Raw genomic sequence first — 124,963 nt, 5'->3', positions numbered from 1 at the left:
AATTTTTTTTTTTCCATTACATGCTTTGGAAATATCTTCTCCAAATCTGTGGCTTACTTCAATTCTAGGGATTTTTGTTGAAAGAAGTTGTAAATTTTTTGGGGGCGGGGCGGGAGCTGTGCTGGGTCTTCAGTGCGGCAAGTGGGCTTCTCCAGTTGCAGTGCTTGGGCTTAGCTGCCCCACCGCCTGTGGCATCTTAGTTCCCCAACCAGGGATTGTACTCTTGTCCCCTGAGTTGGAAAAGTCAGATTCCTCACCACTGGACCACCAGGGAAGTTCCAAAAGTTGTACATGATTATGTGGTCAAATTTATCAAGTTTGGTAAGGGTGTGTGAGTTTTGCATCTTATAAGAAATATCTTCCTACCCCGAGATCACCAAAATATCTTTCTATATTTTCTTCTAAAAGTTTTAAAACTTTACATTTCACTTTAGATTTTCTTTTTTTTTCTCTTTAGGCCTTTAGTCCATCTGTACTTGGTTTTTGTGTGTGGCAAGGAATTTTTTTTTCTCCATATAGACTCCTTTTCCTCTTTCAAATCACATCCCATGTCGAGTTTCTGTTTCTGGGCCTCTCTAGTCTGTTCGTCTGGGCCTGCGCCTATACTTAGCATCTCCGTTATTACAGCTTGAGAGCAAGTCCCGATATTTGGAATGTTACCAGGCTCTATAAGGGCACAGATCAATGACCACTGTGCTAACTTCTATATTCCCAGCATCTAAAGCTCTAGCACGTAGTAGGTGTTCAATAAGAATTTATTGGATGAATGAATGGTGGTAGGGCAAGTCTCTTTTCTCCTTTTTCTTCAGGAGAGTCTTCGCTATCTTTGGTTCTTAATAGTTCTGGATAAATGTTGAGATCAACTTGTCAAGTCCCACAGAAAACTTTAATGGAAATTTTATCAGAATTGCTTTGAATTGATAGACTTGTAGAATAGTTCATGGAGAACTGAATCTTTCCATCTAGGAACATGGCATATATCTAGATTTACTTAGGTTGTCTTTTATTTCCTTTAGTAATAATTTGCAATTTTCTCTACAAAGGTGTGGGTGCATACACTATTGAAATTATTCCTGAACACCTTGTAGTCTTTATCGTTATTATAAATGGATTCTTTTTTCTTTCCATTTTCCCATAGTCTATTCTTTTTTCCCCCCCATAGTCTATTCTTGGTGTATTTATTTTTGTATAAATAAATCTTGAATTCCCTGAATGCTTTGTTGACATCTATTGCGAAGATTCAATTTTCCCCTTTAATTGGTTCATGTGTATTTCTTTCTTTATTTGGCCACACCACATGGCTGGTGGGAAGTTAATTCCCTGACCAGGGATTGAACCAGTGTCCCCTGGTTCACCAAGTTAAAAAGTCACCAAGTCCTAACCACTGGCCAGCCAGGGACTTCCCATGTGAGTTTCTTTTATAATATTAATGTTGAGTCATCTCTGCATGTGGGAGAGCCGGTTAATTTTCTCTGTTAACTGTGGAGCAGTGTGGAAGTTTCTGTAGTGACGGAAATGTTCTGTTTTGTTTAAGAGAGTAGTTACTACCCGTGTGTGGCTACTGAGTGTTTGCAATGTGGCTAGTGCGGCCGAGGAAGTGAACTTTAAATTTTGTTTTGTTTGCTAATTTAATTCTAAATTTAAGTGGCCACACGTGGCTCACAGCTGCTGTCCTGCATAAAGTCCAGTTGTGAGCCTGATGCTGGCCAGCTTGTGATGCTCCTCGGGGCTTATCGCTTGTGTTCTCCTCCCTTGAATGGGCTGTTTGGGAAATGTGATAAAGACTATGCGAGACCGTTGCTTCCCCGTCCTTGTTCAGTCACTCAGTTGTGTCTGACTCTTTGCGACCCCACAGACTGCAACACACCAGGCTTCCCTGTCCTTCACTAACTCCTGGAGCTTGCTCAAATTCATGTCCATTGAGTCAGTGATGCCATCTAACCATCTCATCCTCTTCTCCTCCTGCTCTCAATCTTTCCCAGCATCAGGGATCTTTTCCAAGGAGTTGGGCTTTCTGTGGGGAAATATAAAGAAGCAGCTGAACCCAAATCATGATGCAGTGAAAAGTCACATGACGGCCAGAGCAGCCTCCACCCCAGACTTTTCTGCTTCAGGAAGCAGAAGCAAGCTTCTTCTCACAAGCAGGGGAATGGTGCCCCACCGCACATTACCAGATGGACAATGCAGATATCCATATCCTGAGTGCAATGCCTTAATGCTAAGTGTTCTTGGGAAAATACTGCACAGGTGTATTCCACTGTTAAGGCGATGCATATTCACTATAGACAACAAGGACATCCATATTCGCTATAGACAACAAGGAGATACATATTCACTAGACAACAAAGAGATACAGAAAAACGACCAGGAAAAAAATCAAATCAACTACATAACATTTTGGTGTATTTCCTTCTGATATGCTCTCAATACTTTTTGTTGCTACTGTTGGTTTGCAGATATATAGTTGAGATCATCCTCCAGATACAACTAAAAATTGTATTCTTTCCTATAATATTATAACGAGCAATTGCTCATCTTATTACATGTTTTGTAAACATCATTTGTTAGACAGACTATAATTTTCTTTATTGCACATTATTTATTTGTCTTTTGCTATCAATATACATATCTTTGGCATAAAACTTTTATATACAGTTGAATTACTAGGTGCAAGCTAAGAAATAGATATGCTGAGGCCTATTGTCCAGTTCCTGGAGAAGGAAATGGCAACCCACTCCAACATATCATGGAAATCCCATGGACAAAGGAGCCTGACGGGCTATAGTCCATGGGGTTGCAAAGAGTCGGACACGACTGAGTGACTAAGCAAAGCTGCCTTGAGGCCCTGCAGAGGGATAATAAATATTACTATTACTATTGTTGTTATTAGGCTTTAATGAGCAGTTAAAGGCTGGGTGGGAGGCCTCTTGCTAAAAGCCTTTATCTTCTGCAGTGGAAAAACTGACACAGCTGAAGAGTTGATTGAGGACCTGATAGACACGAACTCCTCAGCCAAGGCAGGTCGGTCAGGCTGCTAAGGGCGTCGCCCTGGCTGGGAACACATGACCCGTGAGCATGTGATGGGGACATCTGGACAGACGCCTCTAAGGATGTTGGCTCCACAGATTCCCTGAGCCTCGGAGCTGGCGGAAGTGGCCCGTTGCCAGGAAGAGGTGGCCCTGCCCTGTGCAGGAAGACGCTGCAGGGCGGCAGGAGGGCCCCCTCGGAGCCGCCCTCATCTCCTCTCCTGGCTGCCAGTTCAATTCCAGCACACAGACTGAATCTGATCAAGTAGGAAAATGATTATATTCCCGAGGAGCTGGGAGAGTCAGAAAGCACTACAGACAGGAGCCAGGGGCATCTCTCTGGAATTGGATTTTGAGGGCCTTGATCAAAGCAGGATGGAATATAAGATTGGATAAAAAGGAATTCATCGATTTGGGGTGCATTACTGGACATGGGGTTTAACACCCTGGTAAGGCCTCCAGAGGTGGGGAAAACTGCTGAGGTGGCTGTTTGAAGCTGAAGCAGCTAGCACTGAGTGAGGTGAACAGGCCTGAGTTGCCCTAACAGATGGTGAAGGAAGGAATGGAGATGGGGGGGAATCGCCATGCTGGACAGGGTGTCCTAGGTGAGGCTAAAGACTTATGGAGGAGATACTCCAGCAGGGGCCATCAGGAATGTGTGGGGAGAGGGAGTCAGCACCTCCAGGAGATTCGTGTGTGCTTTCTGCAGCTGCCCAGGGTTGGTGGTAAAAGGGTGGCACAGAGCAGGGCTCATTAATAGCCATTTCCATCCCTGGATTGGGAAGAGCCCCTGGAAGAGGGCACAGCAACCCACTCCAGTATCCTTGCCTGGAGAATCCCATGGACAGTGGAGCCTGGTGGGCTACAGCCCATAGGGTCACAGAGAGTTGGACATGACTGAAAAGACTTAGCACACATGCATATTACTGGGCTTTGATGACAGGAAGACAAGTGACCATGCAGAACTTCCATAATGGGCTCCACCAGACCCCTCAAGTCATGGGATTGAATGAACCACCCTCAGTTCATTTTAGGTTGGAGATGGTCCGCCCAGAATCAAGCCCAAGCAGGATCAGATGCCCACAGGGCTGGGAAATGAGGGGTGAAGAAGTGGCTGCACTTCCCAAGACCACTAATGACACCAGGGGTTATGTGCTTCTCTTTCCCCTAACTTTGGGCTCTGCAGGGCCAGAAATGGGGAGCCTTCTTGCCAGAGTGCACGGCCAGGCCCACTGAACTATAGATACTGTGGTGGCACCCACAACCCTTGTGTCCAGCAACCAGTGCATGAGGGTCATGGTCATGGTCATTGGAAGGAGGCTGGGCCGCTTCTTAAAAAATGGGGACAGGGAGGCATATGTGAGGAGCCCAGGTGATTGGCTTGGCCTCTGGCTACCTGCCTCCCTGTGGCTCGTAGTAGACAATGCTGTCCTGGGCTGCGTGGATAGTGGTTGGCCGGACTCAGAACCCTCAGGGAACAAGGTTTGGGTTATATCCAGGATGCCCCAAAGACCAGCGGAGGGTGAGGGGAAACTGGAATGGGCAGAGGACAAGGGAGGCAGTGAGTATGGGTTGTGGCCCCGAGACCAGCTGCAGTGACGGGAGCTGGAGTTGGACCACCTCCCTCCCTCCACAGGAAGAGGCCCACAGACCCCTGGAGGTGTTGGCCCCTAGACCCACGTGGAGAGATGAGGTAGATCCATGAGGCATGTGGCTGGACTGTGACGGCCACGAATACTGACTGTCCAGATGTCCCGCTGCCACCAGGCCCTAGCTGCTGCCCTCTGCAGATCCATCATGGCATCTCTGCTGAGGCTTCCAGCCACTGATGGAGCCCAGGGGTGCCGGGTGAGGCCCCTCCTGTGCAGACATGGGCTCCTCTGCTTTCCTCGGATAGGTTGCTAGAGCTGATGACTCCCCACCACCCCGGCTGGAAGGAACTGCCTTAGATGTGTGCTGGGGTCCCAGTCTGTCTGCCCAGTCCTTCGCCTCTCCCCCTGCAACCCTGGGGCTCAGGCCCACCTCCAGCTCTACAGGCTCCCCCCAACCCCATCTCGCCTCTCTAATCTCGCCTCACCGTGTCTGCTTCCTGGAGGCTGGGAACTAACAGAGAGGCCCTTCGGATTTAAAGCCTTCACTGCTGGGTCATGTCTCAAGGGGTTTAGGGTCTACAGAGAAGTTTAAAAATGTTTAGAACAAAAGGCAGCCTTAAAAAAAAATCAGCTATGGAAATGCAGCATATTGTTCTCATTTTGTCTTATTTGCCACAGATCGCTGAAGGAATCGGTGTGGGCTGGGAGTGGCTTGAAGTCTGGGGTAAGGGAGCCACCGGAATAAACATCCCTCTTCAGGGCTCTTCTGTTTCCCTGGCTTGTTGCTGTTCCTCCCGATGAGCCTGTAAACTCAGTGTGTGTGCTCACACTGTGTGGAGTTGTGAGTTTTTTCTTTTTTCTTTGTTTTTCCATTAGTGCTTTGTGAAGAGGGGTAGGGATGGGACTCACACAAGGTTAAATGCCTTAGCCCAGCCAATGTAGGTGGTCGGCAAAGGCTGGGGGGACTTCGTTCTCAGGCCCTGGAGGTGATGGCTTCACGTGGACTTGCAAGCAGCGCCTTCCAAGGTGTGGAGGAGCCCAGACCCCTCCGTGGAGCCGTCGCTTCCTCCACTCCACGTCCGTTTCCTGTGATCGGCATCCTAGGTGCTTTTGAAGCCTGCTGGACCACATCTATGCTGTCTTGTGGAATCAATCACAACTTTAATCCTCTGCTCGAAGAGTTGCTTTTGAACTCTGGAAATATCAGCCCTGTCAGAAACTATTTCTGAAGGGAAAACCGAAAACAGCTTAAACTCCTCTCTCTGAAGTTTTTTCCGGGTGAGCGATGTTTTCAAGTCAAAAACGTTCCCTTATAATTATGCCTCTGTGTGCATTCGTGCTTTTCTGCTGCTTGACTTCCATTCTGTTTATTCAGCAGTCAGGAGCCGTGCCGCCTGGGGCTGGGCGGATGGAAGATGTTCTCATGATGTGCTTAGAAAGCAAGAAGGGGGGGTCCAAGGGGAGAAGCCACGCGTGTGCTGAGTCCCTCACGCCCCAGCTCAGCGGTCAAGGAGGGAGGCATCCTTCTGAGATAGCCTCGCTCTCCCCTCCTTATTAAAGAGAACATTGAAAGACAGCGAGAAAGAAGCAACACCGTGTCAGATTTAGGAATCCATCCAACTTAGTATCAGTGGGCGCTGAGCAAATCAAGAAGCAAGGAGTACGGGATTGGAGAGCCCCCCTCCAGCCTTTCGGGTGCAGTGACCCCAGAGTGTTTCCCTTGCCAGTTTCCCTTTCCACCCTCCTCAATCTCACAACCGAAACCCGCTCTAAAGAGACTGACAGCTGATTTTTGGAGCACTCTGGAGCACGTCTTGACTGGTGAGGTTCTCCACTGTTTCACAGAAGTAGAAGCCAGAAAAGCCAGTTCACAGTTCTTCAGTGAAGGAAATGGTTGCTGACATTTAGAAGTGTATTTTCGGGACTTCCCTGGCAGTCCAGTGGTTAAGATTCCATGCTTCCAATGGAGGGGGCACCGGTACAATCCCTGGTTGGGGAACTAAAATTCCACATGACCCATGGCGCAGCCAAAAAAAAAAAAAAACAACCCAAAAAACTACTAGAACCATATTCTCTTGAGTTTGAGCACAGGCTACCAAGGGGAGAACATGAAGCTAAGATATGACAAGACCACTCTCAAAGCAGGCACGTGACAGGCAGTGCAGGAACGTGAGAGATCCCCAGGGCCAGGTGGGCTCAGGGGAGACCATAACGCCAGGCCTGTGTCTCTAGAACCAGAATAAGCCTTGGCACATAGGACTGCGTGTTTTGAATGAATACAAAATTTTCTAAAATAAGGTTTAACTCAGTAGAAGCATCTGATGGTTGTTGAGGAAGTGTCATCATAAAATGTTACATAGTGAGTATAACCAGAGGTATTAATTTTATATACAAGAAAATTACTAGAATTAAATAGTTTAATGAAAAGGCAGTCACCCTGGGAGGACGTCTGTTTGTTCTGCAGAATTTGAGCTGCCAGAGGCTGTACCCTGGGGATGCCCGCCCCAATGCTGCATCCCTTTGTGGGACACCGGCTGCTGGCTGCATGGGATTGAGCACCACCAGGACAGGTCAGCTCTTCCCTCCCTCACAAAGAATGGCCCTTAGCAGGGACCACAGGAGCCGAGGTCCTAAGACAGCGCTGATCTTGGGGGTACAGTTCACCAGCCGCTTCCACAGTGTGTTCACAGGTGCTGATCTCATGCTGAGCTCTCTAGAATGAATGAGGACATGACGCTACTCAGCACAGGTTGTTCTCATCTTTCTTAGCATTAATTCAATGGTGTCAGTGGATTGAGAAGAACACCAACTAGGTATCTTAGTCACCTGATAGATGGTGACAGCTTTCAGAGAAACTGATATATATACTACTATGAACTTGTAAATAAAACACAAGTTAGCGACAGTATCAATAATGGAAATTCTCACATAAGATGATGTTTGTGAGTCCTTAGCTTCAGATGTGACAAGGTACCACCTTATACCTGATCATTGCAAGAGGGCACCTAGTTGGTACTTGTGTTTCTGCTTTTCCCCTTATTTGTCTTTCTCATGAGTGTTTGTTCATTACTTTTCATCTCAAAGTATTAGAGGTTTCCTCCCCTAAAGTTTCTTTTAAGACACATTCATTATTTTAATTTAATATGTATTGTTTTAATACAATGAAATGCACTCACATTGTGTGATTTTTATATAGCAAGTTCCCAATTTTTAAATGAGTTTTGACAAATGGATACATTTGAACTGACTCATTGGGAAAGACCCTGATGCTGGGAAAGATTGAAGGCTGGAGGAGAAGGGGATGGATGATATAGTATGAGATGGTTGGATGGTATCACCGACTTGATGGATGTGAGTTTGAGCAAGGTCCAGGAGTTGGTGATGGACAGGGGAGCCTGGCATGCTGCAGTCCATGGGGTTGCAAAGAGTTGGACACAACTGAGCGGCTGAATTGACTGTCTGGCTTCTTTCACTCAGTGTAACACATGTATGATTCATCTACATTGTGGTGTCAGTATTTGTTCCTTTTTAATAATTCCAATGTGTAGACAGATGACATCTGTTTGTCCCTTCACCTACTGATGGGTGTGTGCGTTGTTCCCAGTTTGGGGCTATAATGAATAATTCTGCTGTCAACATTTACGTTCAAGTCTGTACATGGACTTCCGTTTTTATTTCCTTGGGCAAGTTACCCCCAAAGCTTCCATGGCTCATTATTGTCTGTCAAATTAAGTACACTCTCAATCATCATCAACAGAATGGTTCAAATTATCTTTCTTGTCTTATCTTCCCAACCTGTACTTACCTTTCAGGCAAGCGAGGTTCCCTGTGGATCATTGCAGTCTCTGTAGCTTCTAGATTCCTACAGAAATGTGTATTTGGAATGTCTTCTCACCTCTGTCAGATTCTCACCTGCAGTGAATCCCATTTCAAATGCCTCCCTTTCATAAGTCGTCTTTGAATTGACCAGTTGAAGTCATCTCTCCCATCACTGAACCTTGTGCCTCTCTGTACAGCACTTGCCTTATAATTATAGTCAATTCTCGTTATTTATGGTAGTTGTATTCTTTGAAGTCTCCACAAACACTGAAATTGTCAATACGTAATCGCTGCTCCTAGGGGAATACAGGGTTAGGTTCCCATGAGGCTCTGGTCACGGTGTTTTCATCAACCAATCAATGTGTGACCTTACTTTTACTGCGTGTTTTTCATATATATGGTTAACTTGTTGACGTTGACGCCCCCGGTAGCAGCACTGTTTGACTCGCTCATGCCCGGATGAAACTTGCCTGACACACCGTCTTCTTCACAGGCACACGCTGGGCTTGAACTCAGGAACACTAGACAGCATTGTGTTTGAGGGGTCACTGTAAACAATGAGAAGCACAAAAATGCAAAACCTGTGGCACTAAATAGTCCGCAAAAAAAGGACAGGTGTTTGTAGTAGGAGAGCTGAAACAAGAAGGCGGGGTCCTCATGTTGTCTGTCTGACCTGAGCCTGAGCATCACGAGACCCAGCACCGTCACCGTTCTGTTCATGCCCGTGAATGACTATAGTGAGGAGGCAAACCCACAAGTGAAGAACAGTGAATTCATTTTGGCTGTGGCTGCACTGGGTCTTTGCTGCTGCACATGGTCTCTAGGGTGCGTGGGTGTCAGTAGTCGTGGCTCGCAGGCTCAGCTGCTCTGCTGCAGGTGGAATCTTCTTCGGACCAGGGATCGAAGCTGTTGTCCCCTGTGTTGGCAGGAAGATCCCATCCACTGTACAACCAGGGAGTTCCCCAATTCACAAATTTTATGGAATTCTGAGAATAACAAGGATTGACTGTACTTATTTCCTTCCTATAAGCTCTAAGATGGTGACTTTATCTGCCATGCTGTCTAACACAATGCCTCGCCTACGGGAGGAATGTGATATTGAGATGCACTTGGTGGGGACATGATAGAAAAATAAAGTTACATGAGGTTACCAAATTTATCAGGTCACTTAAAATTCATTGCACACTTCTGTGTGCCAGGCTCACGTGGGGAGCAGGTACATAGTGATGAACAAAACAAGAGATCCTGTCTTCACTCGTAGGAGTCAAATTAGGAAGATGAGCAAAAGACGGAGTAGCAGAAGTTCAAATGTGAAATTCCTCCTCAGATGGAAAGAAGATTTCCAAAGATTGAGAGCCAGAATAAATAGCTGACTTGGAATAAACAGGAATACAAATTGCTCTGCAGCTCCCTGGAGACCCTAAGGCAGCACATTGCAGTGGTTAAAAGCATGGAGACTGCTTGGTTTTTAATATTGGCCAGGACTTCCCTGGTGGCTCAGATGGTAAAGTGTCTGCCTACAGTGCGGAAGACCCAGCTTCAATCCCTGGGTCAGGAAGATCTCCTGGAGAAGGAAATGGCAACCCACTCCAGTATTCTTGCCTGGAAAATCCCATGGACAGAGGAGTCTGGCAGGCTACAGTCCATGGGGTCACAAAGAGTCAGACAGGACTGGGCGACTTAACTTTCACTTTCATGAGTCCTATCAGCTGTGGGAGAGTTACTTAACCTTTCTTTGCCTCAATTCTTCTTTTGTAAGTGGAAATATCATGTCATCTGCCTCTTTGTGTTGTTATGAAGATCACATGAGTTAATATTTGAGAAGCATCTAGAAAGTGAAAGAAAGTGAAAGTTGCTTAGTCGTGTCCGACTCTTTGTGACCCCTGGGACTATACAGTCCATGGAATTCTCCAGGCCAGAACACTGGAGTGGGTAGCCATTCCCTTCTCCAGGGGATCTTCCCAACCCAGGGATCAAACCTAGGTCTCCTACATTGCAGGTGGATTCTTTACCAGCTGAGCCACCAGGGAAGCCCAAGAATACTGGAGTGGGTAGCCCATCCCTTCTCCAGCAGATCTTCCCAACCCAGGAATTGAACTGGGGTCTCCTGAATTGCAGGCAGATTCTTTACCAACTGAACTATCAGGGAAGCCCTGAAATGCATTTAGAACAGTGCCTAATAATGTAGTAAAAAGCAGATGTTAATTGTTCTTTTAAAAACTACACAGTGGTGACCCCCTCGGATTCTGCAACTCACCCATGCGCTGTCCACTGCGTCGCGTGTAGTCCTCTGCTGGCCACAGGAGGCGGTCCTAAGATGGCAGAGGAATAGGACAGGGAGACCACTTTCTCCCCCACAAATTCATCAAAAGAACATTTAAACGCTGAGTAAATTCCCAAAACAACTTCTGAATGCCGGCAGAGGACATCAGGCACCCAGAAAAGTAGCCCATTGTCTTCGAAAGGAGGTAGGAAAAATATAAAAGACAAAAAAAGAGACAAAAGAGGTAGGGACGGAGCTCTGTCCCGGGAAGGGAGTCTTAAAAAGAGAGAAGTTTCCAAACACCATTAAACACTCTCACTGCCAAGTCTGTGGTGAGCCTTGGAAGCACAGAGGGCAACATAATAGGGAGGGAAAATAAGTAAATAATTAAAACCCACAGATTATGAGCCCAATGGTTACTCCCCCAGCGGAGAAGCAGCGCAGATGCCGGCACCCGCCACTAGCGAGTGGGGGCTGGGCAGGGAGGCGCGGGCTGCATTGCTTAGAGTAAGGATTGGGCCTGAATGCCCTGAGGGTAATCAGAGCGAACTAATTTGGCTAGCAAACCAGACTGTGGGATAGCTACCACGCGAAAAGCCCTAAGACACCGCCAGGCCCACGCAAAGAACAAAGGGCTGAACAGAACTAGCTGGCTGCAGACCATCCCCCTCCGGTGACAGGCAGCCAGAGCCAGAAGGGGGCAATAGCAGCCCCAGAGAGACATTATCTACCTAACTGCAAGCAGGCTTCTTTGCTAAGACTTCTTGGGGTTCTGGACAGTCATCATCCACCTGAGAAGGTGCGCCGGTTGTACACCCAGAAAACCAAGTGGCAGGGACGGGAGAGGCAATAAATCGCAGTGACCGCACTCGCCAAACACCCCATCACCCTAGCTGCTCAGAGCTGGGAAGGGCACAAAACGCAGGCCCAACGGAGTCTGCGCCTCTGAGGACTACCCAAGTGCCTGAACCTGAGCGGCTTAGACCTGGGAGGTGCATGCAGCCCAGGGTCGGCCTCGGACGGTTCCCGGTGGAGCAACCTAGAGCCTAAGCTGTGTGGGCAGGGAGGGTGCATGCGCTGTGAGCAGAGGCAGGCCCAGTGTGGCTGAGACACTATGAGCACATGGCAGTGTTGTCTGCAGCGTCCCTCCCCACCCCCACAGTGCGACTGAACAAGTGAGCCCCCTCCCCGCCCCCAAAAAAGTGTCCACCACCACCCACCTTGTGTCAGGGCAGAAATCAGACACTGAAGAGAACAGCAAACAGAAGAAACTAAAACGGAAGGAACTGCCTTGGAAGTGACAGGTGCAGTAGATTAAAACCCTGTAGTTAGTACTGACTACATAGGAAGGGGCCTATATATCTTGAGAAATATAAGCCCGACCAAGGAACTATCCAAAAATGAACTGACCCCATACTGCGCACAACACCACCAGAGAGAGTCCTAGATATATTTTCACTATTTTTACGATCATCCTTTTCTTTTTTTTTTAACTTTAAAAAAAAATTTAAGTCCTCTAGTACTCCTTTTGGAGAAGGCAATGGCACCTCACTCCAGTACTCTTGCCTGGAAAATCACATGGATGGAAGAGCCTGGTAGGCTGCAGTCCATGGGGTCGCTAAAAGTCGGACATGACTGAGCAACTTCACTTTCACTTTTCACTTTCCTGCATTGGAGAAGGAAATGGCAACCCACTCCAGTGTTCTTGCCTGGAGAATCCCAGGGACGGGGGAGCCTGGTGGGCTGCCATCTATGGGGTTGCACAGAGTCAGACATGACTGAAGCAACTTAGCTGTATTACTCCTTTAATTTTCATTTTTATAACCTACTATTGCTTTTTTTAAAAAAGACTATTTTTTAAAGCAAACTTCATATATATATATTTTAACAACTTTTGTGACTTTTTTTTCCTTCTTCTTTTCTTTAATATTGTATTTTTGAAAATCCAACCTCTACTCTAGAATTTTAATCTTTGCTTTTTGGTATTTGTTATCAATTTTGTACCTTTAAGAACCCAATCTTCAGTACCCATTTTTACTTGGGAGTGAGATTACTGGCTTGACTGCTCTCTCTGCCTTTGGACTCTCCTTTTTCTCCACCAGGTTGCCTCTGTCTCCTTCCTCCCCGCTCTCTTCTCTACCCAACTCTGTGAATCTCTGTGTGTTCCGGATGGTAGAGAACACTTAGGGAACTGATTACTGGCTGGATCTGTCTCTCTCCTTTTCATTCCCCCCTTTTATCCTCCTGGCCACCTCTGTCTCCTTCCTCCCTCTTCTCTTCTCTGTATAACTCCATGAACATCTCTGAGCAGTCCAGATTGCGGAGCACACACAAGGAAGTGACTACTGGCTACCTTGCTCACTCCTCTTTTGATTCCACCTCATCTCATTCGGGTCACCTATAACTCCCTCCTCCCTCTTCTCTTCTCCATGTAACTCTGTGAACCTCTCTGGGTGTCCCTCACTGTGGAGAAACTTTTCATCTTTAACCTAGATGTTTGATCAACAGTGCTGTATAGAAGGAGAAGTCTTGAGACTACTGTAAAAAGACTGAAAACCAGAAGCAGGAGGCTTAAGTCCAAATCCTGAGAACATCAGAGAACACCTGACTCCAGGGAACATTAATTGATAGGAGCTCATCAAACGCCTCCATACCTACACTGAAACCAAGCACCACCCAAGGGCCAACAAGTTCAGAGCAAGACATACCACGCAAATTCTCCAGCAACACAGGAACACAGCCCTGAGCTTCAATATATAGGCTGCCCAAAGTTACTCCAAAACCATTGATATCTCATAACTTGTTACTAGACACTTCATTGCACTCCAGAAAGAAGAAATCCAGCTCTACTCACCAGAACACCAACACAAGCTTCCCTAACCAAGAAACCTTGAAAAGCCACCAATACAACCCCACCCACAGCGAGGAACTCCATAATAAAGAGAATTCCACAAACTGTCAGAATACAGAAAGGCCACCCCAAACTCAGCAATATAAACAAGATGCAGAGACAGAGGAATACCCTGCAGGTAAAGGAACAGGATAAATGCCCACCAAACCAAATAAAAGAGGAAGAGATAGGGAATCTACCTGATAAAGAATTCCAAATAATGATAGTGAAAATGATCCAAAATCTTGAAATAAAAATGGAATCACAGATAAATAGCCTGGAGACAAGGATTGAGAAAAATGCAAGAAAGGTTTAACAAGGACTTAGAAGAAATAAAAAAGAGTCAATATATAATGAATAATGCAATAAATGAGATCAAAAACACTCTGGAGGCAACAAAGAGTAGAATAATGGAGGCAGAAGATAGGATTAGTGAAATAGAAAATAGAATGGTAGAAATAAATCAGAGAGGGAAAAAGAAAAACGAATTAAAAGAAACGAGGACAATCTCAGAGACCTCCAGGACAATATTAAATGCTCCAACATTCGAATCATAGGAGTCCCAGAAGAAGAAGACAAATAGAAAGACCATGAGAAAATACTTGAGGAGATAATAGTTGAAAACTTCCCTAAAATGGGGAAGGAAATAATCACCCAAGTTCAAGAAACCCAGAGAGTCCCAAACAGGATAAACCCAAGGCGAAACACCCCAAGACACATATTAATCAAATTAACAAAGATCAAACACAAAGAAGAAATATTAAAAGCAGCAAGGGAAAAACAACAAATAACACACAAGAGGATTTCCATAAGGATAACAGCTGATCTTTCAATAGAAACTCTTCAGGCCAGGAGGGAATGGCAAGACATACTTGAAGTGATGAAAGAAAATAACCTACAGCCCAGATTACTGTACCCAGCAAGGATCTCATTCAAATATGAAGGAGAAATCAAAAGCTTTACAGACAAGCAAAAGCTGAGAGAATTCAGCACTACCAAACCAGCTCTCAAACAAATGCTAAAGGATATTCTCTAGACAGGAGACACAAAAATGGTGTATAAACTCGAACCCAAAACAGTAAAGTAAATGGCAACGGGATCATACTTATCAATAATTACCTTAAACGTAAATGGGTTGAATGCCCCAACCAAAAGACAAAGACTGGCTGAATGGATACAAAAACAAGACCCCTATATATGTTGTCTACAAGAGACCCACCTCAAAACAGGGGACACATACAGACTGAAAGTGAAGGGCTGGAAAAAGATATTCCATGCAAATAGAGATCAAAAGAAAGCAGGAGTAGCAATACTCATATAAGATAAAATAGACTTTAAAACAAAGGCTGTGAAGAGACAAAGGGCACTACATAATGATCAAAGGATCAATCCAAGAAGAAGATATAATAATTATAAATATATATGCACCCAACATAGGAGCACCACAATATGTAAGACAAATGCTAACAAGTATGAAAGGGGAGGAGAAGGCAATGGCAACCCACTCCAGCAGCATGAAAGGGGAAATTAACAATAACACAATCATAGTGGGAGACTTTAATACCCCACTCACACCTATGGATAGATCAACTAAACAGAAAATTAACAAAGAAACACAAACTTTAAATGATACAATAGACCAGTTAGACCTAATTGATATCTATAGGACATTTCACCCCAAAACAATGAATTTCACATTTTTCTCAAGCACACACAGAACCTTCTCCAGGATAGATCACATCCTGGGCCATAAATCTAGCCTTGGTAAATTCAAAAAAACTGAAATAATTCCAAGCATCTTTTCTGACCACAATGCAGTAAGATTAGATCTCAATTACAGGAGAAAAACTATTAAAAATTCCAACATATGGAGGCTGAACAACACGCTTCTGAATAACCAACAAATCACAGAAGAAGTAAAAAAAAAAATCAAAATATGCATAGAAACGAATGAAAATGAAAACACACAACCCCAAACCTGTGGAACACTGTAAAAGCAGTGCTAAGGGGAAAGTTCATAGCAATACAGGCATACCTCAAGAAACAAGAAAAACGTCAAATAAATAACCTAACTCTACACTTAAAGCAACTAGAAAAGGAAGAAATGAAGAACCCCAGGGTTAGTAGAAGGAAAGAAATCTTAAAAACTAGGGCAGAAATAAATGCAAAAGAAACAAAGGAGACCATAGCAAAAATCAACAAAGCCAAAAGCTTTATCTTTGAAAGGATAAATAAAATTGACAAACCATTAGCCAGACTCATCAAGAAACAAAGGGAGAAAAACCAAATCAATAAAATTAGAAATGAAAATGGAGAGATCACAACAGACAACACACAAATACAAAGGATCATAAGAGACTACTATGAGCAATTATATGCCAATAAAATGGACAATGTGGAAGAAATGGACAAATTCTTAGAAAAGTGCAACTTTCCAAAACTGAACTAGGAAGAAATAGAAAATCTTAACAGACCCATCACAAGCACAGAAATTGAAACTGTAATCAGAAATCTTCCAGCAAACAAAAGCCCAGGTTCAGACGGCTTCGCAGCTGAATTCTACCAAAAATTTAGAGAAGAGCTAACACCTATCCTACTCAAACTCTTCCAGAAAATTGCAGAGGAAGGTAAACTTTCAAACTCATTCTATGAGGCCACCATCACCCTAATACCAAAACCTGACAAAGATAGCACAAAAAAAGAAAACTACAGGCCAATATCACTGATGAACATAGATGCAAAAATCCTTAACAAAATTCTAGCAATCAGAATCCAACAACACATTAAAAAGATCATACACCATGACCAAGTGGGCTTTATCCCAAGGATGCAAGGATTCTTCAATATCTGCAAATCAATCAATGTATTACACCACATCAACAAATTGAAAAATAAAAGCCAATTATCTCAATAGATGCAGAAAAAGCCTTTGACAAAATTCAACATCCATTTATGATCAAAACTCTCCAGAAAGCAGGAATAGAAGGAACATACCTCAACATAATAAAAGCTATATATGACAAACCCACAGCAAACATTATCCTCAATGGTGAAAAATTCAAAGCATTTCCCCTAAAGTCAGGAACAAGACAAGGGTGCCCACTTTCACCACTACTATTCAACATAGTTTTGGAAGTTTTGGCCACAGCAATTAGAGCAGAAAAAGAAATAAAAGGAATCCAAATTGGAAAAGAAGAAGTAAAACTCTCACTGTTTGCAGATGACATGATCCTCTACATAGAAAACCCTAAAGACTCCACCAGAAAATTACTAGAGCTAATCAATGAATATAGTAAAGTTGCAGGATATAAAATCAACACACAGAAATCCCTATACACTAATAATGAGAAAATAGAAAGAGAAATTAAGGAAACAATTTCATTCACCATTGCAACGAAAAGAATAAAACACTTAGGAATGTATCTACCTAAAGAAACTAAAGACCTATATATAGAAAACTATAAAACACTGGTGAAAGAAATCAAAGAGGACACTAATAGATGGAGAAATATACCATGTTCATGAATCGGAAGAATCAATATAGTGAAAATGAGTATACTACCCAAAGCAATCTATAGATTCAATGCAATCCTTATCAGGCTACCAACGGTATTTTTCACAGAGCTAGAACAAATAATTTCACCATTTGTATGGAAATACAAAAAACCTCGAATAGCCAAAGCAATCTTGAGAAAGAAGAATGGAACTGGAGGAATCAACCTGCCTGACTTCAAGCTCTACTACAAAGCCACAGTCATCAAGACAGTATGGTACTGGCACAAAGACAGAAATATAGATCAATGGAACAAAATAGAAAGCCCAGAGATAAATCCACGCCCATATGCACACCTTATCTTTGACAAAGGAGGCAAGAATATACAATGGATAAAAGACAATCTCTTTAACAAGTGGTGCTGGGAAAACTGGTCAACCACTTGTAAAAGAATGAAACTAGAACACTTTCTAACACCATACACAAAAATAAACTTAAAATGGATTAAATATCTAAACATAAGACCAGAAACTATAAAACTCTTAGAGGAGAACATAGGCAAAACACTTTCCAACATAAATCATAGCAGGATCCTCTATGACCCACCTCCCAGAATATTGGAAATAAAAGCAAAAATAAACAAATGGGATCTAATTAAAATTAAAAGCTTCTGCACAACAAAAGAAACTATAAGCAAGGTCAAAAGACAGCCTTCAGAATGGGAGAAAATAATAGCAAATGAAGCAACTGACAAACATCTAATCTCAAAAATATACAAGCAACTCCTGCAGCCCAATTCCAGAAAAATAAACGACCCAATCAAAAAATGGGCCAAAGAACTAAATATACATTTCTCCAAAGAAGACATACAGATGGCCAAGAAACACATGAAAAGATGCTCAACATCACTCATTATCAGAGAAATGCAAATTAGAACCACAATGAGGTACCATTTCACGCCAGTCAGAATGGCTGTGATCTAAAATCTACAAGCAATAAATGCTGGAGAGGACGTGGAGAAAAGGGAACCCTCTTACACTGTTGGTGGGAATGCAAACTAGTACAGCCACTATGGAGAACAGTGTGGAGATTCCTTAAAAAACTGGAAATAGAACTACCATACGACCCAGCAATCCCACTGCTGGGCATACACACTGAGGAAACCAGAAGGGAAAGAGACACGTGTACCCCAGTGTTCATCGCAGCACTGTTTATAATAGCCAGGACATGGAAGCAACCTAGATGTCCATCAGCAGATGAATGGATAAGAAAGCTGTGGTACATATACACAATGGAGTATTACTCAGCCATTAAAAAGAATACATTTGAATCAGTTCTAATGAGGTGGATGAAACTGGAGCCTATTATACAGAGGGAAGTAAGCCAGAAAGAAAAACACCAATACAGTATACTAACACATATATATGGAATTTAGAAAGATGGTAACGATAACCCTGTATGCAAGACAGCAAAAGAGACACAGATGTATAGAACAGTCTTTTGGACTCTGTGGGAGAGGGAGGTGGGGGATGATTTTCGATAGTGGCATTGAAACATGTATAATATAAGAAACGAATCGCCAGTCCAGGTTCAATGCAGGATACAGGAAGCTTGGGGCTGGTGCACTGGGATGACCCAGAGGGATGGTATGGGGAGGGAGGTGGAAGGGGGTTTCAGGATTGGGAACACGTGTACACCCATGGTGGATTCATGTTGATGTACGGCAAAACCAATACAATATTGTAAAGTAAATAATAATAATAATAATAAATTTCATTGACTAAGTTCCTGTTAACTTCTCTAACTTTCAGAATAATTTTTGCATGATACATTAAAAATTTGGTTTAGAAAAAAATAAAAACTACACAGTGCCCAGACTATTTGCCGAAGAAGCGAACCTTATCAGATCAATGTGATTCTCTTTTTTAAGAGAAACAGGGAAGTGCAATGTGAGGTACGTACGTCTGCTTGGCATTTCGTTATCAAGCCAGTAAATGTGAGCAGTGTAGTTCAAGGATGTGCCGAGTTATAGGTGTTCAGAGATGATTCCAAGGAGAGTCATGGTTGATCTTGAGGCTACGAATCACCACCCCATGCTGCTCGTCTCCTCGTGGGTCACGTACAGACCTACAGAGAAAATGCTTAGGACGTAGAGGAGGATGAATTCAGGATGGATGGTTAACAGTTAAATAATCTAAAATGTTAGAAAACAAAGAGTCTATAAAAACAGCAGAGGGAATTCCCTGGTGGTCCAGTGGTTAGGACTCTGCACTTTCACTGCTCTGGGTGCGGGTTCGACCCCTGGTTGGGGAAGTTCTGAACGTCCCTTAGTGTGACCAAAGCAAGGACGCATTAAAAAGAAAGATGTAACAAAAACCAGAGTGTGTAACTGGATAGCACAATTCTGAGGTTAACTAGGTCCATGAAACGGTCCTGAAGAGCACAGGCAGAGAGAGAGAGAGAGAGCTGTGTAACAAACACGGTGGAAGGAGATCTCCAACATGCCCCCAGCATGTAGGCAACGTATCGGACATGCAAGCACCAGGAAACACATATTAAGCCCATTTTCTGAATGAATGAAGATGCCAAAGATTCTATGTCCAATTATAATTTTTAAAGCATAGTAGAGCAACCTGGGACCTAAGGAAATGAAAACAGATTGTACGAGGAATAACTGAAGGTCACTCTTGTGTTTACAGGAGAGAGCTGGTGTTACTAAATTGCATTTTTTGAGAATGGAAGGGTATTTTTTCCTCTATTTGCTTGTAGAAATCTGAGAAAACAGAACCAATGACTCAGTATAGTAATAAAATATTTTTACTTGTGGACTCATGATTACGTAAAAATGCCATGAAAAATGAAAGGTTTATACAATGCTAAGGGTCTTAAGATTTCTGCCCTGTAGCAAACATAGATGCCAGAGCACACATGCTCAGAGGGAAAAAATGATATTGGCTAAAGATTTTCAGTGAGTCCTGCTGATTTTTTAAAAAATTTTTTCTCTTATTTTATTTTTTACATTATGAAAGTATGATAACACATTTATAGGAGACCTGGAAAATACAGAAAAAGTTACATATAGTTCCACTATATATTACAACTGTGGCTTGAGTCCTGCTTATTATTTCACTTGTCTTAGAACGTGGGGGCCAATTGTTTCAGTAATATGAAATCAGTGCTTTTAACTATGGTATGTTAATGGTTGTGAACAGTAGAAGAGAATAAATTGTGGTTAATGAAGAAATACAAGTGACAAGTTTAAAAAACTTTGCTGTATGTTTCTGCTATTCAACAGTAATATAACTATGCTTTGGGATATTGAATCTGGAGCTTCAGTGGAACAGTCTGTGGAATAATTCTATTAAAACTCAAAAAGTCAATGTGATCCCTATCAAATTACCAATGGCATTTTTCACGGAACTAGAATAAAACATTTCACAATGCATGTGGAAACATAAAAGATCCTGGAATAGCCAAAGCCATCTTAAGAAAGAAGAATAGAGCTGGAGGAATCAACCTTCCTGACTTCAGATTGTACTACAAAAAGTCATCAAGACAGTACGGTTCTGACACAAAAACAGAAACACAGACAAATGGAACAAGATACAAAGCCCAGAAATAAACCCACGCACATATAGTTACTTCATTTTTGACACAGGGGGCAAGAATATACAATGGGGTAAAGACAGCCTCTTCAATAAATGGTGCTGGCAAAACTGGACAGCTACATGTAAAAGAATGAAATTAGAGCACTTCCTAACTATACACAAAGATAAACTCAAAATGGATTAAAGACCTAAATGCAAGACCAGAAACTATAAATCTCTTAGAGGAAAACATAGGCAGAACAGTCGATGACATAAATCAAAGCAAGATGCTCTATGACCCACCTCCTAGAGTAATGGAAATAAAAACAAAAGTAAACAAGTGGGACCTGATTAAACTTAAAAGCTTTTGCACAGCAAAGGAAACTAGAAACAAGGTGAAAAGACAATGCTTAGAATGGGAGAAAATAATAGCAAATGAAACAACTGACAAAGAATTAATTTCAAAAAAAAAACAAGTAGCTCATACAACTCAATACCAGAAAAACAAACAACCCAATCAAAAAGTGGAATAAGACCTAAATAGAGATTTCTCCAAAGAAGACATACAGATGGCTAACAAACACATGAAAAGATGCTCAACATTGCTCATTATTAGAGAAATGCCCATCAAAACTGCAATGAGATATCACCTTACATCGGTCAGAATGGGCATCATCAAAAAGTCTACAAACAATAAAAGCTGGAGAGGGTGTGGAGAAAAGGAAATGCTCTTGCACTCTTGGTGGGAATGTAAATCGATATAGCCACTATGGAAGACAGTTTGGAGATTCCTTAAAATCTAGGAATAAAACCACTATATGACCCAGCAATCCTACTCCTAGGCATATACCCTGAGGAAACCCATACTGAAAAAGACACATGTATCCCATCATTCATTGCAGCACTATTTACGATAGTTAGAACATGGAAGCAACCTAGATGTCCACTGACAGATGAATGGATAAAGAAGTTGTGGTATGTATACACAATGGAATATTCAGTTCAGTTCAGTCACTCAGTCATGTCCTACTCTTTGCGACCCCATGAATCGCAGCATGCCAGGCCTCCCTGTCCATCACCAACTCCTGGAGTTCACCCAAACTCATATGCATCAAGTCGGTGATGCCATCCAGCCATCTCATCCTCTGTCGTCCCCTTCTCCTCCTGCCCCCAATCCCTCCCAGCATCAGCGTCTTTTCTAATGAGTCAACTCTTCGCATGAGGTGGCCAAAGTACTGGAGTTTCAGACTCAGCCTCAATCCTTCCAATGAACACCCAGGACTGATCTCCTTTAGGATGGACTGGTTGGATTTCCTTGCAGTCCAAGGGACTCTCAGAGTCTTTTCCAAATTTCCACAGTTCAAAAGCATCAATTCTTTGGCGCTCAGCTTTCTTCACAGTCCAACTCTCACATCCATACATGACCACTGGAAAAACCATAGCCTTGACTAGATGGACCTTTGTTGGCAAAGTAATATCTCTGCTTTTTAATATGCTATCTAGGTTGGTCATAACTTTCCTTCCAAGGAGTAAGCGTCTTTTAATTTCATACTCAGCCATAAAAAGGAACACATTTGAATCTGTTCTAATGAGGTGGATGAATCTAGAACCTATCATACAGAGTGAAGTAAGTCAGAAAGAGAAAGATAAATATCATATTTTAATGCATATATACAGAATCTAGAAAAATGTTGCTGAAGAATTTATTTACAGGGCAGCAATGGAGAAACAGACATAGAGAATAGACTTATGGACATGGGGAGAGGAGAGGAGAGGGTGAGATGTATGGAGAGTAACATGGAAACTTACATTACCATATGTAAAATAGATAGCCAATGGGAATATGCTATATGGCTCAGGAAACTCAAACAGGGGCTCTGTATCAATCTAGAGGGGTGGGATGGGGTGGGAGATGGGAGAAAGGTTCAAAAGGGGGTGGATATATGTATACCTATGGCTGATTCATGTTTGAGGTTTGACAGAAACAACAAAATTCTGTAAAGCAATTATCCTTCAATAAAAAAATAAATTAAAAAAATCAGAAAACAAAAACTCAAAATGGTAGTAATTTTGAATTCAAGTTGATTCACGTCATAAAATGCACACATTTCACGGCATCCATCACACAGGTAGTGTCTTGGTTATACACGCACTAGTCACAAATCCACACCTAGTCCCTGCTCTCTGGTATTGTTCCTTTAGTTAAAAGTCTGCCTTTCCATCCCTCTCTTGGGAAAGGGGAAGACAGTTATCACACATTTTACATTCAACTTTTGTCTTTTCTAGACCAATTTTCCCAGAAAAATATTCTCCCTTGTTCCTCTCTGCTTCAATAGTTAGTTCAAAAAAAATTGATCCTTGTTATGTTTAAGTCACGCAAACATCTTTATCTAAGAAAAGACAAAATTAAAGCTCCAAAGTGAAATCAGAGGTAACAGAACCAGGAGACTCAATTTCAAATGCCAAATTTCTGAAGGTTCCAGAATATCCAGAGGTCTCGACTTCTCCATTGTCTTCCAGAAATGCATGTTGAGAGTTGAAACGTTCTCACTTCACTTGGTCCTCAAGGATCATTATCACCATCAATTACTGACTTCTCATGCAGAGCAGCATTGACTGTGTGGACCCAAAGGGGGTATGTCACAATACCTACTGTCAGTATGTAAATGGAGAGGTCAAAGCAGCAAAGAACGCCATGTGGGCAGAAAATTGTACAAGTGTTACGAGAAGGTGTAGTTTGGAAAGTTCTCTTAGCCTTGACTCTTGACCTGATGCTTTAATGGTTGAACTTAGGTAAGACTGGGGAAATGGGATGGACAAAACTACATAGTGGGGCGGGGGGAAATGCAAGATCTATTACGGTAAGTGGTTAGGCCGGCTGAGTTGTAAAGCGTATTCAATTGGAAAGTAAAATCATCCTGATAAGACTACACAATCTTTCAAGTCAGCCCAGTTAGCAATGGGAAATAGTTGATATTTCTGAAGAGAACATGGATAGGACGTTTTCTCTTTATTCTAGCTGCAGTGTGCAAGGTAAGAGGAAGCTGGACGCGGAACCACTTAGATCAGTGTGAAAGGCGTGAGCCTACCAGGAACTAGTTGGTGGTTTCTCAGGTGGGAGTGTTGTTTTTTCCTTTTTAAAATCTCTGGAAAACACCTCCCCAGTGAAGATACTGCAGTATTTATTTAGTGTGCTATGAGGATCAATAAACATTTTTGGAATGTGGATCGGTAAGTTGTAATGGTTCTATTATTTAAGTCGTCTCTTGCTATCCTCCTGACCCAATACCAAAATCTGTGGATGTTCAAGACCCTTATTTAAAAAGGCATAGTATTTGGTATGTCTGAAGTCATCTCTGATTCTTACAATACCTCATACAATATAAATAGTTGCTGACACACAATAAATTCAAGTTCTGATTTCTGGAACTTTTTTCCTGAGTATTTTTGATCTATGGTTGCTTAAATCTGAAGATGTAGAACCTGTAGGTATGGAGTGCTGAGTGCAGTTGCGATCAAAGGAAGGGTGTATTCCTACCCTCAGAAAATGGGTGGGAAAGGGGGTAAAGAAGGGGATCTGTTTAGTGTAGCTAGAATGAAGTGGACTTTGGGTCAATTCTAGGGTTAAAACAAATATGCAGATGTGCAAACACTGGACTAAGTCCTTTGAAGAAAGTATTTATTTTCCCGGAGAAATAATTTGTTATTCTCCATCATAAAAAGTACATTCTTTAGAGAGCTGGACATGTATAAACAGACTTGATCTTCAGGTCAGCCTTGAAACGTCTGCAAACCAATAAATCTTTTGACATTAAAAGAGGGACAGAATTCAATCACAGTGACTGAAATACCAAACTCTGAAAGATTGAGATGTTCTGAGGCCAACTCAAAGAAATAAATAAGTCAAATTACCATTCTGTTCGTTAATACTGTTGAGAAAAATGTTTCAAAACCCATTCATACAGAAACGTAACCCACTGCTTTAGGATAATCCGGTTCCTAGTGAGAGAAGAGGTTGGCTCTGGTGGACTCACATTAAGCCCCTCAACACCCCTGTGAGGAGCGTTTAACATTAATATAATCTTCCTTTAACAAGATAAGGAGTGAAAAGCAAGTAACTATCCCAGGATCACAGAGTAAATCCAGGGAGATGCCCAGTTGGATCGCAGCTGTCCCAAATCTTTAAGACTTGAGGAGGTCTAGCTGTGGAACAAGGTGGCAGGATTAAGAAAGCAATTGCTTTCCCTTCTTAAATAACTAAGTAAATAAACGAACTATTATACTGTTAACACAGCAATGCTATTTTTGAATCTATAACATAGAAAAAACTTAATAGTTGCGAAGACAATGCATAACCAAGCATTTTTAATGATTAACTACACTCCCTGGGAAAAAAAAAGACAAGAAAAACAAAAAACACCAAACAGCCTAGTACATATTGAGGGGGGAAATCCAATTTAACAAATACAAAGCTACAAAATTATGCTTTCTTTAGAGGAAGTCTTTTCTCTCATTTGCCTAGTTATATTTTCAGATGGAAACAACAAAAATGAAATCGCAACCCTGAATCACTTTATCTTCAAGTAAAATGGATATAATTATAGCTTCTAAAAACTAGAGCCACAATAAAACATGCTCACTTGTCATGGAGAAATGGAAGTATTTTGTAATATTATGTGTAAAACTATACTAATACCTAGCAAGCATATATTAAATCTGGAATGGCCTTTGGTGCCACTGCAGACTTATTTTCTAAGGCAGCATGGCCATCTTCAATTACTCACAGGTTATTGTATCTTTTACCATTTATTTCTTAAACAATCATTGTTCACTATAATTGCCTATCAACATTAAACTGGGATACAGGAAACTGATGAAATGTCAGTTAACTTTGCTATTTATACATGCTTTGATTACATTACAAATTTAAAGCTAAGAGCTAATACAGTTTTGGGCTATCATAGATATGATTTTATGCACAATTTCAGTTCTCCAGTATAAAGTCAATTAACATTATGCTGTAACTTGATCCTTCTTGATCATTTAAAAAAATGGAAAATTTAAAAGAAAAATGAATTTTCGTTTTTCTACAAAAATTCTCAATATGCATCTTCTTTGTATAATGTACTAGCTATGATAGTAGATACTGGCCAATATTTTGTTAAAAATAAAAGCTTTCCTGAGAGGGCCAGTTTACATGAGCTGCTAACTGCCCACCTACCTTTTAAAAATAAAGAATGTCAGCACCCACATATGATCAGCAATGAGAAGTGAAGTCCATTTTTCCATCTGAGGCTCATAGGACCTGTAATTCTATTTCACTGCAATAATTCTTGAAGGTGGTCTCTAGACCTCATGTTCCCTGGCAAAGAATATATATGTCCTACTAGGTTTAAAAGACCAACAACGGCAGACAAAGTTAGCTGCTCAGTCCTGTGCAACTCTTTTGAGACACCCATGGACTGTAGCCTGCCAGGTTCCTCTGTCCATGGGATTCTCCAGGCAAGAATACCGGAGTGGGTAGCCATTCCCTTCTCCAGGGGATCTTCCTGACCCAAGGATCGAACCCGGGCCTCCTGCATTGCAGGTAAATTCTTTACCGTCTGAGCCACCAGGGAAGCCATGGCAGGGCTTAGTTATGTCATAATGAGATCAGCAAGCGCTACTTGGCTCTTTTTCAAGCTCAGAAAAACTGAGTCATAAGTTTTTGAAAATTCTTAAAGGTTCTCTTTCAGAGAAGTACTGCCATCTTCAGAACATACACACAGTGTGAAAGAGCAAATATGAACTAAGCGGCTTACTCAGGCTAAACGGCCCAAGAAATCACACTTCAACAATGGGGCAAACTTAAAAACCAGAACTCCATGAGAAATCAAAGAATAAAGCTATAATAAACTTTGAAAAGAGGGATATTCATTTCTCTGGCTTAGCTGAAACATGGTTGCTTTCATTAGTTAAAAAGAAGCCTGGGGAAATTGATACGAATAATCTGAGAACTGCCGTGGAATGCCATGATGTCAGGAGGAGACTCTGGAGGTTGAGTTTCCTCTGATTTCTATTAACTATCAAACGTTCTGCTGGGGTATAATTTACCTCCTGTCCCACAAAACTTTAAGAACAAGTCACAAAATCCATGTTAGAATATAAGTTTTTTAATTTTTATAAATAACTTATCTGTTACAAAGATAGTTTACCCAGCTAAATCACAAAACCATCAACTCAAGATATCCAAATTACGTTTTATTAATAAAACAAGTAAAAACTGATTTATCAATCTTCACATAGAACTGCAGATGAAGCTGAAAAACAAGGCCTATTTTAAAACAAAATGCATCAAATGTAAGGGCTTTGGGTTTCTCATCTAATTAACTAGGATTGTCATAGTTCTTCTCATATACAAGATGCAAAGCCTGGAAGTTAAGGCTCTGACATTCATATAGAATCACGTGTAATTATCTTGCTTATTTAAAAAATATTCATTTGCAAACATTTACAGTGGGTGCCAGTCTACATTATCTCCCATCTTTTGCTACATTTCAGCACTTCCCTTAATCCCATTCTAAGCACTGATATATAATTTCATAATTGTTTTTTTTAAATGCATAGTTATTTTTTCCTTGATTTCATTTCGTTATATACATTCCTGATCATCTGAATATTTATTTTCCTTATAAAAATATATCATCAAAATAAAGAGATGCTTGAGGTTGCTTCAGTGTTCAAGTTTGCTTGTTTTTCTTTTTTCCAGCTTTTCTTCAGTTGTCCTAAATGCAACTAGCCTTGTTTTATAAATATACACGATACTGCCACCAAGTCAGGTTTAGAAATGGACTGCCCCAACAGTAAAGCGTTTAAATTTCTCTCCAAAAAAAGGCTCTTGGTTTTGAAACTGTACTTTCCCAATAGTAATCTCCTGTGGAAGTTCTGTGGGACACAAGGCAGATAAAGCAAGCTTAACCTTGTTGCTGTCAGTGGGTTAAAAATACCTTTTGTTTTAAGCTTCCCTGTGGAAGATAAAACACCATGTTGTGTTACCCACCACTAAAGGCAGTATATAGTGTGACCTATAGACATAAGTCTTGTAATATTTTCTGCAATTCACTGTGCAGCATCTGTATGTCTTCACAGAACATTGGTACTCATGAGGGCAAGTACAGAATAAGTAGAGGAAAGTTATTTTGTGCATAGTTTCATTTCATTAATGCTTTTTTATTTTGAAGGCAATGCTTCTCTCATGTAAGGCTTAAAAAGGGACATGATAGTACTTAATCACTAAAAGGAAAAAAGAAAATTAGTTAACAAAAGACTATTACACTATACATATAGAAATATAAGAAAATAATAAGGAAGAAAAGAAATCACTTAAAGCAAACTTGAGAGCTCTGTACAGTAGGAAAAGCTTTGGGGTATTTCACTCCATGTTTGTACAGACAATGCTGCTGCTCTCCTTTCATCTTTAGACCCTAGATGCTGGCTTCACAGAGTGGAGACGTTTTCAGGGAAGACAAAGACAAGGCCAAGAGTACCACAGATACGTGAAGTTCTTCCCCTTTCCACTGGCACTACACAGCAGCAAACAGTTTTTAAATAGTTAAACCTTGTTGCTTTTCTTCATGTTTGTAGTGTTTCACCGAAAGCTTAAAAAAAAAAAAAAAAGCCATCATTCTATTCCTTCCTCCTGTCAAAATTCAGTAGTGACATGAGGGAAAAAAGTACTGGGAACACCTAGGTATTAATATGTTGAGAATTATCCATGATGGGCTACTGGTAACACTGTACATGGTTAGGCAGTGGGCAACCAAGTCTTTCAGCAGATTACCTTTCATGTGATGAATTTCAACTGCCCATGACATTAGACTGAGGTATTATTAGCTCTGTGGGTTGACATTTAACATTAGCACAACACCATCTTGTCACACCTTCAATTTTACAAAATCCTATGTAGCAGTGAAACTTTTCCCCTGATGACAGACTGGTTTCTTGAATTTCAGATGTGGATTTAGAGAAGATACAGGGCCTCCTGGCTCACAAATGCCTTGGCATCTCACACTGTTCGCAACGGATTAAGGCTGGATGGTTCAAAAAAGTACAGGCAGCACAACTCCACTGAGCCCCTTCATCATCTTCTGTGTCTTGAGTCTTTGGTGTTTTGATGGTGGACCTTTGATCTGCAAGGAAGCAAAAGAATTACTTTAGAAGCAAATTCAGTCACAAATTACTAGCAACTATAAACACCATGGGGCTTTCCTCATAGCTCCGTCAGTTAAGCACTAGCACCACACAGCATGAAACAGCCTGTTAATCAAATGAAGCATCTGGCTGAAACTGACCCACATGCTTGATCCTCACAACCTGCATCTATCAGGCCAGCACATCTCTGCTGGGGAATAGCAACATGGACATGACTCAATCACCTCAATGTCTCCTCAGATGGGAAAAGAGCATCATTTCCCCCAGTTTATAGCAGGAGAAAAGGGAAATCAACTCATATGGTCACTAATAGCCAAGATTACCATAATGTCACCTAAGAATGTGAAAAGGTATCCAACTACAATGCAGTACGCTAGTGCATTTCCGTCTCATTCAAGTTTGAGTTTCATTTCTCACTGATGTAGTAGTTATGTTTCTGATTTCTATCATGAATGGAAGTGTTTATTAAATGTTCTCCATCTGCTAAAAATCTAAAATTGAACAATACGTACTAATTTCTAAAATCTTACTTAACTAAATGTCAACAACAGACTTGGAGAAGCAAATTAGTATAAAATTTTATCAGACTTCATTTCTCATGTTATTTGAAAACGTATTTGTTATGGAACACTAGAAAGACTACCAGCTCCAGAGTCATGAGAATGGAGTTCTATTCATGGTTCTGCTATTAACTCCTAATTTCTTTGCTCTGTGATCTTAGATAATCATGTTTCCTCTACATCTAGTCTTTCTTTCTTATAAAACAATCACTGCAGTTTTATGAGGTCAATGTTCTAAATGTTTGATTGTACAGAGGTATCTTAAATATAAGAAATATATTCCTCCATGGTTGTGTCAAAGATGAAATTACATTTATAAAACTACTTTTTTGGGGGAGCGAGGTATCTTTGTAATTTAAAATAGGATTTAAATAGGATCAAGCATAAAGTAGAATTCCTATAAATTATTTTGGGGAGGTTTGAGCATGCACTATTGGGTCTTTCCAGTCACAGTTTATGATTTGTAGTTTACAAATTATATTAAAAATGTATATTAATTTGCAAATTCTACCTATTCCACCAAGCTGGTAAGTAAATGATATCTTTTCTGCTATTTTAAAAGACAAACTGATACACAGTGGATAAAAATATAGGAAGTCAAGTTTCTGTAACAAATTCAAAATAATTAAGTGATGGTACTTTGTTTAGTGGCACTTTATTTAGTGTTTGGTCTTAAGGTTAATATTTTATTGCAAAATTCCCACTTTAGGCATGGGAATTTTTAGGCATCACCATGATTTTGGCACATGCATGAGCACCATGAAAGTATTATTTATATAGTAATTTTCTTTAAGTTGAATAGCTTTAAAACAAATATCTAGGGAACTTTGCTGGTGATCCAGTGGCTAAGACTCTGCACTCTCAATGCAGGGGGCCCAGGTTCACTCCCTGGTCAGGGAACTAGATCCCACATGCCACAGCTAAGACCTAGCACAGCCAAACAAATAAATACATATTAAAAAATTATCTATTTAAGGTTTATCTAGGTAAAAATATTTTAAAAATCAAGGGTCTGACAATACGAATTAGCATCCACCTAAAACTCAAAAATGAACAGTTTAAAAAAGTTCGACTTTTTACCATCTACAATTATTCCACAATTTTCTAGAACAACTGTTTTAATCTGGGGATAATCCAGTCTACTTATTAGAATTTTGGTCTTACTAAGGTTAGAAAACATTCCAATCTGGCACATTTTTAGTAAAACCTTGTCTATCCTTTTTGTTAACTACAAAGGTTTTTTAGGAGGGCTAATCAATCTGTATTAACACGTCATTCTATTACTAAGTGCCAGGATTATCTTCAATATTTAAATATCTAAGGTAATCAAATAGAGGACCTAATTTTTTTCAAAATGAAAAAAATCTCCAATGGTTTTCTTGCAACTGCACAAAATCTTCTGGTCCTTCAAATTATGACTCTTTATTATTAGTGGTATTTGGAAACTAAGTAACCACCAGAATCGAGAAAAGAGGAAGTTATTTAGGGTGCACAGTATGAGATGACTTGTGATGGCCACACTTTATTTTAGCTGTTAAAAAATCCACATTGCAAAGCAGAACTGATTTTAAGAACTAAGTAAAACCTCTCTAAGTGAAACAAGTAACTCCCTATTTTAGCCTTAAGGCAAAAATGACTAATTCTTTATTTCTCTAAAAATATCCAGTACACGAGCACTTATCTTTTGTGAAAAGCTTTTTAAGTTTTTTTTTCCCTTACTTTTTATCATGAAAAATTTCAAATACACACAAAAGTAGTGAAAACAGTGAAATAAACTCTCAGCCCTTATGCTGCCTCAACAACTGTCAAGACAAACGTTATTTCATTTATACCCCATCTCCCTCTTACCCATAACACATAAGTACTGAATTACATGGAAACAAAACAGGATCTTTTTATATGAGAATTTTTAGTTTTTGAAAGAGAATAAAAAGATTAAGGCAACTCATTCAGAGTCTAAAATATCCATTTTGCTTATTTTAAGGAGCTAGGCTATACCACTGCTTTCCTTATTCCTTTATTCAATTAACATCCAATGTCTGAACATTTGCTTACTTACGTACTGTGTCAAATGCCCAATCTCACTTTTGCTCCTCTGTACTAAGACTTCATTACATTCCAGCAAAAAATACAGCTAGGCCTAATTGAATTATAACTGAATAAAAACTAAGGAGTGGAGAGAACAGGATACTGAGTGAGAATATGAAAATTCTTGTAACAAACCAAAGATTGTTCCCATTTCTACATATTTTTTAATGCCTGGAGTAAAAAACCCACACAAATGTTTCAACATTTCTTAGTTTGGTATGTACATAATTTGTATCAATGACATAAAAATGACAGGTAATAATTAAAAAAAACATTTATCTGAAATTCAGAGAATTCTGATTATAGAGAACTATGCATAAACTATATAGGACAGAATACTTAATGAAAAATAAACTTTCCTAAGGTGTCTTCCTTAATGTTTGTCTAAAATTTCAAAGAATACAAGTTTTTATACCTGGTGATTTTTTTTTTTTGCCAAGATTTGCTATTCTGGGAGTATACAATGAATCCTAAGGACATGCATATTACTTTTAAAGGGCTAAGTACATTACATTTTTGAACTCTCTCAATTCCCAGCATGTTAAGTGAAAATAAGTATCTTCCTAGTGAATCCATCCAAGAATGCCAAAGTTGGAAGTACTTCTAGAGTGGAAGGCTGCTAAGAATAAAATTTTCTAAAATCTTGTTTTTCAAAACGCAACAGTTTTCACACCTACTGGATACACTAACCTTTGGGTTTTGGTGGCACAGGGCCTACAAATCCAATATTGTCATAAAAGTTATGAATAGCACTGGGATTGAAATGTGGTCCTGAAATATATAAAAAGAAGTATATCAATGTTTATAGCTCAAAAAAATTAAAAAGATTTTTAAAAAGCAAATATTTTCTTTCTTAAAAAAAATCAGTTAAATAGAAAAAACACTTTTCTTTTATTTCACACCTCTAATCTCCAATTACATGAAAGGATTTCAAAGACAGCTGAAATAGGTGTAATATATTGATAGTACCCATAACAGAAGTCCAACCTGTAAACTGAGGAAGAAGTTACATTAATGCAAGACAGTAAAAGAATTAGAACAGATCCCTGTTGCATGTGACAAGATAACTTAAAATTTGACAATGTAAAATATAATTTTAACATGGTCTTAAGCAACTAAATAGCTTGGCCTCAAGTAAGTATAAAAACCTGAACTAATATAATGTGATGCTTCAGATTTTAAACAAAAGGAACAAGTTCAAAGATTACATTTTCTGGACTAGCACCAATTTTTTCTCTCCAAGTTAAATTATGGCATTTTCTATGACTGTTTCAAGAGAAACAGCTTACTTACTAAAAGAAAATAAAATGAATCATCTTCCAGTTTAATGGATTTTGGCACACACTAAGAAGTGTGACTATGGGCTTATTTTTTGGCTTCTTCCCTTTCCTGTCTTTTTCATTTTATATATTTCTATTATTTCCAAACTTTAGAATTAGGTTTAAGTTATAAACATTCTTTTTAGTTGTCTATGGAACACTTTTTATTCACTCATGTACTGTGCCAAATGCCCCAATCTTATTTTACTCCACAATAAGCAATCATTGCTGGTCAATAACAGTTTAAATACCATAAACTATCATTTTCCTAAAAATATTGTATGTCGTATTTTAATTTTCTTCTCTATGTCATCAATTAAGTAAGTGCCATTAGAGTGGGGATGCCTTTTCACCATGTTCTTAAAAGCGTAATTCTTCAAAGGTAGAAGGAAAAAAGGGAAACAGGAAAAAGGAATATGAGTATATATATTACAATCTTAATAAACACTGTAACAGATTATATTAATACATAACAGCAATACTTTTGACAATATAGCCAGACATACTAATCACTGTCTTCCCTTAACGTATGACTAAAGGGGATTTGAAGGCTATTAAACGTATCAAATTACTCCTCAACCAAATGTACAGCTTTGGAGGGAAGAGTGGCAAGTAAGAGAAAGTAAGAATCTCAGCAGCACTATATGGCTCCAAATCAAATCTGAAACAAGATTACAATTGAAAGTCTGTTTTCAGCCACAGGAAGAGCTGATAAATTAACACAAAGAATTTCAGCTGAATATGCATTGAACTTTACCTCGGGCTTGAAAAAGATCAATTTCTTTGGTTAAGCAGTCAATGTCAATCTGGAGCTGTCTATTACAACTTCTCAACTGCTGCATTTCTTCGAGCTGAAAAATAATTCCAGGTGAGGATCTACATCGAACTCTTGTGTTATTAGTTAAGAAGGAGTCAAGTTTTGCAGGGGGAGGTAAGGATAGAAAAACAAGTGTGAATTAAGAGCATTTCTAGAAAAGTAGGTCAAGCTTTTATACTGATGACAGGTTGCCTATTCTCATGTTCAAGCATAGCAGTTACAACAGTTACAGAAAGAAAGACTTACTGAAGGTATTTGGGATATGGAATTTGATCTTTTCAGACGCCTTCGAGTTAGATTATTTTCCATTTCATTGACCTCAGATTTTAGTTTATCCAGCTTTTTCTTTTGAATCTCAAGTTCTCTTTGAAGCCGTTCCATTCTGGCCTTCTGGTGTACCAAAAGAGCTGCAATACATATTAGTATATATGAAGATCCACCCAGTTTAGTCAATTAACCTTTAAACAACCTTGGGAAAACAAAACAGATAACTATTTCTGTGACAAACAAGAGGCTCCGAAGAATCTCAAAGATAACACTAAAACAAAGTATTGTGTGCTAAATATTTAAAATTTCAGAATTTTTAACTTTAGAGAATCATTTTATTTTTGACTTGAGAATCATTTAAGCATATAAACAACTTAATGGGAATGTGGGTTAGGTTAAATCCATTTGGATGTATGCAATAAATAAAAGTGATTGATTTCGATCCACATGAATGTTAACATTAAACTGCTCAAACTGCAAATCAAAAACAAAATCATTTAGATAAACCAAATACATTTTCTTATATTCCAATTATATTTTGTGAAAACATTTTCCTAAGATTTTTTTAAAAAAGAAAATAAGCAATCAATCTTGTCACATGAATGATGAACTGCTTGGGAAACCTTAGTAAACCATAAAAATTGGTATATATGATTTTGCCACTTCTGGACAAAACGAGTTTGACTTTTTAGGATATTGTACTGGTGATGAAGATAACTGAATTTACTATTAAATGGAGGCTTGGGATGACTCTACCACAAGAAAACAAGCTGATTTGAGAAAGTGTATTTTTCATTTCTAAAAATGAAAAATAGCAATTAAAAAAGTCAAGTCGATTAAACAGATTAGATTAATGCTAAATAGTCACCATCAATCAAACTAAAATTTCCAAGAAGCTAAAAAAGAAGGAAAAGGCTATATATATTCAGGCCATTCAGTCCAGCCATGTATTATAGAATCTGAATTAGGGTGTGGGGTGTGGGGAAGCTAGTTAGGCTCAAGTGCTTTAAAATTAACTTTAAATGGTAGATAATTTTTCCCAACAATACAATTGTTGTATTATATATTGTTGTATAATACAATTCACAGGTATCTCCCTCTGTAATTCTCCTTTAGGGGAATATGTCTCATATTTAAAAGTTTTAAAAATCATGACTAATTCTTGGTATCTTATCTCTCATCTTAATATATATTCTAAAAACGCAGGGAGGTGTTTTGGAGGTACACGTGTTCCTGATAGAAAACTCACTGTCTCTTTGTATATCCATAACCACCCCAGGCTTGCTTTGTCAGACCTTTTATTAATTTGGTTTATTTTACTTGAATTGAAAAGTTTTATGCCTCTATTTCCAAAACATAAGAATTGTGCATTAAGGTTTATTTTATTCTCTTAAAAGAAGATGAGGAGTGGATCATTAATTTCTGAGTGGGACAGTAAGAGGAGAAAGACAGAGGCATGAAATGAGAATGAAGAGCAAGGCAAAGGAAAACTATAAGAATATAACATACTTTCCTTCATTTCTAAACTCTGATGATCTACCAATGAGTCTCAAATGCCATCAGTAAGACATTTGTTCAAATTAATGATTATTTAAAAGCAGTATTTCTTAAAAATTAATGGAGATCATCTCCCTAAAAGCTTTTCCCTAAATATGCAAAACAAAAAAAACTTTAAAAAACGCATTTATTTAGTGGTTCTAACGATTAAGTGATAATTTATATTTGTACTGAGTTAGAAAATAAGACATGCATTTGTGATATTATTCAATATTACATGAGAAGAAGGGATAAGAATAGATTTTCTGAGAAACTGATTTATACGGTAAGGGCAAAGAGAGAACCTCTGAGTGAGGAATTACTGTTAACAATTAGCTCTAGGCTGGTGATTTCCTTGAAGTAACCAGCAGAAGCAAATGCAAACTGCTCTGGCAACCTACTTCCAGTATGGAGGGACACCTACTATGGAATCCAAAACGGAAAAATCCTCAATGAAGAGAAGCTCTCAGCAGAAAAGTATGACCGAACAAGAAAACCATCTACCATGAGAATCAACAGCCCGAGAGGAGCCCCCTAAAACCTGGTTATATAACAACTTCAAAGAAGCTATGGAAATACCTGTTTAAGATGATTATAATGATTATAGAAGAATATAACAAATAAGACACCATGAATAAGTTTTGGAGAAGTACCATAAACAACCTCTAGAAATGGAAAATAGCCATTGAAACAGTCAACCAAATACATTAAACTGTAGATTACACATAGTCAAAGACATATTTAGTGACCCAAGAGATAAATCTAAGAGTATTCTCAAAATGCACACAGATAAAGTGATGGGACACATAAAAAGAGGGGTTAAAAGATCTTAAATAAATATAAAAAGGAGTTCTAGAAGGAGACAATAGAGGATATGGCAAAATTTGAAGAGAAACCTGAAGAAATGAAATAATATTTCAGAAGCTAATGGAATAACTAATTCACTTAATCAAATTACTGGAGTAGGGATGAATAGATAAAGTTGGAGGATTTTACAAACCATGGACTGCTCCTAAAGAAAGAACTACTAAAGATGTTTTTTTTGATACGGAGGACATTAATATAAGAGGAAGGAACAAGATAATGAACGTGAAAAAAAAAGTTCTAACTCTTAAAGGAAAAAGACCATGGTAGTGGGTGGGGAGGCAAAGACTGTTCAAAAGAGAGTAAAACTAAAATATTAGAGAAGAATAACAAGAAATTGGAAATACGAAAATTAGATGAAAAGCATTCTAAGGCTTTAAAAGTGTTTATAAAGAATATTCTTAGTTCAGTTTAGTTCAGTTGCTCAGTCGTGTCTGACTCTTTGCAACTCCATGGACTGCAGCATGCCAGGCTTCCTTGTCCATCACCAACTCCCGCAGCTTGCTCAAACTCATGTCCATTGAGTCAGTGATGCCATCCAACCATCTCATCCTCTGTCATCCCCTTCTCTTCCTGCCCTCAATTTTTCCCAGTATAAGGGTCTTTTCCAATGAGTCAGTTCTTCACGTCAGGTGGCCAAAGTATTGGAGTTTCAGCTTCAGCATCAGTCCTTCCAATGAACACCCAGGACTGGTCTCCTTTAGGATGGACTGGTTGGATCTCCTTGCAGTCCAAGGGACTCTCAAGAGTCTCCAACACCACAGTTAAAAAGCATCAATTCTTTGGCACTCAGCTTTCTTTATACTCTCATATCCATATATGACTACTGGAAAAACCCCATGGAGAACCCCATGAACAGTAATGAAAAGAATATTCTCAAGTGTTGCTAAACCAAATATACATGTTAATATCTAGGGATAAAGATGAAGAGTATACAAGCTAAATATAGTTTCTAAAAGAACAAAAGGATAGAATTGATTAAACTTAGCAGGAAAGGAGGAAAGTGGAAAGAACTAGAACACAAATAATTCCAAATATATCAGTAATCATAACTGTAATCTAATTAAATGAACCTGTTTAGATATAAAAGATCTACAGCTGCATTGCTGTTTTCTAAAAACACTTAAAATGTAATTTGCTAATCCATTCTTTTAATATATTGACAGCCTATGTCAGGATTGTTGTAGCCACTCAGGAAATCAACGAACAAGAAAGGTAAAAATCCCTACCCTGCTGGAGCTTGGAGATACGGGTGTGTGTGTCCCAAGAACAAAGCTCTAAAAAAGGGGTCAGCAAATTATGGCTAAAGGGCCCAATCTGGCCATTGCCTGTTTTGTGAACAAAGTTTTACTAGAATATAGCCACGCTCACTTGTTTACCTATTGTCTATGTCTGTTTTTGTTACAACTGAAACCTCGTGGCTTGTAAAATTCCACATAATTTAGTACTTGGCTGTTTATCAGATCATGTGAAGAATGAATAATTGGGGACCCATCACAGCTCAGAAAGGTTGAAAATCAAAGGACTAAAGTAAAGTAATACTTAGTACTCTAGGCAGCACTCTAAAAGATACAAAGTAAGAGCAGCCAACTGCTAGAGATATTTGAAGACTGTAAGGAACTAAAAAGGCCAACAACAAAACCCAGACCTAGCTCCACTCCTGCCTAAACTGACTTAACCCTTCACACAGGAAAACCCTTCCTGACAGGAAAAAAGGTATTCTGGTTTCTGGATGTAAAGGTCTCAGTCTCTTCTGTTTTTTTACATATAATTTTTGGCATTCAATAATAATAAAAGAAAAAAGTAACAACACACAGGAAAGTGAGAGAAAAATTCAACGAATCACCAAGAGGGAAAGCAGTCAATGGAACCATATTCAAAGATGACCCAGATGCTGGAAGTAGCAGGCAGGAAATTGCAAAATAACTATGATTGAAGCTTCCTAGGTGGTACAGTGGTAAAGAATCCATCTGCTAACAGGAGACGCCAGAGACTTGGGTTTGATTCCTGGGTCAGGAAGATCTCCTGGAGAAGGAAATGGCAACCCACTCCAGTATTCTTGCCCGAGGAAAATCCCCTGGACAGAGGAGCCTGGCAGGTCCCAAAGAAATGGACACGACCGAGTGACAGAACATACACACAACGTGTTGAAAGAGTCAGGTAAAAAGATGAACATGTAGGAATTGATGGACAATCTGAGAGGAGAGATGGAAATTATTAAAGAAGAGTCAAATATTGGAAATAAAATATGGTATCAGAGATAAAGAATTCTTTCAACATGCTTACCAGCACGCTGGATACAGAAGAATCAGTGAACCTGAAGACAGAGATTACTTCAATTGAACACAAAGAAAAAGAGGGAAGAAGAACAAAGCATCCAAGAGGTGACAGGCAATATGTGTCTATAATATACATGTAACTGGTGAAACAAATGGAAAAACAGTAAGGCGTATTTGAGGATAATGGCTAAATGGTTTCCAAAATTAATGAAAGACAATAAACCACAGATCCAAGAAGCCCAGGGATCTCCAAGTAATATCAAAACAAAACCAAACCTAGACATATAATAAGACTGCTTAAAAAACAAAGACACAGAGGAAATCTTGAAGGCGGATAGAGACACTTTAAAACTGATATACTAGGCAAATACAACACTGAAATAAAGCCAGTGTAATAATACTCTTCAGGAAAAAAGCTGAGCTAGAGAAGGTCAATATTCAGTTCAGTTCAGTTGCTCAGTTGTGTCCGATTCTGCGACTCCATGGACTGCAGCATGCCAGGCCTCCCTGTCCATCACCGACTCCCGGAGTTTACTCAACTCTTGTCCATTGAGTTGGTGATGCCATCCAACCATCTCATCCTCTGTTGTCCCCTTCTACTGCCTTCAATCTTTCCCAGCATCAGGGTCTTTTCAAATGAGTCAGTTCTTCGCATCAGGGGGCCAAAGAACTGGAGTTTTCTCTTCAGCATCAGTCCTTCCAATGAATATTCAGGACTGATCTCCTTTAGGATGGACTGGTTGGATCTCCTTGCAGTACAAGGCACTCTCAAGAGTCTTCTCCAGCACTACAATTCACAAGCATCAGTTTTTCGGCGCTCAGCTTTCTTTACAGTCCAGCTCTCACATCCATACATGACTACCATCTAGCTTTGACTAGACGGACATTTGTTGGCAAAGTAATGTCTCTGCTTTTTAATATGCTGTCTAGGTTGGTCATAACTGTTCTTCCAAAGAGCAAGCGTCGTTTAATTTCATGGCTGCAGTCACCTTCTGCAGTGATTTTGGAGCCCCCAAAATAAAGTCTGTCACTGTTTCCACTGTTTCTCCATCTACTTACCATGAAGTGATGGGACCAGATGCCATGATCTTAGTTTTCTGAATGTTGAGCTTTAAGCTTTTAAGCTTTTTCACTCTCCTCTTTTACTTTCACTAAGAGGCTCTTTAGTTCTTTGCTTTCTGCCGTAAGTGTGGTGTTATCTGTGTATCTGAGGTTACTGATATTTCTTCCAGCAGTCTTGATTCCAGCTATGTTTCATCCAGTCCAGCATTTCTCATGATGTACTCTGCATATAAGTTAAATAAGCAGGGTGACAATATACAGCCTTGACATACTCCTTTTCCTATTTGGAATCAGTCTGTTGCTCCATGTCCAGTTTTAACTACTTATTCTTGACCTGCAGTCTCAGAAGGGAGGTCAGGTGGTCTGGTATTCCCATCTCTTTCAGAATTTTCCACAGTTTACTGTGATCCATACAAAGGCTTTGGCATAGTCAATATAGCAAAAGTAGATGTTCTTCTGGAACTCTCTTGTTTTGTCTATGATCCAGTGGATGTTGGCAATTTGATCTCTGGTTCCTCTGCCTTTTCTAAATCCAGCTTGAACATCTGAAAGTTAACGGTTCATGTACTGCTGAAGCCTGGCTTAGAGAATTTTGAGCATTACTTTGCTAGTGTGTGAGATGAATGCAATTGTACAGTAGGTTGAACATTCTTTGGCACTGGCTTTTTTTGGTATTGGAAGGTCAATATTAGTAGGAGATAAAAAACTGATTAAGAAAAAGATATAGTAAGAGAGATGAAGGAGTCATAGTTACTGAAGGTATTATTATGGGGATGTTTTAAAGTTACAGAGTAAATACTTCAGAATGTTTCTTAAACAGAAAAAATACTACATCTTTGGGAATTCACAAAGGAGTTTTTGCAATGGCTGAAGATATGGCTTACCTTTGAGAATAAAGGTGAGATATCACCTATGACAGGCTGAAACTGTAAAGTAAACCCACTGTCTTAGAACTTATCTAAGAGATATTTCTTTTCAATGAAAACAAACTTGTGGAGCAGAGTTATGACTATATTAGAAATAACAATCTGCAGACTATTCAGGATCTTTTAAGTATGTCTGTTAATTACAAACAAACTAAAAAATGCTCTGGAAATAGTCTAAGAGAGACATGATCTCAATTTCTCTAGTAGGTGCCTGGATTTTTATGTGTCTAGTTCACTTTCCAATTGTGGCTTGGGAGTTTTAGATAGGAGTCTGAGAAAGATGAATTACAAAGTAGTGTCAAGCTGAATTTATAAAAATCACTGAAAATTCATCTAAAGCTAAACTTTTTCTCCAGTTGTGGTTTTGTCTACAATTTTAATCTTCACTGTACAAAATATTACACAATACAGATTCATTAAGAAACATTATTAATAATATTCATAATAAAGAAGAATGATTATAATGCTTCCTTATAAAGACACTTTTGCTTTGATCAGTCTCTCCTAAATGAAGGAGTTGGGTATTGACTGTTTGGGGAGAAAAAATATGACAATTATACTTCCAGCATCCAAAAGAAACAGACAGCTTGGAAACAGAAAGGGTGACAAAGTGACGGCTGCAGTTATAGGCTAAGACTAGAACATTTCACCTCTGTTACAGAAAAGACTGTGAACAGGAATCTGAGGAAATCCCTTAGATTGGCTTTTTGGTTTTTTTCTCCCCTTTGTTTTGGCATACAACGAAACTGCTATAAACAAAATAATATCAACCACACCTACAGATGAATGGGGTTCATGCACAATGTCGTGATATGTACTTGTAAAGAAAGAGGGGTGATCTGTTAAACAGACTCCAGTGGGTAAGCTAAGGAAAAAATCCTTTCCTGTCAATTATTTACATTTAGACTAATATGGACTTTAAAAGTCAAATACAAAGAATCAATTATATTAGAGAGGATTTCCAGTTAAAGGTGACTGAAAGGAAAGTGAAAATGAAACTTGTTGTGTCTGACTCTTTGTGACCCCATGGACTATACAGTCCATGGAATTCTCCAGGCCAGAATACTGGAGTAGGTAGCCCTTCCCTTCTCCAGGGGATCTCCCCAACCCAGGGATCAAACCCAGGTCTTCCACATTGCAGGTGTGGATTCTTCACCAGCTGAGCCACAATATTCTGCCTTTTGAAACCTCATGAAAATAACAGAGGAATAAAATGGATAGAATCCAACAAAGGTAAACAATAGGAAGAAGGTAATTAGTGGCAAGAGATTTCAACAAGTTCCTGGAAGACTGAATGTAGATGAAATGGAATAGACTAATGGAGGACGGAGAAAGCTACAGTCTCATAGACAAGGAGGGTACTGCAAAGAGGCAGATAATTTGCCATGCAGAAACCTAAAAGAGGCTCCTGGAGAATGCAAGTAAATAACAGAAGGCAGAAGTGAGGGACGGACCAGAAAAGGGGGCTTAATTACAAGTCTCTGAATAGAATAGGCAACCTCTCCCCATCCCATGGAATCTTAAGCACAGCATGCTTAAGCATAAGCAACCTAAAGACCTAAAGACTTTTTAGGTTGCTGACACTACAGAAAGGTGGCTCTTTGATATGTTAATTCTACCAAGGAAATAAGGGATATACTTAATGCTCCATATAGTGATTTCTTTTTTTCCAAACTATCTAACCTGCCTTTTTAAATAGACAAAAAAGGAGGAGGAATAACAGAAAAATATACTCAGTACTTTTAAAATCTTCTTTCAGTCAAAGTTAAGTTTTAGTAAAGTTTTAAGCTTACAACTCCCTCTGGTGGTTGATAAATAAACATGTAGAATCTCTATAAACTAGTAGAATCTCTTTAGAGAGAGAGACTCAAAATTAAAATTGGTAGCACGTACTGGAGAAGGCAATGGCACCCCACTCCAGTACTTTTGCCTGGAAAATCCCATGGATGGAGGAGCCTGGTAGGCTGCAGTCCATGGGGTCGCTAAGAGTTGGACACGACTGAGCGACTTCACTTTCACTTTTCCCTTTCATGCATTGGAGAAGGAAATGGCAACCCACTCCAGCGTTCTTGCCTGGAGAATCCCAGGGACGGGGGAGCCTGGTGGGCTGCCATCTATGGGGTCGCACAGAGTCAGACACGACTGAAGCGACTTAGCAGCAGCAGCAGCAGCAGCAGCAGCAGCATGTACTGAGGCAGTCATCCGTGTTCTTCATCAAATACTTCTGGCTCTCTGCTTTCCAGGTATATAGCAGATATGCGCCTCCTCATCCTCTCTGAATTAGGGGTGGTATGTGGACTTGTTCTTTCTAAACAGTAACACGTGTCGGGGCAGAAAATCAAGGAGTCAGAGTTAATTTGCTGTATACCCTCTGTCTTGCCTGAACAATCATGGAAGCACAGAGATGGAGCTTCCCTTAACCTGGGTACCTGAGTGAGGGTGATGTAGAACAGAGCCCACCAGCTAATCTATTTGTCAAGTGAGCTAGAAATAAACCTTTGTTGTTTAAAGACACAGTTTGTTAATAGCAGCATAACCAAGCCTAAATGATACATGTATCAAAATTTAAAAAATACAATATCCTTTGACACAGCAGTTTCCTACTCCTGGTAATCTCTTCTGCCAACATACCTGGGTGTGGTTAAAATTTTCATGCATAACATTTTTATTGAAGCAGTTTGTAAAAACAAGACCCTAAGATTTATCAAAAAAGGAGTGATTAGAGATTATGGTACAAAATATGATGTAGTCATTTTTAAAAGAAGCAGATCTGCAATTCCTGACTTGGAATACTCTCAAAGAGACAAAAACAAAAGCTCTTATAAAAAGAGAAAGTAAACTATGTTTCACTTGTATTGAAAATGTATAAATATATGTATGCTTCATATACAATTTCAATTTCTAGAAGAATACAAAATGAACTGTGAATAGTTACTGGTTGTCTCTGGTGTGGAGAACTTTTCATTATAAATCCTTTTGGTTTGCTTATTTTTAAAAAAAAAAAACAAAAAAACAAGTATATTTAGAAAAATATTTTGGTGTAATCCCTATAGAATCCCAGCTTGTAGAAACTGACAAGTTGATTCTAAAATATATATGGAGGGTGGAGGGTTCAGGATGGGGAACACATGTATACCTGTGGCGGATTCATTTTGATATTTGGCAAAACTAATACAATTTTGTAAAGTTTAAAAATAAAGTAAAATTTAAAAAAATAAAAATAAATAAATAAATAATAAAATATATATGGAATAGCAGGAGACCTCAAATAACCAACCTCAAAAAAGAACAAAGTAGAATGTACACACCGCAACTTCAAAACTTACTATAAAGTAACAACAATCAAGGCAGTGTAGTAATGGCCTAAGGACAAACATACAGACAAGCACACAAACAAGAAACAAAAAGCACAGAAATAAACCCATCTGCTTATGGTCAACTGATTTTCTACAAAGGTCCCAAGGCCATTCAGTGAGAAAGGTCTTTTCAACAAATGGTGCCGGGAACAGATAACCGACAAGCACCTACTGTATAGCACAGGGAACCCTGCTTCAGTGTTCTGTAATAACCTAAACGGGAAAAGGGTTTGAAAAAGAATAGATACAAGTATATGAATAGCTGAATCACTGTGCTGTACACCTGAAATTGACAACATTGTTCACTCCACTCCAACATAAAAAAGAAAAAAAAAAAGGAAACTGATGGCATAAGAGAAAATTTTTCAACAATAACAACAAACCTAAATGGTGCTGGGACATTTGGATTGCCACATGAAAAAGAATGAAATTTGGACACTTATCTCATAGCCTTATATAGAAGTTAACTCAAAATAGATGAGACAAAAATTTAAACGCTAAAACTCTCAGGAGTAAATCCTGATCACCATGGATTTATCCATTGATTCTTATTCTTAGATATGACACCAAAGATAGGAATAATGAAAGGAAAGCGATGTCAGACTTCAGCAAAATTAAAAACTTGTGCTTCAAGGACACTTACCAAGAAAGTGAAAGGATAACTCACAGAATGGGAGAAAACAGTTGCAAATCACACAAGGGACTTATAACCAGAATATACAAAGAACTCATACAACTCAGTAATAAAAACAAATGACCTAATTAAAAAATCGGCAAAGGATATAAACTGGCATTTCTCCAAAGAAAATACACAAATGGCTCGACATCATTGGTCATCAGAAAAATGTAAATCAAAATAAGATACCACTTTACAGCTACTGGGATGGTAAGAATCAAAGAACATAGCAACTGTGGTGGAAGATGTGGAGAAATCAAAACCCTCAAAGATTGCTGGGGGGAATACAAAATGATGCAGCCACGTTGGAAAACAGTGTGGCAGCTCCTTACTCGAATGGCTAAACGCAGATCCACCATAGCACCCAGCAATTCTACTTATGTGTGTATACTTACACTTATGTGTATACATATGTCCACATAAACTTGTACACAAATGTTCATCACAGCATTATTTACAATAGGCAAAAGTTAGAAACAATCTAAATGTCCATTAACTGATGAATGAATAAATAAAATGCAGTGTATCTATACAATGGCAGAATGCACCATAAAAAGGAATGAAGTACTAACACATGTTGCAACTTGGATGAGCTTTTAAAACATTATCCTAAGTGAAAAAACCTAGTCACAAAAGACTACATATTATGGAATTCCACTCATATGAAGTGTCCAGAATATGTAAATCTACAGACAGGAAGCAGATTAGTGACTACTTATGGCTGAGGGTGGGGGTGATGGGATAAGAGGTGACAGATAAAGGGTACTGAGTTTCTTTCTGAAGTGATGAAAATGTTCTAATATTGGTTGTGGTGATGGTTGCACACATGTGACTATACTAAAAATCACTGATTTGTACCCTGTAAATGACAAACTTTATCTCAATAAATGTTAAAATAATGACTAAAATTTTTTAAAGCAAAAGAATAAAATATTTGTACATGCGGAAATAAAATGGTCTTAAGAAATGTTAACCAAAATTGTGTATCATATAGCCCCACACAGTATGTTTATGTTATACATACTGTAGAGGATATATCGGAGAAGGCAATGGCAACCGACTCCAGTACTCTTGCCTGGAAAATCCCATGGACACAGGAGCCTGGGAGACTACAGTCCATGGGGTCCCGAAGAGTTGAACACGACTGAGCAACTTCACTTTCACTTTTCACTTTCATGCACTGGAGAAGGAAATGGCAACCCACTCCAGTGTTCTTGCCTGGAGAATCCCAGGGACAGAGGAGCCTGGTGGGCTGCTGTCTATGGGGTCGCACAGAATTGGACACGACTGATGCAACTTAGCAGCAGCAGCAGAGGATATATACAATTCCTCATGTTATGTATTCATATATACTCATATATGTGTGTGTGTATATATATATATATAAATACATATATTTTCTTTCATAAAAGAACTTATGAAAGTTTCATAAAAAACTTTCATAAAAAAAGTGAGTGTGAGACAAAGACTATAATTATAAACAGAAGGAGGATAAAGAACTGATAATGGAGATTTCCTCAGATAATTAAATGGTGAGATGGCTGGGCAAAGTGAGAAGTCAGGGGTCAAAAAGAGACATTTTTATTGTACCTTCCCTTTTTGGTGTTAAATTTCTTTTACCATATGGATATGTTATTTTCATTAATACTTGTAAAAAAGTTCAGCTTAATGTAGGAAATAACTTGCTAGTAGGCAAAACTCTTCACAAATGGAATGTACTACCTCAGGAGGTAGCTTGTTTCTCAGAAGGTACCCAATAGGATGGATTCACATTTGATAGGGTCCAATCGATGGATGGCTAAGTGGACAGGATAACGTCTGCTGCAGAGTTCTAGACGATGTTCAGAGTCTCTTCCGGAGAAGGCAATGGCAACCCACTCCAGCACTCTTGCCTGGAAAATCCCATGGACGGAGGAGCCTGGTGGGCTGCAGTCCATGGGGTCGAGAAGAGTCGGACACGACTGAGCAACTCCATTTTCACTTCTCACTTTCATGCATTGGAGGAGGAAATGGTAACCCACTCCAGTGTTCTTGTCTGGGGAATCCAAGGGAAGGGGGAGCCTGGTGGGCTGCCGTCTATGAGGTTGCACAGAGTCGGATACGACTGAAGCGACTTAGCAGCAGCAGCAGCAGAGTCTCTTCCAATCTTGAGATTTATTCCAACTTAAAAAGGTGGTTAGTCTTAAGAATGGGAAGAATCTATGAGGAGTAGGCCATTCTTTTCTCCAAAAGAAAAAAAAATTCTTTAAATGGTCTGATGTCAAGTAATTACTGAGTTAATTTAACATGATCTCAATGTCAACAAAGCAAGTCAACATTAAAAAAAAAAAAAAAAGGCATTTCCAATTAGCAGATGAATAAAAGTTAAAGCGCAAATTTTAAAATTTAAATTAATTTTTAGTTCTTTTTGAAAAGAGTATCTAACACCCTCAATTTTTGTTATGATTAGCAGTTTTATTAAATCTTGTTAAGTAGAAAGGTGCTGTGGTTTGGAGGGAAGTACTGCTGAAAAAATGACGAAGGAATGAGAAGTTCCAAGAAGCTAATTTTCATCTCATAAGTTTTTTTATTTGTATTTCTATTTTAGGTTCAAAGTCAAAGCTACTTCTTTTCAATATAATAGGACCATAAATATAACTGGGAAGTATTAAAGTATCATAAAAATGATTATAAGAAAAGGTCAATACCATAGGCGTTTTTTGTTATCGATAATGGAGAAGGAGAAGTCATTTTTGGCAGCAATGTTAGTTTGGTAAGAGCTTCTGGTAACTATAACAAAATACAGAACACAGGCCAACCCTTTCCTCCCCTAATCCCCAGTGAAAACTGGTTTGAATGAGTGGAGCATTTGTTCTCCACACTTACACAAGTTGCCAGTGTTACAAAAAGCATACATTTATGAATGGGAGAGGACACCAGAAAGTCTCAGAATACAGTGAATGATAAAAGTGCTTATTGGCTCTTTACAGAAGTTAGGTAAAGTCAGGTGGTATGACTCAAGGAAGGAAATGTGGCTATCTGGCCAGTAACCTTACTACTGGTAAGCAATTTTTACTTTAATATTTGTTCTTAGCAAGTAAAGTAAGAATCTACTTCACGCTGACAGACTCTGAACTGAAATTTCTAACCTGAATTTGTTTTTTCTATTTGGGACTCATTTTTGTCTCTGATTCTTATAGTGGTTTAAGGACTCAGGTATAATTTATTTCCTTTACAGGGGGTAGCGATAGACTTGGTGCTGAGATGAGCAGGGTCCCGATTAAAGTCTCTGTGTCCTTGTCTTTTGAAGTAAAATGCTGACTCAAGAGTTAATGACTGGAAAATGTGAAGATGTAGAAACAGACTAACTGTTGGGCTAGGGAACTGCTAACAAGTTAGACTATAATCTGGCCATATAACACAGTCACCAACTCTCAGTTTTCTGAAAGACAGAGATAAAGGCCTGAGAAACATTGCTAAGTTGTAGTTGTTTATACAGGAAGGACCACACTTCAGATGAAAACTGCTGACCACAAGAACACAGATCCTAGACTAGCTGAAATCAGAAGGCTAATGATACTTGAAACCTCACCCTGATGCCAACCAATCGAAGAACTGTCCATGAGCTCATCAGCCCTGCTCCTTGAACACTATAAAACTCACTAACCTTCCAGGGCGGGTCACATGGTTGTCATGGAACTGGTCCACTGTGGCCTCCTTTGCCTGGCAAAGCGATAAAAGCTGCACCCAAAACTCTGTCTCAAGGTTTCTATTAGGCACTGGTGAACAGAGGCCGAGTTTCACTAACTTCCTCCTTCCCTCTCATTCTACAACAGAGGGCATACAAGAAATTATAAAGAAATTCTCATTTTTAAATTTTATTGTAGTACATATTTCAAATGTTAAATGGTAAGTTAAAAATAATGCATTTTGGTTACCAGCTTATTGATGCATGTTCTCTCAATTTGAGAAAAATATTTTCCTATGATTCTAGTACTTGGCTCAACTTCTTTTTTCTACTCTGAAACAGTGTTTCAGGAGCTTTAGAAAGATCAATTTCACTGCAGGAAGCAGCCACATTTCTTTTCTCTTTATTACCCACACCACACAAATTAAGACTTCAGAAAAGATCCTAACTTAAACACCAGTGTTATTTGGGTCACCTCATTTAGTGCTGTGCAAATGGCAAAGCATTACACATGCATAAATTAACAATGCAAGAGATGCATTGTGTAGGAAGGAACAGTCCTTTGATTTGATTGGATGATATATAAGTCTAGGTCAACACTCGTTCCATGGTAACTAGAAAAACGAGATAAGAGGTGGGAGAACAACAGCCACCCCACTACAGTGCACGCACGCAGATAACACAAGGGTACACAGCCATACAAGTGTTCGGAAATTCCATATGTATGTAGGTATGCTTAAGGAAAGTGATCATGGTTGTTCCAGCTGTCTGAAGGTGATTAGTAAAGAGAAATAATCAGTGGCCTATTCTGGGAAACCCTGCTTTTTTGGGTAGGATTTGAGTTCTCAAACCAGATCCCTTATTCATTAGCAATTTTTTTTTTTCTACCTTCAAGTGTCTTTATAAGGTGCTTCCTATCCCTACTCAGGGTATTCCTTTATTGTTCCAAGTTATTTCTAATTATATCTACATATCATCTATTTGTGACTTCTTTCCTAATAGCTGCCTTTATTTATTTTTATTAAGTGATCTTTTAGCTCCATGCTTCTCAAACTGAGCCATACATGGCCCCTCATACATGGTATAGCAGGGGTTATATAAAGGTACAAGAGAAACTTGAACCATTTTTTCAGAGGGTTCATTTTGAAAATCTGAAAAGACATTATAGTGTTGTGGGCTCTGTTAACTGCCTAGGTGAGAATCTGGATGCTGCTACCTGTCCTTTGTACAGGTATCAACCTGTTCTTAAGCATTTTAAGCTGAAAATAGGAATATTACTAGTGTCTACTTTATATTTGGTTACGAGAAATAAATGGGCTTTCAGAACAATGCCTAACACACAGTAAGCTTTCAGCAGGTTATTAGTTGTTATGTATCTTAACATGTTGCACTCATCTTACACACTAGTAAAGTAATGCTCAAAATTCTCTAAGCCAGGCTTCAGCAACACATGAACCATGAACCTCCAGATGTTCAAGCTGGATTTAGAAAAGGCAGAGGAACCAGAGATCAAATTGACAACATCTGCTGGATCATGGAAAAAGCAAGAGTGTTCCAGAAAAACATCTCTTTCTGCTTTATTGACTATGACAAAGCCTTTGACTGTGTGGATCACAATAAACTGTGGAAAATTCTGAAAGAGATGGGAATACCAGACCACCTGACCTGCCTCTTGAGAAACCTATATGCAGGTCAGGAAGCAACAGTTAGAACTGGACATGGAACAACAGACTGGTTCCAAATAGGAAAAGGAGTACGTCAAGGCTGTATATTGTCACCCTGCTTACTTAACTTATATGCAGAGTACATCATGAGAAACACTGGGCTGGAAGAAGCACAAGCTGGAATCAAGATTGCTGGGAGAAATCTCAATAACCTCAGATATGCAGATGACACCACCCTTATGGCAGAAAGTGAAGAAGAACTCAAGAGCCTCTTGATAAAAGTGAAAGAGGAGAGTGAAAAAGCTTAAAAGCTTAAAGCTCAACATTCAGAAAACTAAGATCATGGCATCTGGTCCCATCACTTCATGGGAAATACATGGGGAAACAGTGGAAACAGGGGCTGACTCTATTTTTCTGGGCTCCAAAATCACTGCAGATGGTGACTGCAGCCATGAAATTAAAAGATGCTTACTCCTTGGAAGGAAAGCAACCTAGACAGCATATTAAAAAGCAGAGACATTACTTTGTCAACAAAGGTCCGTCGAGTCAAGGCTATAGTTTTTCCAGTGGTCATGTATGGATGTGAGAGTTGGACTATAAAGAAAGCTGAGTGCAGAAGAATTGATGCTTTTGAACTGTGGTGTTGGAGAAGACTCTTGAGAGTCCCTTGGACTGCAAGGAGATCCAACCAGTCCATCCTAAAGGAAATCAGTCCTGGGTGTTCTTTGGAAGGACTGATGTTGATGCTGAAACTCCCTTACTTGGGTCACCTGATGAGAAGAGCTGACTCATTTGAAAAGATCCTGATGCTGGGAAAGATTGAGGGCAGGAGGAGAGGGGGACGACAGAGGATGAGATGGTTGGATGGCATCGCAGACTCAATGGACATGGTAAACTCCAGGAGTTGGTGATGGACAGCGAGGCCTGGCATGCTGTGGTTCATGGGGTTGCAAAGAGTTGGACACAACTGAGCAACTGAACTGAACTGATCTGATCTTAACATTATTCATTTCCCCCTTGAGCAAATGTAAGCAAAGATGGAGAGAGGAAATGCTGAGGGGTGGATTCAGATAGGGATCTCAGAAATAGTCTCACTGAAAAGGTGACTGAGTAAAGACCTGAAGGGACTGAGAACCGTGTATTCAGGGAGAAGAGAATTTTAGACAGAGAGACCACCAAGCACAAGGGCTTAATGTATGCCTTCTAAGGTTTAAGGGGCAGAAGCATGAAGGCCAGCAGGGCTGGGACAGAGTGAGTGAGGTGGTGAGTAAAAGTAAGAGATGAGGGAGAGCCAGTGGATCTCTGAAATGAAAAGGTGGTGATCATGTGCAGATGAGTCATACAATCTGACTTATGTTTTTCAAACCGTATTCCTTTGGATGCTGAGTTAAAAGACCCTAAGTAGACAAGGGTGAAAGCAGGTAGGCTACTGTAATAATCCACTTGAGAGAAGACGGTGACTCAGACCAGAGTGGTGACAATGGATGGGGGTAGTAAGAAAAGAGAATTCTTGATATACTTTGAAAGTTAAAGTTGACAGGATTTAGTCAAATTAGATGTGAAATGTGAAAGAAGGAAGGAGTCAGTGGTGTTTCTGAAGTTTCTGGCCTGATTAAGATGTCATTAATGGAGACAGGAAGAGTAAGCTGGGGGCAATGTAAGATGTTTTTTCAGACACAGTAAACTTGGGATGCATTAAATGGAGATGTTAAGGAGATAGTTAAATAAACTGCTTGAAATTCAGGAAATAAATCCAGGTTAGAGTTACAAATTTGGGAGCATTTGGCATAAAATTTAAACTTATGAGGCTGATGGAGATCATCCAGGGAATAGTAAAGACAGAAAAGAGAGAAAGCCCAAAGACTGAACTTTGAGGCTTTGCTCTCACTTCTTTGTACAAAGAAGTGAAAGGTCAGAGAGACGAGGGAGAACCACCAAAGAACACAAGGAGAGGTGCGATCCCAGGGTGGCATACTGTAGCAAGTCAGGTGGACAAAGTGTTTCACAGCGAAGAGGGTGCTCAACTGCAGCAAGCGCTACCCACTCAGATCAAGAAAGACAAGGACTGAAAGACCACCGGGTTTACAACGATGCTGTCAATGACGGCCTTGCCAGGAGCAGGAGTGCTGCAGTGGGAAAAACCCCGGCTAGAGAGTAGGCTTAAGGAAGAAGGGGAGAGAAATGGGAGACAGCAAGTTTAAGCAACGCTTTATTTTCATATGCCAGTCAGTATATGAGTATGTCTACTTTAGTAAAATATTCCCCTTTTCAAGTTATCTTCATAAAACAATTATACCCTGGGAGAGTGGGAGGGGAGAAATACAGGTGAGGAAGATTAAGAGGTACAAACTTTCAGTTATGAAATTCTCAGTCACACGTATGAAATGTACTCTGGGGGAACAGTCAACAGTTATGTAATATTTTTGTAAGGTGACAAGTGACAACTAGACTAATCATGATCATTTTGAAATGTACAGTAATAATGAATCACTATGATGTGAGTGCCAGGAATTAAAACAGTGCTGTAAGTCAATTATACTTCAAAAGCAAACAAATAACTTGAGAGACATCAGATATGCGGCTATCAGAGGGGAGGAGAGAGAGAGGAGTTAGATGTAAACAGTCAAAAGGTACAAATTTCTAGTTATAAGATAAATACTAGGGATGTAATATACAATACAGTAAAAATAAAAAAACACTGTTACACATTGTAAATGAAGAATTCTCATCAGAAGGAAAAAATATTTTAAAAATCTATGTCTTTAATGTATCTATATGAGATGATGGATGTTCACTAAACCTACTGTGGTATCATTTCATGATGTGTGTAAGTCAGATTATGTTGTACACTTTAAGCTTATACAGTGCTGTATGTCAATTATATATTAATAAAATTGTTAGAAAAAAATACTCTCCATTTAAAGATTAGCAACTATCCAAACATAGGAAATCTACTTTGATGGAGAGAGTAGAAGAAAGGACTTTGGGGTAAGAATAGGAATTAAATATCAGTGGAAAAACATGATGTTATATTAAAAATTACTTATTGCCAAAACTAAACAGAAATGGCTCCAGTTTAGTCACAGATACATGGAACATAAAGTTTCAGCACAATTTCTAGAAAATTAGAAAAACCCACAGAGCTTTAAAACACATGTGCACGCATGAACATGTATGCTCACATGCACCTAGGCTTTACCATTCAGAAGCTCTAATTGAGCAAGTCTGGGGCTGAACCTGGGCAATTTTATGTTTTGAAAGCTTCAAAGGTGATTAAGAATTTGAAAGCACCACAGCCTAGCATGGGTTGAGAATCACTAGAATATAATTGTTTAAAACAAACCAAACCAATCAGGCTCCTCTATGAAATTCAGCAGTAAAATCACTATTTTTAGAAATTTTAAAAAGGACAAGTGGTACTACCAGTAGTAGGAGGCTATTTACTGCCTGGGGGTGACTATGTAGTATTTCCCAACCTATAATACTGAGAACAGTTTACCAGGGGATGGATGATTATGATAAATCCTTACTTTAAAGGACTCTGGCTAATTTATGAAACCTTTGTCAATACTGAAGAAACAAACACTTATCTTCTTTTTTATATGACTGAATTTAATAGCTTCCTATTGAAGATTAAATAACTTAAGAGGTCAGATATAATATAAATGATCTCTAATTGAATTAATATAGATATAATTTAGTATTATGCCAATATTAACTAGTCTATTTCTGAAAAGCATAATCAAGTGAGATAGATTTGAAATTCTTATTCACAATTCCAAACAAAAAGATTGCATTAACTGATGTTTAAGGGAGACTGAAAAGAAGAAAAAGAGAAATTTGAATCCTGTTACTGATACTTTTGAGTTATTCAAGAATGCACAGCAATTTAGACTTTGATACAAAATAAGGCAAAACCGTATTAGAACAATGAAGAACAGAGGATTCTTCTGGTCAAAGACAGCAGTTTGCTATACTAGTTCACTAATCTCTTATTAAAATGCATGTTTTTATGAATTTTTATTTGCAGAAAATTTAAAGGGAAAGTCAGCATCACTACAGGTGAAAACAAACTTTTATGAATATTAAGAAAACAAACAAATCAAGAGGTGATTATTTGGAACATCTGATAAGGCTATCATTCAAGCTTCAAGTTATAACATAATAAAACTGATATATTTAAAATTTATATGAATACTCTCAAAAGTTCTTAAGATAGTATTATTTTGGACAACATTTACAACATAAAATAATAATACCGATACCCATTTCTGCAGTGAAGTCAAATGTACACCAATTAAACCCAGAATGGAAAATGATCCCATTGCAATATTTTCATTACCTTGTGTGTAGGCAGCATCATCAGATCCCATACTCAACTTCCGTGCGTCACTTATTCTATCCACATGTGCTAAAGCAGGGTCCGTGAGGTGCTGAATATTCTCTGTTTCTACATAATGATCAGGATGGTTTAAAAGGTTTGTAAGTTCAAAGGTGGGGGACACCACCCCTGGTGAAACTGCAGGGGGTTTATTGGGAGAAACTGTAATTTTAAAAGTATATTTTGTATTGGGTTGAGTGACCACTACTCGAGGAGAAGTTGCAGAGTTATTGCCTATTGCTCGACTTTTGGGAGGGTGGTGATGAATAAAGGCAGGACCCATGCTCACTTGCCCGGACATATTCCTGGAGGCAGCGGATGCTCCAGAGTTGGTGGATATGAAGAGAGTGGGCTGATTTCGTATGACCTGCTCATCTCCTGCGGCAGCATTTGCTGATATATAGACCTTAGGTTGACTACGGGACATCACCTCATCAGTATTTGGGGGACTGGCAGCTATGTAAACAGTGGGCTGGTTTCTGTTTAAGGTCTGGCTGTTGACCGAAGAGGAACTGCTGGAGGTTCGAGGTCCAGAAGAACGCAATTTCGAAGAATTGTTTCTTTGTGGGGGTTCAAGTTTGATTTCAATCTGGTTTTTTCGAGGTCCTGTTGAAATATTCTGAATGTTATATTGGCTATGGGCAGAAGACTGTGAGCTACCAGACGAATGAATTGTGGGTGGTTGTGGAGTCGTAGGTGAACTGATGGGCATATAGACATGAGAGGTCTGGTGGCCTTGCTGATTCGGCTGCTGGGCTGAGGTATGTGGCAGGGGACTGGATGCAGGATATGTAGTCCAGGGACCAGGTTGTGAAGGTTGATAAACTTGTTGAGGGTTCATGGGATTAAACTGAGATACCCAGCCAGAATGCTGTTGTGTCTGTCGAGTTGTACCACTAGGAGTTGTAATGTAGGGCCTAATATAGATAGAATTTCCCTGTGGACTGTTAAGTACAGGTGGAGGTACACCATGTATGTGCAAAGAAGTAGGAGTATTACGACCAGTCTGGATATTTGGGGCTAACGTTACCATAATGGGATTAAATCTTGGAGTTTGTGGAGAAAGGTTAGATGTTCCTTTGCTGCCTAAGTGAAATCCAAGGTGTGGTGCTGAATTAGAAGCACCGGATGCACTGGACATTCCAAAAACATTAAAGCCTTGAGGAACTTGAGCTGGTGCTGTCTGTGGCTCCTGTTGAAACAGTTCATTATTGGACTGACCACCTTGAAGTTGTCCATCACTAATGCTGTGCGTTAGAGTCCTGCTTCCATTCATTCTATTTCCCTCTCTTCCATGGTGGTAAACATTCTGTGACTGCAAGTCCAAGTTGAGAGAAGTCATGTGATTGCGTAGACCAGAAATTCCAGAATCATCCGAAAAATTCAAGTCTCCTTCACCATAAAGATACCTTGTACTCTCCTGAGAGAGAACTGCACAGCAGGCATCCAGGTTATTATTATTCTGTAAGACAAAATAAAAACAGCTTGTGTTAACCAGAAGCCAATGCATATACTCTCATTGCTATTAAAATATTACAAGATTAATCAGAGATTAGTTAGTACAATTATAAGAGATACATTTGAGCCTTTTTTCTTGAGAAACTAATAGTAATGCAAACAGTTGAATTAAAAATCCCCATTACTGGGATGTCCCTGGTGGTCCAGGGGGTTAAGACTTCATCTTTCAATGCATTGGCTGTGCATTCAGTCCCTGGTCAGGGAGCTAAGACCCCACATGTGACTCGGCCAAAAAACCAAAACACAAAACAGAAACAATATTTTAACAATTCAATAAAGATAAAAAAAAATCCTCATTACTAAAGTAATGGTAAGTTCTCTAACAAACAACAGCTATAATAGGAGTTATTATTATAGTAGAAATAAAGAAAGGAGACAACAGAGGACAAGATGGTTGGATGGCATTGTTGATGCAATGGACACGAGTCTGAGAAAGCTCCAGGAGATAGTGAATGACAGGGAAGCCTAGCGTGCTGCAGTCCATGGGGTTGCAAAGAGTTGACATGATTGAGCAACTGAACTGAATGAACTGATCGATTTATAGAACAGATTCACACAAATATAGTAACACTGCAACTTAATTAAAAATGCAGTTTGAATGTTGAACAAAATATAAATACTCAACTTAAGCATATTAGTTAGTTCAGTAGCTCAGTCATGTCCGACACTTTGTGATCCCATGGGCTACAGCACGCCAGGCTTCCCTGTCCATCACCAACTCCTGGAGCTTGCTCAAACACATGTCCATCAAGTCGGTGATGCCATCCAACCATTTCATCCTCTGTCGTCCCCTTCTCCTCCTGCCTCCAATCTTTCCCAGCAACAGGGTCTTTCCTAATGAATCAGCTGGCCAAAGCATTGGAGCTTGCTGTATAATGAATACTTTGCATGTTCATGTGTTATGTATAATTCTTTCAAACCAATGACCTTTTAATAACTATTTTTTGTGGTATTTAAGTTAAAAGCTTCTAAAATTCATAACAAAGGTGTCACAATTCCTTAGGTGCTTCCTCTTTAGTGTTAAAAACAAACAAACCACATACATATATGTATGTAATATAAGCTCAAGGTAGCCCCGCAGAAGGCAATGGCACCCCACTCCAGTACTCCTGCCTGGAAAATCCCATGGACAGAGGAGCCTGGTAGTCTGCAGTCCATGGGGTCGCTACAAGTCGGATACGACTGAGCAACTTCACTTTCACTTTTCACTTGCATGCATTGGAGAAGGAAATGGCAACCCACTCCAGTGTTCTTGCCTGGAGAATCCCAGGGATGGGGGAGCCTGGTGGGCTGCCGTCTATGGGGTCACAAAGAGTCGGACATGACTGAAGTGACTTAGCAGCAGCAGCAGCAGCTCCCAGAGTAACTGAGTTCACATCTTTGCCTTTAGAGAGCATCAATAATTCTACTCCAGAGAAATGAAAAAATAAAAACAAACCAAAAAATGACTGGATTGTTTCTTAAGAAGAGACTGACTAACCACTACTCACAAATTATCCATAAAAATATTTGCTGAACACCCACAATGTGTACAATATTCTGTTTGGGACTGTGGAGGACTCAAATGATGTATAAACCCAGACTTTTCCTTAGAAGAGCTTGGAACTCAATTAGGGAAACAAAATATGGATTTGTGAAAAAGTAACATTTTAAAAATATGAACATGTGCCAAATAATAAGTGGTACTGAAGTTCAACAGAGAGTTAATATTGTAGGCTACTGTAAAAAGGACTGTGTTAATGAAGGAGGTACAATCTCATTGATTTCCTTAGTATATGGAGGACCTAAATAGGAAAAAAAGCATTCCTGGTGAAGGGAATGGCCATGAGTAAATACAGACATAAATGTGACAGTAAGTAAAAGTATGTTCTAAACAAAGTGATTGGAATAGATCTGGCTGGAGTTAAAGGTTTCTACTGGAAATTCTGTGGAACAAACTGTTAGAAAATCAAATTGGGATTAAATAATTTACAGTTTTGAAAAATGAGTCACACTACGGAGTTTGGGCTTTAATATAGGAAACGGGAAGAGCCAGTAGAAGTGAAGACACAAAGGGTCTCTGGTGAAGATAAAGAACTCCACTGATACTTAAGATAAAGAAGAGAGGGGAAACTTTTTGACAAGAAGATCAGTTAGAAGACATGAAATAATGACTGATTGTGAAAACAAATTATGAAAGACTACGAACAGTCTTTCCCTGATAAGCTTCCCTGATAGCTCACTTGGAAAAGAATCTGCCTGCAACGCAGGAGACCCTGGTTTGATTCCTGGGTCGGGAAGATCTGCTGGAGAAGGGATAGGCTACCTACTCCAGTATTCTTGGGCTTCCCTTGTGGCTCAGCTGGTAAAGAATCCGCCTGCAATCAGACCCTGGGTAGGGAAGATTTCCCTGGAGAAGGGAAAGGCTACCCACTCCAGTATTCTGGCCTGGAGAATTCCATGAACCGTAGAGTCCATGGAGTCACAAAGAGTTGGACACGACTGAGTGACTTTCACTTTCACTTCACAGTCAACACAATTTGGCTATAAGGGAGAAAGAGAATTCAAGGAGAACTGGAAGACTAAGAGCCTGACAGAAAGGGCAGTTTTAGAGATAAAAAGGATGAACAGTCAGGTTAAAATGTCTATAGGTGATTTGATATGAGATAAAATCTTAGTAGAGAAAATGGTACTAAAAGGCATCTCCAAGTCTTGTTAAGAAATGGTAGTTCACAATTTGAACAGGTAACACAAAAGAAAAGATTAGTGAGTAAGGCTGGACTTTTTTCCCTCTTAAACCAACAGTTCAAATCTTTATGCCATAAAAATCCTTTTATCCTACACAGAGCTCTGAATTAATATACACTAGTTTTTCAAAGAAAACTTAAAAATTCATCACAATCTTTATCAACTGATTACTCCTTATTATAGTAAGACCTTATCTTTTGCCAGATCTAACTGGTGCTTTTGCTTCAAGCCAAGTTTATTGCTATTCCTAGTAAATTCTTCTCCCTATTCTAAGTCATAAAAGACCTCATCTTCTTATCTCCTTTTTGCTAACATTCCCAAATTAAAATGCATATTCCCTACTAAATCCAATCCCACACTTTTCAAAAGCTGACATCCATATTTACAAAATGTTTTAATTCTCTCAAGCTCCCCAAAATCCCTAATTCTTTATAATCTCTCATTAGTATTAATACTAGTCCCAGCTACACCATAACTCACATGTCCTTAGGTTTTTTTTACTCTCTACAGACATTACTTTCTTATTAGCAAAACCATAAAAGAATTCACAGGGACTTTTATAAGGCTACAATAGGATAAAAGGAAATATACTTTTTAAACATTTTATTTCAGAAAAGTTTAAACACATATAAAAGCACAGTAAATATCACAAGTGAAGTAAAGTGAAGTGAAAGTTGCTCAGTCGTGTCTGACTCTGTGTGACCCCATGGACTATACAGTCCATGGAATTCTCCAGGCCAGAATAATGGAATGGCTAGTCTTTCCCTTCTCCAGGGGATCTTCCCAACTCAGGGGTCAGACCCAGGTTTCCTGCATTGCAGGCAGATTCTTTACCAGCTGAACCACAAGAGAAGCCCAAGAATACTGGAGTGGGTAGCCTATGCCTTCTCCAGTGGATCTTCCTGACCCAGGAATCAAACTGGGGTCTCCTGCATTGCAGGTGTATTCTTTACCAACTGAGTTATCAGGGAAGTCCAAACATCACAAACTCTCCTATATTCATTATCAATCTTTATATGGCAAATCTTTCTTCACCAATTTATCTGTCCCAGCTGCTCCCATTAAGCTAGATCAAGCCTGACATTATTTTGTTTCCATCTGTAAATACATCAATATGTATCTTAAAACATAACCGCAAATGGCATTATCATATCCTAAAATAATCAGTACTTAATATCACATAATACGCAAGTAGTATTAAAGTCCCGTCTCGTAATATCACATAATATCCAAATAAGTGTTAAAGTCCCTTGTCTTGCAGGTGTTTTTTTAGTTAGTTTAAATCAGGATCTGAGCAAGGTTCACATATTTAATTTGGTTGATATGCCTCTTAGATGTCTTATAATAATAATTAACCCTCTCCTCTTTCTATAATTTTCTAAGCCATTTGTTTTTGAAAAATGGGTCATTTGTCCAGTAGAATTTCCCATCTGGATTGGCTGATTGCACCCTTGCGGTAGGACTATTTTCTGTATTTCACTGCAAACTACTTCACTACAGGTGTGCGCAGGTTCATGCACACAAGTTTTTGGCAAGTCCCTTTGTAGGCTTCATTTCTTATTGTATCACACAGGAGGCACAATAATATATCTGCCTGTCTTTTTGTGACCTTAAGGCTGATTGGTAGGTTCTGATGTTGTCACAGCTTGATCCAGCTAGTGACTTTTAGCAGTCAGGGATGGTCACTGTTGAGAAACTTTATTAGGGGATGCAAAAGGGTAGTATTCCAATTAAAAGATGCCCTCTTCATGTATTGAGCTGCAATTCTTCCTCAAAGAATTTGACCTTTTCAACTCTTACTTTTTGCATAGAACAGGCAGGATAAAAAAATTCTCTTTACTGGTTTTTAGAATAATGAATTGGTGCCCTAGCAACTTCCAAAGGTGACACATTTTCAGTATCATGATAAAATCCTGTATCTTTAACATTTTGATACGTGTCAAATGCTTGTCATTTATGGTCATTATATCCTATCTTTAGGCTAGTGGGAATGATTCCACATTGGCTCCAGTGTACATAGGACATGAGCCCAGTAGTCTTTCATAGCTTCCTTGCTTTCTAATATGACAAGATGTTCAAGATCACCTTGTACAGCTCTTATCCCAGAACTATGATCAGCTGTTTCTCAAAGAAGCCCTGGTTACATTAGTGGGAAATGGTACAGGACTCCCATTAAGTGTATCAAAAGAGGTGGGGTGAGTTTTTAAAACGTTGAAAGTCACTGCTTTTTTGTATATATACAAATCTGCATTCTCTTCAAAATTACAGGAGAATCTGAATTGTTATTTCCAGTTCATCTTTCGTTTTCCCCCAAGCTTCTTGCATAGACAAAATCAAAGTATACACTATAATCATCCTTCTCATACTTTGATTCATTCACTCTTTCAACCAATATTTACTGAGCATCCCATTAGCCAAGTAGAAAGGAATTTAATTGCTGTGTTAAGGACCTCATGGTCCAGTGGAGGAATTTAATGTGTACATAAATAAATATAATGCACAATGGTAGGTGTTTTAATAGGAATATGGATAAGGTTTATGGGTGGAGGTCATCTGAAAAGACTTCAATTAAGGCTATAGTAGTTAACTACTAAGGCTTACAAGTAATACTTAATGCATTATTTTGAAAAGAAAAGCAATTTTAAACTTAACAGATTTAACTGTCATATTAAGAGAATTAAAAAATAATGAAAATTTCAGTTGAAAAACTGAAAGTGCCAGCTACACAACATCTGTATACTATTCTAAGTTATGATTTAGTTACCAAATATAAATGTTAAAGATATGAATTACACCTGCTGAAAACACAGCTATCTTAGAGAATCCACAGCACAAGGAAATGATGTGAGCAGTTCCAAAAAGAGGGAGCTGACCAGTAAACAAAGTCAGAAAAGAACAGAAATAATACTGATACTTCTGTTCTCCTAAGAAGTAAGATGTTTAAGAACATGTATACAAAGTGGCAGTGTGATATGATCCTTTAACTACTGATTTTTAATATTCTGTACACTATTTTTTTTATCTAGAAAAGTTCTGAACCAGTATATTATAGGGAGGATAATATACTTGTCTTCAGAGAAAAGACAAAGAAGCCTACCCAACTGAGACAGGGAGTTGCTGTTCAATCAGTCGTGTCTGACTTTTTGTGACCCCATGGACTGCAGCACACCAGGTTTCCCTGTCCTTCCCCATCTCCCGGAGCTTGTTCAAACTCATGTGCATAGAGTCCAGTCATGCCATCCAACCATCTCGTCCTTGTCTCCTCCTGACTTCAATCATTCCCAGTACCAGGGTCTTTTCCAATGAGTCAGTTCTTTGCATCAGGTGGCCAAAGTATTGGAGCTTCAGCTTTAGCATCAGTCCTTCCAATGAATATTCAGGGCTGATTTCCTTTAGGATGGACTGGTTGGATCTCCTTACAGTCCAAGGGACTCTCAAGAGTCTTCTCCAACACCACAGTTCAAAAGCATCAATTCTTTAGTGCTCAGCCTTCACTATGGTTCAACTCTCACATCCATACATGACTACTGGAAAAATCATAGCTGTGATTATAAGGATCTTTGTTGGTAAAGTAGTATCTCTGCTTTTTAATACACTGTCTAGGTTTGTCATAGCTTTTCTTCCAAGGAGCAAGCGTCTTCAGTGATGTCCAACTCTTTGTTACACCATAGACTGCAGACCGCCAAGCTTCTCTGTCCATGAGATTCTCCAGGCAAAAATACTGGAGTGGATTGCCATTTCCTCCTCCAGGGGATCTTCCCAACACAGGGATCGAACCCAGGTCTCTTAGGTCTCCTTCACTGGCAGGCAGGTTCTTTATACCACTAGCGCCACCTGGGAAGCCCAAGTAAGGGAGAGCAGCTCCCCAAAGAAAGTAAGTAAGTAAGTGTTAGTCGCTCAGTCCTGTCTGATTCTTTGCGACCCCGTGGACTGCAGCCCACCAGGCTCCTCTGTCCATGAGATTTTCCAGGCAAGGATACTGGAGTGGGTTGCCATCCTTCTCCAGGGGATCTTCCCAACCCAAAGGAAGGCTGTCACTAAATAAGAGCTATTTACACTACGTTTAGAGGTAGTTTATTTGCTGTGACAGTTTAAAAGTAACTTTCTAAATTTGGGAAGATTCACACCCTAGTTGTTTCCCTAGAGGAGTCCTCCCCATCCCTCACTTGTCACATTTTTGTTATATCAGCTAGAAGACATATTGCTTGAATGCCCAGAAAGATTATCAACTCAATTTAAAAGAGCTGGGTATTGGGAAGCATGTCATACAGAGTTTTGTTTTCATAAAACCAGATTAATGTATTAAAGTTGACACTACTGAATGCCCAAAAGAAATTCTAAATTATTTTGTTTTTTTTTGTAGTTAAAAACCTGTTAACTTATTTCATCTTTTTAAAAAATAGGTAATTTATTTACAAAGATCAAAACAACACTAAAAGATACACATTGAGAAGTCTCCTCTCATCTGGCCTGTTCCTTCTCGCCCACCATGGATAACCCATCTTTTATTTCATTTTTAATCCTTCCAGTATATCCTCATACAAACAGGGGCAAATATATATACATATGTATATTTATTTATAGATGTATTTATATACATCTATATATACTCTACATTTTATTTAACTTAATACACCCTGAAGATTATACTTAAAGAGCTTCTCTCTCCTCCCTCCCTCCACATTCTGGACAGTTCTCTCAGTAGCAAATCTTACACAATCTTATTGAAGAATATAGTATTTTTCTATTTTTCAATGATTCAGTGAACATTCTCAGTATATTCTTATCAGAGAATGTGATTTAAAAAATTAGGAAGAGGTACCTGAGTTGTATAGCTCTGTGTATTCTTGCCACCTGTTCTTAATATCTTCTGTTAGGTCCATACCATTTCTGTCCTTTATTGTGCCCAGCTTTGCATGAAATGTTCCCTTGGTATCTTGACTTTTTTGAAGAGATCTCTAGTCTTTCCCATTCCATTGTTTTCCTCTATTTCTTTGCATTGATCACTGAGGAAGGCTATCTTATTTCTCCTTGCTATACTTTGGAACTCTGCATTCAGATGCTTATATCTTTCGTTTTCTCTGTTGCCTTTCACTTCTCTTCTTTTCACAGCTATTTATAAGGCCTCCTCAGACAACCATTTGCCTTTTTGCACTTCTTTTTCTTGGGGACAGTCTTGATCACTGCCTCCTGTACAATGTCATGAACTTCCATCCATAGTTCTTCAGGTACTCTGTCCATCGGATCTAATCCCTTGAATCTATTTCTCACTTCTAGCTCCCAGTCTTGTTTTCACTGACTGTATAGAGCTTCTCCATCTTTGGCTGCAAAGAATATAATCAATCTCATTTCGGTGCTAACCATCTGGTGATGTCCATATGTATAGAGTCTTCTTTTGTGTTGTTGGAAGAGGGCGTTTGCTATGACCAGCACATTCTCTTGGCAAAACTCTATTAGCCTTTGCCCTGCTTCAATCTGTACTCCGAGGCCAAATTTGCCTGTTATTCCAGGTATTTCTTGACTTACTACTTTTGCATTCCAGTCCCCTTAATGAAAAGGACATCTTTTTGGGGTGTTAGTTCTAGAAGGTCTTGTAGGTCTTCATAGAACCGTTTAACTTCAGCTTCGTCAGCGTTATTGGTTGGGGCACAGACTTGGATTACTGTGATATTGAATGGTTTGCTTTGGAAACGAACAGAGATCATTCTGTCCTTTTTGAGACTGCATCCAAGTACTGCATTTCAGACTCTTTTGTTGACTATGATGGCTACTACATTTCTTCTAAGATCCCGGATTCTTGCCCACAGGAGTAGATGGAATGGTCATCTGAGTTAAATCCATCCATTCCCGTCCATTTTAGTTTGCTGATTCCTAAAATGTTGATGTTCACTCTTGCCATCTCCTGTCTGACCACTTCCAATTTGCCTTGATTCATGGACCTAACATTCCAGGTTCCTACTACTCTTTAAAGCATTGGACTTCACTTCCATTGCCAGTCACATCTACAACTGGGTGTTGTTTTTGCTTTGGCTCTGTCTCTTCATTCTTTCTGGAGTTATTTCTCCAATGATCTCCAGTAGCATGTTGGGCACTACTGATCTGGGGAGTTCATCTTTGAGTGTCCTATATTTTTGCTTTTTCATACTGTTCATGGGGTTCTCAAGGCACGAATATTGACAAACTTGTATGTAGGTCAGGAAGCAACAGTTAGAACTGGACATGGAACAGCAGACTGGTTCCAAATAGGAAAAGGAGTACGTCAGGGCTATAAATTGTCACCCTGGTTATTTAACTTATATATGCAGAGTACATCATAAGAAACGCTGGGCTGGATGAAGCACAAGCTGGAATCAAGATTGCTGGGAGAAATATCAATAACCTCAGATATGCAGATGACACCACCCTTATGGCAGAAAGCAAAGAAGAACTAAAGAGCCTCTTGATGAAAATGAAAAAGGAAAGTGAAAAAGTTGGCTTAAAGCTCAACATTCAGAAAATTAAGCTCATGGCATCAGGTTCCATCACTTCATGGCAAATATGTGGGGAAACAGTAGAAACAGTGGCAGACTTTATTTTGAGGGGTTCCAAAATCACTGCAGGTAGTGGCTGCAGCCATGAAATTAAAAGATGCTTGCTCCTTGGAAGAAAAGCTATGACCAACCTAGACAGCATATTAAAAAGCAGAGACACTACTTTGCCAACAAAGATCCGCCTAGTCAAGGCTGTGGTTTTTCCAGTAGTCATGTATGGATGTGAGAGTTGGACCATAAAGAAAGCTGAGCGCTGAAGAATTGATGCTTTTGAACCATGGTTTTGGAGAAGACTCGAGAGTCCCGTGGACTAAAAGGAGATCCAACCAGTCCATCCTAAAGGAGATCAGTCCTGAATATTCATTGGAAGGACTGATGCTGAAGCTGAAATTCCAATACTTTGGCCATCTGATGCAAAGAGCTGACTCCTTGGAAAAGACCCTGATGCTGGGAAAGATTGAAGGCAGGAGGAGAAGGGGATGATAGAGGATGAGATGGCTGGATGGCATCACCGAGTCAATGGACAAGAGTTTGAGTAAACTCTGGGAGTTGGTGATGGACAGGGAGGCCTGGTGTGCTGCAGTCCATGGGGCTGCAAAGAGTTGAACATGACTGAGTGACTGAATTGAACTGAACTGAACCTGAGTTGTAGGAGAAGATACTGTCCCCTCACTGTTGCTGCTCCTTTTCAGATTTTCTTTAGTTTTTGACTCCATTTTTATTACCCTTCCTTCCTCTTTCATTTTCATTACACATCTGATATCAACAAATATGGACTACTGATTCACTCACCAAATATTCATTATGGGCCTTCCACTATTACTACTGTTATTCATATTGGTTGCTAACATTACTTGAGCACTCATTATGAATCAGTTATCCTATTAGCTGCTTTCCTGCATTATCACATTTAATTCTCTGTGAAGTTTTTTTTAAAGTTTCCATTGTACACTTGAGGAAAATGAAGGTCAGAGAAGTTAATTCAATTGCTGCGATTAACTGTCAAATATTGAATTCAAGTCTCTTTTACTCACAAAACATATGCTACTTGTTATTATTAAAAATTTTAAATTAATTTATTTCCCTTTAGCTTTACCTGAGGTATGATGGATAAATAAAAACTGTATATATTTAGGTTGGACAACATGATTCTTTTTAAAGGTTATAGTGGGAGGATTTAATATACTTATATGTTGTGAAATGATTACCACAAGTAACACATTCACTACTCCACACAGCCAATTTTTTCTTTCTTCCTTTTTTTTGCAGTAAGAATACTCAAGATCTACTCTTTTATCAAATTTCAAATATACAATACAGTACTATTAACTCAAAACATATGCTTTTAAATAATGTACCACAGAAAGAGCCAGACATATTTGGAGAATTCCAACTAGCTGAGGATGATTATGGCAAAGGGTATGAGGAAGGAAGGACTAGGCAAGAGGTCATGCTGCAGAAGGCGGCAAGATTTTAGATCACAGATCTAGTATGCGCTCATCAAGATTTATCAGCTTTACTCTGAAGGGTATGGGTAACAACCATGGGGCTTTTAAGCAGGTAAATAAATATATGATCAAATCTGAATTTAAAAGGACATTTCTATCAGAAGTGAGACAGACAGACTGGAAAGACCAAAACGGGTTAGACTAAAGGTGGGAGACTAATTGAGTGTACAGGAGTAGGTGACAGAGTGTGAACAAAATGGAGATGCTTGATATCAATACAGATATGGAGCCTTTTCAAGTTTCATAGAATTTAAAACTTTAAAAATTATTCAACAAGAGTAAATATGTCTGAGCCCCAATCACCTTTATCTCCATTTGAACAAGCTGAAACTTTTCTTGACAGAAAGATTTCCAGTTTAATCAAATGAGAAAGTACACTATCACGAAATATTTAGAATTATGTATTTCTAAAATTGTATGTACTAAGAAAAATCTAAAAATGTATTAGAGAGTGATATTAAATGGAAAACTTACAGAGTAAATTAAAAAAATATAAAAATAAAGTTTTTTCTTTAGAATTGGGACTTCAGGCACTGTCTAGTCAAATCCCTCCATTTTACAGGTAAGAAAACTAAAGGACAAAAGAAGGCATATTACTTGTCAAATATGCTTAGGGTGCCATTTAGGATTAGATCCCAAGTTTCCTGATTCCTTATTTAATGATTTTCTCATTTTCATATGAAGTGGAAGACCTGGAATTTTTAAAAGTTCTCCTGGCAAAACTGGGTAAAGGAGGAGTCAAGCAAGCTCATCATATATGTGGACCATATATTAATGCTTTATATAAGATCTCACTTAATCCTCACATCTACTTTACAAGGCAGGTATTATCCATATGACAGATGGGAAACAGAGAGCCTAGAACTTGCTAAAGGCTAAATGACTATCAGACATCAAAGCTCATCTCTCCATCATATTGCACTAATGCCAAAGAAGATAAAAGTGTTTTCTTCCAATGTTTAAAAAAATTCCAAGTTGTATTAATAAATTCAGAAATCATTAAACACTGACCTGTAACATGCACCTGGATACAACAACTTCAGGTACTTCAGGGAATTTTTGTCGCAGGTCATGCAAAACCTGAAAATCAATTTGGTGGCTTCCTTGGGCCATTCGTATATTGCCTGATCAGGACTATTTGTACAATAGGCAATTCTAGGCCTTAGTGGAAATAGTACTCATCTCTTCTGTCCAAGCATTTTCTGTGAAAGAAAGAAAAAAAAAATTTTAATGAGAACTGTTATAGAATTAATATTATCATGGATTTAAAATTTCAATACAAAAGGGTATGTGCTTTAGTATCTAACATTTAGTATAAATTATAAAAATATTTAGTCTTATAATGCTTCCAGGATAGTTACACTGTCTTTTCAGTTTATAACTACTGATGGCAAACTTTAAAATTTTCTAATTCCTATGTATTTGTGTATGTTTTATAATGGATGTGCCTAAAGGCATTCAAATAAGAAATTACTGTCAAGGTTGTTTTAAAAGGGAAAATATGAGTAATGTCACTGATTTTTTTCTTAATTATCAGAGGACAGCCTAAGGGAGTAATCTTACTTATTCTACTAAAATTTTTTAAACTTTGGATCCTAAAAAACTTTGGTTCTACAAATAGCTTTGCATGCTCTATCTAAAAATGATCTGTAAATCAAAATCATTGATTTACATTGATATCATTGATATTTTATCTTAATTTTCAGATGTACTTAATCCTTAAATGTGTAATCAATTCATCTTCAGGGGCTTGGTAGCATTTTATTCCCTCTGTCTTTATTAAATCAGTATTTTAAAATACTAATGCTTGAGCCCCAACCCCAGAGCTTCTGGTTTGATTGGTTGGGAGCAACATGAGCATATGGATTTTTAAAAGCCCCCCAAGAGAGTCTAATGTATGGTCCAAGTTGAGAAATACCAAATTTATTTATATCCCTAACACTTAACATAAACCATGTTTAATTTTAAAGCCTCTTTGGGATATAAATAGCATATAAATATATTAAACCTATATAACATATTAAAATATTTAAAATCATACTATTTGTACAATAATTAAAATACAATTAATTTTAGAATAAATTTAACAATAAGACGATCTCTTTAAAACAAATTTCTTATCTGTAATATTTCTCTTTTCCATAAGCTTAAATACAAGTCTATAAACTCCATGAATACAGAAATTGGTCTTTCATGTCCCTTATTGCACACCTAGCACTCTGTAGACAGTTTTCAGCGTAACAGTAGATATTAAAACACTTTTGAGTAAATTTAGTTATGACAGAACTCCTGAATCCTCAATAGAATAAAAGCTCATTTAGATATCATGTTTGGTAAAGACTTTCAAACTTTTTACCATCATTTGGTTAATTTTTCCCTACTTCTTTTGTCTGTGTGACTTCAGCTTAGTTACATCTCCTAGGTAAAAGCACTGCCAAACCAAATTATTTGCATTACAGATTTCCCAAATCTATTTCCAAAACACACACACATAATATTTTAGCACCCAATGTAATATTTCTACAAATGGGTTGCAAGAGAAAAGAAGATTACTGGAAATTAGTAAATGATATTTAAACATAATATAAGGGACAGTAAACATGCTATAGCATTGCTGATCTTGAGAAAGTCTCTCTGGACTTCACTCCAGCTATCAACTCATTTATCTGCCCATTCCCTTTTTCAGGCTAAACTCCTTGAAAGGATGGTTTATACTTTGTCTTCATTTCCTCCCTCTTATCACTTTAAAATCTACCAAGTCAGGTCTTCATAGTTTTTCTCCACTGAAACTACTTATCAAAGTTGCCCAGGATCTTCAGATTGTTAAACTTAATGTCACTCCTCAGGCCTCATCTCACTAGATCTCTCTTCAGTTCATAAACCAGTCAACCACTCCCCATTCTTTAAACAATTTCTTCACTTGGCTTCTGAGATTTATACTCTTCTGGATTTCTACCCACCCACTGGCAGTTCCTTGTCAGTTTTCTTTGTCAGATCCTCCTCTGGACACCGGTGAGTTATGCAGTTCAGACCTAGGGTTTCTTTTCGATTACACCTATGTTCCTTGTCAAGGTAATCTCAACCAAACACACTACTTTAAACAAAGGCTTTGCAAATCTATACGTCCAACTCCAAGGCAGCTCTTTCTCCCTTGAGTTCCAGGCTACATGACCAGCTGCTTTCTTCACATCTATGTCTGGATATCTAAAATTCACTTCAAACTTAGTATGTCCAAAATTGAACTCTTAATTTCCCCTACCCAGACCAAATCTTTCCCAGTCTCTTTCACCTCCATATATGGTACCATCAATCACTCAGCTGGTCCTTCTCACATGCCATATCTAATCTATCATCAAGTTTTGCTGGCTGTTATCTGCAAAAGAATTATTCTGAATCTGATCACATTTTCCCACCTCTATTACTGCTCTTATTCAAGCCATGATCACAGCTCACCTAGACTGCCACTGCCAAGGTCTCCTCCCTGCTTAACTCTGCTCCAGCCCTACCTCTTACTCTACAGAACAGAGTGATCCTTGTGAAAAGTAAATCAGAACAATCAATCATTTCCCCAGCGCAAAATCCTGTAACACAAGACCCCTGGCTAACTACCACCTGGGACTTCATCTCCTACCACTGTCTTTGTTCCCTCAGTTGCACACTGAGTTCCCTCACACTGGTTCTCTCTCAAAGAGAAGCTAACTTCATTCCTCCCTTGGGGCTTTTAGACTTGTGGCCCCTTTTGCTTGGAACCCTTTCCACTCAGATATTTGCATGGCTCTCTCACACTTCACTAAGATCTCTGATCAGACTGCTTCCTTGACCAATCTCTCTACCTAAAATATTGCCACACTTTTCTCCTCTCTCTCCCTATCACATCTTCATACCTTGCTTTTACTTCATAGCATTTTATCAACACTGACATATCTACCTATCTACCTACCTGCCTATCCTTAAAGCATTAGCTCCACAGGATCAAGAACTTCAGAGTTTACAGCTGTATTCCCAGGGCCTAGGTCCAAGATGTAACATTTGTTAGATGAAATAAAGGTTTTACTGTATGGTTTCTTCACGTATTTTGCTTCTAAAATGCATTTCAAGTAATCTAAATTTGGAAATTATCATTTGAAGGAAAGGCAAATAAATAAATCCTCAGTCTAAATTCAGGACAACCTTTCGTATTTAAAAGAGGATGAAAATAAATTTCAACTCATTCTATTATTAACACATACACAGAAATCTCTGAAATTCTTTGAAAAAACTCTTATATGACTATCAAGTATACTAACAAGAAAATTGTTCAAACGCACAATTGTATTTTAGGGATTCCACTTCCTGAAATGGCAAAGTAGCTCCTACTCGACTGATGCTCTCACGAGTAACTTCTGTAACTAGACAAACATAAAGAGCTTGAAAACAGAAAAAGCAACGTGGGAGTGGTGGTGCTGGGGGTTGGGAGGAGGAGAAGAGAGTCAGTAGTTGGAAGAAGTAGACAACATGGGGTGACTTTCCATTTTTTAAATGGTTTTTAGCCAGAGAGCACATCCCAGTTGTTTTTGCACAGCAAAAGCCCAAACAAGTAAATCTTCAGTCTAATTCACTTAATGAACCAAAGGACAGATTTTGGCATGACCACAACAGCTGAAAACTTAGCGAGTAAATCACCAAAAGGAGAGAAACACCGAATTTTGTGTATAATATCTACATATATCTCTGGTTCCCAAACTATACAGACTTGAGATTCCAAGCAATCAGGCTAAAGTTAAAGTAACAAAAGTGAGGTTTCAGTTTGTAGTTTAAGTTCAGTCAAGTTAACTGCCTACTAAAACTAACAAGCAAGCATGCAAACCACTAACCAAACATCAACATATTCTAAAGGAACACAATAGACTTCAGTCTCTAAAATGTTATGGATGTTATGAATGACATCCAAGTTATAATCTAAAATTATTACACATAAGAAACAGGAAAAACTGACCCATTGTCAAGAGAAAGGCAACTGAGGGAGACCAAGCCCAAGATGACCCAGATGCTAGAATTAGCACATAAGGATTTTAAAGCAGCTATTTTAACTATGTTCAAGAATGCAAGGGCCAATATGCTTGGATTTCTCAGTCAAGGAAAAAAAAACAAAACAAAAGTATAAAAGAAATGCAAATTCAAGAAGTGAAAAATAAAACGTCTGAAATAAAATTCACTGGCTAGGTTTAATCACAAATTGGAAATGACAAGAGTCAATGAACTTGAAGACACAGCAATAGAAATCATTAGAACCTGAAGGATAGAGAAAAAAAAATGACTGAGACAGGGAAATGAACCTACCTCAGGGACCTGTGAGAAAGAATCAGTAACTCTTAACATACCTGTAACTGGAATTCCAGAAGGAAAGGGGACAGAGAATGGGATAGAAAAAAGTATTTAATGAAACAGTGTCTAAAAATTTTCCCAAGTTAATAAAAGATCTAAATTTACACATCAAGAACTTGACTGGCTCCCTGCCCATCTTGGAGGTTGTTCTTGGTTGGGAGCCATCTCACACCTAAAGCAGGAAGATGGTGGTCACAAGGAAGACAATAAAGTTGCCTAAATCACTCAACTCTAGACTCTGTATCAACCCAAGATTCCAACTCCTTATGAAAAGTGGCAAGCACATGTTGGGGTACATGCAGGCCCTGAAAATGGTAAGATGAGGCAATGTGAAACTGGTCATCCTCATCAACAACTGCCCAGGTTGAAGAAACCTGAAACAGAGAATTACGCCATGTCAGCCAAAACTGGTATCCATTTGCAGTGGCAATAATGTTGACTTGGGCACAGGGTATGGGAAATACCAGAATAAGAACCATGGCTATCACTGATCCAGCTGATTTGGTATCTTTAGAAGCATGCCAAAACAGATTAGTGAAAAGTCAATCATGGAAAAATTTTCTATAATAAAACTGGTCAGAGTCTGCTTTAAACACAACAAACAAAAAAAGATCTTGATCAAGAAGATCAGCAAGTCTTAAACAGACAAAGCCAGAGAAATCACACATAGGCATAAGAGTCAGTGATATGAGACCAAAGAAAAAGAAAATCCTGAAAGCAGTCCAAGAAATAAAATAAAGGGCAACAACAATTTAAATGAAGGCTGACTTCTCATCAAAACAGTGAAGGCCAGAAGATACTGAAAAGACAAAATTCAAGTGCTGAAAGGCAAAAGAAACAATTAACCTATATTCTGCATCCACCAAAAGTAAACTTTAAGAACAAAGCAAGATAACTGTTTTTAAATGTAGCCTTGTGGGTGAGTGAATAAGCTTTACAACTAAACACACTATTGAAACAAACAGGTATTTATTTAATTTTGAAAGGAAAACCAAGAAATACCTTACAATTTAATCTGGAAAATTATTTCTAGTAATAAACAGAAATGCATTTTCTATGGTTAAGATGCAAAATGACTGCTCTTCTGAGAAAAGAATAAAGAAATCATGCTTTATAGGAATGCTTCTAACAATGGGGCAAACTTTTAGCACCTAACCTGCTGCCAGCTCAAATAATCTGGGAGGAATAAGTTCTTAATGATTTTAAATAGTAGCAGAGTATATGTGCTGCTGTGTGCTGTGCTCAGTCGCTAAATTGTGTCTGACTCTGCAACCGCATGGACTGTAGCCTACCAGGCTCCCTGGTCCATGGAATTTTCCAGGCAAGAATGCTGGAGAGGATTACCATTTCCTCCTATCTTCCTGACCCAGGGATTGAACCCAGGCAAGAATACTGGAGAGGATTACCATTTCCTCCTATCTTCCTGACCCAGGGATTGAACCCAGGCAAGAATACTGGAGAGGATTACCATTTCCTCCTATCTTCCTGACCCAGGGATTGAACCCGTGTCTCCTGCATTGGCAGGAGGATTCTTTACCACTGAGGCACCTGGGAAGCCCAGCAGAGTATATACAGCACTACAAACCCAACCGTAAGTATACTGGAAAGATTTAAAAAATGCGCCATGTTATCTCCTTTCTTAAGAGTATGTAAGCAACTTATTTCTAACCTCTCAATATTATGACAGTGCAGAGTACTAAGTATCAGTTAATGGCTCAGACTGCATGTTATGATAATTATCAAGTCTTCACTTTCACTACCATTTACTATGGTGAATTTTTCCAGGACTGTAAGAGTAGTATAACACATGTAACTGTTAACTGTACTCCCAAGAAGGGACCATAGCCTCCAGATCAAAAAACAACAAGAAAAGCAACAGGACTTACAGGTCTAAACAAAATTTGAGCATTTATAAGGTACCTAGATATTTAAAATTGGACTATCATCATCCATTCACAATCCACGAATGTAAGGAGTGTTTAGTACGCAGCAGAACCATGCTGGAGATACAAGTATTAGAGTCCATACCCTTGCTCTCCAAGTCACAGAAATTCCTGGATTAAAGACACATCAAAAGAAGCTAATAATTTAGATAACTATTTTAACTTGCCCACTATTTCATCTTTTGTCTGCCTTCTGCTACCAGATCTGCTGACTGCTATCTCAGTCCATCTCATTGCTGACACAGTAACGTTTTTCATCCCTTTCACATCATTCAAAAACAGACTACAACGGAGTATATTAGGAAAAACTATAGACAGCAGCAGCAAGAAAAAGGCAGGAGCCAAATCATGCAGTGCCTTTATAGGCCATTAAAATCTGGAGGTTTTATTCTCAGGGTAATGAGAAGAAACTGAAAGATTTAAGCTCAGAGGCAGGAAAGGTGACATGATCAAGAAATCATGTATGTGTGAAGAATGGCTACAGTATGGAGAAGATGGCAAAAGATGAGAAGACCAGTTAGAAAAATGCTTTAGTCTAGCTAAGAAGGCAGGAGAAGGGGACGACAGAGGATGAAATGGTTGGATGGCATCACTAACTCAATGGACATGAGTTTGAGCAAGCTCCGGGAGTTGGTGATGGACAGGGAGGGAGTCCTGGCATGCTGCAGTCCATGGGTCACAAAGTTGGACATGACTGAGTCACTGAACTGAACTGAACTAGCTAAGAAATAGTTAATACTTTGTAATTGTAGAGACAACAATGGACACTGAGTAGAAGGAAAAACTGAAGAGATAATTAGAAAGTAAAATTTAATAGAACTTGGGTTAGATATTGGGGTAAAGAAGGAGGTTGTAAAGGTTGCTTTCGTATTTGTTCAGATGGTTGGTCCCATCTATAAACTAAGGAACAAGCTAGAAAAGGTCCAAGAAAACAAAACAAAGTTTAGTTTTGAACATACTGAGTCTAGGGTACCTTTACAACCTCAAAACAGTGATATCACAGAGGGAGCTGGGATATATGGACCTGGAGCTCAGAGTTCTGGGCTGCAGATAAACATCTGAGAGGCATCCTTGGTGCTGGCATTAATTAACCAGTGTAGAGGAGACAATCCTACCATATAATTTAAGAATACACAAAGAAAAATATTCTTGGTTATACTTTATATGAAAATTACATAGTCATTATTAATTTTTCCCTAAAAGGCCAACGTTCCTTCCAGCCCAAATACTAAACACAAAAATTGATTTTAAGATATCTTAATTTTTTGACCTACCCTATAATGAAAAATTTAAATAAAAATTTAAAGAAGAACATACATACATGGTTTTTAAAAGCCAAACAGTATTACAAAGTTTATTGGGGAAACCAGCAGTTTCCTTGCCTCATGCCTCTCCACTTTTATCCTATTCCATATTCCAGTGTCAACACTAAGCTTTTTCTTCACATTCCTATACAAGATGATTTATAGGACTATTTCTTGATTTTTTTCAATTTTACACATTTTCTATGGATTTCCTACCATGGAAAATTAAGAGTTAGCTTTGTAACTTAGTTCTCATACCATAATATAACCATCCTTCTCTACTCCTATGTCCATCTGCCCAATTACTTATTTCACAGTTTTTGCTTAAATCCGTATTCAATATTTATATTACTTTTCCCTATAAATACTATCAGCCTAGCCAGTTAATAGATTATGAGGGGTGGACTATATACCAAGGTCCTTTCCAAACTGGTCTTTTGGGAAGAAAAGTGTGTGTGTTGCTAATGAAAGAGCTATAGAATATTAATCACGTATGACTAAAAGCTGGCTTTACATCAAGTCCAATAAAGCTGTAAAGCTCTTGCAATTCTAACCCTAGGGGAAATGGGGAGATGTGAGAGTGGAGGGGCTGGGGTAAACATTACTATTCTACCATTTAAGTTACAGATTTAGATGAGATATGTTACTTTTTAGCAAACCTTGATAAAAGATTAAAAAATAAACAAAACTCCTAAATGATGACTATAAAAGATTAAAAAATAAACAAAACTCCCAAATGATGACTATACAGATATGTAAAAGATTCTAGTCACCTGCTCCTGACCAGGAGGTACCATACAAAGTAAATGACAGAGCAAAGCTAAAATCCCAGAGATCCAACTTTTAAAAAAGGACTAACTGGTAATATACCTTATATAAACTACTTAGATTTACATAATTTAAAACTGACAAAGTGTTGCCCTTTAGTGTCAAAGTCTTATTAATGAATAAATTAAATGTTACTCTCAGTTCAGTTCAGTCGCTCAGTCGTGTCCGACTCTTTGTGACACCATGAACCGCAGCAGGCCAGGCCTCCCTGTCCATCACCAACTCCTGGAGTCTACTCAAACCCATGTCCATTGAGTCAGTGATGCCATCCAACCATCTCATCCTCTGTCATCTCCTTCTCCTGCCCTCAATCTTTCCCAGCATCAGGGTCTTCTAATGAGTCAGCTCTTCACATCAGGTGGCCCAAGTAAGGGAGTTTCAGCTTCAACATCAGTCCTTCCAATGAATACCCAGGACTGATTTCCTTTAGGAGGGACTGGTTGGATCTCCTGAGAGTCCAAGGGACTCTCAAGAGTCTTCTCCAACACCATAGTTCAAAAGCATCAATTCTTCTGCACTCAGCTTCCTTCATAGTCCAACTCTCATATCCATACATGACTACTGGAAAAACCATAGCCTTGACCAGACGGACCTTTGTTGGCAAAGTAATGTCTCTGCTTTTTAATATGCTGTCTAGGTTGGTCATACCTTTCCTTCCAAGGAGTAAGCGTCTTTTAATTTCATGGCCGCAATCACCATCTGCAATTGTTTTGGAGCTCCCCAAAATAAAGTCTGACACTGTTTCCCCATCTATTTGCCATGAAGTGATGGGACCGGATGCCATCTTAGTTTTCTGAATGTTGAGCTCTAAGCCAACTTTTTCACTCTCCTCTTTCATCAAGAGGCTCTTTAGTTCTTCTTCACTCCTTGCCATAAGGGTGGTGTCATCTGCGTATCTGAGGTTATTGATACATCTCCCGGCAATCTAGATTCCAGCTTGTGCTTCCTCCAGCCCAGTGTTTCTCATGATGTACTCTGTATATAAGTTAAATAAGCAGGATGACAATATACAGCCTTGACGTACTCCTTTCCCGGTATGGAACCAGTCTGTTGTTCCATGTTTAGTTCTAACTGTTGCTTCCTGACCTGCATATAGGTTTCTCAAAAAGCAGGTTAGGTGGTCTGGTATTCCCATCTCTTTCAGAATTTTGCACAGTTTACTGTGATCCACACAGTCAAAGGCTTTAGCATAGTCAATAAAGCAGAAATAGATATTTTTCTGGAACTCTCTTGCTTTTTTGATGATCCAGTGGATGTCGGCAATTTGATCTCTGGTTCCTCTGCCTTTTCTAAAACCAGCTTGAACATCTGGAAGTTCACGGTTCACATATTGCTGAAGCCTGGCTTGGAGAATTTACTAGCGTGTGAGATGAGTGCAATTGTGTGGTAGTTTGAGCATTCTTTGGCATTGCCTTTCTTTGGGACTGGAATGAAAACTGACCTTTTCCAGTCCTGTGGCCACTGCTGAGTTTCCCAAATTTGTTGGCATATTGAGTGTAGCACTTTCACAGCATCATCTTTCAGGGTTTGAAATAGTTCAACTGGAATTCCATCTCCTCCACTAGCTTTGTTCATAGTGATGCTTCCTAAGGCCCACTTGACTTCACATTCCAGGATGTCTGGCTCTAAGTTGGAGATCACACCATAGTGATTATCTGGGTCGTGAAGATATTTTTTGTGTAGTTCTTCTGTGTATTCTTGCCACCTCTTAATATCTTCTGCTTCTGTTAGGTCTATATAATTTCTGTCATTTATTGAGCCCATCTTTGCATGAAGTGTTCCCTTGGTATCTCTAATTTTCTTGAAGTGATCTCTAGTCTTTCCCATTCTATTATTTTCCTCTATTTCTTTGCACTGATCGCTGAGGAAGGCTTTCTTATCTCTCCTTGCTATTTTTTGGAACTCAGCATTCAAATGGGTATATCTTTCCTTTTCTCCTTTGCTTTTCACTTCCCTTCTTTTCACAGCTATTTGTAAGGCCTCCCCAGACAGCCATTTTGCTTTTTTGCATTTCTTTTTCTTGGGAATGGTCTTGATTCCTGTCTCCTGTACAATGTCAAGAACCTGATGAACATAGTTCATCAGGCACTCTATCAGATCTAGTCCCTTAAATCTATTTCTCACTTCCACTGTATAGTCGTAAGGGATTTGATTTAGGTCATACCTGAATGGTCTAGTGGTTTTCTCCACTTTCTTCAATTTCAGTCTGTATTTGGCAATAAGGAGTTCATGATCTGAGCCACAGTCAGCTCCCGGTCTAGTTTTTGCTGACTGTATAGAGCTTCTCCATTTTTGGCTGCAAAGAATATAATCAATCTGATTTCGGTGTCAACCATCTGGTGATGTCCCTGTGTAGAGTCTTCTCTTGTATTGTTGGAAGAGGGTTACTCTCAGGTAAGCTTAAAACTTTCCTAAGCAGTAGAATTTCAAGAAATAATATTGTTTTAACTATTTGTTTCTAAAATTTTCTGGTGAAAGAACACATTAATAGCTAAAAACATAAATAACACTGCTAAATATTTCGCCCACAATTCTATATCAGTAGGGGTTGTCTCATTTAGTAAGATGAGACAATTAAATGGTTGGTTAAGTATAAACTCTGGTTCCATAACTTCATGGCAAATATATGGGGAAACATGGAAACAGTGACAGACTTTATTTTTTTTTGGTTCCAAAATAACTGTAGATGGTGACTGTAGCCATGAAATTAAAAGACGCTTGCTCCTTGGAAGAAAATTTATGACCAACCTAGACAGCATATTAAAAAGTAAAGGCATTACTTTGCTAACAAAGCCTTTGAGGCCTTCCTTTCCCACGTATATGGGACAATCATTTGTCTTAATTGGATAACTCAGACAAAGCTACTTGAAAACCAAATATTAGGTTCAAAATAAGTGCCAGGTAAGTGGTATAAACTGTGCTATAGGTGTTCACAGTGCTCTCAGGCCTGAGGGAGGAGGTGGAAGGGCCTTAAATCATCACAAGGTTGAAGTATGAAGCAAGGCAATCCAATAAATACTAGGCAGGTTCCGGAGACAATGAGTCAGTCACCTGTTTGGCTAGAAGGAGGAGGGACAGGAGGAAAGAGGATTAAGAAGAAAGAGTTTCGGGTGGGGAGTATCTACAAGAGAAGATGAGAAAGGTTGATGAAGGCTGTAAGTGTACAGTGGCTTTTATTATAGACAGTCTTGAGACACACGAATGGTTTAGCCTATCATTATGTAAATCAATATATGTATTTCAATCTTTGCCCTGTTTGTACATGGTTGAGTTTTACCGGGACAAATTTACTACTATAACAAAGAAAAATATAGCTTATGTTGAATATCATGGAAGAACAGGACAAAATACATAAAACTAAAATTCACTTCTCAACTGCACTGGGATTCTCCTTTAGCTTAATAGACAATAAGGTAAGAGGTTGTTCCGTTTTAACATATATACTATCCTAAAATTTAACTCCGATTTCCATAGTGACCTTCAGAGATACTAATTTTTTTCTATAAACAATGGAATCTCAGCTTGGACAGACCCCTAGAAAATTATGTTATAAACGTATATAATTTAGGGAGTTAGAGAAAAGTCTTGATGCCCAGTAGACTCTTTTTTTTTTTTAAACCAGAGGTCCATTCATCTATCCAATTTTACCTCTTAAAACCAAACTGTGACAACAAACAGAAACTTTTACACAAGTAATATTAGTTTCAAAGTGGAGAGACTATCTTGTTCACTGCTGTATCTTAAATATTTAGAAAGTGGAAGGCAAGTAGTGGATGCTCAGTAAGTATCTGTTGTAATAAATCTCTAAATAAAGATCAGAATACATCTAGATTAAAGACTACTATAAAAAGTGGTAGCTATCCCTCCAAACTACAGTGTTTGACTTACCCTTGGCTATATGTGAGTGCTGCTATAATAGGTGTTTTGAAAGTGCATCAATGCAATTGATATATTAGGCAACAATTTGAGCACTAAATGAATTCTGCTGTGAATTCATCTGTCAGAAACACTAGGTGAATGCAAAAAACCACACTCAGCTGAAACAAGCTGCCTATGAACACTCAAAATGTAAACATGAACACACCTCAAACATCTGCCAGCAACCTCAGCTTACTGCAGCTTCGAGGAATCAGTCACACCCATCCACAACTTGTGTTCAACTTTCTTTCCGATTTCAAAAAATCATTCTTCACTTCGCAATAACAAGCTTCCACAACTATGTGAAAGTTCCTTCTATAAGGCAAACTTTAGGACTGTTTAAAAGCAAAGTACAGTATTTATTTGTATAAATATTATATAAGTACTTACACATATTTCTTAGCCATGTGACATGTGTAAAATTACAGTATCATGCTTTTTAAGGTTTCTACTTTTTAAAATGTTCACTGATGACATTCTGAGTGTTGTACCCCAATTCCATTTTTCTTGTTAAGTCCTGTGGGGTTCTATTTTTTAGTTTTTGACTATAGTGGTTCTTTTTAGGGACACATAACCTCAACAACCATTACTAAATTTCCCAGGATGTCTAATGGGAAGGGGGAGTGTTTCAACTTATGTACTTGGTTGTCAGTATGATGTTAACAGTTTTTTATTACTAAGTTTAACTTGTGTCTCTTCTGTGGACTGGCTGATGACTGTGCAGTGAGTTAGCTGCTAATTTTTTTTGAAGTTAAAGCAAGTTTTGAAACTTTTTGGCCTTAATAAGGATTTCAGAAGTAAACTGAAAAAAAAAAGTATTATCTTTCTAATTATATACACTATTTTAAGTACCTCTTTCATTACTGATGACGTAAGTATTTCATCAAATGTCAGTGAAAGAGAAGTCGCTCAGTCATGTCCGACTCTTCGCGACCCCATGGACTGTAGCCCACCAGGCTCTCCCGTCCTTGGGATTCTCCAGGCAAGAGTACTGGAGCGGGTTGCCATTTCCTTCTCCAGGGGATCTTCCTGACCCAGGGATCGAACCCGGGTCTCCTGCATTCCAGGAAGACGCTTTAACCTCTGAGCCACCAGGGATATAATAGTTGATACTTCACATTTAATTAATTTTAAAATAATCTACAAATGTAATTGAATGAAAATTTCAAAATTACTTTTAACAGCAAATTATTAGAATTGTATTTCTTGGAACATGATGTTACATCTTTATTAAAGCAAACCTGCTGCTCTCCAAAGTCTGTAATATCAAATTATTTTCCTAAGAGTTAAAATTTAAGAATTACAGCTATGGCATTTAAAAATCTAAAATTCAAATACTATCATCATTTATGATAAAAAAGAATAAATATAATCCATCTTTAGCATAAACTTTAGCATAGAACAGCTGTAGTCTTGAATCACTTTACATATTTGCAAAAATAATAGAAACACATCAAATTAAGTCACCTAAATGCTACTGACTTGAATTACTTATCATGTTCAGATTTTGTGTTACTTAAAAGCTTAAAGGGAACAAAGGATTATGTTACCAGAAAATGTATTTCTCAACTTTATAAGCCTATAGTAATTTATTTTCTATAGAAAAACAATATTAATAGTGTAATTTTATACATGTCAAATGGCTAAGACGTAACATAATGGCCCATTCTATCTCCTCTTAAAAAAAAAAATTCCCAATTTACTCATTAATACACTGCCTCAAGTCCATGAATACTGACCATTTCTTATGGTTAAAAGGTTTAGCAGTTATAAGTTCCTCTAAAAGGAATGTGCAAGTCAGCCACACTTGGCAATTTATGTACTGTGGTTTTGTGGTGAGTGCTACCATTTTCTAAGGATCAAGAAAAGTGCAATAAATCTAAGGCAGAATGGTTATAATTCATCAAAACATATTATATAACTACCTTGTGTGTATTTTCCAATTCATACTTCATTATTATTTTCCAATACATTAGGGCTTTAAGATGGAAACAAAGTTACTTCTGAATGTGCCCCTTTTAATGTAATTTTTGGATAATCCATCTCCTGTATAAATATCTTTAAAAGAAAGCACAATATAAATAAATGATATGATAATGAACTCCTATTTATAGGTAAAGAGGAAAAAAGAGCAGAAAAGAAAATGAAAGCACTTGAAAGAACCAGTTTTCATCTTACATCCACCATAAACATTTGGAATGGACTAAGTAAGACTCAATGACATGTGAAAATTACAATAACTTGGCTATAATATTAATCTAAATTGACATTTTAAGATGAAGATTTAGAGAAAGTTAGAAGAAATTTCACCAACTGATTCCCATGCAGTTTCAGCCCCTTACTTGACCTGTTTCTTCTGTTTATCTCATCGAATTTAACATAATCTTGTTAAGTATGTGCCAGTGTTTCAAATCTAACACTATGGAACTGTTAAAAAGTCAGTTGTTAATCTTGTTATAGTTATGGGGGATGAATTTTATATTAGATGGTCAAGAATAATTTCAAAACTGTATAGAAACTTCTATCTCAACATATTTATTATATATAAAGCCATTTCACAATTCTCCAATTATAGATACACTTAGAGAAAATTTAATATCATATAATTGAATAAAGAACCAAAAATCTCATTATGTAATACTTATCCATAAATCTAGAATGACTTTCATAACAATATAAACTATGAACATATATGAAAGTGATCATCTACTCAACATTTTGATTTATGACACATTTTCTAATGCATTATTGTTATATATTTTCATATATACTATACACATTGCTTATGCAAACATTTGTTGCAAGTCTACTACTCACTCTCTACTATAGTGGGTGCTGAAAATATTAAAATTAATAAAAGCACACTTTTCAACACTCAAGAAATTTACCTTTTAGTAGAGGAAGACAAATACATCAATAAGTAAACATAATAACTGAACTGTAACTGAGCTGTGTTGCAGTGCACAGCGGAAACATAGGAGGGGCCAATCAATTCTGAGGGAAGTGGAGAGTTTAAGGGTAGGATTAATTAAAAAGGGCAACACCTAAGCTCGGTCTTAAAAGATAAAAATATGTTTACCAGGTGGGCAGGCAAGAGGGGAAGAAAATTTCAAACATAAGTAGCTGCCTGGGAAAAGACTTGAATCAGACAGCATGGCAAGTTTGGGTAACCACAAGTAGCTGGTTCATGTTGAAGGGCAGGGAATGAGAGGAACAGGGAGAAAGTGTGATACAGGATGAAGCTGAAGAAGTAGGGTAGGCATGGGCATATCATAGATGATCTTGATTGCTTTCCTCTGCCCCATATGTGCTGAATCCCACAAGTCAGCAAGAACAACACGCCTCTCACTTTCCAGATCCACCTAATTTATCTCTGAAGTTCCAAGCCCTGCCTGGTTCTGTGACATTCCACACAGTCCCAGAGGCGGGCACGCAGTCATTCAGTAACACTCACTGTGCGGCACTGAGAGGTATATAAGCAGCAGTGGAGATCAGGACGCAGTAGTGCCTAGAACTCAGGAACTGAGGAGAGGCAGGAGAAATTTCACAAAAAACGCAGTACTTGGACTTCACCATTACAGATAAATCATAAAGAGTCTTGCAGGATATCACTGACAACTGTTTGTGTTAGGAAAAAGACCATGGAAGAACAGGATAAATTTGAAGAATTATAGCTGTACTGCAGAAGGGAAGTGAGTTTAAGGCTAAAAAGGTGGAAAGTTTTCAATGAAAAATGCACAGATTCCAGATTATGTACAAGATCAAGAAAATTCTACTGGCCTGGAATTTTCATAAATACAATCTACTTTTTGGTTCACCTTAATGTCTGTGATTCATTCCACAAACACTGCCCACTGTAAGCCAGGTAACGTGCTCTAAATATGCAAAGATGAATAAAATATAGTTCCTGCTTTTGAGAAAATCATAAACTAGTAGAATTCAGATTTATATGAGACTTCTTATAGCATTTATCTCACTTCATCATCCCCACACGTGAAGCAGAGAAGACAAATGTTACTCCACTTTTTTTTCTTTTTAACTGAAGAGAATAATGGAAAGATGTATTAAGAAGCGTATTTACAATTCCAACTAAGTCAGTAGCAGAGCTGTTTTCCAGGCCAGTTCCCAACTGTAGTGTCACTATCCAGTGCTAGCACCATCAGCTGCGAATGAAAATTTGTTGCTGATCATGAAGTACCAGAGCTCCATCTATAACAATATAAAGTATCCATCCTACGGACAAGCATATGTATTTAAAGAGGAGCGTATAAGAATGTCAGTTTAGTTCAGTCAGTCCATCGTGTCCGACTCTTTGCGACTCCATGGACGTAAGAATGTCACTTCAGTGTATATCACTAAAAGAACAATCTGAATAACCGTTTAGGAATGAATGAGTAAATCAATGTACAGCGATTTTGTTTTTAAGTCGAGTAAGATATAGCCAAATAATTATATGCAAAGGCCTATTAAGACATTACTGGATTAAAAAAGATGCAAAACTCATGTATAATGATGCCCTTGTGTTAAAAAAAAAAAAAAGACACCAAAAAAAGTTTGAAACAGGTATTTTTATATGAATGCACAGGTAATGCTCTGAAAGGGTACACACTAATTATTTTGGAGACCTGGCTGGGAAAGGAACACATAGACAGAAAGTGGTCCAAGGAGATATAGTCATCTCTGTTATGTTTTAATTTTTTATAAGAATATATATTCATGTATTTTTGTATAATTATGCATAAACAATGGAGATTAGAGCAGAATATTTTCCCTATAAAAGTATTTCCTGTATATTTTCTATGTATTTCCCCATAACACTACTTGTATTCTGATATGGGGGGTCAGAGAGTAGGTGCAGCATAGAATTATTTCAAAGTACCAGAACTGAGCCAATTCAATGTATTTTCAAATAACCCTATGCCTATGCTATCAATGCTGAAATTGTTACTAATATACTTAATAACTGCAACAATGCTCAATCATTAGGAGTCTTGACAGATGGGATTTAAAAGTTCACACATAAAGGTGGACAAGGGCACTTTCCTCTGAGCTTACAGCATGATCACTTTGGTGAGTCAAAGTGATTGTGTAAGTGATCATGTAAGGATCGGGTTCTGTGCTGAACAATGTTAACCTATATTATTTCAGTTCTCACAATATTCCTGTAAGGAAAAGTGAGAAATTACAGGTAAAATTCTTCACACATGATGCTTAATCAAATAAGAGTAAGTGCTGGCCTTCATAGGTATTGCTACTGCCTAATCTCTAACTTTTTTAAGTTTCAACCCTCACTCTTGCAGTCAGCTTTTCAAAAGACTCACTGACTTAAGTGCGAGAATGCTAAGAAATGAATCTGCAATGGATTCTCATGACCTACTGAACTAAATCCAAACTCCTTCATCACACATTTGAAAGCACGTGTGGCATAGCTCCATCATCCACCATATCCTTCTATACCCTACTATTCTGCAGGCATACTGGGCTGTTTACAATTTTTAGAACACATTATATACTTTGACTTCTACAACTTAGGAATACTCTTGTCTTTCTTGCTAAGGATTTCTATCTACTCTTCAAGGCTCAGTAGAAATATTACTTTCTCTACAGTTTTTTCCACCTCTATTATAATACTTTTTTATGGTATTACTTGTCCATAAGCCCACTGAAAATAAGGTTAATTTATTTTTACATCCCTAGTGCACCTAATAAAGTGTTTTATATACAATTTACATTCAATGATGTAGAAAACTTTCACCATTACTCATAGCCCCAGTGATAACTAGTAAGACTTCAAATTCAGAAGCAATTCTCTCTTATCTCCCCTTCAATTCATCTACCAGTGGTAACGACCCTAGTAACTCTGGTAGTAGCTCTCTTTCATGCCCTAATTCAGCACTCAGTGAGATATAATTATTTCAAAGCTAAACAAATAAAGTGGCACAGAATCAGTGACCTAACGTTGACAAGACTGGCTGACATTAAATTCATTATATGCATGAACACTGGAGGAAGGCATACAAAGCATAAGCTAGGATATCAGAATCATCTTTTAAAATCACAAGTGGGATATAAAATTCCTTTGTTCAACTTTGGGTAATCTCTAACCTATCTGAACTGAACTTTAAAATCAAAAGATATGTATGGTCATCTATCCTTTAGCAAATAAAGTCATCTTTTATGGATTAACTGTTTCTAAATCTATATGAATTAGTAAAAGTGATAAATATCCTTAAAAGCTAACTTAGCCCTCTAAACATTCACAAGTAGTTCTTTCTCAGTTAAAATCTACCTTAATTTTTAGTTTTTCGGCTACCTTCCACAACTCCAGCTACTGATGACTTTCTCGCCTGGTTTCTTTTGGGCAATCAAGTAAAAATATAGCAAATACTAGTTATATACTTACATTTAAAACAGAATTAAATTCTTCAGGTAAAACTATTACATAATACATTACCTGATTCTATCCAGGAATTTTCTTTCAATTTCCCCACTCCCACCCCACCCACATTTTTGAAGACCATATTAACTCTTTATATGAAGGTACTCACAGTGTAGATTAGTTGAGGACCTCAAGACAGAGAACTGTTTCATTTATTCAATTCTCTAAATTACTTGTACCGTATGTGAACCTCTTAAAGGAAGACAGTTTGGTTGTTTCTGTACTTCTCAATGAAGACCAGAGTACTTTTTGTACATTTTTACAGGGCTTAACTCAATAGCATTTCCAATTAATTTTTCTTTAATTGTTTTTCCATTAGTTTGCTGTTACAAACAAGTTAAATTAGAAATAGTCAGGCAAATGGTATGTTAAAGTCAATACTAGTTGCATGTCACCCAGTGGTTAGGGATGTTACTACACTGTAAGCAAGATGACCAAAGTTTTGAAAGTAAAGTTTTGCTTATTATAGATTTCATAGTAAGGCAGTTACATGGCTAAGCTTGACTGGTGCCATGGACTTTAGCATACCTGGAAATAGAAAAATTCAAATGGTAGCTGTTCTTGATTGGCCCATTGCCATTTTTGCAGCTTACAAATTTTTAATTAAGTAACTGCAGTGAGCTCATCTCTACTGGATACTTCTTTTCCAGGGCAGGTCCAGGAACTGGGTCTGGAGCCTTGAAAGCAGAAGAGAAACTAGAGTAAACTAGAGGTAGGCAGAACAAGAAACGTGACCAGATAACATTGTGAGCTAATAGCAGTGAGGTAGTCCCCAGTGTCTCACATAGGAAATATTCTTAAATGGAAAAGACTCTCTTAAATACAAGTTACCAAAAGATGATATTTGCATTACTTAATTCATTGTCTTCATCTACCCAACTCTGCTCTAAACTCCCAATTCTAGAAACTATACCAGTAGCCTTTGTGAAATCTCTACTGGCTTTCAGCAACAGACTGTCCAGTATGGGACCAGAGTATATAGAACGAGAAAACCAACAGTAAGTTCATTTTCATTAGTAAGACTGGAATTGTAAAGTTCTCATTTTTAGGTCACTTTACTCTTCTCTTTTGCTATCTTATTTCCAATTACCTTCTGTTTCCCTAAATTCCTACAATCAGTTCTCAGACTTTTCTTAAGAAATGCTTTAGATACATCTAAGCAGTGAAATAAAGTTCCAATTTTTAAAAACACTTGGTAATTCTTAAAGAGGGACGCAAAGAACAGCTCATAAGATGTGGTTCTTAACCACACTAGAAATTCTTTTTTCCATTACCAAAATAGAGTCAATGATTTTTTTTTTTTTTGGTTAGGTCCACATTATTAAAACACACACAAGAAAACTTGCAAGTACAAAGGTTACAGAAATGGTAGGCTATTAAAAATGTTAGACTGTTGTACTAATTCGATTACTAGGGCCTAGAAATGATGTTCTTATGCTTGGCAAGCTGATAATTTTAGGAGTGTCTAAGAAAGAAGAGACTCAATCCCACAGTAGTCAAAATAAACTGAATCTTCTGCTGTTGTCCAATGATGGCAGATGGTGAGGATTGTAACAGGACAAAAAAGTAGTGAAGACAAGGATGCAAAGAACTTAACTCCCTGCATTTCTAGTAACTAGGACACAGCAAAGCAAAACAGAATGAAAGTAGTTTTTAAGGACAGGGTCAATTTTCCACCTTTTGTAATGGCATGCTGTAGATGAAAATATTCTGGTAGAGCAAGATCTAGGTTCCAAATCTGGTTCCTGTACAAACTAAAACTCTGCAGGAGTTTCTGTTCTATTAAACGGGATAGCATTCCCTACCTCACTGGATTGTCATGAGAATTAGCACCTAACAACCTGGCAGACAGTAGGTATTCAATATAGCTTTCTATATGCTCAGTTGTGTCAGTCTCTTTGTGACCCCACGGGCTAGGGCCTGCTAGGGTCCTCGGTCCATGGGATTCTCCAGGCAAGAACACTGGAGTGAGTTGTCATCTTCTACTCCAGGGGATTGCCCTGACCCAGGGATCGAACCCACACTCTATCATCTCCTGCAATGGCAGGCGGGTTCTTTACCACTATGCCACCTGAAAAGCTTTGCTCTAAACATGAGTATACTTAAGCTTTCATTTTCATAAAATGCTGAAACGACAGCTGTGTGGCAAGCTTTAGCTTTAAATAACTCAACTGCATCACATCCTAAGAGAGATAACCTGATTTATCAACATTGATCCCAGAACAAGGCAAATGTGAGAGAGCTCAATTCTGAGAACTGATGATAAACAAAAACAAAACAATTTACATTTAGGATAAAGAGAATTAATGGTAAACAAGTAAGGAGACAGGTAATTCTTCCTCTTTCAAATAAAGCAGAAAATACTTTTGTCAACACATCTCTAGTCAAAACATTATAGAACTGGGATACAGTGTCTTTTAAAAAACAAAAGGAATCAATATATGATCTAACTTGGTCTTTAAGTCAGGAAATGCTTTAAGGGCGTAGAAAAGCCTTACATTTGAGCAATAATTTTCCTCTTACTGATAGAACAGTGGGTTCCACATAAAATTATTATTTACCAAATATGGTTCAGAGCTCAGATTACACCTTCCCTGGCATTACCAAGTAATAGAGCAAGTATCACAAGCCACAAAGAATTCTAAAAAGAAAAGAAAAAAACCTTCTTTTCTTAAAGTTTACTTTAAATGTGTTCACTACTACAACTTTATTTCAGAGGTTGTAAAAGTTAACATGGAAAGAATCTTACTCAAAATAGATGATTTACTTAGAGATGATAAAATAAGTTAACTTTTGCCAGAAGGCATAATAAAGAGTATTTAAGAATGAGGATTCCCATTCATTAACCCATATGGATAAGCTTTCAGTTTACAGACCATCGAAAGAAACACTTTTCTAGATAAACCATTAATTTTTGGTGTTTTTATTTTATAACCAGATTATCACATTGAAATCTCATTACTCACATGTTTCAGTTGATTCTTTTGGATTTTCCAGATATAAACTGTCATTTACAAATAAATGTGCCTCCTCCCTTTCAATAATTACACCTCTTATTTTGTTTTTGGTCTAATTATACTGGCCAGCATTCTCAAGACAATGTTATGTAACAGTAATGCCAGCCAGACCTTTTTTGATTCATGAGTTTTTAAAAGGAATTTAGTATTTCACTAAATACTAAAATAGAAATTCCAGTATTTCACCATTTCTAGTAACAAAATGCTGGCTTCTGGTCTGAGATATATAAAATCTTATATATCTATGTTCATTTCTTTTTGTTTCACTAAGGATTCTTATTAGAAACAAATGTTGATTTCCCTTCTTTTGATATCCCTCAGGATATTCACATGTCCCATCACGTAATATGACTTAATCTGATTTATTCCTAACAGGAATACCACTCATTTGTAGTATTGTTAATGTAATGCTAGATTCCATTTGATTTTATTATGCATTTTTTGCATCAAATTATGTGAGACTGGTGTGCAATCTTCTTTTATGCTCATATTTTATGTTATTGTGGTTTTGTAAAAAGAATATGGAAGCTTACTTTTTCCCCTCCATGTTCTGAAATACATAATTATCTGGTGCTTTTCGTAAGGAAGAGTCTTTCTACCAGTTAAGATCAGAATTTTCATTTGTGGCTCCAGATCCTATCCCTTTTTTTCCTGTTTCTTTGAGAAAACCAACACCTTTTCTTTTCAGTCTCTCACTTCAATCTAAGAATATGTTTAAGTCTTAACCATCTTAAACATACATTATGCACAAACTCATACACAAAAATTTTCTTTACTAGTTAAGTCTTGTTCAGCAAGTATTTATTTACAAAGCTATTTATTAAAATTGCTACTCTATTCAAGGCATGAGAATGAACTGCAGTTCCTGCTTTCTGCCTATCACTAATCCAGTAAGGAACACAAACAGGCAAACAAAAGTCTGCAACAACAATGCAAGGAATAAACAAGCCATGCCAGGCCATCTCTCTCTAACATCTGTGCCTTTCCAAACTTCTCTGAGCAGTAATGCTCTGGCCTCAACTTTACTTTAATCTGCCCTCAAGTTTCCTCCCTTGGTAACGGTTTCATTCAAATCACCAAATTCAATAACCTCTTTAGGATCCTTACCTATCATTTTGTAATAACTTTGCTGCTTGATTCATATATTTTTAAAAATAAATACAATCACATCTTCAAACATATTCAGTTAAATTTTGCTTTTTAAAAGAAAGTTCACAAAATATTTTAAGTTTTATTGCATATGTGTGTGCTAAGTCGCTTCAGTTGTGTCTGACTCTGTGATCTGTAGCCCGCCAGCTTCCTCTGTCCAAGGGATTCTCCAGGCAATACTGGAGTGGGTTGCCATGCCCTCTTCCAAGTGATCTTCCTGACCCAGGGATCAAACCTGCATCTCTTGCGTCTTCTGCATTGTCAGGCGGATTCTTTACCACTAGTGCCACCTAATTTACCATATCATTTCATTTTTATGAAAAACCATTAAGTAAGGTCAGGTACTTATTACTCTCCTTTGCAAGGTTCAGAAAAATTAAGTAATTTTCTGATCATCAAAACTCCAAATAGCAGCAGAGTTAGAGCCAGAAATGTAGTTGTGGCTTTCTAACTTCAGGTCTAGGGCTCCTTCCTCTATAGTTTATTAACTTGACTCATTAATTAAGTACTAACTTGAATGCTTTCTGATCATGCTCTTCTTGAAAACTTTTCTGGTCAACACTGCACATTCTTCTAGTTTCCAAGGTTCCTTGTTTCAGTGCTTCTTGTTTGTCAAAAGGATTTAAGTACAAACTATGACATTTCTCCTTTCACTTCTTCCTCTGGTATCTTATCTACACTTGTAGTACTAATCTAGGGGAGGCTTCTTTAAGTAGCTGCTTTCTGTTCTGATGAAAATTAAACAATCAGAATCATAGAATTCAATGTTGAAAGGGCCTTAGAGATTTAGTCCAACATCCTTATTTAATAGAAAAAAAACATAAAGTTCAACTTACACAAGTCACTAGCAGGATTTGAATAAAAGTTTAAGACAATATTTGCCTTTTTAAACTTATGAATCATAAAATATACACTTATACAGCATATTTATATATAGTAAACAGAAAGCAACTAAACAAATTTCAAGAGTAATTATTGGATCCTGTTTCATTTTTGTTAAAGATACTTGTCCATATTTCTAGTATGACAATACTAATGTATGAGTCCATTCACCAAAGGTTTTTTTTTTTTAAGTCACAGAATGGCAATAAAGATAAAACCCATTCAATTTCACAAACTCATGCATTAGTTATCTATCTTCCAGATTTTTAAAGGGGACTTGGGAATCAAAATCATACCACTCTCTACCCTAATGCTTCCCACCTAGGTTGATAACCACAACCTTGTCTACAAGGCAGGAACAGATGCCACTAGACTGTCTGCTGAACACGGCCTAAAATACGGCCTGGTATGTGGTGAGCACTGAAAACATGTCAGTTACCACCGCTTCTCCAGCAATTACTACTTCTGAATATATTCGTATGATTATAAAAACAGCCATACTAATGATTCAGCCACATACACAAGCATCCTGTTAGAGGACCCCCTACCTTACTCCACTCCTTCCAGTCTATTGGCCAGGTTCTTTTTTTAGCAAGCAGAGCCACAATCCTAGTTATATAGGAATACCCTTCCAACCACTCCCAAGCTAGAAGCAGTTTCATATCTCAACATCAGAGTCTACAGGCTCTGAAAATTAAGAGCTTATTTTAAAAGGGAATTTTCCACTGCAACACTTCTAAACTACTAAACTTGTTTACCCATGATACAGAATACATGAAAAATAAAAGGGTATCTCATGTAAAGCAAGATTTTTTTTTCCATCTGAATTGTGCTGAAGTTTAAACTTAAACTCTTCCCCAAACTGGCTTCCCCTCTTCAACTTCCCGTTTTCATTAGAAATAGCAATTTTCTTTTTAACCTGAAAACTGAAATTACCTTTTCTCTTGCTTTCTTTTACTTTTCTCAACTGCTTCAAATTTCATCCATCCAATAACTAACATTCCTCAAAACACCACTCCTAAGACTCTCTTTATTGGATATTACAGTCAACACAGCTCACAATTACTTCTGTAGTTCCAAAATCTAAAAAGTTCTGAAAAGATTTTTTATTAAGTTTCATGTCAAAGCTCATCTGATAGTGGCAAAAATCTGCTTTGAACTGATGTGAAGCTACTTACAGGCTTTATTTAGCTTACTTACTGCAAACATTTCCATTTTCCACTGCAGAAATACTAGTGTTTAAATACTGGGTGATGCCTCAAACTTTGCTGGGGGTGTTACATAATATACAATATATTCAGCCCAATTCAGGGGTCCTGTTATTAACTTTCCTTTTGATACTTTCTCTAACACCACTCCATGCATTTCAGCCTTCATATCTGCCACCAAGTCCTATAGGTTCTTTCCAAATACCACAACTGCCAATTCTGCTCCACCCCAACTGCTACCACATTATCCCAATCGTCCGACTTCAAAATGACCAGACCCACAGCTTATATCCCAGCCATTAAGTCCTTCACATTTGACCAATCACATATAGTAGAGCAGATTAAGAGAGGTTCCTATATAACCACCCTAAGTATTTCACTGCTTTGCACAAGAACTTAAGATACTGGAACAGATACATAATAAGAGGGTAAAGACAGTGTCTGTGGTATTATATTCGAACTTCTGTGCACTTTTAAAGTTTAGTTTATCTATAACTGTAAGCTAAGAAGAGGCTCTCTTTTCTCCAACTTGATGAAATTTTAAAAATTGTCTATTTACTCTGTACACAGAGTAAATACACAGTACAGAGTAAATATACAATTTTGTTAAAACAACAAAAACAAATGAAAAATATACTAGGTTCCTCCCCGTTTATCACTTCAACTAAAACTTCTCAGTGTGGTTTTCAAAGCCTTCTCCAGTTTGGTTCCACTAGAACTGGTACCTTGGACTCCCACTTGGCAAGAAAAAAGCTACATATTGCCTCTCAGAATGACCTGAAATACATAAAACACAGTACACAGGATTACAAAGAAGGCCAGCTTTATTTTAAATGAGTAAAATAAAATCAGTGATCACAAAGAAAATCAATTATACTGAAAATCACCAAGTGTTTTTCAGAACCCATATTTTTGATATATTTATGTATCAGCTTCTTTACTAACACCCAACATGTAAACTCCAGTGGGGTCTAATAACAACTAGTTTTAAAGTAGTAATTTGCATACACTATATTCTGCTGCTGCTGCTGCTGTGTCGCTTCAGTCATGTCAGACTCTGTGCGACCCCATAGACAACAGCCCACCAGGCTCCCCGCTCCCTGGGATTCTCCAGGGAGGGAACACTGGAGTGGGTTGCCATTTCCTTCTCCTAAACTATATTCAGAGATAGTCAAAACAGTAAAGATAATATTTGTGCTTTTTCTATGCTAATAAAATCACAGCACTGGTAATACTACTGTGCTTTACTGATTAAAATCATAATAGAAGGAAAGGTTAAATTTCAGTTACAGGTTATTGTTAGTAAAAATATAAAGAGCTTTTTTTTCCCATCTAAATGCAGGGACTCCTCTAAATTCTGTCCTCAGATCCTCTTCAGGGTTTTAGAGTCTAGAGTAAAACCCTATTAAATCTAGTTACTTTAACTTCCCACTAATCCCCACACTCAGAGAAATCTAGCCTTTGTCTAAACATGTTCAACCCTGTTTTCATTCCTGACTACGCTACTGCTCTATCTTAGGATGTCATTTCTCCACTGGATGCTTGTCAAAATCTTAACTACCTTTTCAAAAGCAATTCACGTTGCATCTCCTTTCTGCATTCTTTTTCTACTGCTTCAGCCCACATGGATCCCTCCTTTTCCTAGAACTCCTAATGCACCTGTGGATCAATGCTTCATGACCCAAAATGTAATTATTCTCTTAGAGCTCCACTTCTGTGTCTCTTCATCTAAAGTGTAAGATCCCCGGGGACATGGGTGACATACTTGTATATAGCAGCACTGCCTATATGTAATACAGGCCCACAGAATGTATTCAGTAAAGAAACTATTCTCCATAAGGGCTTCCCTGGTGGATCAGATGTTAAAGAATCTGCCTGTAATGTGGGAAACCCAGGATCAATCCCTGGGTTGGGAAGATCCCCTGGAGAAGGGAATGGCAACCCACTCCCATACTCTTGCCTGGAGAATCCCATGGATAAAGGAGCCTGGTGGACTACAGTCCATGGGGTCCCAAAGAGTCGGACAGGACTGAGTGACTAACTTACTCATTCTCAATAAACCAAGTAGTAGAAGATCATTTCTTTCAAAAGTTTAAGGACCAGAAAATGCATCAAGAGGACTGAAAATTCTACTAAGCAGCAAAAACAGACTCATAAAGGAAGTTTAATATTAATAATTCAACTCAATTAGAACTTAGATAGTCATTATATTAAAAACTCAGAAACTTATTTACTAGGCAGTGATGAATTCCAAGTAATAAATCAGGGAAAGAGTGCTAAAGCAGACATTAAACAATGATTCATTCAAAAAATACTAAGCATCTACTCTATGCTAGGCACAAATTCAGATTTCACAAATTCAATGGTAAAAAAAAAAAAAAAAAAAGATCCTCAAACAAGAATTTACTTTTAGACCATAGACTAGAATCAGGGACCCCTGATTCTCATTCTGAAACTCTGGAACAAAAACAGAACAGGAGGTAAAGTTAGGGTGGAGAAATGTTCTCAGAAGGCAGTAAGTCATATAAAACATTATAAAGAAATAGATTTGGAGCTATTTATATATATATAATCTACATAGTATATACAAAAATAGCATTAAAAGCTCTATATACATAAAGTCTACATGGAAACAGATTTGGGGATAAGTTTCAATTGTCTTATTTAGAATATTTGTTGCCCAGTAATACTAGATGAATGAGGTATTACTCTACTCATTGATTAATGTTTTAATCACAAACACTTCATCAAGTTTTATTTTTCTTCAGAGAGCCCAGCCAAGTTGCCCCATTTACTTTATATAAAAATAAAAAATGTATCTGTGAATATCCCAGAAGTGGATGGGTGATAGTAGTAATGGTGGTAAATATTACTCTAAGTAATCTTCTTGGAAGGTTCCAAAAGAGGGCAACGGGAATGCAGGTGGGAAACAAGAGACTGCTCTCCACGCATTTCAGTCTCTAGTGCTGATTATGACCAGATAGAAATTACCTTTCTTAAAGGGAAGTTCTCAGACTAATAGCAATGGAATTCAGTGAGTGAGTGAGGGGGGGAGGATGAGTGGGTGGGACTGGCACAAATAAAGGAATAGTCTGACAGTGCCATGCTACTAAAGTATCTTGCCCAAAACTCAACCCTCTGCCTCCCACACACTAATATATCTATATCTTAATTACTAATAGTACAGGACTGATTCTGAAGCTAGAAATCTCAAGGCTTTCAATTCTTTTCCTCACCATATACAATCAGTGGCAAAGCTCTACTGATTACTCCCACAAGTGTATCTCGAATTAATCCCCCTTCTATTCCCACAACATCTTTGTTCAGGTCCCTGCTATCTGGACAACTGAAGTAACGCAGTAATCTCTTATCTGATAGCTTACTCCACTCTTAGGTCTTCTAAGCTATATTTCAGAGTGGCAACGAGATTTCTAGTTCCTGAATCACTGCTGGATCATGTCATTTTCCTTCCTAAGAGAGGTAAGAGATTTTGCAGAATTCAACTGCAATGAATTTCAGTAGAAGGCGATGACATTGACCTAGGGAATAACAGAAAAGAGGCTGGACAGGAAGAAAGGAGACGTAAAGACCAAGAACTTACAACAAAGGAGTTAGAAAAGTTAGATAAAATGCAAGAAGGAACGGGTCCAAGAAAGTCAAATGAATAAGAGGTATAACAATAAAGTTTTAGTTTATTATTTTTATAACAAATAGTTTACAATTTTGTAACAATGAGTAAGATCATTTATTTATGCGCTAAGCACTAGGTCAAATGATTTATAACACATTTGCTCATTTAATGTTCTCAAGAATCCTCAGCTGATGACACACTGGTCTCTCCCAGAGAAAATAAGGATTATTTTATATAGCCCCCCTGTCTTTCCACAACAATGCCTAAAACAGAGCACTAAACAATTTATATTCTGACTATGTTGGTGTCAACAATATCAGAAGAAAGCCGTTTTTCCTATAAACTTCATTAATGTTTCCTGGACTAGCACAATATATACATGTATATACAGATACATACATGGTTTTTCAGGTAGCTGGACAGGCCCTCGTGGCTCAGACGGTAGAGTCTGGCTGCAATGTGGGAGACCTGGGTTTGATCCCTGGTTCGGGAAGATTCCCTAGAGAAGGAAATGGCAACCCACTCCAGTATTCTTGCCTGGAGAATCCCATGGACAGAGAAGCCTGGTGGTCTGCAGTCCATAGGGTTGCAGAATCGGACATAACTGAATGACTTCACTTTCTTTCTTCTTTTCTCAGGTGGGTCAAAGGTAAAGACTCAGCCTGCCAATGCAGGAGATGTGAGTTTGATCACTGAGTTGGGAAGATCCCTTGGAGGAGGAAATGGCTACCCACTCCAGTACTCTTGCCTGGGCAATCTCATGGACAGGGGAGCCTGCATGTTGCAGTCCATGGGTTGCAAAGAGTCAGACATGACTTAGCAACTGAGCATGCATGTACAGATATATACATACATGTACATAAACATACACACACAAAAAACACACACTAGAGATTTGGAAATAAAATACTATGGCTTTCAAAAATAACTGTTCTCCTGGGGCTTAAATATGAATTGGAACAGAAAAAGCTCAGGGTATTTTTGTCTTATAAAGCTCAAAGGAGAAAAGGTATAGGAAAATGTTTTTTAAAGTATATATAATCATCACTGAAAAGAAACATGGCTTATACCTCTACCATCAACCTGGAAGTGAGGGGGGACTAGGTAAAAGGAAGATCAAAGTTACTTTCTTTTAAAATGTGTATAGGAAATTTCCAATGAGATACTACTATAGACTAATTAAACTCTAAGCCCAACCTACTATTTACAATGTATGCTCTGCATACAAGAAGTCTAGGCCAGGTTTAGATTTTGCAATGTGTGTGTCTGTGCACTCAGTTGTGACCAACTCTTTGCAACCCCATGGACTGCAGCACACCAGGCTCCATATGTCCATGGAATTCTCCAGGCAAGAATATTGGAGTTGGTTCCCTGGTGGCTCAGAGGGTAAAGCATCTGCCTGCAATGTGGGAGACCTGCCTGCTTCTATCCCTGGGTTGGGAAGATCCCCTGCAGAAGGAAATGGCAACCCACTCCAGTATTCTTGCCTGGAGAATCCCATGGACAGAGCAGCCTGGTGGGCTACAGTCCACAGGGTCACAAAGAGTTGGACATGACTGAGTGACTTCACTTCACTTCGCCATTTCATTTCCTCCTCCAGGGGATCTTCACGATCCAGGGATAGAAATTGCATCTCTTGTGTTTCCTGCACTGGCAGGGGGATTCTTTAAAACCGCTATTACTATGAAAAAAGAACGAATAACAAGGGGCAAAACGCGCGTTGTCACTGCCCTTGGGCTAGTAGTGTCGCTGTGTTTGGTGTACTTTCCGGGGGTATAGTGTTTGCTTGAAAGAGTCGGGGCACTACTCAGAAGACTTGACCATAATTGACACTGTGGAATCTCAAAAACACACTTTCAAAAGCAAGTAAATCTAATAGCTTTAAACTTTAGTAATGTGTGTGTTCACTCATTCATTCATAAATATTTACAGAGAGCTTACTGTACTAAGGCATTGTACTAATGCTGTAAAACCTTATTCAGTGGGAGAAACTGAAAAATAAACAGAATATCATAATGTAATATGGCAAACCCTGCAATAGGGGAAATAATGTGCTAGAGATATTTATATTATAAATAAGAAAAGATCATTAATTAGCTACAACAGAAAATGTCATGCTACTTAAAAAGCATTTTCCTGAATACCTTAATAGGAAGAAAACATATCTGAATGGAACTCAGAGGATATCTTTTTATCAAGTTTGTAAACTGAGGCTCACCCTTTCCCTTTACCAATTTAATTCTGGCTCTAAGTCAAAGGTCTTAAAAAAAAAGTCTCTGCTATCTATTTTGCATTCTCGTTTTTAATTTTTGTTTTTGATCTGTCTCTCTGGCTATCTGTTTTCTCTACAAAAGAAATGTTGCCTCAGAGAGGCTCTCAGCCACTTAATAATAGTATCAAAACTTGTCTACAATATGCATAAACTTTTTACTTTGTTTACAAAGATTTAGGACAAAGCTCTCAAAATTAATAAGGCACATGTGTCTATACTACTATTATAGCCATCTATTTATCAAATAAACATGATTAAATACACATTACAATAAACATATATCTCCCAAATTGTCTCCCAATCACATAATTTCTGGTGCATTCAATGTGAGATAAGGCAACAGTGTTAATAAACAAAACAATCCAAATTTTCACAAAGTTTTTCATGTGCTGGGATAATCATGTTTTTTGCTAATAAACCTTAAATAACAGTATAGTAAAAAGAAAAAGGTTATAGGTAAAATTTTTAATAAATATCACTGTAATTTCTCATACATCAACTCAACTGATGATTCTAATTTCTATTTCCAGCCTGAATTTCTTGCTTGAATTCCATTTTGTATTTCAAATTACCTACTTGACAGGTCCAGTTAAATGTCTAGTAGGCCTTTCAAAGTTAACATGTCCAAACAAAAACCCTCTTGATTGTCCAGCCCAACTTGTTACTTCACTGTCTTCCCCAACTCAGTCAACAGCGACTCCGTACTTTCAAACGCTTAGGCCAAAAATCTCTGAGTACTCCTTGACTGCTCTTTTATGCCTCAGATCCAATTCATCAACATATCCTGCCTGCCACTCAGGGTTTGTAACATATCCAAAACCTGCCCTCTTCATGCCATTTCCTCTTGTTACTGTGGTCCAAGCCACTATCAGCTCTCATTTAGATAACTGCAGTAATTTCCAATATGGCTTCCCTGCTGACATCTTTGCCCTGCCCTTAGAGTTTATTCCACAAAGAGCTGCCACAGTAAATCTTTAAAAAGGGAAGTTACCATCAGTTAACAGTTTAAATAAGAAAAACCATATGACCGTATCAATTGACACAGAAAAACCACTTGAAAAATTTCAATACCCAGTCATGATAAAAACTCAAATGAGGAAAAGACAGGCACCTACAAAAAACCTACAGCTAACATGTACTTAATGGTGACAGACTTAATGCCTTCCCCTAAGATCAGGAATAAGACTAGCTTGTCTAATCTCCCCATGCCTACTAAACATAGTACTGTAAGTATTTATCAGAGCAGTAAGGTCAGAAAAGGGAATAAAATTCATTGGAAAAGAAGAAATGTAACTGTCTGTATTCACAGATATATTAGAAAACTCACACAAAAAATTACTAGAATTTATTAGTTTAGCTAAGTCTCAGGATACTGAATCTACTCACAGAAATCAACCACATTGTTATAAACTATGATAAACAACTAGAAACCAAAATTTAAAACACAGTATCATTTATGACTGCTCAAAAAAAAAAAGTGCCTAGGTACTAATCTAGCAAAACATATATAAAATGTGTGTCCGTTAGAAGCTATAAAATGCTGATCAAAGAAATTAGACAATCTAAATATAAGGAGAGATAAACTCTGTTTATGGATTGAAAGACTTAACAAAATTAAAATATCAATATCCCCTAAATAGATCTAAGGATTTAATGAAATTCCTACCAAAATTCCAGCATTTTTTTAAATAGATCCTAGATTTTACATGGAAAGGAAATGGAATAGTTAAAAACAATTCTGAAAAAGAAGAATTAGGGAAATTGTTTTAGGACTTACCATACAGCTATGGTTATCAAGAAAATGAGATACTAGTACAGGGATAAACACAAACATCAATGGATCAGAATAGAGAATCCAGAAGTAGACCATCATAGCACAGCCATCTGATTTTTGACAAAGTTGCAAAATTAATTCAATGGAGGAAGGGTAATTTTTTTTCAACAAGTGGTCTTGCAACAGCTGATCATTTCACAGACAAAAAATGAAATTCAATCTAAACTTTATAGCTTTAAGTGAAAATTATGTAAAAATGGATCACAGATCTACATATGCAAGATGTAAAGCTTTACAGAAAATTTTTAGAAGAAAACAGGAGAATATCTTTGGAACCTAAAGTTAAGGAGATATTAGACTTGATAACAAAAGAACAATTCATAAAAGAAAAAAGATAAATTAGACTTCATAATTGCTTTTTCTTCGCAAAAGCCTCCATTAAGAAGATGAAAAGATAAGCTACAGACCAAGAGAAAATATTTGCAAATCACATATTTGACAAACTGTTTCTATCCAGAATATATAAAGAACTCATTAAACTCAACAAGAAAACAATCACATTAGAACATAAGCAAAAGACCTGAACAGACACTTCACAGAGGATATACAGACATCAAACAAGCACGTGCAAATACATTCAACACCATTAGGGAACTAGAAACTAATGTTACAATGAGTTATCACTACGTATCTATTAGAATGGCTGAAATAAAAAATATCCTGACAGTATCAAATGCTGACAAGGATGCAGAGAAATTGTATCTCTTACACACTGATGGTGGGAGTGTAAAATGGTTCAGCCATTCTGGAAAAGTGGCAGTTTCTCATAGAGTTAAATATATATTTATCATACAACCCAGCAACTGTACTCCAGGGGACTTATCCTAGAGAGACGAAAACGTATTTTACCTGCAAAACTGTTCACAGCAGCTTTGTGTTTATAGCCGCAAACTAGAAACACAAAAGTCCTTCAGCCAATGACTGAACTAATTGTGGTATATCATACAATGGTACCCTTCCAACTTCCTCCCTGGAGAAGGGAATGACAACCCACTCCATTATTCTTGCCTGAAGAACACCATGGACAGAGGAGCCTGGTGGGCTACAGTCCATGGGGTCTCAAAGAGTCGGACATGACTGAGCAACTAAAACACACACTCACAAAAGTACACTTCTTAGAATTAAAATGGAAGGAACCACTGATACAAGAAACAACTAGAATGGATCTCAAGGGTATAATGCTGAGGGAGAAAAGCCAATCTCAAAAGGTCACACAATGTATGATTCCATTTTTATAACACTCTCCAAGTGACAAAATTACAGTGATGGAGAAGAGATCAGTGGTTAAGGCTGGGTAGTACAGAGGAGTTTCTTTGTGCTGATGGAACAGATCTAGTTCTGTATCCTGACTGTGAGGATTATATGAATTTACATAGATGAAAATAATATAGAATTACACACACATAGCCACACTCAAATCATATTCTAACAAGTGAGAGGAGGGGAAAAGGCAAATAGCTCATGTTTTAAAATCCTTCAGTGGCTTCTAAGCTCATCCTAAATACTAAAATCCCTACGACAATCTAAAGGCACTACATGAAAAGCACATCCTCACTAGGATCTCATCTACACTTCTCCCACTGTCAACTCCAACCACACTGGTCTTCTTGCTCTTAGAACATGGCAGGCATGCTCCCACCTCTCTATTTAGAAAGTTTTCTCTTTATTACTTCACTCAGATACCTGCTCAAATGTCATCTAGTCAGAGAAGACTTCCCAGCTGTGACCACTCCCCCCATACATAAAGTGATGTCTTCTTCTTCTCTCTCTATAGGACCATAAAACCATAAACAGAACTCAAATATCCTCCTCACCTGTGCCCCTGGCATGTTCTTGTATTGATGATTGGCAGGCATTACACTTTGCACCCAGGTACTCAAGCCAGGGCGTGTAAGATTCTTACCTTACTTCACACTCAGTATGCTCAAATTCATCACCCACTCTTCTCCTTAATTACAGCCTTAACTCATCTCTTCATCAATTCTCAAATAATGGTTATAAAGCTACCTCTTCCACCCCACCCCCAGCTCCTAAATATTCTCTACTCTAGGGCCAGAGAAATCTTTCTAGAATGTTAATTTAAGCATTCCATCATTTATGGGATGAAGTCAAATCTACTTTATAGAGATTTATACAAGTATTTTCATGCTCCTCTCACTTTCCACCTCACTTCCGATTAACCCACCACTGGTACTTAATACACTGTACTGAGTAGGCGGGTCCTCTCCTACCTCCATCCTTTACACATGTTGTTCTGACTGAAATGGCCTTGCTTCTCCCAAATTCTCCTCTTCCTTGCCTATCTGGCACACAGATTGTGTCACTTTTCCTAGGAAGAACTCCCTCTCATATCTTTCCTTCCCTCACAGGGTCGGACACTCCCTCCTATAGATCCCTGACGTGTTTTACATCTAACCTGGTCACTGCATTTGCTAAAGTACTATACTAGTCTGTATACCTGTCCCTTTAGGGCAAGGACATATCTTACCCATCTTTCCAATCTCACCACCTAGCAAAGTACCTGGCACACAAGCAGGACTCAAAACTAATTCAAAACTACTGGATAGGTGAATTAGGTTGACTCAGGGTGAAAGGATGAATCAGGCAAGACTTCTTGGGTTAGTCAGCTGTTGTGCACAGGTGTATCATGGAAGGCATATGAAACAAACTCTATGGAGTTTCTATTCTTTTGGTCATGTACTACCCTACAGAAGTTGAAGTACTGATTCCGCAGCTTGGTTAGGCTAAGATCACCAGTTCCATTTTCCCGTGAACCAGTTTCCTTCCTCAAAAGAATACAATGGATTTATTTCATTCACAAAGCTACTGCAAGGGCTCTGAACCGTCATCCTATAAATTCACACCGGTGTTCACGAAGAGAAGGAGGATGTCTCACTCAGGGCAACCCTTACCTCAGCTAGAAAAATCTCAAGAAAAAGAAAAATCAAGCTCAACCAACAGGTGTCAATAATTTTCATCTGTAAAAAAGAAGAATTGGCTTTGTGCAAATGGAAAGTTGTTTTGAAACCTCATTTCCACATGTTTCTTTTTCCATTTCCTTTGAAAATCATCATAAAGCAGCAAACAGCACCTAGGAAGTACAGTCCAGGTTCCCACTTGTCACAAGGCAAACACCAAATCACTCTCAATGCAAATACACAGTGCCTGATGTCCAACTTTTGATGACAGTGATCCCTTAAGATACCTTGAGAACCTTTTCTCTTCAATTCTAGTGACTACTTAACTGTGACCCCTTCATACATCAGCTTGCGTCCCAAAAAGCAGATGCTTATTTTATCTGGTCATCAATAGTCTTTTAAAAAGTAACCCAAGCAATTTTACCACAGTGTGCTCAATGAATTAAAATGCAACACATACCCTGTTCTGAATTCTTTCTAAAAAGTAGATTTTCTTGCCTATATTACTATCTTCTCTATAACTATTTTCTAGTGATAACTCACCACCAATAAAAGCTAATGAAAGGAAAATGTTAGTATAAGCATAACTGTGTAATACAAGTATACTACTAATCTGTTAAATGTTATTTATACAAATAGCAATTAATACTCATTAGTAGAGCAAAATATTCTACAACAACCACCAGTTTGATGAATTAACATAAAAAACTTTTAGAAAAAATCAAAGCAAAAAAATCAGTCAATTTAGTAATAAACATCAGGAAATTTAGCACTGTTTTCTGAATGTGAAATATGGACATAGAAAATAATATTGAATTAAAAAAAATATTGGTGATGTTTTATTTCATCCTTGGTCTGAAGAGTTACTGTAAATTAAATAATAAAGAAGTTACTTCCCTTTTATTTTACTTGTTGAGAAAAATGAACTGAACAAGTATCCTGCAAGAAAAACCTAACAAAACTAAATTCCAAGAGTAAAATTGCTTCCCATTATTTAAGTATAGTTAACTAAGTGAAAATTTACTTTTTTGCACTTTTTCACCTCAATAATCCACTGTTATTCTCCCAGAATCTGTCTTCTGCACTAGCCAAATAGACAAGTTAAATGATCAGATCAACCCCCCAGAAACTCTGAAGTTTCTGATAACAGCACTAATCTCTAGAATATACCTCAGAGTATGTGATATATTGCTTTTGACTTACTATTAACATTGTGGCAAGTATGGGCAAGGGCTGGTTGCAGGGGTCACAAATTTTCTTTAACAGATGGATTCTTTCGAATCATTTTATTAAAAACAATCAGCATTCATGTACTTCCACCAAAACCTTTGAAATCCTACACTTTGTTACTCTTGTTTCTCTCTGTGGGACGTTCCAACCTCTACTTTATTATTTGGCTTCTGAGGCTTGTACAAGGACTGTGTTTTATTTTTTTTCTTAAGTGAAACAAGAATGCCATTGTCTTTAATAAGGCAATTAAAATATTACAAATTCTTAAAATGCCCTTATCTATGTTGTACCTGTTTGTGGATAAATCAAGACTTTCTTTCTGAAGCCACTCAAGCTGACACCTTGTAGTAGTATCCCTTTCCAGTGGTAGGCTTTGTTACAGTTCAAAACAAGCAAAATCCCACAGGAGTATAAAAATATTCAATTGCAGGTATTTCTAGATCATTTCTAAAACAAATTTGAATATCAAGCAATTTGTTTCTATAAATCTTCAAAAAAATTTTGGCTTTTTTTTAAGCCAAGAAATAATTTATATAAATAATTTATATAAATGACTAAAGATCTTAGACCTTAGGGAAGTTTTCAGTTTTAGGAAAGCTAAAATTATTACTGTATTCATTAGGCAGAGAATAACTTGCCACAGAACAGGAAAAAGTTGACTGATGCTAAGATTTAATGGGGTGGGATTTTTTTCCCTTTTCTGTGAAAACACCAATATTCTCCATATCATAAGAATGTAAGAAATTGACTGAGCCATTTAATTTATAATGTCAGTATAAATCTACAGTTTCATTGAAATTGCCTTAGAGAGACAAACAAGAGATAAACTTGTCTTTTAAAGGTTGGTTAAGAGTGTAAAATTATGCCTGAATTATTTTTTCTACTCTGCTTTAAAAATTGCTATTCACTTTTTTACTTTAATGTCAATAACTTTATATGAATAGGTTCACAAATACTAATCTAGTTGTAAATAACTGATTTCTTTTCTTCCTTCTAATCTCTAGGATCTTTTTTCAAACTTTTGGCTAAACTGAAAGAAAAAAAAAAAAGGCATTCGGAAGACTCTGTGTGATACCTCAGTCTGTGCTTAAAACAAGAGATTTAAAGGCTTAAGTCCAGCGCAAGCACTTTTCGAAATCAGAAGGTGATTACTACCAAAAAGAGCTGTGATAACAAAGGAACACTATCACTAAGAGTCGTTCAGCACTGAACACAAAGCATTTCTTGAGCTCCAAAGCTCAGGCCAGGCACTGAAGATATGGTGAATTCAAGCCTGAAAGGAAAATGAGACATGGTCTGTCCTTGACAAACTCAGTTGAGTGATTTCCCAGGCTAAAAATGAGAAACAAATAACTGCAATGTGATCGACCATTCCACTCTTTCTTCAAAAAACTTATCCACAATTAGCATTATTTTCTCTTTGTAAAGTTTTCCTTAATATTTTGTGAATACTTTGGATTACCCCTATCACACAATAAAGGCATAATCATTAAAGAAAAAGTGAACATTTATTGAATACTTAGACTGCGCTAAACGTTTCACGGTGTTTCCACGGAGCCTATAAAATATTTTTATCTACTTCTCAAAATGCTGATATCCAGCTCATTAATAAGATCTGTCACCATGTTTCTTCATCATAAAGACTAGGTTTACTCCTGACAGCATACTGATTCAACAACATGTACAAACTCTCCAGAAAGTTTGACTACAAATTACAGCTGAGTTTTAATTAACCTTTCTACCAGAGAAGAGTGGTAACTGTTCAGATACAACGTGTATTAAACGATGTCCCCCACAGTGCTGTGAAAGCTTCTTGGAAGGGTTACCAACTTCAACTATGTCTGTTTTATAACAGAACTCCAGATAAGCAACAGACAAAAAAGTTCCAATTTATCAAGCCCCTTCTATAAATTAGATAATTTACATAAAATGTATAATTTATCATAACCTTATAGATACACTCATTCTACAGAGATGAAAATAAGCTCAAAGAGGCTGAGAAACTGTAGTTGATCTCAAATCACAAAGTTATTAAGCAGCAAAATCAGGATTCAAACCAGTATAGCAGACTTCAAGTTTTCTATTGAGCCAAAAAGCAGCTTTCTGAAGCACTACCAACACCAAACTGCTATTAATTAAAACTCTGAAGTATAAACATAATGTCGTTCCCAAGTTATGAAATATATTCTCAAAAGAAAAAATTTATGTATGGGAGTTTTTGTTTCTGAAATCAAATATAATATCCATTATGCAGTTTTTAAAAGAGCAGTTAGGCAATGTCTGTTCCCCAACCCCCTTTTCTGTCTTAGGTTTCTCCACAATACTTTTCTTTCCCAGACACACTTGATTTTCCTCATTTATTATGTCTTCCACTACTAAAATGTAAACTACATGAGGACAGAAATCCTGTCTATGTTATTCACTGCTGTCATCTCCAACATCTCCAAAAGCCCTGGCACATAGTAAGTGCTCAATAAATATTTGTGAACCAACAGAAAACTTGACACCCAGTAGGTATTCAACAAATATTAGTTTCTCTTTTCTTTTACTATGTAGGAAATACTAAAAAGGCTAATGTTAAGATATTAAAGGCCAAAAGAAATTTACCACTTCCTTGATACCAAATTTTGAGCTGAAACAGATTAGAAATCCAAGAGAATTTCTTGTTAAAGTAAAATGTTAAGGCAAATTGACAAAAGACACATTCAGCAAAGTTTGATTTAGAAGCACCCTCTATTGGGGTCTACATAAATTATATTTCAAACAAAGCACTTTTTAAAGTGCCAAAACTTAAATCAATTTTCATAGAAATCCTTTGTTGAAATTAATATTCACAATTTTGATTTGTGGCAATTCTGACGTCTATCTCCTTCCAAAACATCAACTTCTCAGCTGACACATTTTACTGGGCTTTTTAACAGGAGCCCATTCCTTTAAAGGATTCAGAAATTAGAAACTAAGCATATTTTGTAAAATGAGTCAATAAAAATCAGTCTAAATGAAATGAGCAACTTTAATGCTGAAGGCTAGTATTAAGTACTACTTAATACCAAACAATATGTTTTAAGGAATGGAATACTTAGAAAAACTAAGAAAAAGAGAGCCATTCTTAATCTCTGACTCTATCAAGATCACAGGCAAGTTTAGTAGTTAGTTAACTAGAGGGAACATGGGCTTCCCTGGTGGCTCAGATGGTAAAGAATCCGCCTACAATGCAGGAGACCTGAGTTTGATCCCTGGGTTGGGAAAATCACCTGCAGGAGGGCATGGCAACCTATTCCATTATTCTTGCTTGGAGAATCCCATGGACAGAGGAGCCTGGTGGGCTATACAGTCCATGGGGTCGCAAACAGTCCGACATGACTGAGTGACTAAGCATATCACAAAGGGAACATAAAGCACAGTACTGGATACCCCTGAGTACTTACTCAGGGATTTTAGCTTTCTGATTAAGTCAGCGTCCTTGGTTCAGTGGTAAAGAATCTGCCTGCCAACACAGGAGATGCAGGTTCAATCCCTGGGTCAGGAAGACCCCCTGGAGAAGGAAATGGGAACCCACGCCAGTATTCTTGCCTGGAGAATTCCATGGACAGTGGGGTCTGGCAGACTACAGTCCATGGGGTCACAAAAGAATTGGACACGACTTAGGGAGTAAACAACACTCTGTCATTCACCATAAAAAATGAAATCTTAAAATACTATATAAGTATTCTGGAAATACAAGCCAGAGGCAAAGAAGTAAGAACATATGAATACATATGTTTAGATTTCATATGATTTCAGTCACCAAATCCTTATCATCTTAATACAGAGGATTAAAAATTACTTACTACTAGCATTCCAGCATTAAAGTTATGCATTTCATTTAGACTTTCACTTTGATTTTTATTGGCTCATTTAAAAAAATATGACACATAGATTGTGAGAGTCTGTCAAAAGATTCAGACCAAATCTCCTTAGAGCAGTTCAGCATGATCACTTTCCTATGCTTGGCACCCAGCACCATTCACATCTCCATTTTCCTAGTTGCCTAAAATTGTTCATCTAATCCTCTACTAGCATCTTCGCCCCTATCCTCTTCCTCATTACTATTTTGCCCCATTTTCACATTTGCCTCTGTTATTATCTCATAATCCTTCTATTTTACAGAGTCCCCGTCTTAGATGGATCAAATCAAGATGACATAAGTGACATAATGGAAAAGTGCTACTATTGTTCTCCTTTGGGTCATGGGAGCCTGGCCAGGTAGAGATACAAAGGAACTGAAGCTTTCCTGAATTATAGTTTAATTCACAAATTTTATATGTTATAAAGATCATCAGGAACTTTTTCCCCAAAACATCTACAACAATGTAAAACACTGCCTTTTAACGTATGTTGATAATTGTTAAAAAAATAAAATTTTAGTCTTGAGTGTATACAATTAAAAAAAAATACTGTTTCAGAAAATTCACACATTCCTCATGGGACTTTTTTGGCACGGAAACCCACAAAGTTTCATGTAAATGGTGTACATTACACCTATTTTGCACAGTGCCATATGTTCATAGATACATATGTCGATTTTATCCTAAATAGTATTTTGAGAAAAGAATTTTCCTTACAGAGAAATGTACAGAAGTATAATAAATTTTTATTTCTGTCAAGACATAAGACTAATCATTTTAAGACAGTTACCCAAGTGTAATGTGTTACTAATACTAAATGAGCAATACTCAGTAATAATGTAATTGGGGATCTGAGTAATTTTTACTTTGCAGTTTAAAAACCTCCTGATTTCATTAGATGCAATAATTATATGCAAGTTTTAAATAATATCATTAGTTGAAGGCAAGTGCTTCTTTTCAGTAAAGAGAGGACCAAATATAGGTGTTAATTCAATCAGACCAGATTAAGTTAAAACATTTTTCAGAAAATTTCTATCAGATGAGAGAGGCTGTTTACACACTTAACAAGTTACAAAAGCACAGGTCGCACTGTGTGACAGTTCACTAAAGAGAAGTGAAAGGCATGTATTTCATCAGTGTTCCCTGAGAATAGTGTTGAACTCAAAAAAAGGTATTCCACTTGCCCAAAAGAAAAATGAAGTAACATAGTATATGCAGTAGATGACTTACTCATCCAATTAACACATTCAACTTTCAGTTGATCCTTTAAAGACTTAAATATTAAGCACCCTCTATTAGAAACTAGTAAGATTTAAGGGGGAAAAAAAAACCAACAGAAGTTCTGAATCACTGGAATTTTTATTCTATTTCCTGTTAACACGCTGATAGTGCCATCATTCAATATATTTGTTCCATACACTTTTTTTAAAAAGCTATAGATCCTTTTTAAACTTGACCCTTTTAAAATTTGTAACTCATTTATCTAACAATTCCTCCCATTGTTTCTAATTTAAGTGCTCAGCCAAAGAGCACACAACAAGATGAAAAGCATGTCTGTCTTTATTAGAAAATGTAATGGTTTCAAAATCTAAAGTTTCAAACTGGGATTAAAATCAAGCACGATTTCACTGTTACAAGGAATTCAGTTATTTTTTAAAAGGTGTCAATACTCTGCCACTGTACGAGGAGTGTGGTAAGCAGTAGTAGTGTAAAAACTGAAAGCACAATTCTGTTCCATGCCCACCAAAATTCCCGGCCAAATCCGAAATTGCATAATGAGCAACATACTCTTTAGAGTGAGCTAAAGCACAAAGTGATTCCTTTCATAAAAATGTGAATCAACCTGACCTTAATAGTCTGACACTTTTACAAACCTACCTAAAACAGACAAAATGGATGCAAAATTATACTGCCTCACTGTTGTCTCAAATACGACCTTAGTGTTCAAGAACTTTCCAATGAAATAGAGCACTCAAAACAGCCTCGTACTGGCGACTCGAAATTCACGGACTCCTGAGAAACCCCCGGGAAGCTGCAAATTCCCTCCACCCTCCTGGAAACCCCTCTTATCAGAAACATTTGAAGAATTTCTCCACAACAATTAAGCTGACTTGAAGAATGGAAACCTAACATCTCAAATATACTATATATGGAATGAAACATGGCCAAACACATAAATACGAACGCACACGGTCTCTGACACTGTGGTACACTACCCTGCTCGGGCCATCCCACAGCATCAGCCACAGAAAGATACACCTGTCACCTGTTCGGCGATACCCAGACCCTTCCAGCCTTCCTGCCACAACCACAGTCTTAGGGTTTGAGACTGATCGGACAGAAAGCTAGAATTATCTATCCACTGAAATCTAGGGGCCACAAGTTCCCAGAAGGGCTGGCTCCCCACTTGAAAAAAAGCTGCAGAAAACCAATATTGGAAAGGGAAACGACGATCTCCCCTCCACTAGCACCACCAGATTCCCTCGGTCTTTCCCTTCGCCCCGAAGTCATCTTGATTCGGGCCACGACTCTCCCCCAAAAGCGTTCTCCTTCCCCCAACCCCCATCTCACACATGCCAAAGGGGCGGACCGGGGGGCACCCGTGCAGGCAGGGGCCCTCCCCACCCCCTGGCACCCTCCCCCACCCGGGGCTCTCCCGGCGCCCGACTCCAATGAATCTCCCCCTCCCCCTACACATTTACTCCCCCGAGCCCAGGCCCGACCCGATGCTCCCCACCCCCGGCCGCTCAGGAGGACTTGGGGGGGCCTCCCTCTCTACCTCGCCACTGGGGAAGGAAGGAGGCGGAGGAGAGGAAGAGTGAGGGGAAGAAGCGGACGCCCCGCAAGGGCCTCGCGAGTCGGCAGAGTCCCTTCCAGATGAAAGGGGGGGGGGGGCTGGTGCGGGGAAATGAGGGGAGAGCCGGGACTGGGGGGTCCCGCCGAGGCCCGGCAGCGCTGTCCGCTTACCCTTCGCCGCCGCCGCCGCCGCTTCCCCCTCCTCCTCCTCGGCCGCCGCCGCCGCCGCCTCTCCCACTAGGGCAGCCGTCTCCACCGTCGCCGCCGCCGCCGCCTCCACCACAGCCGCCGCCAGCGCCGCCGCCGCCTCCGATTCCACCCGGCAGGGGGGACACCTCAGCCCTCCCTCCCTCCCCGCTCAGCCCCTCCGATCGGCCGCCGCCGCCGCCAACTCCCTCCGGCCGCCGCCGCCGCCGCCGCCGCCGCTCGTGGCTGAGGGGGAGGGGAGGGGGGTCGGGCTGGGTCGCCCCGCCGGCGGCCGCTGCAGATCAAAAACGATGGCTGGGTGGCGTCGCCGCTCCCCGTTTCTCCGCTCCAGCTCGCTCGGCCTCCCTACCTCCCTCGGCCCCCACCCCCCGCGCGCTCGCCTGCCCTCCCCCCACCCCCCCAGCTCTCGCTTGCTCTCGCCGCGGCTCCGCCAGCCCAGTGCAAATCAAAATACTGTCACACAATATGGCGGCGCGGCCGCCGGCAAACACCGCGAGATCTGCAGCCGCTGCTGAGGCGGCGGCTGTGACGAGGCCTTCCCCCAGTCGGGTGGCGGGGGAGCGGCCGGCGGCGGCAGCAGCAGCGGCGAGGGGATGCTCTTTCTCCGCCCTGTACCCCTCCCCCGACACTCGCAGCCTCCACGCCCGCCCTGCGAAGGCTGGAGCGAGGAGGTTGCTTGGCCGCCCGGATAGGCGCGGGCGGCCGCCGGGGCTGTGCGGGAACGGGCGCCTAGGCAAACGGCTCCGGGAGGGCCCGGGATCCTACTTTTGAAGTTTTATCCCGGCCGCCGTTACTTGGAGGGGTGTGTGTGTGTGTCTGGAGGGAAGGAGCAGGTTTCCACTCCCCTCCCGCCCCCAACGGGGGCCGGTCGCAGTTTGGGTTGAAAGGAGAAAAGACCTCCGCTCCCCGCGGCTCGGCCCGTCCGGAAGCGGGCGGCGAGACCTGCAGGGCAGCCGGCCTCGCTGCGCGGGAAGGGGGCCCCGAGGTCCCGGCCGGGGGCGGACCGGACGCCGCGGCCGCCCCGCGCTTGCTCCCGGCCGGGCCGCCGAGGGCGGCAGGTGGGCCTGCGGCGGAGGAGGGTGTGCGGCGGCTGCGGGGCGGAGACACACCCCCTCGGAGGCCGGCGGCTAGGAGGCCTCAGGCTGAGGCGGGTGACCCGAGCGGGAGATCGGCGTAGTCCCGAGGACGTGCGGGAAACGTCCTAAAAGGCTCGGAGCTCGCAGCTTCGAGTCTGGAAAAGAATGTTGGGCTCTTGAGTTTTCTTGAGCGCTGGAAAGAAAACCCAGTGTAAATGCTGCGAGGGTTTTGTTGTTTCGATTTTATTTTAATTGCACGTTCCTAGAAGTCCTAGAAGTTGAGCCAAAGACACTTTTACTTGGGGGGTGAGGGCGGGAGGAGAAGGAAAAACTTGTTTCTATCTTCTTAAAGAAATATTTGTTTAATTTCCCCCTGAAATAAAACGTGTTCAACACTCACACATTTCTCACAATGTAAGATATTTATTTAAACATTCGGCGTTTTAATGGTGTCCAAAACACTACAGCATTTTTTTTTTTTTTTGGTCCCTGTCCAAAATGTCCATCTCCCTGCCAGTTTCTTGAAACGATTCTTACTCCCCAGAAAAATCCTCCAGAATGAGCGCTGTGGTTACAGCCAGAGCCTTTAAGCGCGTGTACACACACACACACACACACACACACCCCTTTAAGAAGTACAGGCTTCTCTACACATACACATACACACACACACACACACCCTTTAAGAAGTACAGGCTTCTCTACGGTTACAGCCAGTCTTTAAGCATGTGTAGAAACACATACACACACACACACACATTCTCTGTGGTTAAGGTACTTTCGCCAGTATCATTTAAAAATCCTTGAAATATTGGGATAGGACACCAGTTCAAAAGTTTCCTCACATCAAAAGCCGAAAGTACTCATTGTTACGTACTATATCAGAATATTTTTCTATTGTCGATATCATTAAGAGGAGTAAATTAGGATTAAAAAAATGGGAAGACTATAGTTTTAATGTGTTCAATGTTGGATAATGAAAAAGATCACTGAACCTTAATACTTTACATTAGTTCTCTCCGAGGAACTATTTCCATACTAAATGTTAAATTGATGAAATGAGTTTAGAGCAATTGAATCCATTATTTAATAAGTTTAAGCAAAACCACTATAAAATATAGAGCCAACGATTGCTTTTGATATGGTAGAATTACGTATTTTATCCAAACTATTGTTAGAAATTTAATGAAATAAATATACACATTTTAATAGAACTATAATGTTTTATAATCTTAGGAATACAAATAAGTATGAATAGCTCAAGTCTAAGAACCAGTGGGTGGCAGAGAAGGTATGTATAACAATACATCCTTGAAGCAAATGCCGAAAAGCTTTAACCTGGATCTAATGATGAGAAGTATCAAACCCAGATAGAGGAAAATTCTACAAAATAACTGTCCTGTATTCTTAAAACACTGTCAGTGTTCTGAAAGCAAAGCAAAACTGCAGATTAAAGGAAACTAAAGACCTGACAACTAAGTGCAATTTGTGACCTTGAACTGGATCTTTTATTGGGGGAGGAAAGTGCTATAAAGGACATTATTGGGATATCAGTGTGGGTGGAATATGAACTATAGATTAAAGTATGGTATCCATTTAAGTTTCCTGAATATATTATGTATGAGACTATCCTTGTTCATAAGAAAACACACTGAAATAGTAAGGGATAAAGGAAACTTATGTATGCAATTTTTCCTCTAATGGATCAGAAAAAAGAAATTGTAACCCTTATACATATGTACACATTTCTCACATATCCCATTCACATATACAGAAAGATTGATAAAAACCGATGAATCTAGGTAATTTTTTTTTCCACCGAAGAATCAGTTTTATTTCTGTTGCAGTTCAAATATGATGGAAAAGTGGTTATCTTCTAAAACAAAGAAAATAAGCCATAACAAAGGACTAATAAAAAGTGAGATTTCCAAAATACAGGAACAGATGGATTCCAAGAAGGATCATTCACAGGATAAAAGAGAAGATACTTTCTTTTTTGGAGTTCATGACAACATTATAGCTTATTTTTCAAGGATGGTTTAACTGTTGTCATGCTGGAAAGTGGGAGTCTGGTTTTTTTTTTTTGGTAGTAAAAATCATAACCTTAAATTTACCATCTTAACCACTTTTAAGTGTACAGTTTAGTAGTGTTAAATATATTCAGTTATTGTGAATATCTAGAACTTTTTCATCTTGCAATATTGAAACTCCACACACTAAACACTAATTCCCTCACTCCCTTCCCACAGCCCTTGGCCACTACATGGTTATTTTTAAATTTTAAAATATGTTTAAATATTTTTTAAAAACTTGGTGAATATGGGAATTTCTGTACTATCCTTGAAATTTTTCACTATATGGAATTACTGCAAAATAAAACATTTGAGCTTTAAACTGCAGAGTTCCTTACTTAACCAAAAGAAGGAATATTGTGAGATAGAGAAATAGAGATACTCTTGCACAATGAAAGAGAAAGAGAGATATCCTTTCACAATGGTACCAGCCATCTTTCTCAGTAACAGATGGGAGTTTTGGTCATTCAACTTTTCCTTCTTCTCTCTTATTTAAATTACTTAAATTTGGAACAAAAATAGTTAGGAACCCTTATTTATTTAGTAAATGTGATATCCATAATTAGTGATCCAATAAATATGCAGTGTCTATTATCCACAAGGCTCTGGAGAAAACAAGAGGGAACAAAACATACTGTGCCTTTCAGATGCTCTCTCTAATGATTACAGAGATAAAACAAGATGCAATCCCTGTAGTACACTCAAGAGCCTTTTAGTCTAGTACTGTGTAGCCACTAGCTACCGGTAGCTATTTACATTTAAATTAATTAAAAGGAAAAATTCAGGCCCTTAGTTGCATTAGCCACATCTCAAGTGCTCATTAACCATCATCACAGAAAGCTCTATCGTACAGCACTGGTAGTAGACAAGAATAGTACACTGTATAAATACCAATAACGTCAGTACAAACACCACAGAAGTTTAGAGGAAGGAGAGACTACCTTGCATAGACTGGCAGTAAGGGAAACATCAGGGACAGTTTCCAGAAGATTGTGTATAAGCAAGTGGAAATGGAGCAAGAATATTTCAGACAGAGAAAATGTGAACAAATTGGGAAAAAGAGAGGTATATTCAAGGGACTGTGCTTGTGCCTGTGTGTGCTAAGTCGTTTCAGTCCTGTCCAACTCTGTGTGACACTATGGACGACAGCCTGCCAGGCTCCTCTGTCCATGTGATTCTCCAGGAAAGAATTCTGAAGTGGGTTGCCATGTCCTCCTTCAGGGGATCTTCCCAACCCAGGAATCGAGCCCATGTCTCTTGGGTCTAACCTGCATTGGCAGGTGGAATCTATAGGGGTGTGGTGGTGGTGGTTTAGTCACTAAGTCATGTCTGACTCTTGTGAACCCATGGACTGTAGCCTGCCAGGCTCCTCTGTCCATGGGATTCTCCAGACAAGAATACTGGAGTGGGTTGCCATTTCCTTCTCCAGGAGATCTTCCTGACGCAGGAATCAAACCTGGGTCTCCTGCATTACAGGCAGATTATTTACCAACTGAGCTACAATAACATAGGGGTGTACAAAACCACAAATGGTAAGTTGCTAAGTTTGGATTAATCTCTAGGCAATGGGAAGTTACTAAAGGTCTTTGGACAAGACAAAAGATATGATCAAATAGTTCTCTAGGAAGGATAATCTAGCAGCAGATTATGAAATGGATTAGGTTTGAGGGCATAAAGACCACATACCTTTGCAATAGCCCAAATGAGAGATAGTGAGTTGATATAAAGTGGTCTACAAGTAAGGATATAATAAATTCCAATTTAAAATGGCTTCAGTTCAGTTCAGTTACTCAGTTGTGTCTGACTCTTTGTGACCCCATAGACTGCAGCATGCCAGGTTTCCCTGTCCATCACCAACCCCTGGAGCTTGCTCAATCTTAAGCAATAAGAAAATGTATATTTCACAAGTTTGGTATAAAGTAGTGTAAACTTCAGACTTGAAAGATTCAGAAACTTGATAATATTATCAAAGACCAGGTTCTTGCCATCTCTGCTCTGATGTCTTGGGTGTTGGCATCATTCTATAGCTGATAATAGCAAGATGGTAATGGCAGTCCCAGGCATCATTTCTTGAGGTTATGATGTCCAGAGGAAGAAAAGGAGTTCTTCTGAAAAGAGGGAAGGGCTTCCCAGGTGGCTCAGACAATATAAAGAATCTGACTGCAATGCAGGAGACCTGGGTTCAATCCCTGGGTTGGGAAGATCCCCTGGAGGAGGGCATGGTAACTCCATGGCAACCCATAGAGAACCCCCATGGACAGAGGAGCCTGGAGGGCTACAGTCCATGGGATTGCAAAGAGTTGGACACAACTGAGGAACTAAGCACAGCACAAGGAGAGGGAAAATGTTCCCCAGGACCACCCTTCACTTCCCCTCTCACTTCCCTCCCATCTCCTAGGCCATAGTTGAATCACATGCTTATTCATGAAACAGCTTCGGGTTCACATGATGGAACAAGTGTCAAGCAGTCAAAGATGGAGGGGTGAGATGGAGAGGTGAAAGTCAAAATTAAAGCCTAAATGACCAGGGTCCATAAGAAGAAGAGAAATTATGGAAGGAAAGATGATGATTTTTGTGAAAGTCCTTCTAATGTGAGGTATCTAGGTAGAAATGATCATCAAGTGAAAACATGGGGTTGAAGTTCAGAATGAAGATCAAAGCTGGGAATATGCATTGGATGTCCTCTGCAGAGATAGAATCAATGAAGCCATGAGATTGCTCAAGGAGAAGAGGGGTAGAGAGGGTCTACAGCACAATTTCAGAAAATAAGGTGGATGCAAGGAAAGTGTGGTCAGAGAAGTAGGCACACCTTGGCCGTACATTACACACCCTAAAGGATTAAAAATACAACCCTAAAGGAAATCAGTCCTGAATATTTATTGAAAGGACTGATGCTGAAGCTGAAGCTCCAATACTTTGGCTACCTGATGCGAACAGCTGACTCATTAGAAAAGACCCTGATACTGGGAAAGATTGAGGGCAGGAAGAGAAGGAGGTAACAGAGGATGAGATGGTTGGATGGCATCCTTGACTCAATGGACATGAGTTTGAGCAAACTCCAGGAGATAGTGAAGGACAGGGAAGCTTGATGTGTTGCAGTCCATGGGGTCGCAAAGAGTTGGACATGACTCAACAACTGAATAACAACAACATTACACATAAATCAAGGGGTAATGGGTGGAGTTTCAAGAAAGCCGACAGTGTTAAGTGCTATGGAGAGATTCAGGATGATACAGGTTTAGAAACATCGGGTTGCTAACTAGACAATTGTGATCTTTTAGAGTCGTTTCATAGTAAGGTAGAAGCAGATATATTTCAAGAACTAGGGGTAAGCAGATAAGTAGAAGCATGAAATACTGACTATTCTTTCAGAAAGTTTAGTAGTTACAAAAGGGAAAGCTATATGAATGAATGTGTTTATAGCAATATTTATTTATAAGACTAAAAGCTGGAAGCAACTGAACTTTCTGAATACATTATTGTTTTAAAAATTGGAATTTGTGTACTCCATTGTATGTGATGCAGTCATTTAAAATAACTAAGATTATGGTATGGACCTAACACAAGCAGAAGATATTAAGAAGAGGTGGCAAGAATACACAGAAGAACTGTACAAAAAAGATTTTCACGACCCAGATAATCACGATGGTGTGATCACTGACCTAGAGCCAGGCATCCTGGAATGTGAAGTCAAGTGGGCCTTAGAAAGCATCACTAAGAACAAAGCTAGTGGAGGTGATGGAATTCCAGTTGAGCTATTCCAAATCCTGAAAGATGATGCTGTGAAAGTGCTGCACTCAATATGCCAACAAATTTGGAAGACTCAGCAGTGGCCACAGGACTGGAAAAGGTCAGTTTTCATTCCAATCCCAAAGAAAGGCAATGCCAAAGAATGCTCAAACTACCACACAATTGCATTCATCTCACATGCTAGTAAAGTAATGCTCAAAATTCTCCAAGCCAGGCTTCAGCAATATGTGAACCGTGAACTTCCTGATGTTCAAGCTGGTTTTAGAAAAGGCAGAGGAACCAGAGATCAAATTGCCAACATCCGCTGGATCATGGAAAAAGCAAGAGAGTTCCAGAAAAACATCTATTTCTGCTATATTGACTATGCCAAGGCCTTTGACTGTGTGGATCACAATAAACTGTGGAAAATTCTGAAAGAGATGGGAATACCAGACCACCTGACCTGCCTCTTGAGAAACTTGTATGCAGGCCAGGAAGCAACAGTTAGAACTGGACATGGAACAACAGACTGGTTCCAAATAGGAAAAGGCTGTATATTGTCACCCTGCTTATTTAACTTACATGCAGAGTACATCATGAGAAATGCTGGGCTGGAGGAAGCACAAGCTGGAATCAAGATTGCTGGGAGAAATATCAATCACCTCAGATATGCAGATGACACCACCCTTATGGCAGAAAGTGAAGAGGAATTAAAAAGCCTCTTGATGAAAGTGAAAGTGGAGAGTGAAAAAGTTGGCTTAAAGCTCAACATTCAGAAAATGAAGATCATGGCATCTGATCCCATCACTTCATGGCAAATAGATGGGGAAACAGTGGAAACAGTGTCAGACTTTATTTTTTGGGCTCCAAAACCACTGCAGATGGTGATTGCAGCCATGAAATTAAAAGATGCTTACTCCTTGGAAGGAAAGTTATGACCAACCTAGATAGCATATTGAAAAGCAGAGACATTACTTTGCCAACAAAGGTTCATCTAGTCAAGGCTATGGTTTTTCCAGTGGTCATGTATGGATGTGAGAGTTGGACTGTGAAGAAGGCTGAGCACCGAAGAATTGATGCTTTTGAACTGTGGTGTTGGAGAAGACTCTTGAGAGTCCCTTGGACTGCACGGAGATCCAACCAGTCCATTCTGAAGGAGATCAGCCCTGGGATTTCTTTGGAAGGAATGATGCTGAAGCTGAAACTCCAGTACTTTGGCCACCTCATGCAAAGAGTTGACTCATAGGAAAAGACTCTGATGCTGGGAGGGATTGGGGGCAGGAGGAGAAGGGGACAACAGAGGATGAGGTGGCTGGATGGCATCACTGACTTGATGGACGTGAGTCTGAGTGAACTCCAGGAGTTGGTGATGGACAGGGAGGCTGGCGAGCTGCGATTCATGGGGTTGCAAAGAGTCGGACATGACTGAGCGACTGAACTGAACTGAACTGAAGATTATGGAACAATATGGAAAAATACTTAATAAGTAAAAGAAGACAGAAAACTAAACAAGCACTAGCGACATGGATAATAACAACAAAAAGTATACATACCTGTGCATATGTAAGATATTGTTGTTGTTCAGTCATGTTGTTCAGCTAAGTCATGTCTGACTCTTTGCAACCCTATGGACTGTAGCATGCCAGGCTCCTCTGTCCTCCACTAAAATATATAAAATAATTATAATTATTTTGGAGTTTTAAAAATGGTATATGTATTTTCTGAACTTTATATGTTACAGAAATTTTGTAATTAAAACACATATACATGTATTTTAAAATATTAAATGGCAAAGACAGAGAATGGTAACTTGAGATAGCTATAAGGTTGAAAAATGTTTGCTTTTTTTTTGTTTGTTTGCTTTGCTTTGACAGGAAAGAAAAGACATTTAGCTGTGTTTATAGGCTGGAGGGAGGAATTCACAAAAAGAGTTTAGCTTTTTAAGACAAGGGACATATTATGAGACAAAAATAATTAAGAAAGGCAAAATATCCTCAAACATTTCTATGTGTTTGTGTGTGTGCAAACTGAATGGCAATTCTAAAATTTATGTGGCAATATCAGGGTCTATAGTAACCAAGAGAGTTTTGAAGAACAAACTTAAGATTTTACACTACCAAGTTTAAAGACTTGTTAAAAGGCTCATTAATTGAGACAATGTGCTATTGGCACAGGGATAGATGCATATACCAAAGGAACATAATAGAGAATCCAGAAATAGAACTGGATTTACGACAAAGTCACTGTTGCAATTTAGCGAGGAATGGATATATTTTCAACAAATGGTGCTGGAACAACTGGATATTCATATGGAAAAAAAGGATAATTCACTCCTACCTCACACCATATACAACAATTATTAAAAACTCAAGATGGATCACAGACATAAATGGGAAGTTTAAAAAAGCTTCTGCTAATCAAAAGACACTATAAGAAAAGTGAGTATGGAAGAGAATATATTTCAATACATATATCTGATAATGGACTCACATTCAAAATATATGAAAGAAATTTCCATAAATCAGTAAGAAAAATTAATCAGCCCAATTTTAAAATAAGGGAAAACTCTTGAAAAAGTATCCCTGCAAGGCGATTTCCAAATGGCCAGTAAGTCCACTGAAAAGTGTTCAACGTAATTTCCTATAAGGGAAATGCAAATTAAAAACACAATGACATATTAGTAATATTCACCAGAATGGCTAACATTAATAAGTCTGACAATACCAAGTATTAGCAAAGAAAAGCGTAGAGCAACCTGAACTTTCATACACTGCAGAAACAAAGTGTTAGTCACTCGGTCACATCTGATGCTTTGCAACCCCATGGACTATGGCCTGCCAGGCTCCTCTGTCCATAGAATCCTCCAGGTAAGAATACTAGAGTGAGTAACTATTACCTTCTCCAGGGGATCTTCTCAACCCAGGAGATCAACCTGGATCTCCTGTGTTGCAGGCAGATTCTTTACAGTCTGAGCCATCAGGGAAACCCAGACTGCAGACAGGAGTGTAAAATAATTCAGCCACATTGGAAAACTCTTAGACAGTGTCTACTGAAGCTAAACATTTGTCTACTTTCTGACCTAAATACAGTATGTTGATTTATTTTATAAGTCAACTTGGCTGGGTCTGGTGGCCAAACAGCTGACGGAACATTTTTCTGGGTGTTTCCATGAGGTGTTCTTGTATGAGATAAACATTTAAATTGGTGGACTCTGAGTACAATATGGATGAGCTTCATCCAACCATTGAAGGCTTGTATAGGACAAAAGAACAACTTTTCCCCAACTAGGAGAAATTGTCCAGTGGATGGCTTTCTGACTTGAAGTGCAACATAGGCTCTGGTTCTCCAGCCTGCTGGCTTTTGAACTGAAACTACAGCACTGACTACCCCTGGGTACCCAGGCTGCCTGTTCATCCTGTAGATTTGGGACTTGCTGGCATCCATAATCATATAAGCCAATTCCTTATAATTTCTCCCTCATTCTCTCTAAGTATTCTATTGTTTCTCTTACTCTGGAGAACTCTTATACACCAACAATTTCACTCCTGTATATCTACTCAGAAGAAATAAATATATGTGTCCATCAGAAAACACATACATGAGTATACATAGCATATTTACTCATAATAGCCCAATAATGAATGTTCATAGCAGCTTTACTCTTAATAATTCCAAACTGGCCACAGCCCAAATGACTGTCAAGAGAAGGATGAATAGATTGTAGTATTTTCATACAATGGAATATTACTTAGCAGTAAAAAGAATAAACTAGTCCTTTTATTTATAGTCAATTGATTTTCTGCAAGACAATTTAAGAGGGGAAAGAATTGTTATTTCAACAAACGGTACTGGGACAACTGGATATCCATATGCAAAAGTACGAAGTTCAAATTATACCTTACACCATTACCTAAAAATGAACTCAAAATAGATCATAAGCCTAAATATGAGAGCTAAAACTTTAAAAGTCTTAGAAGAAAATATAGGAATAACCCTTCATGACCATGAGTTGGGCAGTGGTTTCTTTGATATGACATCAAAAGCATAAATGACAAGAAAAATAAATTAATTGGATTTCATCAGAATTAAAAACTTACATAACCAAGAGAAGTAAGAGCATGTGTTCACACAAAAACTTGTAGATGAACATTTTAGCATCATTATTCATAATAGCCAAAAAGTAAAAACAACCCAAATGTTCATTAACTGATAGAGGGATAAACAAAGTGTGATATATCCACCAGTGGAATGTTATTCACCAATAAAAAGGAATGAAATACTGAAATATGCTGCAACAGCAATGAACCTTGAACACCTTATGCTGACAGAAAGAAGCTAGTCACAAAGGACCACATATTGTATATTTTCATTTATAGAACTGTCCAGAATAGGTAAATTCATCTTTCTAGAGAGAGAGAGAGTAGATTAATGGCTGCCAGGGGCTGGAGGAAAGGGTGGAATGTGGAGTGATTTTTAATTGGTACAGACTTTCTTTTGGGGGTGATGAGAATGTTCTAAAATTATATATTGGTGATGGTTTAATAATGCTGAGTATACTAAAATTCCATGAAGTTTGCACTATTACATGGTATGTGAATTTTATCTTAATAAAATGTTGCATATTTAAAAAGAATCAATTGCTGATGGGCTTCCCAGGTGGCACAGCAGTAAAGAATCTGCCTGCCACTGCAGCAGATACGGGAGATGCTGGAGACGTAGGTTTGATCCCTGGGTTGGGAAGATCCCCTGGAGAAGGAAATGGCAACCCCCTCCAGTATTCTTGTCTGGGAACATCCATGTTGGGGTCGCAAAGACACGACTGAGCATGCAGGTTGCCCATGGGGGCTATAGGATGAGGAGTTTTGATTAGGATTCATGAAGGAGCCTACCGAGGTACTAGAATATTCTACATCTTGATCTGGGTGGTGGTTGTTTGGATTTAAACACATGCATAAACCCATCGAGCTATATATACACTAAAGTTAAACATGCTTTAGGTACTTTACTGAGTATATTTTGTACTTCAATAAAAACATTTATTGAAGGAGGAGGACAATGGGTAACATTGTAGAGAAATTTAATCTTAGAAAGAGAGACAAGAAAGAGGTTGTGGGGCCTTTAAGTTTTCATACACATAGAAAGCAAGAATTTTACTTAGAGTGTGGGGAATGGGATTAAAAACTTACGGGAAGGAGACAGAGATACGAAGGATGGAGGTCACTCATTCATTGTTGCCTTTCTCTTTAGGGTAAATGCAGTAATGTGATTATGTCATGGGCTCTCATGTATACAAAATATGGTATGTGTGTGTTGTGTAATGCCACGGTGGGTGGAAGCACCAGAAGTTGTCATGAATAATTTGAAAACTTATTCCACAAGAATAACAATAATAGATGGATCCATGAGAAATCAACAGTCCTTTTCACTGACTCAACTACCCTTTGCCTCCGGACTAGACTTGAAAACTAAGGGAACTAGAATGGCTAGTCTTCTCACCTTGTGTCTCCCTTTCCTTTCACCCTAGATCATAAACTCTTTAATAAAAATCTGTTTCATTCATTATAGCTTATGTCAGCATAATTAGCAAGTGTTTACAATCCATAATCTATCTTTAGACTAGACCTGGGTGCTTAGTACTTTTAAGGCTTGTCTTCACCTTTGGAGAACTACTAAACCATTATTTAAAAAGTCTGTTATCTTCCCAACCAACCAGTCATACTGTTTTCCATTTCTAAGACTAGATCATGATGCAAGACCCTATCAGAAAAATGTTGCTACTGTCTGATGTAGAATATAACAGGCTGATACACTAGTGTGAAACACAAATGTGACAGGAACCATACAAACTTTACTAGTTATAAACCACTACTATACAGTACTTTACAATTTACAAGGTTTTTTTAATATATATTTTCTCTGTTCATCACAATTTCTTTTGTTTTATACCTTACTACAACCACCAATTCACAACTAAAGATTTTGAAGGTTCAAGAAGTTAAAGGACTTACTTTAGATTGAGTAGTCTAAAACAATTATTAAGTGAACAGTGGGGCTTTGAACAGATTCTTTGATAACATAGCCCAGGTCCTTTTCACCCTGCCATCTTGCAAGACATCTTCTCTTTGCTGAAACAGTTTATAATGACGGTAATAATAGGGTGGGCAGTTTAAGAGAAACAAAGTTACTCTGGGAATTCAAAAGAGGAGGAGATCACAGGAAACGTTTCCTGGGGGTGATATTCCAGATGGGCCTTGAAGAAGTGATAGAATTGCAAAAGATCAGGAAAAAACAAACAAACACCCAAACAAACCCAAAACCAAACAAAAAAACAAATAACAAAAAAGGGAAGGCATTCCAGGTCCCTGTAATAGCAGGAGCAGAGCCATAGAGTCAGAAAAGCATACAGTGCATTTGGGGAATATTAAGTAGTTTGGTTTTGTTGAAGTGTAGGAAAAATGCAAAATGATGGTAGGAGACAAGACAGAAAAAGTAGGACTATAAACCAAGTTTAGTGGGCAGTGGCATACCATTCAGGTCTTATAAGCAATGCAGTATACCTTGGAATCCATGCTTCATGTGTGTTTAGTTTCTCATTCCATCCTAGCCCACCAGCCTCCTCTGTCTATGAGATTCTTCAGGCAAGAATACTGGAGT

At 38.5% G+C, this 124,963-nt stretch overlaps 1 protein-coding gene and 1 pseudogene across 4 annotated transcripts; one reads left to right on the top strand and one right to left on the bottom strand.

The window, feature by feature from the left end:
* Window positions 1-26,800: 26,800 nt before the first annotated feature.
* Window positions 26,801-111,485, bottom strand: TAB2 (TGF-beta activated kinase 1 (MAP3K7) binding protein 2). 4 transcript variants are annotated; one of them, XM_061428255.1, is made up of 8 exons: window positions 111,397-111,485; window positions 86,930-87,078; window positions 67,617-67,807; window positions 54,284-55,784; window positions 33,891-34,051; window positions 33,585-33,678; window positions 32,199-32,279; window positions 26,801-28,838 (listed from the first exon to the last, which is right to left on the bottom strand). In XM_061428255.1, the coding sequence occupies exons 3-8, from the start codon at window positions 67,716-67,718 to the stop codon at window positions 28,696-28,698; spliced, it is 2,082 nt and encodes a 693-aa protein (XP_061284239.1). In that variant the 5' UTR covers window positions 67,719-67,807; window positions 86,930-87,078; window positions 111,397-111,485; the 3' UTR covers window positions 26,801-28,695. The 4 variants fall into 4 exon arrangements, with proteins under 4 accessions (XP_061284239.1, XP_061284240.1, XP_061284241.1 ...); XM_061428256.1 differs by lacking the exon at window positions 86,930-87,078 and having other exon boundaries at window positions 111,397-111,484; XM_061428257.1 differs by lacking the exons at window positions 33,585-33,678; window positions 111,397-111,485 and having other exon boundaries at window positions 28,829-28,838; window positions 86,930-105,212.
* Window positions 71,923-73,013, top strand: LOC133254142 (large ribosomal subunit protein eL30-like; annotated as a pseudogene).
* Window positions 111,486-124,963: the final 13,478 nt, after the last annotated feature.

Source organism: Bos javanicus, chromosome 9 (assembly GCF_032452875.1).
Source record: "Bos javanicus breed banteng chromosome 9, ARS-OSU_banteng_1.0, whole genome shotgun sequence".
Classification (NCBI taxonomy): Eukaryota; Metazoa; Chordata; class Mammalia; order Artiodactyla; family Bovidae; genus Bos; species Bos javanicus.
Note: the sequence above shows the minus strand (reverse complement) of the source record. Positions and strands in the feature narration are given on the sequence as shown.

Excerpts from the sequence above, each read along its gene's own strand:
- TAB2 (XM_061428255.1), bottom strand. The coding sequence starts at position 67,718 with ATGGCCCAAGGAAGCCACCAAATTGATTTTCAGGTTTTGCATGACCTG. Across the intron at positions 33,679-33,890 it reads CCATATCCCAAATACCTTCA|CTCGAAGAAATGCAGCAGTT; the intron begins GTAAGTCTTTCT and ends ATTATTTTTCAG. Across the intron at positions 32,280-33,584 it reads TGATCTTTTTCAAGCCCGAG|GACCACATTTCAATCCCAGT; the intron begins GTAAAGTTCAAT and ends TATATATTTCAG.